The sequence below is a fragment of the Microtus pennsylvanicus genome, chromosome 17 (assembly GCF_037038515.1).
Source record: "Microtus pennsylvanicus isolate mMicPen1 chromosome 17, mMicPen1.hap1, whole genome shotgun sequence".
NCBI classification, from domain to species: Eukaryota; Metazoa; Chordata; class Mammalia; order Rodentia; family Cricetidae; genus Microtus; species Microtus pennsylvanicus.
In genome coordinates, this window is record NC_134595.1 from 15,868,439 (window position 1) to 15,987,412 (window position 118,974).

At 39.4% G+C, this 118,974-nt stretch overlaps 1 protein-coding gene across 5 annotated transcripts; it reads left to right on the forward strand.

The window, feature by feature from the left end:
- Positions 1–1,882: 1,882 nt before the first annotated feature.
- Ankrd12 (ankyrin repeat domain 12) lies at positions 1,883–111,362 on the forward strand. Of its 5 annotated transcripts, none has more exons than XM_075951129.1 (13): positions 1,883–2,019; positions 29,215–29,352; positions 31,994–32,141; positions 36,790–36,858; positions 41,377–41,523; positions 45,499–45,699; positions 49,934–50,076; positions 53,422–53,569; positions 88,082–92,736; positions 98,412–98,510; positions 102,552–102,695; positions 105,065–105,160; positions 106,879–111,362. In XM_075951129.1, the coding sequence occupies exons 2-13, from the start codon at positions 29,266–29,268 to the stop codon at positions 107,062–107,064; spliced, it is 6,123 nt and encodes a 2,040-aa protein (XP_075807244.1). In that variant the 5' UTR covers positions 1,883–2,019; positions 29,215–29,265; the 3' UTR covers positions 107,065–111,362. The 5 variants fall into 5 exon arrangements, with proteins under 5 accessions (XP_075807244.1, XP_075807247.1, XP_075807245.1 ...); XM_075951130.1 differs by having other exon boundaries at positions 2,009–2,141; XM_075951131.1 differs by lacking the exon at positions 1,883–2,019 and adding an exon at positions 2,421–2,523.
- Positions 111,363–118,974: the final 7,612 nt, after the last annotated feature.

Genomic DNA, 118,974 nt, shown 5'->3' on the forward strand with positions numbered 1-118,974 from the left:
AATTTCAAACATGTTTTTCTTTCCCATCTCTAGATGTGGCCAAGTTTTATGTTAACATTTTCTTTTTATAAGCCTTATCAGTATTTTCATTAAACATTTCAATATTTAAGCATACAGTCATTACCATATTTCTAACTTGTAAACCTCACTGTTAGTAATAGGGGTAAGAGGGTTTTCTCCAAAAGCATTTTATTTATGTTTGTGTTGAAACAGGTTCCCGTTCTGTAGCCCTGGTTGTATGTAGACCACTGCCTTCCAAGTTTAGGATTACAGTAAAAGCATTACTAGTAGGAAGAAAAGTTAAGCCAATTTGATGTTATCTTTGATTATAACTATTTATTTATTTGTTTATTTATTTATTTAGATACAGGCTCTCCCTCTGTAGACCTGGCTGGCCCCGTCCCCTGAGTGCTAGAACTAAAGGTGTGCACCTGCCACCACACCTGGCCTTTTATCTGTATTTTGTCGTTGTTGTTTTGAGGCGGGGTTTCACCGCCTTTTGCTATATTCTTAACAGAGAAAGCATACAATAATTAACTGATGGAGTTAGTGTGATGCATTTTAGAAATTGGTGAATATGAACATGTTTGTATGAATAAAATTCTTACATTCAATTCAAAAATGACGTAATAATACAGTATTTGGGAAAAGTCAGAAAGAAATAGCTTAATTATTTAATTAATGGAATAATCAGATCGCTTCAGGATTTATCAGTCAGTGGCCTTACAGGTGCCTCATTAGAGGCAATCAGGAGGCAGACGCAGGTTAGAGGTCAGCCTGGTCTGTGTAGCCAAGTTCACCCTAGAGTCTATTGACCTAAAAGCAACTTTTTGTTTCTTGTCATCCATATCCAAGTTAAATGTTACATTCCAATAGCAGCCAAGTGCTTTCCTACTTACTGTTGATACTGATTTTTATTATTTTTTTTAATATGTGAGAGTGACTCCTGCAGGCACTGGACGGTCTGGAAAGAAAATGTTACTTTTTTTTTGATGCAGGTTTATGATTCTGACAAGTCCCAAAGTCATGTCAGAATATCCAGCTTGTGACAGTCTTAAACTTCTCATTAAGGTACTAACGGATACTGAAGGAGGCCACAGTTAACGATGAGGGAGAGGATGGTTTCCTGTGGAGTTGTAATTTGGGTGGTTAAGGCACAACGGTTGCAGGCTAACCGCTATAGATAAAAGCCTTCAGAGGAAGTCTGAATACAAGCAGCTAGTGAGATGGTAAAATTTCCTCACACACCCCATGAGACACAGGGTCACACGTGGGCAAATTTATTGAAATTTCTGTCCAGAAAGGTCACAGGATCGATCGTGTGGCTAGGAGCGGACGTAAAGCCGCGTTCATTGCTACCAGTGATCATAACGGTGCTTTGGGGACTGGGTGCGACCGGCCGGGAAGCAGCTGTCTGCATGCACTGCGGCTCGGACGCCAACGCGGACCCGCCCCACACCGCCGAGATGCCCTCCCTCTGGCCCGACCACCGCTAGCAAACCCGTCCCGGTCTCCAGTCGATCTGCGGCCCCAACTCAAACCCAGCAAAACTAGGTGCGTTCCCTTCGCCGAGCGCCGGCACCGACGTCGCCTCGCACGCGGCTCCCACCGCTCCGCGGGCGCGGCTGGCCCGGGAGGCCCAGGACTTCCGGCCCCCTCCGCCCATCCGCCCGGTTCCGTTCCGCAAGAACGCAAGCCACCACCGCCGCCGTGCTCGCCGATCCTCCGGAGAGTCAGGAACGGGCGCGTCGGGGGCGGGGCACAGCGGTCACGCCGCCCGTCCCGTGCCTGCAGGAGTCACGTGCCCGCCGGGGTCACGTGCTCGCGCCGCAGCCAATCGCAGAGAACGCTGTCCAGGAGCAAGGAGGCTGTGGTGAGAGACCGACCAAGACCGGAGATGTTTTCAAGCCTGGCCCCGGCGGCATTAGGGGTTGTTGCAGCGGCGGAGACACCGGCAGCGGCGGCCACCCGGAGGCCCTCGATCAGGGGCTGAACCCTTCCGCGTCCGCCGAGCCTCGGGTCCGTGCGGGCCAGGGGGGCGTGGCGACCAGAGGGGAGGAAGGAGGGCGCGGTTTCGAGTCTGTCCCGGGCACCAGGGAGGAGACCCTCAGTTCTGTGCCCCGTCTCCTCCCCGGAGTCAGGTAGGGGGTTGCGCCTCCGCCAGCCGCACCCAGCCGCCACGCGCCGCCCGGCCCTGTCCGGCCCCAGCCCGCGGCGCGGCGCGGCCGTCCGGACCGTGACAGGCCGTTGGTGGCCGCCCCGCCCGGCATCCTGACGGGTCGAGGCGCAGGTGGGGCTGCGGCTGGGCGACGCTCGGGCGGCGGCTAGCGCGAGCGCCTTGGCCGCGGCTTACCGGAACATGGCGCGGCCGGGAGGGCGCCGCCAGCGCACCGGGACGGGCGGCATCGCGGGGGCGCGCCCTGCTGCCGCGCGCTCCCGGTGCCAGGCGCGCTGCGTGCGCGGATGTCGGTCGGAGACACGGTGCGGGCCGGGGCGTAGGAGGCGCGGTGGGTCCCGGGAGAGGTGCGTGAAAGCGAAAGAGCTGCGGCTGGTGTTGTCAGTTCTTTCTTAAATGCCTGTGCGACCTGCCCTTGCCGGCGCTGGGCGATCAGGTCTGAGTTTGTGCCAGTTCCGGTTGGGATGATGTTCGGCGACCCTTAGAGCACGTTGGAATCTTAGATCTGATTTTGAAGAGTTATATGGGGTGACGCATCCTTCAGGATCCAAAGCGTTGAATAAACGGTTGTCGAAAGAGGTCACCGAAACCCAGCTGACAGCTGTTTTAATAATCACAGTGAGAATCGTTGAGGATGGAGCTGGACAGAATTGCACTAGTTGAACACGTAGGGAACATTTGAAGCAGTGTGTTGTAGGTACTGTAATTTCCGCTGGACACCTTGTAGATCCAGCAATCGATGACGCTTTGGGATTATCACTAATTCTGTGGTTGAGGTGAACCCTGCATTCTCAGTCATGTGTTTCTTCTTGTTTTAAAATGGTCTGAGTCGATTATGAAGGAAGATGAACTCTTCATGTACTCATTAAAAACATATGCTTAAGTCGGCCGTTAAAAATCTTGGTTACTGATCTTTTTCAATTTCGTCAGTCTTTACACAAAGGCTTTCCTGGAGATTAACTCAGAACTGGCAATATGTGCTCTGTTGGTGTCCAGTTTAAACCACTGCGTTAGAATCGCCGACGTAAGGATGAAGATGTTCTGTTACCCTTTAAGAACATTTCAGTACAACATTTAATATTTTAATACATTTGTTTACGTGTGTAGGTATGGGTGCAGAGGTTACAGGACAACTTCCTAGAGTTGGTTCTCTTTTTCCACTGTGTGGGTCCTAGAGCTCCAATTCAGGCCCTTGTTTGGGTTTCAGGTAGCTTTTACACTCTGAGCTATCTTGACTCCCTACTGTGAATTTTTTGATAGGGCTTTCATTTGGGTTAAAAGCAAAAATATATAAAAATTCGAAAAGCTTCTCCCGGACTTGATAGAGTGAGAAAGGCTTGACACTTAAGAAACCTTTATGCTTGATAGAAGCACTCATCAAATTTCTGATGCTCAAGAGGGGCGGTGGTGGCGCAAGCCTTTAATCCCAGCACTGGGGAGGCAGAGGCACAAATCTCTGTGAATTCGAGGCCAGCCTGGTTTACAGAGCGAGTTCCAGGACATCCAGACCATTACACAGAGAAACCATGTCTCAAAAACAAACAAACAAGCAAACAAACAAAAAAACTCAACAACAAAAAAAATCTAAGGCTCTACATGACAGCTCAACTCAGGACAAACAGTTGTTCAACGAGGTGTTCTGTTTTGGAGAAAGGAAACCAGAGAGTTAAATGTATATTCATTTGTAGAAGATTTAAAGCTGGAGAAGTAGAAAGATGGATCAGCTGCTGCTGCCTTAAAGTCAATGTTTCTTTGAACTTTAAAATTGTTCCCTCCCAGCACTCGGGAGGCAGAGGCAGGCGGATCTCTGTGAGTTCGAGAGCAGCCTGGTCTACAAGAGCTAGTTCCAGGACAGGCTCCAAAACCACAGAGAAACCCTGTCTCGAAAAATCAAAAAAAAAAAAAATACTATGTAAAATTGTTCCTATGCAGCGTATTTTATTTTTGTTTAATCAAATAACAGAGGGTCTTCCTGGCGGGGGGAGTTGGAGGTCTTTCTCAATTTCTTACAGTTTCTGTATTTTAAAGTTGTTAACATAGTTTATGGACTAAGCAGAGTTGGAACAGTGGGAATCTCTGGGTATGCATCCTATGAAGTCTGTTTGAGGAGGAGTTAAGAGAACAATAGTGAAAGAGCCCAGTGGCTAAAAATGTACAAAACTTTTTTTTTGTTTTTGTTTTTCGAGACAGGGTTTCTCTGTAGCTTTGGTGCCTGTCCCGGAACTAGCTCTTGTAGACCAGGTTGGCCTCGAACTCCCAGAGATCGGCCTGCGTCTGCCTCCCGAGTGCTGGGATTAAAGGCGTGCGCCACCACTGCCCAGCCTTTTTTTTTTTTTTTTTGGAGTACAAAACATTTTGTAAAAAAAAAAAAAAGTATTGTTTTTTTTTTTTGTTTTGTTTTGTTTTTTTTTATTAAAAGACAGGAATTCTCTGTGTAGTTTTGGTTGTCCTGAAACTCACTCTGTAGAGCAGGCTGGCCTTGAATTTACAGAGATCAGCCTGCCTCTGCCTCCCAAATGCTGGGATTAAATCCTGCACTACCACTGCCTGGCTTTTGTATTGGTTTTTTATTTATTTATTTTTTAAATATTTATTTATTTATTTATTTATTTATTTATTTATTTATTTATTTATTTATTTATTATGTATGCAATAGTCTGCCTTCAGAACAGAAGAGGGCACCAGACCCCATTACAGATGGTTGTGAGCCACCATGTGGTTGCTGGGAATTGAACTCAGGACCTTTGGAAGAGCAGGCAATGCTCTTAACCTCTGGGCCATCTCCCAGCCCCTGTATTGGTTTTTTAATCCAGAAAAAATATACTTGCTGAACTTTATAGAGTACTGGGATTAAAGGCAGGATATAAAGGCATGTGCCACCACACTCTGCAGTTAATTTTTCTTAAAAAATTTTTTTGACACAGGGTCTCTCCCAGATTGGCTTTAAATTCAGAATGTCGTTGAAGGATCCTCTTGTGTACTATACCTTTTTTTTTTTTTTTTTTTTGGCAAGCTCTCAATTGAGTTACATCTCGGCTCCTGTTCCACCACCCCCTTTTAAAAATGTTTATTATTTTTTAAATATATTTTGTTTTTATTTTGTGTACATTCATGTTTTGCCTGTGTGTCAGTGTAAGGGCATCAGAAGCCCTGGAACTGGAGTTACAGATGGGTGTGAGCCTCATTGTGGGTGCTAGGAATTGAACCCAGGTCTCTAAAAGAGCAGTTAGTGCTCCTAACCACTGAACCATCTCTCCAGCTCCTTAAAGGTGTCGGTGTAGGCATGTACAGGAGTGCAAGGTGTCTTCAGAGGACAGAGGAATTGACCCTCTGGTACTGGGGTTACAGGTGGTTATGAGCCATCTGATGAGGGTGCTGGGACCCCTCATCAACGCAATACTCAACCCTTTTTAATGTTTTGTTTCCTGAGGGGGTCCTCTTAAATTGACTAGACATATTTTTCATCTTTCCTGTGTTAGCCTCCCAAGTACTTCAGATTATAGGTTTGTCCTACCAGTTCTAGTTTTCTTGAAGAATATTAATTTCAGTCTGAAAAGAGAATGGTTAATGAGATTAGTCATCTCTGTCATTGTAGGAAGTTTAACTCCTCCAGCATACAGATTTAAGAACTTTGGAGTTACACTTACAGTGGGTCGCTTCAGGATTGTCTTTCTGACGGGGAATTTATTGCTAACTTAACATGTATTTGTTATACCCATGCCATGTACAGGGCATATTTGAAGAATTAGTCTTAGGACTAGAAGTGAATTCACATTTTCTAGTCCATGTCCTTCATTTTTCAAATGAAAAAGTAAAAGCTTGGTAAGAAGGTACATGACTTAGAGTTGTCTATATAACCTTAGTGATTTGTCTAGAATTTTCTTGTTGTGAGATGCTAATATGTCCTTTATTTAGGAGTAGCTTTATGACGTAGAAGAAAAAAGACCGTGAACTATAACTGAGAAAGTATAGATTTAGGTTCTTTGTCACTTTTATTTTTTCTGACAAATCCTATAACATTCAGAACTTTGTATTCTTCACTTACCAAAAATAATTTCCTGGGGTTGTAGAGTGCCTGCTTGGAATGTGTGAGGCCCTGTTCAGTCAGCACCATCACTATCACTAATATTATTGTTATTATTATTATTATTCATAATTTCCACAGTTGTTGGGTAGAACAAACGAGAGCACACCAGGAATTACATTGTACACTGGGAACTTTTATACAGATGATGCTACTTTTACAGAAAATGTAGTTCTCAAGCGTAACAAGATGCTTCACTTTAGTTCCTAGACTTTTGCTTAGCCCCAGCTTTGTTATTTTCTGCACCTGCTATTTTGGGGATTATAATTCCTTGTAGATACATTTTTTCCCAATCCCTACTTAGTCCTAATCTTGGTAAAGAGGCTTATGAACACTAAACATTGCTTTATCCCTCCGATTTCTCTTGGAGAATATAAAGTACAGCGTTTGAAAACATTCTTGTTATACACTCATGCATGCATAATTTGTTTCCTTAGCAAGCAATGGCTTTTTAAAAGCAATAGTGAACGTATTGATGAGAATTTGTCTTTCTGGTTTCCAGATATGGCAGAGCCAGAAATAAATTTTCTTTATAAATTTGATTTTTAATAGCTCATATATATTCTGAAATATATAAAAAATGCTGTGGTGGCTCATGCCTGTAATCCCAGTGCTTAGGAGGCTGAGGTAAAAGACTCGCCCCAAATTCTAAGCCAACCTAGCCTCAACATGAGTTAAAGGTCAGCAGCCTAGGTTAGAGCGAGACCTTGCATAAATATATAGAATATGTCATAGCTTTGTCCTTCCTTCCTTCCTTCCTTCCTTCCTTCCTTCCTTCCTTCCTTCCTTCCTTCCTTCCTTAATTCCTTCCTTCCTTCCTTCCTTCCTTCCTTCCTTCCTTCCTTCCTTCCTTAATTCCTTCCTTCCTTCCTTCCTTCCTTCCTTCCTTCCTTCCTTCCTTCCTTCCTTCCTTCCTTTTTTTAAATCTTTTTTGAGACAGGGTAGTCTTATGTAGCCCTGGAAGACCTGGAAGTCTCTATGTAGACCAGGCTGTCCTTGAACTCACAGAGATCCATCTGCTTCTGCCTCTCTAGTGTTGTATTTAATTTTTATTTAAAGTGCACATTTTTTCTAGTGTTTTCGTTTGATATTGAAAATCAATAAATTGTTACAATGTTGCCTAGATTATCAGAGTATTTTTAACTTTGAACACACAAAATATTGATTATCAGCCATTCACACCTTTAATCCCAGCAGGGAGGCAGAGTCAGGGGGATCTCCATGAGTCAGAGGCCAGCCTGGTCTAGAGTGAGTTCCAGGATGACCACATTGTTTGAGTGCTTTGTGGGAGTCTTGTTCAAGGTTTAGTCAACATTTCATAAGCCTATAAAACAGTGTTCTAACATGGCAAATTAAGCTGATGCTGTGGATAGTTATGAGATATTAGGTGTTCACAAGCTAAGTAGTAACAGCTCTCTGTGTGTTAGCCATTTCTCTCTGGTCCCTCTTTAATGAAAAGTGATTAGCTGTTTCTAAAGAACTCTAAGGTAATATTTATTAAATCTCATAGTCCATGAAAAATGCGTGAAGAGCAGTTGTTCTTCCAACTGGGCAGCCAGAGAGGAAAATGAGAATAAGTATTTTATAAGAATACTGGAAAATAAGCCAGTAGGGTTTTTGCAAGATGCATGTGTGGGTTGTTCTCTATTTCTCCCACCTTCTTTCGTTGTTGAAGGTAATCTCATGGCCTCAGACTTGCTGGTCAAGCACTGTACTGTATCTCTGAGCTCCATATCCAGCCCAAGATAAGGAGCTTGTCACCAAGAACTTGAGTTGGTTCTTCAACCCCACGTGGCAGGAGGAGAGAGCTGGTTCTTGAAAGCTGTCCTCTGACTCCATGTGCATACTGTGGCACATGCCTGTCCCCAAAATAAATGTCGAAGAAGTGAGATGCACTAATCTCAGACCATAGTGACTAAAGGAGAAAAAGAGCATACTGAATGCATGTAGCTCTTTATAAACGTCTAGAGCCAGCGAAGGGATATTTGAGTTTGTCCAGTTAGAAAATAGTGTCCAAGAAGAGGTTTTCATATTTCTTACTAGCGAGGCCTTCCAGAAGTCTGCCAAATTAAAAATTTTAATTTTAGTCCCTAGAAAGTTTAATTGAAACATAGAACTTAAGTATACAAGGTAAATTATGAAGTAAATTATAGTGTAGAAGTTATATTTTTTAAATTCTTAGAATATAAAAGTTGTTTTATCTGCTGGAGAGGTTGCCCAGGGTTTAAGAGCACTTCCAGTTTTTCCAGAGGACCTGAGTTCAGTTTCCAACATCCACATCAAGTGAGTTACAACCATATGTAACTTCAGCTCCAGGGTAGCCAGCACCACACACATACAGACACGCGCGCGCGCACACACACACACACACACACACACACACACCTCTTAACAGTATTTTCCATAGCCAGACCCCCTAACAGTTGTCTGTTGTACTGAAGTTGGTTACAAATATGTAGTAGTTTGTCTTTTAGAATATCATTATGTATTTGAACTACAATTGGAATAATTACCACAAATACTAGCAGTAAATACTTTTAACTATTGAAATTTACAAGCGTATGTCATAGTTTTTCAGATTATTTTCCCTGCAGGGAATTTGCCCTCATTCTGCATCCAATTTTCATCGCATTATTTATTTATTTATTTATTTATGGTCTTTTGAGATAGGATCCTGCCATGTAGTCCAGGCTGACCTGGAACTCACTTTGTTGACGGATAACCCCTGAATTTGTGATCTGGATAACAGGATTGTACCACCAAAACCAGCTTCTACCTTCTAATGGAAAACAAAAACCATATGTGATTCTCTTTTCTGCCTAGAGTAGCTATATTGACTCAGGATAAAAGAAGGCCTTAAAAGTTACAGGGATTTGCTGTTAGCCTTGTTTACTAGTGAACTCCAGGCTAGCCTAGGCTACATAGTGAGACATAGTCTCCTTCCCCAAACAAACAAAAAAGTTACAGTGGTTTGAGTTTACAAAGTACATTTTACATCTGAGTTCTTTGATTTTCACAACTATTTGTGAGCCATAAAGATTTGTCAGCTAACTTCATGGATCATGGATGGAATCTAGGTTAAAATTGCTGGGAGTCAGCTTAAACTGCTTTGAAATTCACTTGTGAGTGAGAAATGTGAATAAACCTAAAAGAATAACAAAGAAAGACAAGTATTTTAAATAGCTGAGGTGATTGATCATCAGTAGGGATTATTTAATCTTCAGAAGTTATTCCCATCTTCCAGGACGTATAAAACACGTCACAGATGAAATAATATGCTATTTAACATGCAGTTGAATAGGACAAAAAATAGCTTTTTACTGAGTTTCTGTTTTTCTTCATTTTATGAAAGGTAAACAAGAGGTTTCTTGGTAGCATCTCGGCTTACTCATTCTGTCCTTTGTTGTGAAGAAGGAAACTCTGTGGTTCTTCATTCTCCTGGCGTCTGTGCTCTTGCTCTATAGATGGCTATTCAAAATAAATAATACTTGTATGGGGATTTACATAAACTCACATTTGTGTTAAAATTATATTATCACTTTTATTCTAATATTTAAAAAATACTTGTTTTTTTTTTTTTTTAATTTTCATGTGGTACCTGTGTGGTGGTCAGAGAACAGCGGATGGGACTCAGTTCCTGTAGATCCAGGCATGTAGCTCAGGTCCTCAGGCCTGACAGCAAGTGCCTTATCCAGTGGTCTACCCCACTGGCCCTTCACTGTACTTCTTCTTCTTCTTCTTCTTTTTTTTAATGTATACAATATTCTGTCTGCATGTATGTCTGCTTGCCAGAAGAGGGCACCAGACCCCATTACAGATGGTTGTGAGCTACCATGTGGTTGTCAGAAATCGAACTCAGAACCTTTGGAAGAGCAGGCAGTGCTCTTAACCTCTGAGCCATCTCTCCAGCCCCTTTCATTGTACTTCTTAAGGCTTTACTCTGTGTTGTTGTAGAATGTGTTTGTCTCTAGCTATATGAATTTAGATATTAGCTAATATATGGAAAATAGTATTTATATTTGTGAATTAACCCTTCATATCCTTTAGACATTTTTTTCTCTTTGTTCCTTATTCAGATTTTTAGTAGTTATAAGAATTAAGCAAATAATACTCTAACATGTATATTGCAGTTTTTATATTACTGAGTTAACTAGTGCTACTGTTAGATCAGAAAACTATGTACTAGGAAATATTTTAGTTGTTCTTTAACCCCTTCTTCTCCTGTCTTCTCCTGGTGAACATTATTAGATTTTCACAACTTTTATCTTAAAATTCTTTTCCTTTGGAATCATGGCTTTTACAGCCCTTTTAAAAGCCTCAGAAGAAACTTTGGATTGAATCATTCCACTTTTACTATCCCAGTTATGACTCTGGTAGTTGTTTGTGTTAGTTGCTGTATGACTTCATATAGAATGTTCTTACTGTGTAGCCCAGGCTGGCCTGAACTTGTGACAATATTCCTGTCCCTAAGACCTGGAATTAGCAGTGTGAGGCACTAGACTGAACTCCTACCTATGGCTTTTATATACTCATGTTGTCAGAAAGTAGAGTGGGGTGGGAGGGCGAAGGTGCGAGAATTATGTTTGGAATGTAAAATGAATAAGAAATTAAAATAAAATAGAATGGTTATTTTATATTTTTATATTATTATTATTACTATTATTAATGAAGATACGGTCTCATTGCATAGTAGCCCTAGTTGACCTGGAACTTGCTGTGTAGACCAGACTAGAACTCACAGAGATCTACCTGCCTTTGTTTTCTGAGTGCTGTGATTATGGGAATGCCCAGTCATGCCTAACTTATTTTTTTTATTTATTTGTTTATTTTTGTTTTTTTCAAGACAGGGTTTCTCTATGTAACAGTCCTGGCTGTCCTGGAACTCTTTTTGTAGACCAGGCTGTCTTGAATTCACTGAGATCTGCCTGTCTCTGCCTCCCAAATACTAGAATTAAAGGTGTGCACCACCACCGCCCTACCTTTATTTTTTTTAAATTATTTTATTTTATGTTTATTAGTGTTTTACCTGCTTGCATATCTATGTACCAAGTACCCACAGAGGTTAAAAGAGGGCATATGTGGCAGTCAGCAGGTTGTTAAGGGCAACAACTGATTGATTCAGCTATTTTTTCAGTTCATTCCATTCAAGGTAGCAAGTGAAGTCATGCTTGGCAAATAAACAGTATAAGCAGTTCTCTAAGTAAGTAAATCACTAAATAGATCAATAAACCAGCATCTAATAATGAGTATTTTTTTTTTTTACTTCATTCCCTCCTTCTACCTTCACAACTCCTCATGAATCTATCTTGAAGAAATGTGTTGGTACTCCTGACTTAGTATCTGTATCGTGCTCCATTGGCTCTCAGTTGTCTCTCTCCCCTTAATCCTCTCTAACAACTTTGGCATTTTCTTGTACCATTCCTGACTGATTGCATAAAAACAATATTTAAAGCCTTGCACATGCCCTCCCCCCCTTTTTGGTGGTAATCAAGTCTGATCAGTCCTCTGGTTTTGGAGGATTGTTGCTCTCTAGGTGATTCTGAAGAGTAACTGTTTTCCTGAACGACAGGTAAGTACTTTTGATCTGAGTAGAGAGAGAGCTTGTGTTGAACTTGTTGGTGGATGCTGTTGCAGTGGTATCTGTGGTCCTGGGCCCTATCAGAGTCGTTCCTAACAGGACTGATAAAAGAGTACAGGAGTTTTTGTATTTCTTGACTCTAAAGGATGTAAATGTTGTTGAACCTCACTTCCTGGGTGCACATCTATGTTGGGGCCCAAGAATACAAGTTTGCAGCTGTCTTCTGAGGCAGGTAAACTGTGCCCCATTAGCAGCTATTGCTCTTTTAACTAGTCTGGTACAGTCCTTTTAATTTATTTTTAAATGAGACAGGGTCTCTCTGTGTAGCTCTGATTGTCCTGGAACTCGCTCTGTAGACCAGGATAGCATTAAACTTAGAGATCTGCCTGCTTCTGCCGAGTGCCAGGATGAAAAGTATGTGCCACCATTTTACAGCTTTAATTTTTGTACATTGGTTTTTCCTGTGACCTGAACACTAGGTGGCCCAGTTAAGCACACTCCTTTTGTGTTGGTTATTCAGTCTGCTCCAGTATAAATAACCCGGCTTGCAGGTAAACACATCCTGCAATCCTGACCTGGGTTAAGAAGCTCGTGGCTGGCATTTATTAAAGCCAGCATTTTGAGACATGGCTTTCTCACATGAATAACTTCTCTATGGCCAGTCTCCATATTATTCCTTTTTTCCTTTAAGACCCATTACAACCTTAACCACTTTGTCCCTCTGTGGGAGCTTCCTTTCAGGTCCCTTTTGTGGCAGAGTCCACACAACCAGTATTTAAGACTACTAGGTTCCCCCATAATTTTTTTTGGGGGGGGGGAGATGTCCTCTAGCAACTCATCCAACACTGTCACTATCTGGGGCCATCCCCAAAGAGAATCATAATTTGTTTTCCAGTATAGGCAGTTCCCACACAGCAAGATGAACTTTGAGGGACATTCCATGGCTCTCCTGTTTCCAAGTATCCCCTGAAGGAGATAAGGATGAACCCCTCTGTGGGGCAGAGTTATATTGGTGGGTGTCCAGGAATTGAAGTTGCCCTGGAACAGATTGCTCTTCAGATGAATTTGTATGCAGGGGTACTAACTCGAGTGTACTTGGGAGGACACCAGGAGGTAGAGTAGGAGCTGAGCCATTGTTCCCATTCTGAGGTAACTTTTGAGATGGTCAGTGTAGAGGCTGGTTGAGTCTGGGACTCTCATCGTTGACTCCTGGCTTGGGTCCACAGCAGCATTGGTGTAGGTGCTATGTAGCCTACAACTGCTGGTGACACCTGCAACTTTAAGAACTGAGGGAGTGGTGAGGATTGGGCAATTTTTCATGCATATCAGCCAGATCTTTGAAGAGCTGCTAGAGGCAGGTGTGTCCATACTCTCAAAAGTCCCCTGAGTCCCTTGGAAGCAGTGGAGGTGGACAGCCAGACATGACCTTGAAAGAGGAATTACTGCATCCACCCTAAACACTATAAGTGGCAGAATTTCTGGCCAAGGGAGCCTGTGTCTTGGCAGTGCTTGGCCACTGCTATTTTAAAGGTTCGATTCATTCTCACAACTCGGCCTGATGATTGGGGGCAGTCCCCTGAGTGCAGCGTTCACACTGATCTCCTGTGCAGGTAGGAAAAGCTTCCACCCACACTGCAAAGTACACACGTTAAACAGCAAATCTCAGTACCTTTGCTGGGTTGACTGTCAGGAAAGTCCACTTCTAGATGCTCTTTTCTGTCAGTGTGGGAACCTCGGGTCCCTCCCTGGATTGTTCCGAGTATGCTGTAGACATGCTTTGCTGGCTTGTTGGGTCAGTGTTGGTAGCCTCAGAACCACCAAATACCTTTGGAACAATTCTTACAGGGCAGTTTTTCTAGATGGGTTGCTTCCTGAGCTTGTTGAACTAGGCTGGGAGCTGTCATCTCTGGAATTAATTTTCTTATCTGAGGTAATTGGCCGGTCCTGATTTTTAGTAGCTCTTTGATCAGTTGTTCTTTTCCTTTCTTCCGGCTTCTGTGAATGAACTCTGTTAGCACCTGAGTGTAAACATACCTTTTAGGATGGGGGTAATGGAGGGGTCTGTGGGGTCACCTTCACAGAGGGCAGGCCCGTCTGCCAGTTGGTTTCTCCAACTCACTTGGCCTTGACTCTTATGTCAGTGTGATGGTGTGCCACTGTCACAGCCGTGGGCCCAGACAGCTTCTTGGAGCCGGAAGATATTTGTCTCTGTTTTTAATTTCTTTGCCCTCTGTGGTAAGTAGTCCCCTTCTTGATGTCTTGCTGCTTTGAGTCTCTTGATGTGAGGAGCTGTTCCCCCTGTTGTTGGCTTCAGCTTCCATCAGTGAAAGGTTCCATGTCTGAATTGGAAAGTGTCTTGTCCTTTAAGTCTAGCAGTGAGGAGAAAAATCACTTAAAAATTTTCTGCAGTCATGGAGGGGCTTTTCCTCCTAACAGAGCTAACATCTTTTTGGATGAGGGGAGGGCCTGGGAAATCCCTTAGTGCTAGGGCAGATACCATTGGACAGATGAGATCAGGTGGTCTTGAGCTTTTGGCACTATGTGGTGGTGCTGGCAGTTGGAGCCAGTAGGGAGGCAGCATCATGGGTTTCCTTCTGGGGAAGATAATGGGGGTGTTTTCTTGGTATTTTCAGACTTAACAGTCTTTATGGAACTGTGTAAGTTTCATATCAGGATTGTGCAGACCCTGTGACCAGAAAAGTTCCCTAACCAGGAGTTGGGGGATTTTGTATGTACCTAACCCAGTGGAGTGGAGAGGACCAACTTCTCATTCAAGCAGGTACTTGCCTAGCTGGCAACCTCACAGGGACTTAAGACATCTAACCTTAGGGCCACATGTCATGCTTAGTTACCTCCTATTACAGGGATCAAGTGCCCATTCAGGTGAAAAGACTTCAGAGGAACCACAGGTTGGATCCTATCAGATCCCATAGGTCTGGGGCCATGGGACCATTGCAGGCATTCGCACATTCATTTTAAATTCCTAGTCTATTTCTGTAGAGACCAGTACCAATGCGTTAGTATCTCTTTGAGGTTCTTCCTTGGAGACCTGTGCCACGTCAGTATCCCATCCAGGCCATGGATGCAATCTCCTGTGGGGTGATTTAAGCCTACCGGTATGGTTCTTTCTTTCCAGCAGTCTTTACCTGGTATGGACATCAGCCTAGTCCAGCTGATGGTAGACTAGGAGGCCCAAATCCCTGGGCCTCCTGGTCCCTTGGCACTGAGTGCACAAACTTCCAAGTTCCAGAGACCTTCGATGGACTGAGACCAGAAAGTGGTAGTCTTTCTCAAACAACTAGGATAATGGTGAGGACATCTCACTTGGGTCTCCAGAAATGTTTTGGGATTTTTCTAGAATAAGCACTCCAACACCACTGAGAGGGGAGAGAGGTGTCATTGTGGTCTGAGACCTTTCAAGAACCTTTCATTGGTTTTGGAGTATATATAGACAGAAGTTTCTGTCCTACCCGATCCTGCAGCCACTCAGTTCCAAAGAAACACACAGAGGCTTACATTAATTATAAGCAATTTTGCCTATTAGCTCAGGCTTATTATCAACTAGCTCTTACAACTTAAATTAACCCATAATTCTTGTCTGTGTTTAGCTAGTAGCTTGGTGCCTTTTCTCTGCAGCGTTGTTACTTTGCTTCCTCTGCTTCTGACTGGTGACTGACTGACTGCCTTTCCTTTCCCCATGATTCTCTTAATCTGGTTGCCCCACCTATACTTCCTGCCTGGCTACTGGCCAGTCAGTATTTTATTAAACTAATACGAGTGACAAATCTTTAAGGTAATACTAAGCATTATCCCACAGCAGGAGTGCTTAGTCCAGAAAGATATCTGCACTACCACTGTACCCATCACCACACAGCAGCTACTTTACCTACTGAGCCATCTCCCCAGCCCCAACTTTTTAGGCTGCTGAAAGCTTTGTTTCCTTGGGAAGGTAACTTACAGAATGGGGGGATATAACATTCCTATACATATGTTTCATGTAATTTGCTTGTACTTACCCCCTTTGTTCTCCCTTTCTTCTACCCTAAATGTTCCACTTCTTCTTTCATGCCTATCATATTTTAAAATATAGATTCCACATATGAAAGAAAGCATGCAGGATTTGCCTCTGAGTCTGGGTTATTTTCCTTAACATGATGATATCCAGTTCCGTTTATTTACCTGTGACTGACATAATTTCAGTCTTTAATGACTGAATAAGATTATTACATATAGTTATATAATCAATAAAACAATTATATTTGCTATGTTTTCTTCATCAGTTGATTCCATAATATGACTTGTGAATGGAGGTATCTCCATTGTATGCTGGTCTAGATTAATTCAGATTTATACCTACTAGTCGTGGTAGGTCGTTTTATAGCCCCAGCTGGCCTGGAGTTCACTATGTACAACAGACTAGCATTGAATTGGGAATGATTTTTTTTTTCTACCCCTGTCTTCTGAAGGTTGGGATTACAGGTGTTACCTGTATACCTGTGGTAGCTCTAGGTTGTATTTTTTTTTTTTTGGTGTTTTTTCGAGACAGGGTTTCTCTGTAGCTCCCAGAGATCCGCCTGCCTCTGCCTCCCGAGTGCTGGGATTAAAGGCGTGTGCCACCACCGCCCGGCGCTAAGTTGTATTTTTAACTGGCCCTAAGGATGACCTTAAATGTCTGATCCTCCTATATCTACCTGCTACATACTGGGATTATAGGCATGTGCTGCTTTGCTCGGTTCCTTTAGTTCTGGGTTCTGGACACCAGACTTCATAAATATTAGGCCAGAACTCTACCAGCTTTGCTGTAGTCTCCAATCTTTCTTTTAGATCTTTTGGTACTGATTTCCATAGTATCTGTGCTTACATTTCTACCAATAATACATAAAGATTCCTCTCTACTTTTTCTAAAAAGACCTTATACTGCAGTCTGTTTGATTTATATGCCTTCTCCCATTATCTGTCATTTTTGAAGTATAATTGTTATCAAAGCTAAAGAATACACTTGTTTTTTATGATTTTATTTGTTGTTATTATGTGTGTGCCCGATGTATGTGTGTTTGTATGTCTGCATGTATGTAGATATACATGCCACAGTATAATATCTAGGCCAGAAGACAGCTTTATTGAGTCAGTTCACTCCTTCTATCTTTACATAGGCTCTAGGGTTCTAACTTAAGTACCAGGTTTTTCAAGGCCAAGTCCTTTACCCACTGACCTATCTTGCTGGCACAAGATAGGTTTATTTTCAAAGAATTGAGTTAAAGTGGCGCTAGGTTTTATTTAGGAATAAACTGTGAGCAGTATTTAGAATGTCACAGGATTATTCATAAGTAGTATGGTATGTGAAAAGTATGGCCTGTAATAATATGCTTTGGTGGAGGATGGGAGACAGGGTAAATGAATAGGCCTGAAAAGACAGTTCAGTGGTTAGGAGGAGCACTTGCTCCTGCAGAGGACCTGGGTTCGGTTCCCAGCTCTCACATGACTGCTAACAACAATGTGTAACTCAAATCCTACAGGCTCTGATAACCTCTTCTGGTCTCTGCACAAGACTGCTGCACAGATATTCCTGCAGGCAAGACAGTCACACACCTAAAAATAAATACTCTTAGAGTTGGGCATGGTGTTGCATACCTTTTTGAAACATTCAGAAGGCCAAGGCTGGCCGATCCCTGTGAGTTCAAGTCTAGTCTGGTCTACATAGCAAGTTCTAGATCAGCCAAGTCTACACAGTAAGATCCTGCCCCAAATAAGTAAATAAATAAAATATGTTTTTTAAAACAATTGAAATCTCTTTAAGTAATTTAAATGATACACAAATAGCATAATGAATGAAAGGATTAATATTTTAAATTCAGTTAAAGCTGTATCTACACATCCTAGGTGTATTCTTACTGCCATTTCTGCGTGTATTTCCTCAACAGTTTGTTTTTTCTCCTAGCTCTCTGTGAGTCTCTTTTTTTTTTTAAAAAAAAAAAAGGTATATCCCAAGTGTGATTTCTGTAATGAAGCCCTGACCTTTTCCCTTTTGATTCTGTTGCACATTGTATGTAGCACGGAAGAGTATCTGCCTAGAAAATTGTTAAGATTGCAAACATGACTGAGAAGTTTATTTAAAAAAAAAACCTTTTTTCATTTATTTGTTTATTATGTCAGCCAGTTAGTTTCACTATGTATCCCTGCGTAGGTAGCCTGTACTTGGTATGTAGACAGACTGACTTTAAACTCAAGAGATCTACCTGCTTCTGTCTTCAGAGTGCTGGGATTTACTTTGAATTTTACTGGAAGTTTTACTTCTATTCTGCTTTGTTTGCAGAACAGATTTGATAAACTTAGGTTAAAAGTCTAACAAACAATCATTTTAAGCATGCTAGTCTGGTAGCATTATGTAGCAGGGGTCTGTGAGGCAGTAGAGAATTGCTAACACATTTGGATTTATTTTTTTTCTCTTTGTTACTCTGTGTTAGTGGTATTTTACCTTCAGGAGCTTACTAGTTTGTAAAAGGAGAGAGGGTGTTGTAAAGTTGTTTTTAGAATTTTCAGGGTTTCACCTGACCTTTTGGAGTCTCTAAGCTTTTCCCACTGTCAATGGAGGTTACTGTAGTTGATACTAGATACTTTGAGCATTGGTAATTTTTCTTTAGCTTCCATTGCCAAGAATGGAGGAGAAGGTACCATTTTCTCTTGAGCTGTTGCAGCTCTCTACTGGCTTGTGGAGGTTGCAAAGATTTTTAGAACTCTTTAGGGCAAAAGAAGCTCCATTCATTTTAGCAAGTCATGCCCACCCTCTTGATTACAAACTAGTATTTTTTTTCTTTTGAGACAGAGTTTCTCTGTGTAACACTGGCCATCCTTGAACTCATTTTGTAGACAAGGCTGGCCTAAAACTCTCAGAGATCCACCTGCCTCTGCCCAAATGCGGGGACTAAAAGTATCCGACTAAAAGTATCCACCACCACACCTGACCCCTGACATTTCTAGGAGATGCACTCTGGCAGCAAACTTCCTGTTCCTTTGGGTATTACAGTCTTTCCCTTTCTTCTACAGTGAGTGATCTCTTATCCTTAGGTGCAGGAATTGGGACTAGGCATCACATATATCTTGTTCTACATTTTGATTGATTGTGGTTTTCTATAGTGGTTTTAGCCTGTTTCAAACAGATGTTTCTTTGCTGAGAAAGAACTTCATTTGTGTATAGCTGAAAGGGTAAATATTTAGAATGTAGTTAACTGGTTAGATTAAGACTTATGACTTCAGTTGCTCTGGGTAGTTGGCTAAGGTTTTAAGTACTGGGCATGGCTTCCTTCTTGAGGAGACTTAAGTCCAATTAGAAAACTATTGGTTTCTGCCAAGGTATGCATGTCATCTTTGCACCTGTATAGTTACTACATCACGCTGGTACTGGTCTGTAGGCATCATTTTGGGGTAGGAATAGTAGTTTGCTCTCTCCTTTGACATAGCATCTTCTGGTGATGTAGGAGTGTCTTCTATCTATCTATTGATTTCATTGGTTAATCAATAAACTGCTTGGCCTGATAGGTCAGAACATAGGTGGGTGGAGTAGGCAGAACAGAATGCTGGGAGAAAGAAGCAGAGTCAGGCAGACGCCATGGAGCCAGCCGCCAGGTCAGACATGCTGAATCTTTCCCGGTAAGCCACCACCTCATAGTGCTACACAGATTATTAGAAATGGGTTAATCAGGATGTGAGAGTTAGCCAATAAGAGGCTAGAACTAACGGGACAGGCAGTGTTTAAATGAATACAGTGTTGTTATTTCGGGGCATAAGCTAGCCAGGCGGCTGGGAGCTGGGCGGCAGGAAGCTGCTCACCTCATCACTACAGAGTGGTGCCCAACATGATGGACTAAATCCACTTAAAAACCTGAGAGGACTTAAAAAGGAGAGAGAGAGAGAAAGAGAGAGAGTTTAACACAGCTTTTTGCTGTTTGTTGGCAGTGTGCCGCAGAGAAATTTCTCTGACTCAGCAGCCGTAGCAGGAAAAAAGCTGTGTTAAATTGGTTAATTCTAACTACCTGTCAACCACGCTCATCACTTGGCACCCAACTTGGGACTTTTAATCCCAGGGTCGTGGGTTCGAGCCCCACATTGGGCGCCAAGTATGGGCATGGTTGATCAGTAGTTAGAATTAACCAGACCAGCTCAAAAACAATGAATATAATTTAATAATTGGAAACGGAGAAACTCACACGACCGGGATTTAGCAAGCACCATGTGCAACCAAGAGAGGCAAAACAAGGGGAGGGCACCTGGATTCCCAGGTCCTTCTTCCCTGGCCCCAGGTGGCCACACCCTAGCCAAATGTGATTGGCTGTGCTTCCCCATTATTCTGGTACCATGAGAAGTAATCCTCAGGGACAAGGCTTTTAGATCAGATCCAGCTTAGGTCTTCTGTGTCCTGTGTCCAAAGTGTGTGATACGTTCAACAAAAGGAACTTCGCTCTGAAGAACAGTAGGAGTAGCCTATAATGTTTTTGGAATCCCTTATATAACCTTGACCAACAATTCAAAACTCATGCCTCCTGTTGGGGTTTTTACTATGGCTCTTGGGGCTGGGGGGGGGTGGCATTACCAGCCCAGATGGAAAATTTTCAGTTAAATGTGTGTATGTGTGTATACACACACACACACACACACACACACATAAATGTTTATCTTTAAAATATGCATATGTTTTTGTCAGTGTGGAGAAGTGCACATGAGCATAGATGCCCACAGAGTCCAGTGACAATGGATCCTGCTGGAGATGGAGGTTTTCATGGTTGTGAGTTGCTTGGCAATGGATACTCAGGTTCTCCGAAAGAGTGGTATTGCTCTTAACCATGGAGCCTTCTCTATGGCTTCTTGCTTACTTCTATTAGAATATAAGTACAGTGGATAAATGCTAATTGCTTCTTTAAATTTTTTTCAATTTTTAAAAATTTTATTGCTAGAACTAGAAGTTTAGCTGTCACTGTAGCCTACTTGTTTTTGTTTACTCCCTTGCACTCTGGTAGTTATACTTTTATCTTTCTGTTGGCTAGCCTATTGGTTGTTTCCTTTGCTGTACAGGTTTTTAATATTATGCAATCTCATTTATTAACTTTTATTTTTTTGAGATATTATTTTCAGAAAGATTTTGTATCTGCCATTATCTTCTTGGTCTTTTTGAGATAGAGTCTGACTCTTTAGCCTTGGCTGACCTGAATTTGCTATGTAGACCAGGATGGCCTTGGAGAGATCCCTGCCTATTTCTTCTTCCTAAGTGCTGCTAGGATTAAAGGTGTGCACCACCATGCCCAGCTTGTGCCTGTACTTGATGAATTTGCTCTGAAAGTTTGTTTCAAGTCTTACTTAATGGGTCTTCAGCCCATTTTGAACTGGTGTATGGTAGAATGACAGGTAGGAATCTGGTTTCATTTCTCTATATGTAGTTACGTCCATATTTCTGAGGACTGTTGTTACAGAGGTTGTTTGTTTTTTGTCTTTTCGACACCTTTGTTGAAATCAAGTGGCTGTAGCTGCTTGGGTTGTTGGTTTGTTTGCCTTCTGTTCTATATCTATCCTATCTTGATAAGTATAAAGTCTTGGACTTAATTTACTGTCTGTCATAACTTGCTTTCTGCATCTGGTAAACAAGGAAAACTATAACTATCTAGTCTACAATTCCCTTGGCTATCCAAGAAGGAAATACTATTAACTGAGTAAGCAGGGAGTGAAAGCAAGCGACTTCCAAAAAAAAAAAAAAGTGAATAACGACAGAAACAGTTGGCTACCCGGACAGTCAGATACTCCAAAGTTCCTCTACAATTTTGGAGTATACATCTTCGGCCTATAGGCCTAGCATATCCGATAAGCTTTCCTGTAAAGCAGGATAGTCTGAAGGTCTGTCCCTCCCTGTCTTGACAATGTTTGGCAGTCACTTTCTTTTGTGTACTGCTTGTCCAATTAGGATGGCATACTGTCAGCAGGCCCAAACCTTCCTGTAACTCCAGCTTCAGGACACCTCTGGCCTCAACAAGCACTTGAGTGAGATACACACATAGTACATATAGTGATCGATGCCCCATATCATGTGGATCTTCTGACATGAGACAGAAGTTTTGCATTTCACTTTAAGAAGCATGCTTGGGTTTAGAGGAGAGCCACACCCCAGCTCCAAAACCAGCTTTAATCTTTAATTGGACTGTGACTACAAAAAGACAATTTGCATTATGTGTCTGTAGAGAACAACATAAACAAACATTTGGAAAGATTATGAAATTTTACCCTATTGGAAATGTGATATACCAATAGGCCAATTTTCTTCTTTTCCTGAGACATTTTTTTCTGGATTATTTGTCCCTCTTTTTCAGATGTCTTATTTGTCCACTAGTCTTCAGATTCCTTAGCTGGATGCTGTTATTCTCCCGAAAACCCAGAAACAAAACACTTTCCCAACCCTAATTTTGGGGAGATTCTCTTTTGGCAAGTTATTATCTGATCAAATGAAAAGCATTTGTTACTTTTAAAGGTTAGTTCATATTAAAAGGTCATGATGTTTGATGAATTATCATCTCTTCTAATTAAGAGGTGTCTCTTGTTCAAATTGAATCTTTGTCAGTTTGGGTGGTATCCATAGCTTTTCTTCACCTGTGGAAACGAAAGCAAAACTCCTTCCCCAATGTTAACACATGTCCTGGTTTTCATTCTGAGGTCAGGACATCTTTCAAGTATATCAACTGGTTTAACTCTGTAGTTTTTTCTACTATCTACCCAGTGTCTCTTCGCAGCTGCTGTTCCTTTCTCACTAGCATTTAGAAAATTCAAAGTTCATAAAGCATTATGTAGTCTATTTCTGGGAGTATTTGTCATCCCTTTCTGTTTACTTAATATATCCTTTAGAGTTTGATTTGATCTCTCTATAACTGCCAGGCATGTAGGATTGTGTGGCATACCTGTACTGTAATATGCTTTATATTATAATAGACAAAAAACTGTTTCATTTTCTTAGAGACATGTGCCAAAGCATTGATGCCTACTTATAATAAGTCTCAGCCTACTAAAAGATATAAATGGAAGATTCTCCCACAGGAAATGTTAAATAGCCCCACTATGTGCCAGTATTTTCTAAGTCAGCCATTAGAAATAATACATAAGCAATTTCCTGAATCTATAGTTTACCATTACACGGACGACATTTTGCTATCTGATTCAAATGTAGATACTTTAGAAAGAATATTGAAGAAGTAAAGAAACTTTTGTCTTGTTGGAAATTACAAATTCCTCCTGAAAAAAAAATTCAAAAAGGAAATTCTGTTAATTATTTAGGCTGTCAAATAGCTTTACAAAAAAGTAACCTCAAAAGGTGCAAATTAGGAGAGATGAATTGCAGACTTCCAAAGATTGCTAGGAGACATTTCCCAGCTGTAGCCCATTACTGGAATAAAACCTGATGAATTGATTCATAAAAAAAAAAAAACCTTAGATGCTGACAAGGACTTAAATAATCCCAGGGAATTATCATCTGAACCTGAGAGAGAATTGACTTTGATTGAAGATCACATTTCCAAGAGGGTAAAATTTCATAATCTCCCCATATGTTTGTTTATGTTGTTCTCTGTGTAGCCCTGGTTGTCCTGTAACTCTCTATGTAGACCAGAGTGGCCTCGAACTCACAGAGATCCACCTGCCTCTGCCTTCCAAGTACTGGGATTAAAGGTGTGTGCCACCATGTCCAGCTCCAGCATGCTTTATTAATGTAGGTCCGTACAGATAAAAACTTTCCTCTTAGGATTACTTTTTTTTGTATCTCATCATTTTTGATATGTTTTGTTTTTATTTACATTCAGTTTTAGAAATTTAAAAAATTCTTTTTGATTATTTTCAGTCACCCATTCATCATTTAATATTATTCAGTCTCCATGTGTTTGTATATGTTCTATTGTCTATCTTGCTATTAGGACAGTTTTATTTTGTTGTGACCAGATGTAATAAACAGAATTATTTCACTTTTCTTATATTTCTTAAGACATTCTTGGTGTTCTAATATGTGATCTTTATTTAGAGAAAGTTTTGAGGGCTGTAAAGAGGAATATGTATTATGCAGTGTTTGGATGAATTAATTTAATGACTCATGGTGGAGGTCAGAAGACGTGACTTGTGGCAATCACTTACTTCCTAACTCCAAACTCAGGTTATCAGGCCAAGGGTGAAATATTCTGTTCATGTCTGTTAAATCCATTTGGTTTACGATGTAATTTTATCCAATTGTTTCTTTTGTTCATTTTTTGCTGGGATGATCTGTTAATTGTTTCAAGTCATGCATTGAAGTCAGCTATTGTAACTGTGCTGGGTTAGTTTGACCTTAGTATTTGCTTTATGAATTGAGTACACTTGTGTTTGATGCTTAGATTTGTAATGTTCGTGTCAGTGCAGAAAACACATGTCTCACCTAAAGAGAATAAGAGATAGTATTTTATTTAATTATTTTATTATTGTTGTTATTTTATTACTTAAATACCAATCCAAATTTCCCACTCCCCTCCCACTCTCTCCACAGACCCTCCCACCCACCCCCCAATCTTTTTTTTTTTTTTTTTGGTTTTTCAAGACAGGGTTTCTCTGTGGCTTTGGAGCCTGTCCTGGAACTAGCTCTGTAGACCAGGCTGGTCTCGAACTCACAGAAATCTGCCTGCCTCTGCCTCCCGAGTACTGGGATTAAAGGCATGCGCCACCATCGCCCGGCTTACCCCCCAATCTTAAGAGAGGGCCATGTACCCCGCCCTGTGGAAAGTCCAAGGCCCTCCCTACTCCAGCTGTACCACTCTTGGGAATATACCCAAGAGATGCCCAATCATACTACAAAAGCATTTGTTCACCTATGTTCACAGCAGCATTATTTGTAATAGCCACGACCTGGAAACAACGTAGATGCCTCTCAACTGAAGAATGGATAAGAAAGTGTGGCACATCTACACATTAGAGTACTACTCAGCAGTAAAAAAAAAAAAATGGTATCTTGAATTTTGCATGCAAATGGTTGGAATTAGAAAACACTATCCTGAGTGAGGTAACCAGATCCAAAAATATGAATATGGTATGTACTCACTCATAAGTGGATACTAGGCATAAACAAAGGACATCGAGCCTATAGTTCATGATCCTAGAGAAACTAAGTAATAAGGTGAACCCAAATAAAAACATATATAGACCCTCCTGGAAATTGGAAACAGACAAAAATTTGGGAGCATGGGGACAGAGGGTAGAAGGAAGGGGAAAAGGGGGGCGTTGAGAACTTGAGGGAATGGGATAGTCAAAATGGAGAAAGGACAGATACAGGAGCAAGGAAAGAGATATCTTGATTGAAGGAGCCATTAGGGAGGTAGCAAGAAACCTGGCTCTAGAATAATGCCCAAGAACCCACAGGGATGACCTCAGCTAAGACGCTAAGCAATAGAGGAGAAAGTGTCTGAACTGGCCTTACCCTGTAGTCAGACTGATAATTATTTTAAATATCACCATAGAACCTTTGTCTAACAACAGATGGGAATAGAGGCAGTGATACACATCAGAACTCTGGAGTGAGCTCCTAAGATCCAGTTGAAGAGTGGAAGGAATGAGAGTATGAGCAAGGAATGAATCCAAGACCATGAGGGGTTCATCCACTGAGACAGTTTGCTTGAGCTCACCAACTCCAACTGGACTGGGAGTCAACTCTGAAGGGGGTTGACAGTTGGGGCAGACTGAGGGGCCACTGATAGTGACACTGGAATTTGTCTCTACAGCATGTACTGGCTTCTTGGGATCCTATTCTCTTCGGATGCAAGCCTTGCTCAAGAGAGTTTTATTCTGGAACCATTTTGACTGACCATGATCCAGAAATACAGATTTAGGTTACCCCAAATTCCATGTTCCAACATGGAAGCAGTTTCATGAAGTTTTATAGGCTAAATAAAGTCATAAATCCAGGCAAGTTGAAAATACATTTATAAGTATGTCAAAGAGATGGTTACTGCAGGGTGGAGGAAGCTTTTCTATAAGCCTTATGTGTTATATGATGACATAAGATCTTAGCTTTTGGGTTTGTCGAAGGTGCGGTCTGTCAAGTTCATAAATTTCGAAAGGTTTTTATTGTCACATAACAGGATGCTAGTTCTGACAGAGAGATGGGTAAGGAATGGCTGGTCAGGGGGTCAAAGCTAGCCCAAAGTAAGATTACCAGCCTGTGAGCCTATAACATTGCTACCTCTCCTCTGTTTTATCAGTCAGTCTGGCTTTGCAGACACAGTTGCTTTCCAGGAGTGTTCGTTCACATCCTTGATGGATTGCTCCATTAATAGAATAAAGTGATCTTCTTTATCATTGTTATTAGCTCTGGGTTGAAGCCTCTATTTTGTCAAACGTTAGAATAGTAGCACATGTCATTGCTCCATTACTTGGAATACCTTTCACTTAGACTCCTTTTCTACTGAGTCATGTTTCTTAGAAGAAACAAATTAGAAAGATTGTCCTTTAAGCCTTTCTGCTCTACTGCTTGTTGAGTGGAGCATTAAGATAATGAGCTACCCATCAGGTCTTTCCTGCCCCGGAACTTGAGGCAAAATCAACCCTTCTCCTCTTTGGAAAACAACTAAGAAATGAACCTTTTGTATTTTGTGTAAATATTGCCAAGTTTGGATTAGGACTTTCATTTATTGATTGTTACATTTTTAAAATTTAAAAATCTTTATTTATTGTGTGTATGTATATGGGTGTGTGCATGCCACACAGTTCACATGTGGAGGTCTGAGAATAATTTCTGGGACTTGGTTCTCTCAACCTGTGGGTTGTTAGGTTCAGTGACAAGCACCTTCTCTTGCAGGCTTAACCATTATTGCATTTCTTCGTGTTTCTTTTCTTGCCTTTTTTGGGTTATTTGTATACTTTGAACTACTCACTTATATTTTAGACTGCTTTTTATATCTTTTTGTATAGTTTGGTGACTACTCTAATGATTATGATTTACATTAAATCTGTAACTATTTTAAATGTTAAATCTTTTTTAAATGTATCACGATTTTCATTATGTCTTTCTAAGTTTTCTAAGTAAAGGTCTTCTAAGATATAAAATAATGTGTAAACTTTCTGACACACATTCCATCTAGTATAAGATTTTTTGCCCTGAAATCGTTTTTCAAAAAATACTTGTAGCTCTGTGGTGGTGGCACCCACCTTTAATCCCAGCACTTGGTTGGCAGAAGCAGGCAGATCTCTGTGAGTTTAAGGCCAGCCTGGTCTATAGAGGGAGATTTCCAGGACAGCCAGGACTAAACAGGGAAGCACTGTCTTGAAAAACAAAAGCAAAAATAACAGCAACAAAGCCTCATGACACTCTTTTAGGTCATTAATAACTTACCTTGATTCATCCACAAAGGAGATAATGTTTTGTCCTCATAGTCTCACTAGGTTGATGTTTGTTATTAAGCAGCTTAGTTCTGATTTGAATTGAATTTTTATATTTTTCTGTGACTTGTGATTCTAGCTCCCTAAGCATTACTCATGGCCAGCACTGAGCAAAGTATTTAGTTTTAAAATGCTTCTGTTTATATGTTAATACTCTGAGCAGTTGAATGCACCAAGACTCGCTCAACTCTTTATGTGTAATGCTGAAACACCCATGGAAAGTTTATTTCCTCTGTAAAAGGAAAGATTTGAAATCTGATGATTTTTGTAGGTGACTTTTTTGTTGTTGTTTTGGTTTGATGTGGTTGAGTTGACTGTGACTACATCTTACATCCCCAACCAGTTGTTATTGACATTTTAAAAAATCGTCTCTGTGTGTGTGTGTGTGTGTGTGTGTGTGCGCGCGCGGATACATGCGTACATACCACAGTATGCGTGTAGAGGCCAGAGGGCAGTTTATGGAAGTAGCTCTATCTATGAGTTCCAGGCTTTGAGTTCAGGTTATCAGGCTTTAATAATTGCCAAGCCATCTAACCAGTCCAATTGACAGTGTTTCTTTTCTCTTTTCTTTTTCTTTTTTTTTTTGTTTTTTGAAACAGGATTTCTTTGTGTTACAGTCCTGACTGTCCTTTGTCACTTTGTAGACCCAGCTGGTCTCCAACTCACTGAGATCTTCCTGTCTCTGCCTCCCAAGTACTGGGATTAAAGGCATGTGCCACCACCACCCAGCAGTATTTTTTGTTTAAATACTCTATTTTAATTATCTAGTTTTTAATTATTTAATTTCTGTTTTTATAGTTTTTATGATGGTTACTCTAGTGATTGTGATTTACATTGGGCCAGGAACTAACTATATTTTAATTAGGTTCTATGCACATCCATTTTACTATGGTTTTTGTTAGTTCAGTTCATTTAAGTTATTTTTTTTTACCCTTTCCTCCTTCTCAAAACCAAATGAAGTTTCAAACACCAACAGGACAATTTGGAGTGTATAGCCAACTCTACTAATACTACCAAAGTGTCTGAAGTTTAGTAGTTCACATAGGCACCAAAATGGCAGGTCACTTAAAACATGTGATACTTACTGCATGAAGGAGTTGAAAGTAAGCTTGTCAGTCATTGTATTTCTCAATGCCCTTCTTGACCAGGAACCTTAATCTAGTCTACTACTATGCAGTAAAGTTTTCCCATGAGAATATAAATGTATACCTATACTGTAGAATATAATAGCTACTGTAGTTTTTGTGTACTTTTTATTCATTTAAATAGCTACATGTGGCTCTTAGATCGTCAGAGAACAAAAACAGGTTTAGATTCTTTAGTTTTCTCTTTTATATGTGAAACTTTCTTAGAATTTTTGCTGCGTCTTTCAACTCCCAAGTTTGTCATAAGTGTAAGCTTCTGAGAGGGTCCTCGCTGGTCACAGCAGGAGAGAGAAGGTTGGAAGAAAATGGTGTATAAAATGACTGTTGGAGCCCAGCACAAGCCAATGAGCAAATAGCTTGCTAAAGTTACAAGGCAGCTGAGTGTTCAGTGAAGGGAAGAAACTACTCCACAGATTTTATGCAGGTAGAGTTTAATGTAGGAAGTTAGGTATACATGACTGATGACACCTACCATGGTTTGCTTGAGTCTGAAGAGAAGCCTGTTTGAAGCTCCCGCATCCACATCATGTTGGAATGAGAAACTTTTGCCACTGCTTTCTACTGCTGCTGCTGAAGGTGGTAGTTCAGAGATGGTGCAATTTAGGTCATTCTCCTTCCTGACTTTGGCAAGCCAGAGACTTAAACAAGGGAACTTTATTAAAAACACAAATTGATAAATGAAAATGTAGGATATCTTTTTTTTTGAAAAAATATAGAAACTGAGAAAACTAAATTGTATTAACTGTGACACAAACATTGAGTATATTGTATTGTATTCATATAAAAATAATGCTTGTATATTTGTTCTTTGCAGATCCAGGATGAGAAGACTGATAGAAGAAGCAGCTAGCTGAACAGCTATAAAATGCCCAAATCTGGGTTCACAAAACCAGTTCAGAGTGAAAATTCTGACAGTGACAGCAATATGGTAGAGAGACCATATGGAAGAAAGGTACCAGGCAGCTAGACTTTCTTTATTTACTCTTTGAAACCTGGATAAAAGATTCCCAACGTAGTGTTTCTAGTAATCACTCAGAAAAATGTAACATGGATATTAAATGTGTGGGTATATGCACATGTGAATGCAGGTACCCTTGGAGCCAAGGAGTGGCAGTCCAGTCTCCTGGAGCTGAAGGTACCAGCAGTTATGAGCCAACCAGTGTGGGCGCTAGGAACCAAACCCAGGTCCTCACCAAGAGCGGTGCCTGCCCTTAGCCACTAGACCATCTCTCCAGCCCTAGAATTTCTCTAAAAAGGAACTCTCTTTGCACTGTCCGGGTTAATCATGTTTTGCTAAAACATGATTTTTTAAAAAAAGATTTAAATTTTTTATTTATGTAAATGTATGCCACATGTGTCTGCGTGTCTTGGAGGCCAGAAAAGGGTGCCAGGTAGCCTGGAGTTGGAAGTACAGGCAATTACAAGTGGTCACATGTCAGTTTTAGTAATTAAACTTGAGTCTTCTGGAAGTGCAGTAGTACATGCTTGTTAACTGCTGAGCTGTTATTCCAGCCCCAGAATGCTATTTTCTAATGACATTGAATTTGATTTGACAATTTTAAGATTTTTATATTTCCTCAATCTGTAATTTTCTGTCTTGGACTTTTTTAAATATTAGATTTCTTTATTTTAGACCTGGGTTGGATAGATTGTAATTTTATTTTTATGTTTACTGTATTGTTTGTATAGAACAGGCAATACCTGTTCCTTGAATTATCTTGTTAAAGTTCTCGTAAAATCATCTGTTGCCGTTTCTATTTGTTATCACAGCATATAGGTGTGGAGGTCAGAGGACAATGTGTGGAATCAGTTCTCTTCTTCTACCATGAGTGTGCTAAGGGTCACACTCAGGTCACCAGCCTCAGTCCTAAGCTCATTTACTGCTGAAAAGTCTTGTCAGCCCCTATACACCTTTGTAAACAAATCTTTGACAGGATGTTTTGTTTTGTTTTTCAAGACAGGATTTCTCTGTGTATCTCTGGTTGTCTTGAAACTTGCTTTGTTACCAGGCTGGCCTTGAATTCATAGAGATCCTCCTGTTTTTGCCCCTCGAGTGCTAGGATTAAAGATGTGTGCCACAACACACCTCTGTGGTCAAGATATATTCAGATTTTCTTTTCTTTTCATTATCGTTTTTTTGTTACTTTTTTTTTTCTCGAAACAGAGTCTGTATGTTGAAACACGCATGTAGACCAAACTGGCCTGGAACTCAGAAATCCACCTGCCAAGTACTAGGATTAAAGGCATATGCCACTGTGTATGCTCAGTTTCATTACTCCATTTTAGTGATGCATATTTTCTAGGAAAATTATAATATACATATACATCTATATAGGCTTTAAGGTTTTTATTGATGTAAATTAGAAATAATTGTCTTTTTAATTTTATTATTCTCTTGACTAACATTTAAGCTCAGTTCCAGTGATTATCATTTTCTCGTCTCTCTTTCTGGCTTTTCTCCTCTCCCCTCTCCTCTCTTTACTTCCCCTCCCCTTCTCTCTCCTCCCCGCCTTCTTCTCCTTCCCTTCCTTTCTCTTCTTTATATGTAATACATTTAGATTATATTTAGGTATTTGATTTTGTTATATTCAAGCTATCTTAGTGTTATTTAAATTTTCTGTTGTTATGAAATAACCTTGGGAAAATGTTAAAATTAAGCCAGGTTGGTGATTCACACCTATAATCTTGGTTTTGGGGAAGCTGCAGTAGGAGGGTTACTGTGAGTTTGAGTCCAGCCTGGGCTACCTAGTGAGATCTTGTCTCAAAAAAGTAAAGGGTTGAGGGATGTCTTAGTTAGAATTACTGTTGATATCATGAAACATGATCAAAATAAACGTGGGAAGAAAAGGGTCATAATTCACTCACAGTTTTATAACAGTTTGTTATCAAAAACCCTGGGGGCAGGAACTCACACAGGGCAGGAAGCTGGAGGCAAGAGCTGATGTAAAGGCCATGGAGAAGTGCTGCTTACTGACTTGCTCATCATGGTTTGTTGAGCCTGCTTCCTTATAGAAGCCCAGGGATTTCACCACCCTCAATGGGCTGGACCCTTCCCCATCAATCACTAATTAAGAAAATGCCCTACAGCTGGATCTTATGGAGACATTTTCTCAATTGAGGTTCCCTCCTTTTAGGTAATTGTAGCTTTTGTTAAGTTGACATAAAACTAACCAGCACAAAGGAGATTTAATTGTTGAAGCTCTGTTTTAAGTCATTGATAACATTATATTTTTATATTTTAAAAATTCCTTTACAGAGTATTTGAGAAAATGTATAGTTGGTGTGTGTATATGCATGTGTGAGCGTACACACACACACACACACACATACACACGCACACACGCGCGCGCATGCGTGCATCGCCATATGCAGTGCCCATGTAGGTCAGAAGAGGACATTGGATACCAGGAAATGGAGATACAGAGATGTGAGCTGCCATGTGGAGCTGGGAACTGAACCCAGGTGCTCTGCAAGAACAACAAGTGCTCTTGATTTCTGTGCCATCAGTCCAGCCCAAATAATGAAGAGAATTTAATTTAAAATTTCGTATTGTTTAGCTAATATTGATATAATTTTATCTTTTTTTACACTAGAGTAAAGACAAGATTGCGTCTTACAGCAAAACGTCAAAAATTGACCGAAGTGATTTGGGCAAGGAAATGAAAGAGAAATCATCTATGAAGCGTAAACTGCCTTTTGCCATTAGCCCATCAAGAAATGAAGAGCGAGATTCCGACACAGGTAGAATAATTTATTTTCTGATAAACTCACCACATTCTTAACTATGGTTTCTTTTTACTTTTCTGTGCACCACTCCTCTTGACATTTCGGCTCATAAAGACTGAGTATTTCAGACTGCTCATGGGGGCAGAGGTATTTCTGTTTATCATCCAAACTATGGTTTCTAGTAGATTTAAAAAAACAATGTCTATATTCCTTACTCTGAATATTTATAATAAATCTCTTAGCATGTTCAGAACTTAGTTTTAGGGGTTCATTTCACTAATGAAAATTGTTCAGTAAGATAAACATTATTAATATTTTGTATATATGAGAAAAAGATGTTGCATTTTTTATTGCCTTTTGGACACAGCAAAAAAGTTTAGGCATTTTTGATTTACAAAAAAAGGAGAAATACGTAGTACCTCCCAAATGAGGCTAACTGCTTAATTCATAGTTATTTTATTTCTCAAAACTCCAACATGTCAGGGGTCACCAGATGTACATAAGGGTGCTAGCTACCAAGCCTGTTACCTAGATTCAATCCCTGGGACCTGCATGGTGGAAGGAGAGAACTGACTCTCCAGATACATGTGCCATGGAGTGCATGGTGGATGTCTTAGTTGGCGTTCTGTTGCTGTGAAGAGACACCATGACCACAGCAACTTTTATAAAAGAAAACATTTAATTGGAGCTTGCTTAGTTTTAGAGGTTTAGTCCAAGCATGGAAGCACACAGGCAGCCATGGTGCTGGAAAAGTAGCTAAGAGTTCTGCAGCTGGGTCCTCAGGCAGCAGGAAGAGAGAGACTCTGGGCTTATAATGGACGTTTTATAGCCTCAAAGCCCACCCCCAGTAACACACTTCCTTTAACAAGGCACACCTCCTAATCCTTTCAAGTAGTGCCACTCCCCTGTGACCAAGTGCTCAAATCTATGAGCCTGTGTAGCCATTTTCATTCAGACTACTACAGGGGTCATGGGCACTCGTGCATGCATGCAGATGTTTGTGATTGTGTGTGCGTGTGTGTGTGTGTGCGTGTGTGTGTGTACATGTGTAGAAGTGCTTGTGGAGGCCAGATGTCATTGTTAAGTGTCTTCTTCAGTTGTTTTTTTTTTTAAGCTTGAGGGCAATTTTACTAATGTTTAAAGAATGTCTCCTCCAGCTGGCCACTCCAGCAGGACAGGCAAGCTGTGATCTCAGCAGACGGTGGGAGGAGGAAATTTTGGTATTTGATCAGTGTTATTACCTGACAAGATAATTTGGCTTCTGTGTAAATTCTGTTTTTCATTTTCATAAGTACAATTTTTCTTCCACATTACCAACTTCAGAGAATTATGACCTTGAAAAGTGATGTAGTGTGATTCACTTTGTGACATACTAATTAAATGTGACAGAATGAATCAGTGGTATGTAAGGATTTATTTGTGTGGGTTTTTGTCTGTATGTATCTCTGTACCACATGTGTTTGATACCTATTGAAGAGTGCATCAGATAGAGCAGAACCGAAGACAGTTGTGAGCCACCCTGTAAGTGATGACAAATGAAACTAATTCTTGGTCAGGCGGTGGTGGCACACATCTTTAATCCCAGCACTGGGGAGGCAGAGGCAGATGGATCTCTGAGAGTTCTAGGCCAACCTGGTCTACAAAGGTAGCCCCAGGATAGCCAGAGCTACACAGAGAAACCCTACCACAAAAAACCAAAAGGGGGAAGAAAAAAGAAAGAAAACAAGTCCTCTGGGAGAACAGCTAGTGCTCTTAACTGCTGAACCCTCTCTTCATCCTAGGTAAGGGATTTTGTGATTTAATGCAATGAGAACACTAGACATAGTCGAGAGTTGATTCAACTTAGCAATGTAAGATGAAACTAGATTCCTCTTAGTCTTTCTTTTCTACCCCCTTTAGCTCTTTTTCCTTAAACATTTTCCCCTTAGAGTTAGTTGCATGCTCAACTTCTTGTCAAAAGGGAGCACTAGAGTGTATTTCTTCCCATGAGACTTGGTCCTTTATTAATGAAATGACCTCCTTAGAAACTGCAACTTCTAGTCAGGCATGATGGTACCTGCCTTTAATATCACAGCACCTGGAAAGCATAGATGAGCAGATCTCTGTGTGTTTCAGGCCAGCCTGGGATACATAGAGGACTCTGTCTCAAAAAACCAAGAAACTTTAAATCTGCTGCTATTGATTAGTGTCCTGAACTTGCATGAGAATACTGAAAGCCAAAACCTGATGGTGTTTGTCACTTTGATCATGATTTGGGTATTCCTAATATGAAAGGGAACACAAATATAGGGCAGATGACTCTTATAATGTTTTCACTGTTTATAAAGTGTAATAAACTGATGAAATTTTGTACCTTTAATAATTACTAAAAATTGTTTATGTATTTTGAAATAGGGTCTTATTATATATTCCTGGCCAGCCTGGAACTCACAGAGATCCACTTTGCCTCTTCTTCCTGGTTGAGATTAATGGCATAAGCCACTATGCCTGGCATTATTAAAAGTTTCTAATAAATCTAATAAGTATCCACTACCAATTCTACAATTATACTAGCTTTTTTTTAAGTCTCATGCCATCCAAGGGAAAGTCATAACACCGTATGTCGAAGTACTAGACAGCTGTCTTTGATGCCCTGTATGAGGCTCTTTCTTGACTGCTAAACTAAAAACCTACAGTTGTTTGATGAGGAGTAGTGTCATCAAGACTGTCTTTGTAGACTGCAGTTTTTTTTAATATCCTGAATCACTCCTTTATTAAAAGGGGGCCTTCCGATTCTTCATGTTTCTCCAAGATAATCATACCTATCCAAAAAGCCTCCAGCAGCTTACAGATGTCCCAAACTCAAATAGCATTTGAAAGGACGTGGTTTTACTTATGATAGTCCTAATATTCTATAGAGATGAACTAGTAGTGCTTATCATTTCAGTTTGCATAAGTATCTAGAAATATCATACATATATATATATATACATATATATATATATATATTCTCCTCTTGGTAAACATCAGTTGTTTGGCACTATTGTGTTTTCTCTTGGCATTTAAGGCAGTGTGATTCAAGAAAATTCAAAGAGGCACAGTCTGGTCCCAAAGTCTATGATCCCAAAGTTGTAGACTATGTTAAATTTTGTGAATGAAGCCTTCTCTGTCAGCCAGCCATAGAAATTCACCTTTCCTGAGGTTGTGGATGTTACTAAAGGGCTTACCTTAAAGTGACTCAAGCAATGTGGAGAGAATAACATGTTTTACAAGATGTGTGTGTGTGTGTGTATGTGTGTTAGTGTCTCTCTCTGTGTGTGTATGTGACATGAAAGCAGGAGAACTATTTTGGGAGAAGAAAGGGGAACAAAAAGGGTAAGGGGAGAGAGATGAGGCATCACAATTTCCTTTATCTACGGAATATAGATTTAAATACAGACATGTTTCTATGACATAGAAATAGTAGAGGGAAGAACATGGGGTCATGGCGAACAAATAAAGGGAGGGCCAGTGGAATATTATGGGAGTGTGAACATTAGCAAAACATAAATTACTTGGGAGGGAGTGGCAGAGGCAGATGAATCTGAGTTAAGAGGCCAGCCTGGTCTATATAGTGAGTCCCAGACCATCCAAGGCTATGTGGTGAGACCTTGTCTCAAAAATCATTAAATACGTCAGTGAAGCCAAGTAGTCTATGGAAGTCATTTAAAACCTGGCTTATTTTTATGTGAAATGTTGGATTTTTTAAATGTAATTCTTACGTAGTTTGTGTAATACATGTTCATTGAAAGTCTTGTCTTTGAATCAGCTTATCAAGTTGCTTTACATTTGATTAAAGGTTATTTTATTAATGATCCCCTTTTCTTGAACAAGCCTTCTAATTACTAAACAGAAAAGTTTAAAGTTCTCATATATTGTAGTCTGTGATTGTTTTCTAATTTGTTTTTCCCCAACATTTGATTAGTCATACTTAAGTTGTTAATTCTGTGTGTAACAGTTATTCTGGAAAGGTACATATGTGTCAATAAACCGAGGCTGTGACTATAAGAATAGTAAGTTGTGAGTTAAATGTCTTACTATTTAAAAGTATAAGCAGCTCTGTTTGTATCATCAGAGTTCTCGATAGCTGTCTTAAATTGGTAGAAGTCCATATTCTAAGCCTAGATGATAGTTTTGGGTGATCTCTGTCTTCATTAGTAAATGCGGCAGTAATTCCTATGACTGGAAATGAGTACAATCTGTGAACAGTCTGTGGTCTAGGATGATACTGAGATCCTAGATGTTCTTTTGACTTGGGAGTAATTTTGGCCGTCATAGAAAATAAGTTTGATTCATCTTACTCAAAGACAAATTCTAAACAGAATTTGGTGATAAGAACATTGTCTCTCATATTGACAGAGTTAAAAAAATAGCATCAAAAGAGCTATACTTAAACAACATCACAGTGTTATTGGTTTACATTTCTGAACTTTAAGGTACTCTGATTAGAAAACTGAAATGTTACATGTTGGATAAACCTGTATTTTAAATGTCATTTGTTGTTCCTAAATACTATTTTTGAGGTAAAGCCAGTGATACATCATTGCCTAATTAACTGATGGTCTTTTAAAAATATTGTTATATTGAATTCTGCATTTCCCTTGGTATGCTTTTTTCTTTTCTCCTGTCTCTTTTCATTCTGTAGATTCAGACCCAGGACATACAAGTGAAAATTGGGGGGAGAGACTTATATCTTCTTACAGGACATACTCAGGTAATTAGATTATCAGGTGTTCCTGTTTAGCCAGTGGATTTTGTCATGTTTATTTGAGTAGTGTACTATAAGTAACTTGTTTTCAAAACAGTTTATAGATATCTTTGCTAAATTAAATGAATTTATATGAATCCACCAAAAATTTTCAGCTTTAGAGTCTTTCCTAAGAGAGGACGCCGAGGCTCCTGGTCTGCCTTGTTGTAAATCCTTCCCAAGTGTACTCGTGTGATAAACGGCATTAGCGTCCTTGTTTAGTCAGGTGATTTCTTCTTTTAAAATAGATATTTAAAAAATAGTATTCACTGAATTCTGTAGTGTTTATTGATTTTTGCTTTACATGCAGAATTTAACCATAAGTGTATTAAAATATGGGGTCACCTAGACAAATGCCCCCCTCATTAACTGTGTTAGAACTTCTCTAGTTAGTTACAGCTTCAGTTGTTTGGGATTCATAATTACTCTAAATAAAAAATATAGGAGAGAAACTCCTTCATTCTAAAATAAAGAATAAAACTAATTGTTTTTGAAAGAAGGCCTCATTGTGTAGCTCTGGCTAGCCTAGAACTCTTTGTAGATCAGGCTGGCCTCAAACTCACAGAGATCTGCCTGGTTCTGCCTCCTGAGTGCTGGGATTATAAACATGCTCCATCATGGCAAGCAAGACTAGTTATTTTGACTGATCTTTTCTTTCTTCTTAAAATTAGACTGACATTCATCTTTGAACTTACCAAAATTAAAATCTTGAATAGCCCTTGGGAATTTCTTTCTAATTTTTAGCATATGACACTTAGCTATAGAAATTGAACACAAACCTACAGTTTCTATATGTATTTTGTTTATCTTACAAATTTGGGGAACTCTCTAGAGGTGGGGAAGAACTAATTTCATCCTTAAAGTTACCCGAAATCATTGAGGTGATAAGTTCCTTGTGGCTGTGTTTGCTGTGGCATCAGTGTGCCTTTCTAAAGCTGAGCACCAAGGCTGACCCAGGCCTGATGAAGTAGACCGTGGTCTGCCTGCCACTGCTGACGAAGGCACCGTCACCTGCTCATAGCGTTTTTAGTACCTGGGCTTAATGGCAGTGCCCCTCTCCCCCAGGATGCAATATTCACACTACAAATGTGATGAGTAAGTTATTCTCTCCTGCCCCCATTGTCTTACTTGGAAACTACTTCACTGGGAAATACTTTATTCCTTAATTTTTGAGACACTAATAGGTTTATGAGCCAAGTTTTCCAAGAAAAAGTTTGTCCCTTCTCTGCGGTAACTTTACACTTAATTGAAAAGTGACAGTGTTGAGTGTTGTGTTTATTCTGACCGGAAAAGGAAAAAGCACTGATCTTCTAGAATGTGAGAGAGGCATCTCTGTTCCTGAAGCTCTGAATGCTAAGAAAGGACAGAAAGATTGATTTGATGGAAAGAGCATTTTAGTTTTTATTTTGATTAGTATTAGGTAAATTTCTTATAGAGTTTTCCTTAAAAGTCTTGAAATAGAATTTCAGTTCTGTGGCAGACAGCGCTAAATGATGGTATTTGGTTGTACCTGTGTTTAAAGTTTTGACTCATTAGAACAAATGAGTATATGTTTTAGTTACTGAGAAATGGAGCACTTGACTGGAGATACAACTCTGTGGTTGAACTCTTACAGAGTACGTGTGAATTTCTTAGATTTGGTCTCCAGCTATCCCACCTTCAAAAACAAACAAGAAACCATGAGAACTGTCTAGCTCCTTTTCAGAGAAACAGTTGCCATCACTGTCTACTTAATGCCCAGTCAGACGATGCATTCGGAGTGTAGATCCCACGTAGTCCTGTGATGATTTCTAATTTTACAAACTGTGTGGATATGTGGCTGCAAACTTGAGACCCAAGCACTCAGTAGATAGAAGTCAAAAAGTTTGCAAGTTGGAGAGTGCTAGATTGTACAGTGAATTCTGTGTTATTTTGGGATATATAGTTTGGTCCTGTCTCCAAAACAACAACCACCAAAACCACACAAAAAATTAAAAATAATAAATTTGAAATATAAACTTTAAAATATAGTAGTCTGATATTTAACAATTTAAAAATTTAATGTAATTGTCTCAAATTTAGCTATACCAGCCACAGTTCAGTTCACTTTCTTTTCCTAGTTTATGTAAAATATAAATTTTTTGAAAATGATTATGGTAACTCAAAGAAAAAAACTAGTTTGTTTATATTGAATGCAAGTGTAAAATTTTTGTTTAAATATTTGGAATACATCCAATTTGTCTTTTTCCGAAGTACTTACATATTTGATCATTTGATAGTATAATCAAGTATATACACTTTAGAGTGTCATCCTTTTTGTGTGTGTAGTGGGGGAAGAGGCAAAGTCTTACCATGTAACTTTAGCTGATTTAGAACTATGAAGATCTGGCTGGCCTTTAACTCAGAAATCTACCTGTCACTGCCTTCCCAGTGCTGGGATTAAAAGCATGCACCACCATATTCAGCATGGAGTGTCTATATATTTTTTAATTAAATTTAATTAAAATGCACAGTTTTGCAAGTAATAAGCAATGCATCTAGGTGTGGTAATCCACACCTATAATCCCAGCACTCCAGAGGCAAGGGCGGGCAGCTAGTCTGTCACAGGTTTAAGGTCAGCCTAAGCTACAAAGCAGAAACCTGTCTCAGAAACCACAAGAGGAAAGTACTGGTAGGGTTCTACTCTTGTTGCCAGGTTGTATTTCTTTTCTTAGAAGCATTTTTCAACATTCTCTTAAATTTTTGTATATTAGATTAAATTAAATATTTTGATTCTAGGAGAGAAATACATTCACTGTATTTAAATATTGTTATCAGATGAAAAGCCATTCAGAACAACAGTAGTTGTTCCTCCCTAAACATTAGAAAACAAAGATCTACAGAGAATCATTAAGACAAAGTGTCTGTATTTCAGGGGAGAAAAGTGTTTTCTCCAAAGACATCTTTAAGGCTTTATAATAACTTTAGTGATAGGTTAAATACTGTGCTAGATTGGATTTTTGTGAAATCAGTTCATTACTGATGATAGTATAAGAATGATGAAAATGAAAGATAGACATATTAATGAGGTTGTTTTTGTTTGTTTTTAGTAAGTCTTGAAACATTTGGTTTGTTTGGAAAAAATAAGCCATTCAACATCTGGACATAGTACCAGTTCACAGAATGATTTGAATCATTTGTGAGCAACAAAGTTTAAAATATTAAGACCTCATTTTTCTAGATCATTACAATACCAGTTTTTTCTAATTAACTGGAGATGGTACACTGAACCAATCGTTAACTTCTTGTGTCTATAGATAATATTAGATTTTAATTGATTTTTTTGAAACTTAACAAGATTTACTATTATTTAATTTCTGCTAATTTCAAATTTTATTAATTATTTTTGTAGCTTCTTTTTTCAAGTACCTCTAAACCTGAAATTTAAATTCCAGAAATAGGTAATAATTAGACCTTTGATTCACTTTTTCCTGGTATCTGAATTAATTCAGGTGAATTCCTAAAAGAAAAAAGACATCTGTATCTCGTACCTGTACCATCCAGTGCAGCCTGAGCTCATTCCACGTAACTGGGAGTACTTTGTGTTCCTGGAAGGATTTCTGAACAAGTTAAAACGGACTTCTGTGGTAGATTGGATCTCTTTGAGAAGGACTTTGGAAATTTCTGGCTCTTTGCAGGATATGTTTTAACTCCTAACAACACAGAATCTTTAGTTGTTCATATTTAACTCTGATTGCTATCATTCCATGTTCAGCTTTCCAGTCACTGCAGGGAAATGATTTGGTGGCTTTTCTTCAGTAATTGTTCTTTTTGTTGAGACTTGTCTTAAATGCTTAGCCTCTTGCAAGATTGTACAAGTAATTGGTAGAATTAGGACGATAATTGTAAGGCTCATTGGTATTTAGGCTTAGCAATAATGCTAGATACTGTGTGAAAGAGAATTTTACACTTGGCTTTTTGTCCACAGATTCAACTGATTACAGATAAAAATACTGAGGAAAAAACTATAGAATTTTTTCTTGTCATCATTCCCTAAACAATGCAGAATAACAATTATTTCATAGCCTTAATATAACATTTTATGTTATAAGTAATTTAGACATAATTCAAAGTGTATGAGAGGAGTCACATGGGTTATATACAAATCCTGAATTTTATCTTAGAGAGTTGAGCAATTGCAGGTTTTATTACCCATAGTACTAGAAACAGTCCTTAGAGATAGCAAGAAACAACTCTACTAAGGACTATTTGAATTGTTGAAGATTTTACACTTTAATAGAACAAACAGTCAAAATTAAAATGTTCCTAGTAGTAAATTTTTAACAGAATCAAGAATGTATTTTTCTAGAACTTTCAGGAAAATATTGCTTATATAAGTCTAGCAGTTTTGTCTGGCTACCTCTAGTATACACACATTGTCCATATGCACACATAGCATTTACCAAAGAAGTTGCCTTGAATATTTATATTTGTTTTCAATTCTTACATATTTATTAATCGTTACAGAGAAAGAAGGTCCAGAAAAGAAGAAAACAAAAAAAGAAGCTGGAAGTAAGAAATCCACCCCAGTGAGCATTCTTTTTGGTTACCCACTCTCGGAACGAAAGCAGATGGCACTTCTAATGCAGATGACAGCAAGGGACAATAGTCCAGGTGATTGACATTTACAGTAATTGAGTTAATGTGTCTTAGTTGACCTAGAGTCTGGGTAACTTTCTTTAACAATTCTTTTCTACTAATTTGAGTTCTTATCTTTTATTAAATTTAATCAGCACTATTCATAATATCAGTTTTTAATTTTCTTGTTGTTTGTATGACATTTCATTATTGTATCCTTCAGTGGGATTACAAGGTCTGTAAGAGCAGGAATTCTTTATACTTACTGGGCATGAATTAAATAGTTACTAAATAAAACAAGGGATTTGAAATTGAATAATCAGCTTGAAAAATTTGCAAGTGGGATTCTATTTTATTTTTTGAATAGGGCTTATTTTAAAATTTAAGGATTTTTTAGAAAATTATTTATTTTTAAAAAAGAGAAATTTTATGTGCATTGGTGTTTTGCCTGCATGTATGTCTCTGTGAAGATGTCTCATTGGAGTTACAGACAGTTGTGAGCTACCATGTGGGTTTTGGGACTTGAACCCGGGTCTTCTGGAAGAGAAGCCATTACTCTTAACCTCTGAGCCCAGAAAATTATTTATTTTTTTATGAGTCTGTGCATGCCTTTGTATGTGTATGTGACTGACCATTTGTGTGCACCACATGCATACAGCAGCCAGTGGGGATTAGAAAAGGGTGGGGATACACACCTTTTATCCCAGCATCAGGAGGCAGAGGCCAGCTTGGTCTTGGTCTACAGAATGAGTTCTGGGACAGCCAGGGAAATCCTGTCTTGAAAAACCAAAAAAAAAAAAAAAAAAAAAAAAGCAGGTGTCAGATCCTCTGGAACCTGAGTTACAGACTGTTGGGAGCAGCAAGTGTGTGCTGGGATCTGAACCCAGGTCCTGTGCAGGAGCACCCGGTGCTCGTAGCCACTGAGCTATCTCTCCAGCACTAGTTTATAAAAGATAAAATTTGCTGTTTTGATTACTCCCATTGTTTCTTTGTTTTTTTTTTTTAAAAAAAACCTTTATCTCTCCCATTTGAGGCTATGTGTTCTCTAATATAGGTATTTGAACATTTATTTACCTATTATGTGTATATATGGTCAGAGGACAGCTTGTGGGAATTGATTTTCTCCTGACATGTAGAAGCTAGGGATTGAACTCAGATTGCTAGACTTGGTAGCAAGCACTTTTATTCTCTGAGACAACTCATTGTCCCAGCATTCATTATTTCTATCCTAACTTGGTAAAGATTGGACAAACGAAAGATGTGCTAAAACATTTTTATAGCTCTCTGAAAAGGAAAGTTTTTCTCATCCTTGATGCTTATCCCCACCCACTATAGCTAGCTTTTCACTCTTGGGGAGTCTCATTCCTATACTCAGGGATTTTTCTGGGCATAAAAACACGCAGATCAGTTTTGTCTTGTCTTGGCTGTGTATGCCAAGTGAGTTGGTCAACTGCCAAGTCACATCTTCAGCCTTTCAGTTTGAAATAGGTCTCACTAAGTTGTCCTTGCTGACTGACCTTGAACTTCATAGCCAAGCCAGACCTTTGGTAATTTTCCTGCCTCAGCAATCTGCTGAGTGTCTGTAATTACAGGTCTATACCGCTAGACCAAGTCAGAGATGTATCTTTTGTTGTTGCTGCTCGTGTGGGTGTTTGCTTTTTTTTAAATATAAATATGATTATACTACATTAATCTACAACTGGTTCTTTTCATTTAAGGATAGTTGCTAGTCAACTTTATTATAATGTGTAAAACTAGAGTGGAAAGCTTTTGAAGTTACAAGTTGTTAGCTATCATCAACATGTGCTTAGAGTTTTGGGTTGACAGCTTTACCCATTGATAGATCCTTTAGTTTATAAGAAAGTCAACAAGCCATTTTCTTAAATAATTTAACTGTCATGATTATAAAATTTATTCAGCACATTTTTTTTTAGTTCCAGTGTGTAGCAGGATGTCTTGTAAGTAGTTTGATGCTGAATAAAGTAGAGTTCTTACTCTTGAGGAGTCTATGTTTTAGAAATAGCCAAATGGAAACATTGTTGGTAAGACACTGTACTTAAAATTCCCAAAGCAAACCTTTGATTTTCTGTTTCAGAAAGGATGCTGATGCTATAGAGCTCTAGCTGTGTTTTCTTGCAAGATAGTGAAAAATTACATTTCATAGATTTTTTTTTCCCTTCTTAGAGCAGGTGTTTAAGTACTTGTATGTTTTCAAAAGTAATTGCTTAAGAACCCATTTTTTTTTCACCCAGTGGTTATAAAATTGGTAGGGTGAGGGTAGAGGGCTTTGGCTTTTGATGTACAGGCTAAATCAAGAATAAAAAGATGTGAATTGGCCTGGAAAGATGGCCTAGTGGTTGAGAGCACTTGGCTCACAACCACTTGTAACTCCAGCTCCAGGGCCTGATGCTTCTGGAATCCAAGGGTACTTGGAATCATGCACAAGCCTCCCCTTCACCACAGTTTAAAATAATAAAAGTGTTAAAAAAAAAGATGTGAATCATAGCATAGCATAATTTTGACACATTTTTTCTAACTGCTTTTGTTTCCTACAGAGCTTTGACTTATTTCTCATAGTTAATAATCTGTGAATTGAATAGTGCCTTATATCAGGAAAGAACGCTAGTGTTTTTAGTCAGGGCTGTGAATGCCAGCCTCCAGCGTATTTTCATCTTGATTTTAATATTCTACAGCATGCCCAGAAAAAAAATCATTGTATTCCATCAAATTATTCATTAAGGAAACGTACATGTATTTGATATTCCATTATCATTTTAGACCTTATTTTATGAATTGGAAGAAAGGAAAAGCATTTCTCACATTGGCTTGTTACCATCATATTTGACTTGTTTTTTTCTTTTTCTTTTCTTTACTTTTGTTTTTTAACAAGGGTGTAGCCCTGGCAGTCCCAGAACTTGCTCTGTAGCCTAGGCTGGCTTCTCCTGCCTCTGCCTCCCAAGTACTGTGATTAAAGGCCCCACTGCCTGGCAATTTTTAGATTATTAGGTTAAGACAGTATTCCCTGTGTTCTAAGAAATAGTTATATTATTATTAAGGACTTTGCAAGAATGCAAAAATCACTTAGAACTGCTTTTCCCTTTGTATCTTCCTGTTTTGAGATTGTACTTTAATTACAACATTTCTCCCTTCCCTTTCCTCCCTCCAGACCCTCCTATATACCCTACCTGCTGTTCTTCAAAGTCATGGGCTCTTTCTTCAGCAGTTAATGCATAGCATATGAATATATGTTTTTATATATACATATGTATGTATGTATGTACTCCAAAATATACCCATCTAGTCTATATAATGTTACCTGTATATGTTTTCATGGCTAACTCTTTTTCACTGAATAACCGATTTATGTGCCTGGGGAAGGCCATCTCTTCTGCTTCCAGCTTTACCCAGTCACCTCTAGTTCTTTGTATAGGGTTGAGACCTTGTGTGCTGATCTCCTTCCAGTTGGGAATGTTGGTTGGTATTCTCGTTTAGCACACAGATGGGTATAGTTTCCCATGTCAGGAAACACGGTCTCACAGACTTTCAGAATCATTCTGCCCCCACACTTCTTGGGCCTTAGGTATGGGTGTATTTTGTAGATATATCCATTGGGACTGGGCTCCCCAACTCAGCTTTGATAGATCATGGTTTCTTTTAGTCTTCTCCAAAGAAAAAATTTCCTTGATAAAAGTTAGAAACTATACTTATCTGTAAGCATAAGACAAATGTATATAGATTGTTATCAGGAGTTATGCTGGTTTACTAAATTAGTGGTTATAGATTCTTCTCCAGTAACCATGGTTTCACTAGTACTAATTAGTTAGCTAGGTTTCCAGGACCAGGTGTGGCTTCCTTCTTGTTATATGGATCTTTAAGTCCAATTAGATAGCAGTTGGTTACCTCCAAGGTATGTATTCCACTGCTGCACCCAGAGAGTTACTGTGCCATGTTGGTGGTTAATGTGGTTCACAGGTGATTGGGAACTTTTGTGAATTGTCTTCTTTATTACAGATTCCACACCAAGTCATCCATCACAAGCAACACCAGCCCAGAAGAAGACGCCAAGTTCTTCATCTCGACAAAAAGATAAAATTAATAAAAGAAATGAGCGTGGTGAAACGCCTTTACACATGGCTGCTATTCGAGGAGATGTGAAACAAGTCAAAGAATTAATAAGTTTAGGGGCAAATGTGAATGTGAAAGATTTTGCAGGTGAGACCTTAGTAATTCTGATACCCAGGAACTAAAATTGAAACATCCTGGCTATAATTTTAAAAGTGTATTTTATTCAAAGCTGAAGTATATATAAAACTTTGATCTTTATTACATTTCCTGTCAACAATTACTCAGATTTTTATGTATACAAATTACTGCTGTGTAATTATATAGATTAGTTTCTATTTTAGGTAATTTGAGCATATAATATTTTAATATGGTTAATTCACATAATTGTTTCAAGAATGCTTACTAACTTGAACATGAGGATCATAAGAAAGTGGTAATTATCTTTTCTTTTTTAAAAAATATACTTAATATCAATGATGAATTTGGGAAAGTGGGCCACGTGCCACAGCACGCACGTGTAGTCAGTTTCCTCTGCTTTCCAGCCTTGCTCAGTCTTCTCGCCAGCCTTGGTTGGTTTTAATTATGCAGGTCGCATAACTCTTATTACTCTTAAGAATGCAAGCAGTCAGGGCTGGAGAGATAGCTCAGTGGTTAAAATCACTGACTTCTCTTCCAGAAGACCAAAGGTCAAGTCCCAGTACCCACATAGCATCTCACAACTGTCTGTAATTCCAGTTCCAGGGGACCGACCATACACCCAGGATAAAACACCAGTGCACATAAAGTAAAAATAAATAAATTTAAAAAAGAATGCAGGCAGTCAGAGCATGTAAAAATAATGAAACTTATAAATTGCACATATCTCACTTCTGTGCCTTTGGCTACAGTCAGATGTAACTTCACATATTATTCTCTTTTTGCCTTCCCCTACACTTTTCTCTTCCACAAAATTATTAGCTACTTGGAAAAATATCCTTTCAGTTTATTTTTATGATCACACATAAATATTAACATTACACAATTATACATAGTCTTTAGAAAGCATGAAATAATTCTGTGTCTATAATTCTGCAATTTACCTATAATGTTTGGCTTGTGTGTGTCTGTTTCATTTTTAATAGCTTCAGATTTTTTTTTAGTGTGCCCTTCTTTGTTTCTTTGTTTGTTTTGCTTTGTTTGAGACAGGGTTTTTCTATGTAGCCATGGCTGTTCTTGAGTATGCTGTGTAGACTAGGAGGCCTCAGTCTCACAGATGTGCATGTGCCTCTGCCTTCTGAATTAAAGATACGTGCCACCATGCCTGGCTTTTCTTAAGCAGTACTGTAGTGAACACTCTTAGAAATGTATTTGGGGGCTGGAGAGATGGCTCAGAGGTTAAGAGCACTGGCTGCTCTTCCAGAGGTCCTGAGTTCAATTCCCAGCAACCACATGGTGGCTCACAACCATCTGTACTGAGATCTGGCGCCCTCCTTTGGCGTGCGGGCGTACATCGAGGCAGAATGTTGTATACATAATAAATAAAATCTTAAAAAAAAAGAAATGTATTTGTACATAGTCATGAAGTATTTTAGTAGAATTGAAATTACTTATATTAAAGGAGATGCATATTATATATTATTTTAAATAATGGCAGCTTATCTATCAAAAATTATGTATCCATCAGTTTATATCTTCAAGTGTTTATGAAAGCCAAGCAAAATGTCATACAGCTGTAAATTTCAGCAATTAAGGATGCCAAGGAAGGAAGATTGCAAATGTGAGGCTAGTCTTGGCTGCATAGAGATTTTAAAGTCAGACCCGCTCTCAACAACAGAAAAGTACATGAAGTAGCCCTTTCTTCACATCTTCATTAGAAATGGGTATTATCACACGTATAATTCCAGCACTTTGGAGGTGGAGGTAGAAGAACTTCTGAAGAAGAGGAGATAGGGAGGGAGGGAGGGAGGGAGGGAGGGAGGGAGGGAGGGAGGGAGGGAGGGAGGGAGGGAGAAGTACAGAGAAGAGGGAAAGGAGAAAAGGAGGGAATGGCACACTGGTCCATTCCAGGGGAATGATACTTTTTATTATCTACCCATATCATACTTTACTATTCATCTAAAATTTCACATTTACAAATTTATTTTAAAACAATCTGAGACATGCATAAAAATCAAGTAAGGGATAATGTTGAAGCATTCTTTTTTCTAAATTAAAAACTAGCAGTCAGCCACTTCCCCAGGATGGGAACTTGTAAAAATAAATAAGTTTATCCAGTCAGTTGAGTACTGTGTCCTGCCCAGGTATATAGTTTGTACCTGTAGCTCCAGTGCTCAGGAGGACCCTGAGATGATTGAAGCCTTCCTGGGCTGCTGAGGGAGATGAAATCTGGAAAGAATCAAAGCAACAGTATGTTCTAGAAAAACGTAGCAATAAAAGGAAACACCACAAAGCCAGGTAGTAGTAGTGTACACCTTTAATCCCATCACCCAGGAGACAGAGGCAAGTAGATCTCTGTGAGTTTGAGGCTAGCTGGTCAACAGAGTAAGTTCCAGGACAGCCAGAAGAGAAAACCTGTCTTGAACCCCCCCCCCAAAAAAAAAAGACCAATAAAAAAAAAACCACCACCAACAAAAAAACTACCACTTGAGAGAAAGGATTAAATGTCTATTGCAAGCTTTCTTGTCAGACTGTCTTTGGACCACTAGCCTGCAAATAATGACGCAAGCACTTACTATTAACAATGAAAGCTTGGCCTTAGCTTATGCTTTTCTCTAACTAACTCTTATAACTTAATTAACCCCCCTTTTTTTGTAAATCTATGTTCTGCCATGTGGCTTAGTTACCTCTTCTTAGTACGGCATATCCAACTCATTCTGAGTCTGCTGATATAATCCAACCTAGATTCCTCCTTCTGGTTTCTCTCTCTCTTCCTGGAAGTCCTGCCTGTTCTCTCCTGCCTAGCTGTGGTCATTTAGTTAGCTCTTTATTAAACCAGTCAGCAGGTGCCTGAGGCAGAGACACATCTTTACAGTGTAAAGAAATATTCCTCACTCTATGAATCTGCCATATAGATTTTTTTAAGGCTCACATATATTTATATAATTAAATATTAGAATTATTTTGAATGTATAATTTTTAATTCTACTTTATGCTGACATCATATTGTTAATTTGATTGGTAAGACAGAATTAGCTACATTTATTTTTATTTTTTAGCCTATGTGTGTGGTCTACTTGTGTTCGTGTCTGTTGTATACAGATGTGTTGACTAGAGTTGACTTCAGATGTCTTGAATTGCTCTTAACACTATTTATTTATTTATTTATTTATTTATTTAAGACAGTCTGTTACAGAACCTGGAGCTTATTTCTGATTTTTTTTGTTTTTTTTTGGTTTTTTCGAGACAGGGTTTCTCTGTGGTTTTGGAGCCTGTCCTGGAACTAGCTCTTGTAGACCAGGCTGGTCTCGAGCTCACAGAGATCCGCCTGCCTCTGCCTCCCGAGTGCTGGGATTAAAGGCGTGCGCCACCACCGCCCAGCTAGAACCTGGAGCTTATTGATTTTTCTAGCTGTCTGGCCAATGAGATTCAGAGATTCATTTGTTTCTATGCCCTTAGGTCCTAGGTGTTGGGGTGATTTTCATGCGGATGCTGGGGACCTGAACTGATGCTTACTTTCTAACTCTTAAAAAAATATTAGCTAGCTGGGCCCCAAAGCCACAGAGAAACCCTGTCTCGAAAAACCAAAAATAAATAAATAAATAAATATATATATATATATATATTAGCTAAGAGATGAATAAAATAAAAATGTTGAAAGTCACAAATAAAATATTCCTCAACAAATATCCATTCTTGTTTATGAATATGGGAAAGCTAGTAAGAATTACATGAGATTTTAAATATTTTTTACTTGAGTGATAGGATTATTATACAATTATAGTACTGTTTGTGTTTTTTAATGTTTTCTAGTATTTGATTAGTGAACATGTTTAATTATGAAAACAAAATGACAGATCTATTTTTCTTAAAAGCAGTATTAAGTCTAGAAAAGATATGAGCATAATAGAGCATAAAACACAAAGGTTTTTAGCTGATTCTTACCAAAGTTAACTCATTTTACCTCTTTTAAAAATATTTTTATAGTTTTGATGATTATGGATTAAACCAAATTAAAACTGAATAAAATTAGTATTTTATATAATAATTTAGTTGCATTGAAACAGATATTTCCTCAAATGAACCTTCTGCAAAATTGATGATGTTCTTGATTATTTTAAATAGTTTCTTCCTCTTTCCCTTTTCTTTCCATATCATGTTCAATTTAGAATTGATATGCAATATATAGATATGAATATAAAAAGCATATGTTTTGAACTCTTGTTAATTTATATTCTTACTTTAGGTTGGACACCTTTGCATGAAGCGTGCAATGTTGGATATTATGATGTCGCTAAAATACTTATAGCAGCGGGAGCAGATGTTAATACACAAGGCTTAGATGATGACACCCCCCTCCATGATTCTGCCAGCAGTGGGCATAGAGATGTGAGTATGGAGAAGAAGTCACCGGGGTGTGTTCTCACAGAACAAAGGCTACCAGGAGTAATTGAGTACACTTCTCAGTGTCTGATTGTGAATTTCATTCATTGTTTGATCACCTTATCCTTTTTTCTTTTCTTTTCTATTTTTTAACTTCTTATTTGTACTTAATTTGATTTAGTATTTTTTTTCATAAAATAAGCCATGTTCAGCCAGGCATAGTGGTGCACACCTTTAGTCCTAGCACTTGAGGTCATCCTGGCTTACATAGTGAGTAGACTAAAGAGGGTCACAGAGTGAAACTCAAAGAACTCCCCCAAATAAATAAAATGGGATTTAATTGATAATAAGTTAAACAATTTGGTAAACATTTTCTTCTGTCAGATAAATACTTTTTAATACTTTCTTTAAATACGTTTAATATTTTGGTCTGTCAGATAACTAGATGGAGTATGGTTGGGACACACACAGCAAAAGTAGTGCCGTGTTACTCGTCTTTTTAAAAGTGTTTACAACTGACAAAAGATGAGTTCACTTTTGCTCTTAATGAAATAAGTTAGCCTCTCTTGTGAGTGTCCATCTCCTCATAATACTTTTAAAAAGAGGTTTCTTCTTATTTTATTTTATTTAAAAGCTTTTTTAGTCAGGCAGTGGTGGCTCATGCCTTTAATCCCAGCATTCAGAAGGCAAAGGCAGATTTCTTTGAGTTCAAGACCAGCCAGGGCTACACACAGAGAAAAACCCTGTATGGGGGTAGAGGGAGCTTTTAAAAAATATGTCTGGGTATTTTTGGTATTTTGTCTGTGTCTGTATACTATGTGTGTGCAGTGCTTGTGAGGGCCAGAAGAGGGCATTGCAGCCCCTGGAACTGAATTGTCAGATGATTGTTGCCTTGTTGGTGTTGGAACCCAACCCAGATTGTCTGTGTGTCGAGGACTTTTAACTGCTGCATCGTCTCTCCAGCCCTTAAAATTATACCTTTTAAAAGGGAATATTAAGAAGGAATAGAAGACACTGTACATGCAAGCAAACCTTGAAATTGAAAATGTTAATGAAAACTTAAGGGAAGAAAACTCTAAAGTTCCTTTTATATTGCTGTACTTTATATATACAAAAATAATTTCTAGAAATGAAAAGTGCTGTTTTCTTCATTATTTTCTATAAGATATTTTCCCATTTTTCTCATTAAAGACATTGTAATGTTGGCTGGTGAGATGGCTCAGTGAGTACACACACTGCATGAGTAAAATTATACCTCATGACTAAGACATATTTCTGTGACCCTGAGTTTCTAAATATGCTCATAGCTGCACAGTATTTACAAAAGTTGACATTTGAGCTCCTATATTTTAAGTATTCAATAATGTTTGCAGCCCTTCTAGAAGGGCCCTGCTGTGCTCTGTTGAAGACTAAGAGTTTAAAAATATACATACATGTATATTTCATTTGCATGCATATGAACACCATGTGTGTACAGGAACCTGCAAAGACAGAACATGGTATACACATGTGGATAAGTTGTAAGCTACCGTTTTGGTACTGGGAGCTAAACCTAGGTCCTCTCCAAGAGCAATAAGAGTTCTTAACCATTTCTTTAACTTTCACAGTTTAAGAAGTTTTGAGTACTGTTTTCTCCTTGCTCTTCTATTTGTGCTTAAGAAGGAAGAAAAGAAAAGCTGCTAAACATTTGTAACATGGAGGTCCTGCTTGTTGGGGTTTCTGTCCCGCCCGGTACCCCACAACTATTTATCCCCAAAGAAAATCACACATAGGTCTCCATAAATTATAAGCTGATTGACCCATTAGCTCTAGCCTCTCAGTGGCTAACTCTCACATCTTGATTAACCCATTTTTCTGATCCATGTTAGCCATGTGGCTCAGTACCTTTTTCAGTGAGACATCCTGCTGCTTCTGTGGTCTGGGCAGGAGTGGGAGGAATCAACTTTCTCCTTCCCAGAATTCTCCTGTTCTCATTACATCATTTCTACTTCCTGTCTGGTTTTCCCGCCTATATTTCCTGCCTGGCCGATCAGCTTTTATTTATAACATGATTGACAGATTACAGACAATTCTCCCACACCAAACATTCTTATCCCTATGTATCTGTATCATGTCCTATGAACTAAAGCTAAGAAATAAGAAAGTATTTTTCCATTCAGTAAAAATCATATCTTCAAGGAGCATGTAAAACATTCTAAGGAGGGGGAAGTTGAAAAGAGCAGATCAATGAACAGGCCTAAGTGGTGAGGGTTGACGAATGTTGACATAGCTTACCAGTAATCTAATCAGTGCCCTGCCATTCACGAGTGCATTGTCCCTTATCTACACATCTTTATGCTGCTTTAGTCCCAGTTCTATTTTGGTAGCTATTACTATTTATTTAATTATTTATTTTTAAGACGGGCTTTCTTTATGTAGCCCTGACTGTCCTGGGCCTCACTCTGTAGACCAGGCTGGCCTTAAACTCACAGAGATCTGCCTGCCTGTCTCTGCCTCCCAACCAAGTACTGGAATGAAAGGTAGCTGCCACCACCACCACTCAACTTTATTTATTATTTTTTGGCTTATAATTTTTCTTTACCTTCTCATTTGTTGCCTGTTGTATTTTAAGCAATTTAAAGTTCATATAACTTACTATTAATTAGAGTGTTTGTGTATGAGGTATCTGTAAAATGTTGGTTGTTTATGTTGGAAATTTTGTGGCATGTTTTTCATGCCCTTTACTTACATTGATTGCTTCCTGATGATCATAGAAACCTTTCAACAGGATCAAGAGTCTTTTGTTTCCAGACTCTCTACATACCCCTGACTATCCTGGAACTCTCTGTGTGGGACCAGGCTGTGAAACCATCCTCCACCTCCCCTAACCCATCTCTTCAGTTCCACTCCTCCCATTTAAAATTTAAGGAGAACATTTCTTTATAGATGATGAGGTCATCAGGTGGAGTGAGCTTAATGAAAGTAGAATTAGTGAAGAAGGAGGAGGAGGAGGAGGATAATTTTTGAGTAGATACTAAAAGTCATGGATGTAGAATAGATGAAATAGCATTCAAATGAATATTGTGTTATCAAGAGAGTGGCCGGAGAGATGGCTCAGCAGCTAAGACCACATACAGCTCTTCTAGTTGCCTGATTCAGTTCCCAGCACCCATATGACAGCTCACGACCATGTGTCACTCCAGCCACTCCCAGGGAATTTGATGCCCTCTTCTGACCTCTTTGGGCACCAGGCAAGCAAGTGGTACACAGACGAATGTAAACAAAACCACTCATACACATAAAAGAAGAGGGAGAATAGAATGGTTTGAAATAAACGGCAGGACTAAATATTCCTACTGTTTAATGTTGCAGATAGTGAAACTGCTGCTTCGTCATGGTGGGAATCCATTTCAAGCTAATAAACATGGAGAGCGTCCAGTGGATGTAGCAGAGACAGAGGAGCTGGAGTTGCTGCTAAAAAGAGAGGTGCCTTTGTCTGGTGATGATGAAAGTTACACAGGTTTGTGTCTTTCTTGTTTTGACACAGTGTTTTGCTATTTAGCCCAGGCCAGCCTCAAACTTGAAATCTTCCTGCCTCAAACTTGAAATCTTCCTGCCTCACTCTACTGAGTGCTGGGATTACAGGTGTGTACCACCAAGCCCAGCTACAGTTTCAGCTCATGTGTATTCAGTCATGGTAATTTATAAAACATTCTGCACTGGTGTGTAGTACATAAAATGAGCACCTTAAAATAATGCTAGCTAGTTATTCAATGCTTATGTAATTGGCTGTGGTGATGTAGTTACTAACCTTTGTGTGCTGTATACAGCTTATGTGAATGTAGTCATAATACCATTCTTACCCTCTTTGTATTATTACTATGTAAGTTGCTGAACTAACCTTTTATTAATCTAGTCTTACTGCAGAACATCTTGCCATGCATACCTATCAACATTGCTGTTGTCATCCCCCCCCCCATTTGGTATTATGTTGCTATTAATATATTTTAGCTTTTCTCAAGATTCTTGAGATAAGTCATCTTCACAGTTTGTGCTTTTGTAAATTAGGTGATTGAGCCCTAATAAGAAATTTCTTTACAAATATAACTTTTATTTATTATTACTTGTTTTTTGTTTTGTTTGTCTGAGCAGGGTCTTACTTTGTGTTTCTGGCTGACCTTGACCTCAGCGTTCTGCCCACCTCTGTCTCTTGAGTGCTAGGATTAAAGGCATCCACCACCATACCTGACTGCAAACTTAATTTCTAAAAAGAGCAATCCAAAATAATTTTTGAGCTGGGGATGGGACCTACTGCCCTGTGCTTGTTAGGTAGCCCCTAGCCCCTCAGAGGAACATGTTACAAAATATTTGGCATATACTTAAGAGTTTAAAAAAATACAGTTTGTGGATTTTATGGAAAAAAAGTTTCCCATGTTGAAGGAAGTTTTCTGGGTTGAAATTGGATATTTCAGCCAAAACTCAATTAAAGAAAAAAGAAGTATGACAAATGACAATGCCTTGATAAATTCTCAATTCTTACAAGAAAACATGTGACTTTTACATTAAATTATATACAAGGGGTTAAATACCAAGGTGTAATTTTAGCCATTTACAGGAAGTAACAGTTTGAAAAGAGTTTTAAGAAGGAAGTTTTATCTCTTACGTAATAGTTATTGTTCATGTGGAAGACTGACTATAAGAACGCACCTTCTGAGTATGGAATTGGTTGTCTTGGACAGAGGTAGTTGTACATGTACTCCATTGGCCAAGAAGTGCTGCCAGATTGTGGATAAGGTAATAAATGAGCCAAGGAATAAAGACAGCAATGATCACTAACTACATAGCTATCTCAAAATGACTTGAAACTGTCATCAGTTGATTATAGAAGAGGTTATGATTACAATTTAAACATCAAACAAAAACTAAAACATTTGTGAAGAAGAGACGACAGCAGTAAGTGTAGTTAATTCAACAAGGAAGGGTACATTATGGGCTGGAGTGATGACTCATTGCATAAGAGCCACTGGCTGCTCTTACAGAACCTGGTTCTGTACCCAGCACCTCCCAACCAACTGTAATTCTAGTTCTAGGAGATCCGGCATCCTATTATGGCTTCTATTGGCAGCAGGTACACATGGTGTACTTAAGTACATTTAGGTAAACACTCATACATAAAAGTAAATGAATCTATTTTTTTAAAAGGAGGATAGATTTAGTTATAAAATACATTTAAAAAAATACACAATGTATTGTAAACATATTCACCTCAGTTCCTTAGGAATCTATCCCTCACTGTGTCACCACTCCTCCCAACTTCATAACCTTGCTTTATTTTTTAAAATGATTGACCGAGTCCAATTTGTGCTGCACAGGTATAGAGGCACATATACTAATGGACATGTACTGATGCACACAACCTGGAGCTTGGGTGACCATAGAGCCACATCCATAATGAAAACTAACTCTTTTATGGTCAGTTTTTTTCATTTCTCTTTAAGATTTATTTATTTCCTTTATGTATGAGTACTCTACCTTCATGTATACTTTTATGCCAGAAGAGGGCATTAGATCACATTATAGATGGTTGTAGCCACTATGTGGTTGCTGGGAATTGGACTCAGGACCTCTGGAATAGCAGCCAGTGCTCTTAATCACTGAGCCTTCTCTCTAGCCCCATGTTTAGTTTTTGTAATAATAGACAAACATCCTTCCATATATACTATGTAACAGAATAGAAGTGGGTTTGTATTTACTCTGTTAAGGATTTTAAAATAAGGGCTGGAGAGATGGCTCAGTGATTAAGAGCATTGGCTACACTTGTAAAGGACTCAGGTTCAATTCCCAGAAACCACATGGCAGCTCACAACTGTTTGTAATTCCAGTTCCAGGGGATCTGAAACCCATACACAGGCATATATGCAGGCAGAGCACCAATGTACATAAAAATAAATAAATCATTAAAAAATTTTAAAATAAGAAAAAATGTCTTCTGATCTGCTTGAATAAATAAACTATAAAGGATAATAGATTAAAAAATATACCTAAAGTATTTATTGATTTAAGTTATATATATATATATATATATTACCTGTATATACTCAATTACATATATACTACTGTAAAATAATGCTGTTTGAATAGAGGTTTTGGTAGATTGTGTCTCCGTGGGTTAAGTGCTTGTTACTTCTATAGACCTAAGTCTGGATCTCTATCTTCTACAGAAAATGCCAGGAAAGTGATATGGAGTGGGTGTAATCCTAGTGTGTGGGAGGAGTCAGAGAGGGAACTCTGAAGTAGACTGCCTCGCTAGAGTAGACAAATTGTCAAACCAGAATACAAGATGGGGAGTAATGAAGGAAGACATTCAACATTAACCCCTAGCACGAATATACATGCACAGCATCATACAGATACACCCCATACATGTGCATACTGTATGAAGACATACCGTGTGAAGACACGCACACACAAAAACAAATAAAAACACCAGCTGTTTGGATTTTTTATTGTTGTTCTCATATGAAACTGTTTTAAAAATGGCTCAGCACATGGGTAAAGGTGCCTGCTGCCAAGCCTGCAACCTGATTTTAATTCCTGGAACCCACATGGTGAAAGGAGAGAAGCAACCTCCAAAAGTTAGCCTCTCACCTCTGTACATGAACTGTGGCAGTCACATAACCACATCCCTACACATAAACGTTGATCTAATCAGAAGGGTTGAAGAGCTGACCTAGCCATTAAAGGCTCACAGTCAAAGCATCGGTCTTCACTGTGCTAGAAATCAAGCTTAGGCTCTAGTGCACACAAAGAGGTCTGGCTGAGCACACCTCCAGCCTGTACTCACATAGGTTTGACACTGATATTTATCACCACCACAGTCACCTGTTAGTATCTAAATGTTGTCTGGCTTTCATTGACAGTATTAAGTATATCACACTCAGAAACCTTTGTGGGGATCATTACCGCCCATTGCCGCTTGTCTTCTTTGTAAGCTAGCCTCTTATGGTATGTTTTTAAAATTCTCATTTTTTTTTTATTTAGGACAGAGTATTATGTAGCCTGACCAGACCTCAAACTCACTATATAGTCAGAATTTGTGATGTTGCACTCATGGTCCTCTTTCCTCCACTTTCCAAGTACTGTGACTGCAGGTATATGCCGCCATACCTGGTTGTATTGGAGAACAAGCCCCCAGGCCTGTGAGAGTAAGCAAGCACTCTGCTAATTGAGTATACATCCTTAGCCCCCAAATTCTCAACATTTCATTATGAAAAATACTCGTGTATTAATTTTCAAGGAATTGTACATAGTAAGTACATATTTATGTTTACAGCAAGTATTATACATAATAAATACCCTATACTCATCAACTATATGTTCCAATTGTTAACTTTTACTGTATTTCCTTTACATTGCCATATTATCATCCATTGCTTTATCTAGCCTGGGCTGACCTGGAACTCACTGTGTAGACCAAACTGATCTCAAACTCAGATATTCTCCTGCCTGTGCCTCCCACGTGCTAGGATTAAAGGTGTGCATTTCTATGTCCAGGGCACATCTTGTATTTTGACAGTTCATAATAAGATGCAGACAGCCCAGAATACTTGAGCATACATTTTGTTAACTGAAGTTTAACATTCGTTTATGATTTCTCTTGTTAATAATTGTGTTGGGAAATACATACATCTATCATTTTTTGAGTTTTGAGAAATGGCTAGACCTATATAATCATAAATAGAGGAGGAAGAACAACTCAGTAATATGCCAGAGAAATTGAGGGGTTTCTTGACTGGGTAACCCAAATGAACATCATCAAAGTAAGAAGAGATGCACAGCGTGAGCCTCCAGATGTGATTGCAGATGCACAGTGTGAGCCTCCAGATGTGAGTGCAGATGCACAGTGTGAGCCTCCAGATGTGAGTGCAGATGCACAGCGTGAGCCTCCAGATGTGAGTGCAGATGCACAGCGTGAGCCTCCAGATGTGATTGCAGATGCACAGTGTGAGCCTCCAGATGTGATTGCAGATGCACAGTGTGAGCCTCCAGATGTGAGTGCAGATGCACAGCGTGAGCCTCCAGATGTGAGTGCAGATGCACAGCGTGAGCCTCCAGATGTGAGTGCAGATGCACAGCGTGAGCCTCCAGATGTGAGTGCAGATGCACAGCGTGAGCCTCCAGCCGTGAGTGCAGATGCACAGCGTGAGCCTCCAGATAAGTGTAGATTATCACCATCTGCACTTGGTATCATGAAGAATGTTCAGTGTTTTTTAAAATAAAGCCAATTTAATGTCATAAAGACTAAGAATTGACAGTATATGGGGCTAAATAGATGGCTCAGTGGTTAAGAGCACTGGCTGCTCTTGTAGAGAACCCAGGTTCAATTTCCAGCACCCACATGGCTGCTCACAGAAGTCTGTAATTCCAGTTCCAAGGGAGCTGATACCCTCACCTAGTTTCTGAGAGCACTGTGCCCCCCCCCCAACTGCCCTCTCTCACAGACATACTTAAAAGTGCATAAAATCATTTTTAAAAAGGAATTGACAGTGTTAAAAGAGGCCAGCAAAAATAGCAGAACTATTTTAAAATTTGAAAGACATAATTAAAAAGTAGCACCTGTTCTAGGCTAGAACCTCTACTGAAGGAGAAAAGTGAATGTGGAGAGGATCACTAGATCATATAACAAGTAATCTATCTGTGTGATAGGGACGCGGCTGACGACAGTGAGGCATGTAAGGAGAATTTTTATTTTTCTCACACACACACACACACACACACACACGGTATGCATGGGAGTCAATGTCTACAGATGCCAGAAGGGGTTCTGATCCCTAGGAGCTGAAATTACAGACAGTTGTGAAGTGCCCAACATGGCTGCTGGGAAGCAACTTTAGTACTCTGCAAGAATAGTATGTGCATTTAATGGCTAAGCTGTTTTTCCAGCATGAGTTTTTAAATCTTGAGAGCTATTCTTTTTTGGTTTTTCAAGACAGGGTTTCTCTGTGTAGCCTCGAGTGTCCTGGAACTCGTACTGTAAACCAGGCTGGCCTCAAACTCAGAGTTTCTCCTGCCTCTGTCTCCCAAGTGCTGGAATTAAAGGTGTGCTCTACCACCGTCCGCTAAATAGGTTCTTTTTATTATTTTTAAAATTAGGTTTTCAAGACAGGGTTTCACTCTGTAACCTTGGCTGTCCTGGAACTCATTCTGTAGACCAGGCTGTAGAGAGTTTCACCTTCCTCTGCGTCTTTATTTTATTTTTTTAAACATCATTGTGTTTACAGTTGCACCTTTTTTATAAAAAAAACTTTATTTAACCTTATTTCATGTGCATTGGTATAACGATGACAGATTCTCTGAAACTGGAGTTACAGACAGCTGCGAGCTGCCATGTGGGTGCTGGGAATTGAACCTGGGTCCTCTGGAAGAATAGTCAGTGCTCTTAACCACTGAGCCATCTCGCCAGTCCCCTTCCTCTGCCTCTTAGTGCTACGATTAAAGGTATGCACCACCACAACCCAGCTGAGATCTATTCTTAAGAAATACTGAAGTATTTATGAATAAAGGATTCTAGTGTCTGAAATTACTCTAACCTATACTTCAAGTATAAAAGTAGATGGATAGATAACAAAAAATAGTGTGTGTGAAGCAGGGGTGTACAATATTAATCATAGGCAAATCTAGTTAAAAGATACATAGTATTTAGTAATTTCAATTTTTTAAACTTTTGGACTTGGTAATTATTTTCAAGTAAAATTTAAAATATTTACCAATACAGGGTGAAAGATGGCTCTGTGGCTAAGAGCACATACTATCCTTGCAGACGATCTGAGTTCAGTTCCCAGCACCCATGTCAGGTGGCTCAGAACGCCAGTAACTCCAGCTCCAGAGAGGATCCGATGCCTCTGGCCTCCGCAGGCACCTGCACTCTCATACACAGACATACACTATGAAAATGTCCTTGCTCTAGTAAAAGCAATGAGTAATATAGTTACAATAATTGCTGGCTCCCATGTGGTCTAAGAGAACGGTCACTCCTTGGCAGAGCATGCACATAAAATGAGTCTGGAACACTGTTTCTCTTCAGAGTTAGTTATTAAAGACTAGTGCAAGGTCTTGTTAAAAGATCTCAAGAGACTATTTGAAGTAGTTCCCACTGGCCAACAATAACATAATGTCTTGTTTAATAAGATTAATTGCAAAGTTTGAGAACTCATATTTAAATCCATGGGTTTATAAGGATAATTTTAAACATTAATGTGTATTAATCAGAGATTGCTAAAGAACCAGTTTATTTTTTTTAATTAACCAAGTAAACAGAAAAAAACCATTATCTTGCCTAATCTATAGGCATCCTAAAACTAGGAAACTTCTCTTCTTTGTATTAAGAAGTATCTTTAGTCTCTGGAGAGATGGCTCAGAGGCTAAGAGCATTGACTATTCTTCCAGAGGTCCTAAGTTCAATTCCCAGCAACCACATGGTGTCTCAAAACCATCTGTAATGAGATCTGGCGCCCTCTTCTGGCATGCAGGCATACATAATAATAAATCTTTACTACATAATAATAAATCTTTAAAAAAGAAAAGAAATATCTTTAGAAAATGAACCCAGGTTAAATACATGAGTTGTTAATATAGCTAACCATTGAACATCAGCAATTACTACCATTAAATAAAAAGCAAGAATAAAAATGCCTCATGTTTCTGATAAAAGAACTCTGTCTTTGGTGCTCAGGACCGAGCTGCACTCTAAGAGGTATGTGTTGAACTGCAGCAGGAGTGTACAGTCGGCAAGACCAAGGTTGTAGCGACCTAAGCAGCTTTTGTTCTACGCAGACTCACTTGTGTGGAAAAGAAAAGGGAGAACCTGTACCCACCCCTGAAATAGCTTGAAATGCACATTGAACTTCAGAGAAAATAAGCAACATTAAAAATTTACGCATGGCATACATGGGTGATTTGCTCTCCAGGAGAAGTTTACATAAAACTCAGTCAAATAGCACTTGTAAGATTCAGGATGCTGACAAACTAATTTTTTAGACATTTACTTATTCATTATATGTAGAGGGGGAACAGGGCATGTGTGCCATGCCATGAATGTGGAGGTCAGAAGACACTTTCAGAAGTAGGTTCTTTTCCACCATGTGGGTTCCAGGGATTACACTCCAGTTGTAACACTGGGTAGTAAGCCCTTCTTATGGATGAGGTGTGTGTGTGTGTGTATGTACGTGTATGCATGCATATGTGTATATCACATAATACTAATTCTTAAGATGAGGGGTGTTATATAGTTATATACCACATAATAGGTATTATATAATTTTTGCGAAAGGAATAATTAATTATAGGAGGAAAGTGGAGGTGAAAAAGAGGAAATATAACAGTAATAGTTACAATATTACTAATATTATTGCTATTATAATATTGTTATAAAAATAAAGAGGAAATATAACATTAGTAAAATGATGGTATCAATCAATATTTGAAAGAAGTAATATTAAAGGAGCTAAACTATAGGTAAAATTTATAAAAGTGGCAACTTTTATCTCTTTGCTGTGTAGTAGGAAATGTAAATTTAATATGTAAAGTACTTAGATACTGCTCAGTAAGCAGAGACCCTGGGAGAGTATATCAAGGTTCTCTCTCACATGAGTTCAAGGACTGTGTATGTAGGTGACTTAGTCCACTGTACTAGCTGGGACTGTGAAACCCGCTAGCAGACAGGCTTCTTTCCAGATCTTCAACTGCTTTTTAGGAAAAAGTTACTTTACCTTCTTCCTGCACCATGAGCTGCCACTTGGATTACTTTATGTCAGGGTGCCATGCACTGATAAAAAAAAAAAAAGTTAACAACCCTTCAGGGTTGCCTGGAGGTATAAGAGAGCAGTCAGCTTAACTGAACACAATTTAACCCCACTAAATAAAGGAACTAGAGGAAAATCTAAGTTCAGCATCAAAAATGGTCAGTTAGAAAAATTCTGATGCTCTACAGGTAGTCTTAGAAATGGCATGTGCTTCCAGCATGCAAGAGGACAGGAAACTTACTAGTTCCAGGTCCATCCTGGACCACAGGGCAAGACAGGTCTAGAAATCAAAGTTTGGGGTCAGGACTGTGGCTTAGTTGGTAAATTGTTACCTATTCCTAGCATGTATGAGGCTCTAAGTTCAGTCTCCAGGAAAATACAGACACCTCAACAAATGCAATATTTGTAGAAGAAGCTAACAAGACGTGGTAATTCAGTAAGTAAGTGAATTAAACCATTTAATTGTTATTTTAGAAAATAAAGTAAAGCAAATAAATAAAATGAATAAAAATAATTAAATGAATGAATGAATAAATAAAAGTAAAGTAATAGATCCAGTGAACCTAAAGAACTTGAAAACTAAATTTATATAAATTTAAAATACCTGGACAAGTATAATTTAACCTGTGAGACAAACAAAAACAGAGAACTGCAAGTGTTTTAAAAACCTAGCAGCTGAGCATGGTAGTGCATGCTTTTAATTCTAGCACTTGAGGCAGAGGCAGGAGGGCAGATCTCCATGATGAGTTCAAGGCCAGCCAGGGCTACATGGTGAGACCCTGACTCAAGAAAGGGGGAAGAAAGAAGACTCAAAAAGCATAGTGGTTCATACTTTCCTCACCTTGGAAGAATAAATCAAATAAAGTGGTTACCTAACAAAAGAATGGAATTTAAAAGGCAGGGAAGTAGCCAGGCAGTGGTGGCACATGCCTTGTATCCCAGCACTCAGGGAAGCAGAGGCAGGTGGATCTCTGTGAGTTCAAGGCCAGCTTGGCCTACGTAGTTCTAGAACAGTGAAACCCTGTCTCAACCCTTCCCCCCAAAAATGGCAGGGAAGTAAGTGAATTATTGCTTTGCTTCTGAATGTCTGTCAACAGTTTAACATAGTACAAGAGACCTTAATTTAGAAATGAATCCTAAAGTATTTGTGGATGAGGTGATGGGGCAAGGTATGTCTCAAGTGCTATAGATATATGGTGAATGCAGGTGTGAATATGTAGAAACTGATTGTTAGGAAGCAGAATAGCTCTAGGTTATACTTTTGTGTCATTTGAATTTTACCACACAAAGATATTTTAAATTTTATTCATTACTTATGAGAGAGAGCATGAATATGAAAATGTGTGTGTGTTCATGTCATATGGAGGTCATAGGACGACTTGCTAGAGTTCTCTCCTTCAGCCATGTGGGTCCAGGGATTTACTCAAGCCATCAGGTTTGGTGGCATGTGCCATTAGTGTTAGTAGCTGAGTCATCTTATTGGCCCAACTTCACAAAAATATTCTTAAAATATTTAAACCGCTTTTTTAGTTAGGCACACTCCTGGGAATACTAAAAGTGCTGATGCCAGGGTTTCTGTCCTGCCCAGTTCCTGCAATCGTTAAGTCCCAAAGAAATCACACAGAGGTCTACATTAATTATAAACTGATTGGCCCATTAGCTCAGGCTTCTTATTAACTCTTATATAGCCCATTATTCTTGTCTGTGTTAGCCATGTGGCTCAATACCTTATTCAGCAGGGCAGTCACATCTTGCTTCTTCTGTGATCGGGTCAGGACTACGGAGGAATGGGCTTCCTTCTTCCCAGAATTCTCCTGTTCTCATTGATCCACCTCTACTTCCTGTCTGGTTGTCCCGCCTATACTTCCTGCCTGGCTACTGACCAATCAGAATTTATTTAAAATATAATTGACAGAATACAGACCATTCTCCCATATCAGAGTGCCTATTACAATACTCTTTTTTTTTTTTTTTTGGTTTTTCGAGACAGGGTTTCTCTGTGGTTTTGGAGCCTGTCCTGGAACTAGCTCTTGTAGACCAGGCTGGTCTCGAACTCACAGAGATCCGCCTACCTCTGCCTCCCGAGTGCTGGGATTAAAGGCGTGCGCCACCACCGCCCGGCTTACAATACTCTTTTTAATGGCAAAAAAAATTATTAGATTTTTTTGGAAATAATACCAATCCAGATTCCCACTTCCTCTTCTCCCAGTCCCTCCACACACCCTTCTACCCCAACCCCTCAAATCCTAAGAGAGGGCAAGGCACCTTGCCCTGTGGAAAGTCCAAGCCCCTCCCCACTACATCTAGGCTGAGCAAGATATACATCCAAAGAGAATAGGATCCCAAAAAGCCCGTACATGCAGCAGAGACAAATCCCAGTGCCACTGGCAAAAAATTTTTAAAATATGCAAGCATCACTAGGAGATTGATTAAAAACTCAAATATGTTGATGGTGTGCTTTGAGTTGCAGCTGCTTGGAAAGATTTTCATGTGTATTGGGTTGGAAAAGTTAAGATGAATAATCATATCTTGTAGCTAATTTTTATAATGTGACCAACTAACATTATTTGGTGTTTTGTTTGGTTTGGTTTAGTTGGTTTGATTTTGCAGTGCTGGGTATCAAACCTAGACCTTCACACATGTTAGGGAAGTACTTCATTCCTGAACTACGTCCCTAGTCATGAGTATTGCTTTTAAACCTCTGTGTATGCTTATCTATGTACATAAAACATTTCTGTGTGAAATATTACAAGGAGTCAGAATCTGGAATGGTATTACACTAGAGTGCTCATGAAGCTATACTGAAGTATAGAGCTAGAAGCTGCAGAAGTAGCCCTGGATTATTTTTTTAAAAATTATATATATGGGTGTTTTGTCTGCATGCGTGTTTGTGTATTGCATGTATGAACACTACTTGTGCACTTGGTGCCCAAAGAAGCCAGAGGTAGCGTTGGATCCCCTTGGGCTGGAGTTCCAGACTGGAGCTACAGGTTGTGAGCCTCCGTTTGGGTGCTGGGAATTAAGCACAAGTCCTCTGGAAAAGTAGCCAGTGCTCTAACGAACGAGCCACCCCTCCAGACCCTTATTAATTTTTAGTAGTCTGTTGTTTTCACACCTGAACTTCAAGTATAATATAGACTAACTACTTTTCATGGAACCTGTTTTTAGTAAAATTACAAATGGATCTTCACTGCTAGATCCTTTAGAAGTAGTTTAGATATTTTCTGTTCAAACTGGAAGTTGAAAATGCTTGTTTACTTTTCTAATGTCTTGATGTCTGGGGCATAATTCCCTTTGACTTTCTACCACCATCTTAGACTGCTTTATTCCAAGTTTGTTTATAGACATTTATGTTCTTTTCCTTGATTCATGTATGGTCTTCTCAAATATTTCACTTATGGACCCTTTTCTCTTAACAGTCTACCAGATGAGTTCAGCACACGTCATCATTTTAAACTGCCATTTACATACTAAGAACCTCCAAACACATCTTTCAATCCCAGACTTTTCTCTAAAACTTCAAAAACTTAGTTTAGTTGCGGCTGGATATTGCCACTTCTATTCCCTCTGTGAAACCTCAGAAATCAACACACACAAATGAAACTTACTTGCCTCATTTGTACCACTATGGTTTTTCCTTTCTTAACGACGACATCACTCAGCTGTACTTGAAAGCCACCCTAACTACCGTTTCTTCCTTTTCCTTCCATTTAAGTTTATCTTACCACTATTTCTGAACACCTTCTATGTGTTAGGCGTTGTTTAAGCACTGTAAGTAGAGCTGGTTAAGAAAAGAGGTAATAATATAATAGTTCCAATATTTCCAGTCAGTTTTTACATTCAAACCATTTGCAAATCTCTACCTAAAAGCTGGAGGTCTTTTATACGTCCTTCCTGCTGTATGGAATCAGGATTTATCAGTTAAAATTTATTATTTTTCATGAAAAAGTAGAAAAAAATTTTTTAGGTAGAACGTTTTATATGCAATGTTTTAGTATTGCTATGAACTCTAATTTTGATTCTTCAAGAAGCTACAGCTTTATAAAGCAGCTTGTGTTAAAAAATCTTATGTAGAACAAAGTGCTGTGAAAAATTTTTCAGATAAAAGCATTTTGTTTGAACTTACATGTTTTAATTAGAGTAGGACAAATCTTCTAAAACCTTTTGTATTTTTCACTAGTACTATTTCCTGTGTTCATCAGCTATGTATTGATTTTTCAGAATATTTATTTTCCACATGGTGAATGTGCCTGAATTATTGCTTGATCAAAGTGCCTCAAGGAATGATGCAAAAATTGTCAGTAAGTATCGTAACAAAGATTTTGGAGTTGCTGAAGACTGATGAAAATAACCCAAATTTTATTCTTTAATTTACATGAGGTCCTTATTAAACTTAACATTATCAATCTTCAACCAATCAAAATCCAGAACGCATTATTTAATGAAGAATTAGTTTAACTGCCCATAGATGTTTGTGTGTGAAAGTCCCACATCATCGTTATCCCTCAGAGGTGCCGTCCATGTGACAGATACACTTGAGGGTTACAAAATTAGAAGATAACCGAGCCTGGCAATTTCACACCTTAAATAAACTTGGAGTAACAGTGTCATATATGTAGCATTTCAGATGCATTTTATTCCCCAAAATATTGTGTTTTGTATCAGTTCTGCTCAAAGTAGCTGTCCAATAAACACTGCTGTTGATACCAAGTCCACCAATCCCCAAGATAAGGGACCTGTGCCAGAATGTCTTTGAATGTACTGCTTTTTTTGTCACTAGGGAAAATGCTGTGAAGAAATGTCAGCTGATAAAAACAGTATCTACTTAGTGGTGTAATTGTGTAATTAATTTATTTCCATTTTTGGTGCAGTATCCTATTTTCTAATGAATAGTATCATCAGTAGACTGGCTCAGGGTATGAATTACTGCAGTTTGAGTAGCAGTTTTATAGCATGCCCAGATATGTATGATACTACTGCAGGAGTACATGTCCTGATTGTTTGGATACAGGGGTGTGATATAAATTTGCTTAATTTTTTAGTTGTTTGTCCCCTTATCCTGAATGTACCTTTTCTGTTTGTTTTGTTTTTTATAGATAGGGTCTCCTTGCTGGCTTTGAATTTGCAATGTAGACCAGGCTGGCCCTGAACTCATAGACATCTACCTGCCTCTGCCTCCCAATACTGGGATTAAAGGTGTGTGCCACCACTCCTGGCCTGTTTCCTAGTCTTACTCAATGTTAGCTTAAGTGCAAAAATCATTTCTCCCTGTTCAAAATCCTACCTAATAGTAGTACTTACTACATATAATTTTCTTGTTGTCATGCTAAGAATTCGGTCATACCCAGCCAGACCTTGCTCATGAATTATAATTTTAGTAATGGGGAAATGTGTCACATAGTGCCCGCCCCCCATTCTCTCCAAGACTCACTAGTTATCTAAGTAGAGATTTTGTTAAATGAGCCTTTTCATTTAAGGAGTTCCCAGTGAACACATTTTGAAATGCCTGTCATTGTTAAAAGACACTTTTCCATGTCTTCCTCTGCTGGTAATCTGGCCTTTTTACAGTAGCTATTGTAGAGATCTCTCATCTCTCTATTTCAGCTTACCCAGAGACATGCTCTGTCCTCGTGAATGCTTTTAGAGTCTTCTGCAAGATAATGAGCCCTTTGAACGGAGACCAATGCATTGTTTTCCCCAGTGTTTACTGGGTGCATTGGTGTCATGAACTACACAAAATGTCCTGTATTTTGAATCATTTCTCAGTATTAAAATAGTACATTTTAATATTCTGCCAAAAATATTGCCATAATTTATGAGACTATTTTCTTCAGTTTTTTCATTTTAGTGGCTATGAAAAATATTGGTGTATACCTGTGGGTTAATAGCAGTTAATCAAGAGTTCAAAATAAGCCAATATTTGTCAGAATTTACCAGAATTTTATATGAAATGGGCTATGTGACATTAACATCTTAACACAGTAGAAGCATGATCATAGGAAATCTCAAAGCAGAGTTAGAAATATAAGAGCCGTAGAAAGTTCTTGATGGGATTTTCAGAGTGTCCAGATATTAATTAGATCAACATATTTGATCATTAGCATTCAAACTTGATACACATCATATTTTTTAGAATAAAGGCATTTGGGATTTGGAGAATGACTCAGCAATTAAGAGTGCTGGCTGTCTTCCGGAGGACCTAAACTTGTTTCCTAGCACCCAAATGGAGGCTCAAAACCCTCTCTAGCTCCAATTCCAGGTTATCCAATGTCACTTTCTGGTCTCCTTGGGCACGCCCAGGTGCACACACGTGCTTCACAGATATATATATATGCAATGTCACAGCAGACACATAAAATAACATTTAAAAATTTAAAGAAAAGCATTTTCTTACTGCTATACTAGAGTAAAAGATTTTCTAACATGTGAAGTTTAAATGTAAATAGTATTTTTGTTCCTTTCCAAGTAGCATGTTGTAATAACTTCAGATATTGAAGACATAGAAAGAGTTAGACCTCTTGTAGAAGATGAAATCCGTGAGGCAGTGGTGGTGCACGCCTTTAATCTCAGAACTTGGGAGGCAGAGGCAGGTGGATCTCTGTGAGTTTGAGGCCAGCCTTTTTGGTTTTTCAAGACAGGATTTCTCTGTGTAGCCCTTGCTATCCTGGACCTTACTCTGTAGACCAGGCTGGTACCTCCTGAGTGCTGGAATTAAAGGAGTGCACCACCACTGCCCAGTGGTGAAATAATTGTTAATGGAAACTACGAAGTTTTTTTGTTTGGTTTTGGTTTTTCGAGACAGGGTTTCTCTGTAACTCTGGATCCTGTCCTTGAACTAGCTCTTGTAGACCAGCCTGGCCTTGAACTCACAGAGATTTGCCTGCCTCTGTCTCCCAAATGCTGAGATTAAAGACATTTGCACCACCACTGCCCAGCAGTGGAATAATTATAATGGAAATATATACAAAGTTTTAAGACAACAAAGAGGGGTGAATGCCTAAATTACCTAATGTTCCAAAAATTTCATTCTTTAGTACTAGATGAATAACATGTTAGTAGTTACCAATTACATAATGAAACCCCATTTCAAAAAAAGAAAAAACGGCATGTTTTCGGGCTTGTGAAACGGTTCAGCAGTAAAGACTGTGACAGCCTGAGTTCAGTCTCTAAAGCCCACAAGGTTTCGGAAGGAGCGAGCTAATTCTCTCAAGTTGTCCTCAGACCTCCAGAAGCATGCTACAGCGTGTTCATGTGTGCCCCTCCAGAAGCATGCTACAGCGTGTTCATCTGTGCCCCTCCAGAAGCATGCTACAGCGTGTTCATGTGTGCCCCTCCAGAAGCATGCTACAGCGTGTTTACGTGTGCCCCTCCAGAAGCATGCTACAGCGTGTTTACGTGTGCCCCTCCAGAAGCATGCTGCAGCGTGTTCATCTGTGCCCCTCCAGAAGCATGCTACAGCGTGTTCATCTGTGCCCCTCCAGAAGCATGCTACAGCGTGTTCATCTGTGCCCCTCCAGAAGCATGCTGCAGCGTGTTCATCTGTGCCCCTCCAGAAGCATGCTGCAGCGTGTTCATCTGTGCCCCTCCAGAAGCATGCTGCAGCGTGTTCATCTGTGCCCCTCCAGAAGCATGCTGCAGCGTGTTCATGTGTGCCCCTCCAGAAGCATGCTGCAGCGTGTTCATCTGTGCCCCTCCAGAAGCATGCTACAGCGTGTTCATCTGCCCCTCCAGAAGCATGCTGCAGCGTGTTCATGTGTGCCCCTCCAGAAGCATGCTGCAGCGTGTTCATCTGTGCCCCTCCAGAAGCATGCTACAGCGTGTTCATGTGTGCCCCTCCAGAAGCATGCTGCAGCGTGTTTACGTGTGCCCCTCCAGAAGCATGCTGCAGCGTGTTTACGTGTGCCCCTCCAGAAGCATGCTACAGCGTGTTCATCTGTGCCCCTCCAGAAGCATGCTGCAGCGTATTCATGTGTGCCCCTCCAGAAGCATGCTGCAGCGTGTTCATCTGTGCCCCTCCAGAAGCATGCTGCAGCGCTTTCATGTGTGCCCCTCCAAAAACGTGTTGCAACGTGTTTATGTGTGCCCTTCCGGTAATTTAATTGCTTATTCCAAAAGAGAAACTTAAAAAACATGTTTTATATCTTTAATTTGCTTATCATACATAAATGAGAAATTCCAGGCATAGCTTCACTGTGCTCTGGATAGCTACAAATTAGTACAGTGTAAGTCCTTAAAGTGAGTCTGTCACATAATTGTAGTGGTGAACTATTACTGAATATTTAAAATTAAAACTCTAAATAAGCACACCTTTGAGCAGAACCCTTAAAAAGGCCATTAACTTAAAAATATTGATTATATCTACATGCATTTAAATAAGCTCAGGTTAATCAATTTCATCTCATACAAAGAAAATGGCTTTCTAGTCATGGTAAAAGGACCTCCATGTAATGTAATGTATGTATTCATAATGGAATATCTGACCCTGGGTGATTTTTGTCAGTTTCCTTTAGTGACATCAAAATTTTTGTAATGATACTTGTTTTACTTTCAGTTAAAAAAACCCACCATTTTTACAGAATCAGTTTCTATGTTACATTTTTGACAGAAAGGAGTTGGGTGATGACTAATTCAGAAATATGCAGAGTGCTACAGTCCTTGGTTGTATTTACGATAGGAACAGATGCTGTACTTGATCTTCACCATAAACCCAGGAAGCAGTTTATTCCTAATGTAGATTTTGCTTTTAAGCATAGTTTTCTCAGCTGTTGATCATGTCTTTTTCCTTCTGTTTCATCCTGAAACACACAATGGTAATTTCCTTAGCAGAACCTGTTATTGCAGGAAGAAAGCAAGTTACATCTGATAAGCATATTTCCAAATACACATGACTTATTTTCTCATAATAGTAATCAAACACTTAATATTCATTTTGGAGAATTGAAGTTTAGAAATTTAAAATTTAAAAGCAACTACATGAAGCGATGTTGTTGGGTTTCTGGGGTGCTTGTGTAGAATACACGAAGCTTGAGTTGAATTCTTAGCACTGTATAAAGCAGGTGTGGTGTATACCTGCAATCCCAGCATTCAAGAGGAGGATACAGGAGGAAAAATAGGAGGCTAGCCTGGAATACACAGCATTATTAGGGAGAGAGAGAAAGAGAAACGGAAAGACCTACTTTCTGTTTCTAAGCTATAGTTCTCAGGGGATGTGAAAGATACCAAGATTTGTTTTCTAAAATGTAGCTTATGTTTTTCTATTGCTTGATTCCTTGTCAAGGTAGCATAAACAAACATAAACATATATGACTCTTCATATATGATTTTAGTTAATGCAGAACAAAGGAACCACTTAAAATAGACATAGAACAGGTCTGCTTCTGTTGTGAGACACTGTTTCCTAGGAGGTGCCAGAGAGTCTCAAACTCAGCCAGATTGCAGGGAGTAGTCTCAGCTAGAAGACACAAATTAGAGATATTCCCAGGTTCTGCTATCAGCTCTCTCTCTTAGGGGAAAATGTTTATTCAGCAAATGGTTTTTTCCTTTATCAATATGAAAAGAAATCCAGAGATTTGAGGAAAATCATCTGGGTATATAGCATGATTAATAAAAACCCAGAGACAGATATTGGTGTTCAACCTGAAGACCAAAAAAGCAAAGGAGCCAGCTACTGGCCGGACTGAGATAGAGGTCAGGGCCAGTGCTAGGATTATAGATGTGCTTATAACTCATTTATTCATTCATTCATTCATTCATTCATTCATTCATTCTCTCATCCCTATCCTTCCCTCCCTCTTTTCCCGTCTTTATTTTCTTCCTGATTTTTTTTTAGAGAAATCTTGCCTTGTAGCCCAGGCTAACCTTTAACTTGTCAAGAATCAACAACAATAATAATCATTATTATTATATTTAATTATGTAATTAGTTATGTATTGTTATAATTAATTATGTAATAATTAACAATTATTATTAATAATAAGCAATAATCCTCTGCCTTAATTCCCTGAGTGCTAAAATTGAATGTGTAGACAACCACAACTTGTTTGGGATTATTTATGGGAAAAAAGATAGTTAAAACACACAGAACTAGTCAAGCATGTTATAATCTTAAGTATAGAACAAGAAAACATAAAGATTAAGATTAAAATTTTCATGAAAATTTCTAGAATGATAGCAATGATTTGGCATGTATCAGAGCAAAATATTGGAGTTTTTGTGAAAAATGTTATCAAGAACTTGTATTTTAGAGCTAGAGAGATGGCTCAGTGGTTAAGACTGTGCACTGTTCTTCCAAAGGACCAAAGTTCAGTTTCTAGCATCCACAACAGGCAGCTCTCAACTGCCTGTCGGATCCAATACCTCTGGCACCTGGAGGCACCCGCACATACCCACATGCAGACACACATATACATGTAATTTAAAGTAAATATTAATAAAGATGTGGTATGTCAGTTGTGATGATTGGCAGTCCTAGCTCTTGGGAGGCTGAGCAGCAGAGGGTCAGACAGTTTAAGGCCAATCTGGGTTTCATAGTGAGACTGTCTCAACAAAACAAGGCGTCCTCACTAATGGACTTAAACTGAACTGTTTACTTCATCATACTGTCAGTGATGAGAAGACATCTTCTACTGATGAACAAGGGATAAAGACAAAACCGCAGGAATGTCTCAGGCTAGATGTGCAGAAAATTGTAAGTTTATCGGCTTTCTGGAATGACAGAATAAGTCAGTAATTTAGAAGGACAGACCTGAAGTTTAGAAATTTACTCTAGTTTTTCTGATTTCACTAAATGGAAATAAAATCAAATGTAATGCTTTAAAATAAGTTATGAAAATTATTCAAGTTATAAATGTTCTCTTAGAGCCAGGCAGTGGTGGCGCAGGCCTTTAATCCCAGCACTCAGGAGGCAGAGACAGGCAGATCTTTTGTGAGTTTGAGGCCAGACTGGTGTATAAGAGCTAGTTCCAGGACAGGCTCCAGAGCTACAGAGAAACCCTGTCTCTGGGGAAAAAAAAGTTCTCTTAGACACTAACATTAGTTTGGAATTTTGTTCTCTTAATTTACCCATCTCTGTGTTCTTCATCATAAACTATTTTGCTTTTATTAAAAGGACAACAAGTATTTTAAAGTGAATGAAACACCTCAATTACTGAAGTATAGCTTAGGACATTTAAAAAGAAGATTTATTTATTTTATTTTATGTCTGTGTGCCCGAGTGCGTGTATGTGCACCATGTAACACGGTGGCCAGTAAGGGTCATCTGATACACTGGAACTAGAGTTTTAAGCATTTGTAAACCACCCAATGTTGGGGTTGGGAACCTAAGTCAGGTCCTCTGCAAGGATCAGTAAGTGTTGTTACTGTAAGCTGTCTTCTGCAGCCCCAAGCTTAGGACTTTTTTAATATATGAGGTCATTTCCAGAAGGCTTACAAACACCATACCAAATGTAAAGATTTTTTTCTTGGAAGTATACCTAATGTCAATAAAATCCTAATAGATAAATATTTATGATGAGAAGACTATGAAAGGCAGCATTGGGAGGCATAGGACGAGTTGGGGTGAGATGGGAGAAAGAAGCAGATTCACAGACTTGGTGATGGAGGGTTTGACATTGGGAATAACTCAAACTTGTCTCTTCCCTGCCCCTTTTGAGAGCAGCTATATTAACCACACAGCTCTCTCAGACTATCTAGATATAAACTCTGCTTCCTTATTACCTATGCTCAGATTCCACATCTCTCAAGGAGGTGCTGGGGAAGGTGAGTTAGTCAGTACAGGAATACGCGTTCAGAAAACTAACTCACAGAATGTCACAGCCATACTTTATGTGATATGGTAGCATTACAATATTTTAATTATAATTACTATTACAAGGTCAAAATTATAATTCACCTACCCAATCACTAGTCAAGGTCTGACTTTCTTACATAGTCATGATGAGTTATTCATCAATTTTATGTGATATTTAGGTATTTATACCCACATTCCTTGCTTTTTAGATGTATTATAGCTGTATCAGTTTTGGAAAATTCATAGTTAAATGATACGGATGTCAGCATGTAACTAAGTACTAATTTAGTAATGTCTACTTGATATAATCACATATATTACAAAATGAGCAGTGACTGAACTCTGATCATGTTCAAATCTGACACATTCTATTCTCGACTCTTGGTTGTACGGCTGCTGAGCCTACTTTAAGTAACTTAAAATCTATAATGAAGGACTGGGCTAACAGGCTAGTGCGTAAGTACTTCCTTTGCAGTTATGAGAACATGAGTTTGATTTCCAGCACTCACTTAAAAAAAAACCTCCAGCCTGTACAGGTAGGTACATGTATGTGTGCAATCTTTAATCTCAGTGTTGGAGAAACAGAGGATCCTGGGGAGGGGGCTGTTGGCTGACCAGTCCAGTCGAGTCAGCTCCAGGTTCAATAAGAGACCTTATCTCAAGAAATAAGGTGGACGGGCTGGAAAGAAGGCCTAGCTGTTAAGAACACTGGCTCTTTTTCCAGAGGACTCAGTTTGATTGCCAGCACCCATAGGGCTGCTTACAGCCATCTATGATGCCAGTTCCAGGGTATCTGATGCCCTCTCTGTCTTCTGTAGCACTACATGCACACCATACACAAACATTCTTGCAGGCAAAACACCCATCATTTAAAATAAACAAATACACATTTTAAAATATATGAGTATTTTGTCTGCATGTATGTCTTTGTGCCACCTGCATGCCTTGGAGGCTAGGTGAAGGCATCAGTCCACTGGAATTGGAGTTACAGAAAATTACAAACCACCATGTGGGTGCTGGAAATCAAACCTGGTTACTCTGGAAGAGCAAGCTAGTGTTCTTAACCATTGAGCCATCTCTTCAGATACCCCTTCCCCCACCAATTTTTTAATTAAAAAAATAGGTGTTGAGCATTATAGACACTTTGATGTTGATCACTGACATATAGACCTACAGACGAAACAGTCCTTATTGGAAGACTACACATTTTTAAGGTGTATTCTCATGGATACCATAGCTTACAATATAGATTTGCATGTTACCTGGGTCTTTGAATTTTCTCAGAATCTGTTTTACTGCATCTTCATGATTGCAGTTAAACAAGTATTTTATCTCAAATTCGAAATTGCTCTGCTTCCCTACAGACAGTGATTTAAGTGTTGAAGAAAATTTGTTGAAAGAGATTTTACAAGAGGGTTTTAGTTGGAATTGAGCAGGAAATAACGTTAACATTAATGTGGGTTTTTTTTCCCCAATTGAAAACAACTTTCTCATGCGTGAGGTGAATGTTGAACTTTGAGAATAAATTACTAGCATTTATTTTGTTCCTTAATTCTCTGTGTGTAGTATTAAAATAATTTACATGCTTATTTTTGCCCGAAATTTCCTTTTTAAAATTACTTTGAGCCAGGTAGTGGTGGTGCATACCTTTAATCCCTGCACTCGGAAGGCAGAGGCAGGCACACGGATCTCTGTGAGTTCGAGGCAAGCCTGGTCTACAAGAGCTAGTTCTAGGACAGGCTCCAAAGCTACAGAAAAAGCCCCGTCTTGAAAAACAAAACATGCATGGTGATAGATATGGGTCTATTTTCATTCTTCTACATGTTGATATCCAGTTATGCCAGCACCATTTGTGAAATATGCTTTCTTTTTCCATTTGATATTTTTTGCTTCTTTGTCAAAAATCAGTTGATCGAAGATGTGTGGATTGATATCCGGGTCTTCTATTCGGTCCCATTGGTCCTCCTGCCTGTTCTTATGCCAATACCAGGCTGTTTTCAATACTGTAACTCTGTAGTAGAGTTTGAAGTCAGGGATTGTGATGCCTCCAGAAGTTCCTTTATTGTACAGGATTGTTTTGGCTTTCCTAGGTTTTTTGCTTTTCCATATGAAGTTGAGTACCATTTTTTCAAGGTCTGTGAAAAATTTTGCTGGGATTTAGATGGGCATTGCATTGAATTTGTAGATTGCTTTTGGTAAGATTGTCATTTTTCCTTTGTTAATTCTGCCTACTTAAGAGCTTGGGAAATCTTTCCACTTTCTGGTGTCTTCTTCAATTTCTTTCTTCAAAGATTTAACATTCTTGTCATACAAGTCTTCCACTTGTTCGGTTAGAGTTACTCTGAGATATTTTATGCTATTTGTGGCTATTGTGAAGGGTGTTGATTCTCTGATTTCTTCCCCAGTCTTTTTATCATCTGTGTACAGAAGGGCTACTGATTTCTTTTTTTACTTAATCTTGTATCCTGCTACATTACTGAAAGTGTTTATGAGTTATAGAAGTTCCTTGGTAGAAGTTTTGGAATCACTTATGTAAACTATCATATCATCAGCAAACAGTGAAAGTTTGACTTCTCCTTTTCTGACTTGTATCCCCTTGATCTTCTCCTGGTCTGTCTGTATGTATGTATGTATGTATTTATTTATTTATTTTGGGTTTTTTTTTTTGAGACAGGGTTTCTCTGTGGTTTTGGAGCCTGTCCTGGAACTAGCTCTTGTAGACCAGACTGGTCTCGAACTCACAGAGACCTGCCTGCCTCTGCCTCCCAAGTGCTGGGATTAAAGGCGTGCGCCACCACTGCCCGGCTCCCCTTGATCTTCTTTTGGTGTCTTATTGCTCTGGGACCTCAAGAACTATATTGAATAGATATGGAGAGAATGGGCAACCTTGTCTTGTTCCTGATTTCAGTGGGATCCCTGGGAGTTTTTCTCCATTTAATTTAATGTTTGTTGTTGGCTTGCTGTATATTGCCTTAATTATATTTAGGTATATTCCTTGTATCCCTGCTGTCTCCAAGATCTTTATCATGAAGGGATGTTGTATTTTGTCAAAAGCTTTTTCAGCATCTAACGAGATGATCATATTGTTTTTATTTTTCAGTTTGTTTATATGGTGGATTACGTTGACAGATTTTCATATGTTGAACCATCCCTGCGTCTCTGTTATGAAGCCGACTTGATCATGGTGGATGATGGTTCTGATATGTTCTTGGATTCAATTTGTCAGTATTTTATTTAGTATTTTTGCATCAATGTTCATGAGTGAGATTGGTCTGTAATTCTCTTTCTTAGTAATGTCTTTCTGTGGTTTAGGTATCAGGGTAATTTTGGCCTCATAAAAAGAGTTTGGCAGTGTTCCTTCTGTTTCTATTTTGTGGAATAATTTGAGGAGTATTGGTATTAGTTCTTCTTTGAAAGTCTTGTAGAATTCTGAGCTGAAACAATGGCCAAGATCAAAAACACTGATGACAACTTATACTGGAGAGGTTGTGGGGAAAAGGGAACACTCCTGCATTGCTGGTGGGAATGCAAGTTGGTACAACACCTTTGGATGTCAGTGTGGTGATTTCTCAGAAAATTAGGAAACAACCTTCCTCAAGACCCAGTAATGCCGGGCTGTGGTGGCGCTCAGGAGGCAGAGGCAGGGGGATCTCTGTAAGTTCAAGGCCAGCCTGGTCTAAAAGAGCTAGTTCCAGGACAGGAACCAAAAAAGCTACGGAGAAACCCTGTCTCGAACCCCCCCCCCCAAAAAGACCCAGTAATACCACTTTTGGGTATATATCAAAAAGATGTTCAATCGTGCCACAAAGACATGTGCTCAACTATGTTCATAGCAGCGTTGTTTGTCATAGCCAGAACCTGGAAACAACCTAAATGGCCCTCGACCGAAGAATGGATAAGGAAAATGTGGTACTTTTACATAATGGAGTACTACACAGCAGAAAAAAATGACATCTTGAATTTTGCAGGAAAATGGATGGAGCTAGAAAACATTATTTTGAGTGAGGTAACCCAGACACAGAAAGAATTATCACATGTACTCACTCATAAGTGGTTTTTAAGCATAAAGCAAAGAAAAGCAGCCTACAAACCACAACCCCAGAGAACTTAGACAACAATGAGGACACTAAGAGAGTCTTACATAGATCTAATCTACATGGGAAGTAGAAAGTAGAAAAAGACAAGATCTCCTGAGTAAATTGGGAGCATTGAGACCTTGGGAAAGGGTTGAAAGGGGGAGGGGAAAGGCAGGGAGATGAGCAGGGAAAAATATAGAGCCCAATAAAAATTTTGAAAAAAAAGAAAGGAAAATAACAACGACAAAAGTTATTATTTTGTATGTGTATGAGTGTTTTGCCTGCATACATGCCTATGCCCCATATGCATGTTTGGTACCACTGGAGGCCTGAAGAGGACACCATATCATCTGGAACTGGAATGACAGATGGTTATAAGACACATGTGGGTGCTGGGAGTTGAACCTGGGTTTTCTGGAAGACTGGTCACTGCATTTAACCACTGAGTCATCTCTCCAACCCTGTGCCCATAATTTTTAAATACGCACTGCCACAATTTATTTTAATATTTATTTATTATGAAAGAGGTATACATATATCATGGCATATCTGTAGAGATCAGAGAACAACTTACACTAATTGATTTTTCCCTTTTTATCATGGCACAAACTTATGTCAGCCTTCTTGGTGGCAGCGATTTTACCCTGAGCCAACTCTCCAATTCCTGCCATTTTAAATTTTTATGTCTTGGTGCAGTTTTTAAATTTATAATTTGTAAATTTATTCAGTATTAATCATCTACTACATGCTAAATACAGAATTTTATTATGAAGTTATAGACTATTATAAATGTCTTATAAACATACAAAATGTTCTTAAACATTTTACTTATTTTTAGCTTTTAAACTTTTATTTTGTGTATGTGTGCATGTTTGATTATTTGTATGTGCACCAAAGTTCATGCACATGCTCATGGGGGCCAGAAGAGTGTGATGCATCCCCTGGAGCTTGAGTTAGAGAGCTGTGAGCTGCCATGTTGGTGCCCAGAAATTAACCCAGGTTCTATAGAAGAGCATCTATAGATGCTCTCCAGCCCTGTTATATGCTTTTATATGTATATAGGAGGTTATTTACTGTGTGAGCTTGCACATGTGCTTAAGGATTCATTAGAATATACAGAGCACATCAGAGATACTGTGGAACAGATACCACTCCATCTACCCATTGCCTCTTCTTGAAAACGAACAGTTCCCATTCTAGATAATTGGTATTAACATGTACACCTTTAAGAATGGTGCCAACCATATGTTAGGAGATGAATGGGAGTTAATATCACTCCTAAACCACTCAGTAAACTTAGAAAGTAAGTACTAATGCAAAGATTTTGTGAGGACAAATTACCTTTTCTTCCTCTGAGCAGATAGCTCTAATATATATTTATCTATGTATATTCGTACATGTGTGTACTGCTTCCTGTATATGAATCTTGATTCTGCATTTAATCATGAATCTAAAATATTTCTTAGTAACAAGTTTATGGAAAATAATGAATAAGTAATTAAAATCTACAGAAGTATGCCTGGACATTGTAGGGAAAGGAAATAGCTATTGTGGCTAATAGACATAGCAAGAAGGAATGAAAGGTGCGAGTTTATAGAATACACTGAAGTCAGAAAAGGCATGCTTGTTTCTTAGTGTGTAGTTGTGAGCAGATTTTCAATGGCTCTGCTTGCTTCTCCTTTCATTGGTATAGTAAGAGTTGTTGTTCCAAAGGTCAGAAGTTTGCTTAACAAAGAAGAACGGCATCTGCACGGTGGTGGCATTAAAGAATCCCAACACTTGGGAGACAGAGGCAGAGGCAGGTAGATCTTCTTGAGTTAAAGGCCAGCCTGGTCTACAGAGTGAGTTCCAGGACAGCCAGGACTGTTACACAGAGAAAACCTATCTCAAAAAAAAAAGGGGGGGTAGTAGTAAATTGTGAACATAATGGTTCAGACTTTGAAAAAAAATTCTTTCCATCCTTGAGGTTATTTTACCCTAAAATGGGAAACTCTAAGATGAGAAGACATGCATTATGGTCTATAATTCTGACCATAATGTAGCTTCATCTAGGCAAGACTTTGGGCTGAGTAAGATAGGAAATAGAGAAAGAATGGCTTTAAGCATAGCCTGCTGACCAAAACTTCAATATTGAAATTGAAACTTGAAGATTTGAGGGTTGCAAATGAATCATAGGGTTTTTTATAACAACTAATATTGTGTGTATGAATGTGGACACATGTGCCACAGCACGTCTGTAGAGGTCACAGGACATTCTGGGAACTGGTCCTCTCCCTCTACATCCAGAGATTAAGGGCCCCTTGTCAGGCTTTGTCTGCAGCCACCTTTACACAGAGCATCTCCCTGGTCTAATGTAAGGAGGTTTACATTGAGTAACAGGATTCATTGTTGCACCAGAAATAGACAGTGGTGGCTTCAAGCCAATAGTTGTGGAAGCAAAAATAGTGAATTAACTCTTTTTAGTCCTGATTTTTAAGGCAGCAGAAAAGAACGCAGGAAGTTGATCCATTTAAATTTCCGAGGAAAGATGAGAGAGTGACTGCGGATTCTATTAAGTACATCATTACTCTTACATGATATTGACAGAATAATTGTTTCTAGTGTGTAATACACAAGGTAGTCTGCTCAAAAGTCCAATATTTGTTGACTTTCTTACTAGACACTTAAAGTGTAATCATTTTGTTCAATACAAATCCAAAAGTATATCAAAACCTTTTAGCTTGTTTTATATTTTTATATTATATTTTATATTGTTATTTTTATATTAGATTTTTGAGGAAAGAATTTAATATATACCTTTATCTCTCAATTTGTCACATCTGTTCTGGTTGCTTGACCAGAAACATGAAAACAAGAAAACATGCAGTTGGGTGTGGTGGAACATGCCTTTAATTCTAGGATGCAGAGGCAGGCTGGTCTCTTGAGTTGAAGGCCAGCCTGGTCTATAGAGTGAGTTCCAGGACAACCAAGGCTACATAAATACTGTCTTGAAAAACCAAAGAAAAAGAAAAGGTGCAATTTATGGAGAGCTCAGTAGACAGGCCCAAAGCTTATGAGAGAACGTAGACACACTTAACCATTCTTTAAATGTCTCTAGTCTTGTTTTCAGTTTTCACTCAGACTACCTCGAACTATGCAAGAACAACTCTGAAATATATTTAAGAGTATTAGCTAAAAATAAAATGCAGATTTTTTTCATAGTCAGGAAAGATATAATAACATTTTAAATATTTGACAGTTGCATGGTTCTTGTTTTTCTATTATTAGAAATAAAATGTTGAAGACAAGTTGAGTTAAAAACTTTACAAGAGCCGGGCGGTGGTGGCGCACGCCTTTAATCCCAGCACTCGGGAGGCAGAGGCAGGCGGATCTCTGGGAGTTCGAGGCCAGCCTGGTCTACAAGAGCTAGTTCCAGGACAGGAACCAAAAGCTACAGAGAAACCCTGTCTCGAAAAATCAAAAAAAAAAAAAAAAACTTTACAAGAATTTTTTTGTCAGAAACAATTTCTTAAAATCTATTTTAATTTTTTGCCCGGCAATCTTGTCTACTTCCCATAGCCAGGAGGATAACTATATGTTTTGCTTTGGGTTCACCTTCTTATTTAGCTTCTTTAGGATATCAAATTATAGACTCACTGACCTTTATTTATGGCTAAAACCCAATTATGAGTGAGTACATCCCATGTTCATCTTTTTGGGTCTGGGTTACCTCACTCAGGATAGTGTTTTCTTTTTCCATCCATTTGCATGCAAAATTCGAGAAGTCATTGTTTTTTACCACTGAGTAGTACTCTAATGTGTAGATATTCCACACTTTCTTCATCCATTCTTCCATTAAAGGACATCTAGGTTGTTATTTTTAAGCCTCAGGTTTTTAAGTGGATTTAGTCCATCACGTCTGGGTGCCATTTGTTGAAATAAGGGTGGCAGGGCTGCGTCCCCGGCACCCGGCCGCCCCCACGGCTAGCTTTACCCAAAATAATTACACGGAAACTGTATTCTTTTAAACACCACTTGGCCCATTTCTGTCTAGCCTCTTCTAGGCTAGCTCTCGCACCTGGACTAGCCCATTTCTAATAATCTGCTGTAGTCCACGAGCTGGCTTACCAGGAATGATCTTAACCTGCTTCCGTCTGGAGTGGGAGAACCATGGCGACTCCCTGACTCAGCTTCTTTCTCCCAGCCTTCTGTTCTGTTTACTCCTCCCACCTATGTTTTAACCTATGAAGCCAAAGCAGTTTCTTGATTGCTTAACCAATGAAATCAACAGATTGATATATGACATTCCCACATCAGGGGAGGGAGAGAAGAGTGGGAGGAGGGGGAGGGAAATGGGAGGCAGGGAGGAGGCGGAAATTTTTTTTCAATTAAAAAAAAATAAAAAATTAAAAAAAAGAGAAAAAAATCTATTTTAAATACAGATTCAAATTTGATGATTATGGAGACTCTAAATACTAAAAAAGTTTGAAACAAAATGACAAAATAACTTAGTATAATGATAACCAATGGCATTTAAACAGTTTTTATTTAAAATTTTTTCATATACAAAAACACCAGATGGTGGTAGCACACGCCTCTAATCCCAACACTTTGGGAGGGAGAGGCAGGCAGATCTCTTTGAGTTTGAGGCCAGCCTGATCTGCAGAGCTAGTTCCAGGACAGCCAGGGCTACACCAAGAAACCCTGTCTCAAAAAACAACCAAATTTTTTTCACAGAATATATTTTGTGTGTTTTTTCCTTCTGGAACTTTACCCGGGTCTTCCTCACTTCCCTATCAACTCAGCTTCGTGTTCTCTCCCCTTCAAAACAAAGAAAGGTCCAATAAGATAAGATTTCCAGAACAAAACAAAAAGGGCACAACAACAACTGTTGAGTCCATTTTGTATTGGCCAGCTATCCTTGGGCATGTTACCCTGGAATGTGGTTGATATACCCTTTGGTGCTGTGTTGAAGAACCCTTGTTTTTCTTTTGCCAGAGGACATGAGTTACAAATAGATTCTTGGTTTAGGGGTGGTACTTTGTCTGGCTTGAACCTGTGCAGACCCTATGCATGCTGCCACAGCCCCTATGAGTTCATGTGTGCCCCAGTCCTGTTGTCTCTGGAAGATGGTTTTCATTTCCTCTGATCTTAAAGTCTTTCTGCTTCTTGAGCATAGATCCTTGAGACTTAAGGGAATGGGTTTAATGAAGATGTCCCATTTAGCAGTAAGTGCTCCAGAGTTGCTAACTCTGCACAATGTTCAGTTGTTGGTCTCTGATTCCCATCTACTGGGAGAAGCTTCTCTGAGGAAGGTTAAGTTAGGCACTGATCTATGGGTATTGGCAGAATTGTAGTAGTAGGTTTTCCCCTAGGCCCATGACCCATCTAGTCTCAGGTTCTTAGCTTCTTTCGCAATGGCCGATATAAGTTCTTTCTCATGGTGTGGACCTTAAATCCAATTAAAAAGGAGTCGGTTACCCTTATATTTGTGCCATTATTGCACCAGTATATCTTGCAGGCTGGTGGTTATTGTAGGTCTCGTGATTTGTAGCTAGGTGACACTGACGACTGCCTTCCACCTCTGGTGGTGTACAGACTACCTTCTAGCACCATGAATGCTAGCTAACTAGTCAGTAGGAACTGAGCTTCTAATTGAGCACCAGCTCAACTTCTTCATGTTTGATGACTTAGGTAAGTGTTGTCTACCTCAGTAGAGCCTTTCCATCTGGTTATGTGTGGAGAGCAACTAATAACCTTGACAACAACCTGTGATGTTGGGGGGGGGTTCATCATAGGACCCTAACTATGGCCATTTTGACAATAGGAATTTGAGGATTTGGAGATTTTAGATGGTTTACTTAAAATAGCGAATATATGCCTAAAACAACAAAAACACAAAAATGGAAGATCCTTTTAGTGATTCTTTCACTGGTATCCAGGACCAGGTAATCTTGTCTTCAGTATAGTGAATTCAAAATTAAGTCTGCTTAAGGAAGGGAAGATTTTGTCACCTTGGTCTACACACATTCTACTCACACAGTAACACCATAAGGGAAGCGGTCTTGGCTCAGGACCCCAGATAAGGCCAAGAAATATGAGTGGAATATTCCTGATAAGTGAGTGACTCAGAGTCCAGAACCAGATGGATTCATGGAAATATTTCATTATCATATGGATATTAGTTAATATCAGGCTAAATTCTTTACATTGGAATTTATAGGGTTTTTCAGAATAATATGCATATTAAAGATGTGAGGAAACAAAGACCTGTTTGCATTGGAAGACATTGGTTTAGTATGTGACTCAGGCTCGTAAATGACAATTCTTACAGCTCTTAAGTACTGCATGTATATATGGTAACTCCACCAGTGCATATATTCCAAGCTACTCATAAACATACGATGTCAGTACATGAATAAGATCATATAAAAATAATTAATAATATATTACTATGGTAGGCATAGGACCAGAAGAAATTATGTCATATCTGACATTAAAAAGAAGTAACATACATAAAAAATAAGCTCATGAGTCCTCATAAAAACCCGCATTACCATTTCGTGTCTGTTGATGAACTGAGCACAGCCTTCTGGTGACAGCAGTAATGACATCTGCTGTGCTAGAGACCTGAAAGTAAGAAGAGCTTTTAGAAAATCATGTTCATCCAACCACAGTTTCTTTTTTAAAATAATTTATTTAATTTTATGTGCATTCGTGTGAGGGTGTCAGATCCCCAGGAACTTGAGTTACAAGACAGTCGTGTGTTGCCATATGGATGTTGGGAATTGAACTTGGGTACTCTAGAAGAACAACCAGTGTTCTTAACCACTGAGCCATCTCTCCAGCTCCCCAACCTCAGTTTCTTACAGATACCATTTTGGTATGTTCCCCTGTCTTCTTCTATACTCACATATTTACACATTTTTATTGCAAAGAATAATGTATGCCACTTTTTCTCTACATTATTAAATTTGTCTGTACTATCAGATAGTTGAAAATACCTGAATGTTCCTTCAGTAAAGTAATCATATGAAATATTTGTATATTAAGTGTAATAAGTTTATTACAGTGATAATAATGAAGGACTGGAAAAATGGCTCAGTGGGTAAAATGCTTGCTGCACTCAGGGCCCCTGTAAAAGCTGTGCATGGCAGTTTACAGCTGTAACTGAGTTCTGAGTTGAGGGGTGAGAAAGGAGGGGCTGGGAGCTTGCAAGGCAGCCTGAAGGGTGAGCCCCAGAGTTAGTGTGACACTGCCTCCAAAAAAGGGGGGTGGGGAGTAGAGAAAAGATTGAGAAAGACATCCTAGTGTCTGTGTCTGGCCTCTGTACACACCCACTCAGGCAGCGACAGTCCACATATGTGAACACATATATGACACAAACACAAACAAGGATGTGCTGAGCAATGTGTAGCTCAGCGGTAGAATGTTTGATAAATTACATTACAATCCAATTTCAAAAGAGAGTGTCTACTATCTTTAAATGAAAAAAATGACATACTCTAGGTTCTGTGATTTCGCTGCTTATTTTATGTAATATTGCTAATCCCTACTTGAAATTCTTACTCTCTGTGACTTCATTTCTTCTCCGAGAAAGCCAGCATCGTGAGTGTTACTGTGGAAGTGGTGTTCCCTCAACAGCTACCATGCAGTATGATGTGTGGAGCTCAGGCAGTCTTTGCTGCTGGAGGCAGGAGCTGTGTTCTTTTCAGCATGCTTCCCCAACACTCCATGCCTGTGTATAGAACATTTTCCTGGGGATTTAAGGGACAAAAGTTATTTCCAGTGAAACTAATAGTACAGTGAGAAACTAAGTAGAAGTCATAAAGAAATGAAGTTTTTGAAAACTGCAAGGGGAGGGAAATCCTTGGGTTGAAAATATAAACAAGGGGGATGGAGAGATGACTGGACAGTTAAGAACACTGACTGTACATCTAGAGAACCCAGGTTCAATTCCCAGTACCCACATGGCAGCCCACTGACTGTCTTTGACTTCTAGTTCCAGAAGATCTGACACCCTCATATCAGACATATGCGAAGGCAAAACACAAATGTATATAAAAAAATAAAATTAAAAAAAGCTTTTTAAAAAAGAAGAAAATATAAACAGTTACACTGGAGGTGGAGTTAGAAGAAATCATGAGTTCCAGTCCATCATGGGCTACAATGAAACCCTCTCTTAAATGTTAAAAATAGGAACTGGAGAGATGTGGTTAAGAGCACTGGTTAATCCCAGTATTTGGGAGGCAGAGACAGGCAGATCTCTGCATTTGAGGCCAGCCTGGTCTACAGAGTGAGTTCTATGACAGCCAGGGCTACACAGAAAAACCCTGCCCCCCCAAAAAAATATGAAAGCCAAGCAAGGCACTGTGCTTATTACTCTAAAAAGAAAAATACAGTGAAATAGATTCTACCAAGGCTGTCATTGTATTTCTACAACAGGTTGGCTAATTTTGTTTTGTTTTTGAGACAAGGTCTCACTGTGTAACCTTGGCTGGTATAGCAGGCTGGCAAGGAACTGACAAAGTGGAGATCCACTTGTCTTTGCCTTTACTAAAGGAGGCAAATGGGTCATGTCAAGTCTAGCAAACGTGACACTCCTTTCACTCAGGGAGAGATGCTGCTGCAAACACTGTGAAGAATGGTAGAGAGAAGCACCTGACACCTCCCTGGCCCTGCATGCTTGTGGGTGGGCGCCTGTGCTCACAGTGTCGACCTGGGGGACTTGGGTTTGGTTTTATTGGGTAGGGGGTTGCTTTGTTTTTAGATGGGTCTTCCTCGGTAGCAAGACTGATTTTTCTCCATTTCCAAAGTATGGGATTACAGGCGTGAGCTAAAAACTACTGACTAAAAACTTCATTTTGATTTAAAAAGCATTGTTGAAGTTCATTCTGCCAAGGCTTTGTTTGTATTTATACAACAGCGTGGCTGTAATTTGGTTTGGTTTTTGAGACAGGGTCTCAGTATGGCCTTGGCTGACCAAAAACTCACTGTAGTAGACCAGGCTGGCCTGGAACTCACAGAGATTCGCCTACTTCTGCCTTTCAAGTGTTGGGATTAAAGACGTGAACCACCATGCCTGGTACTTAGCTATACTTTAATAAAATATTTGTATATTGAATAATACATAGAAAATGAGACTATTTCTCTCAGTGTTCTAGGTCTAAACTATAGAGTAAAAAATACTTAAGGAACAGAGTAGTGCTTTTTGTGAATTACATATCTATTACAATCTTGATTATGTAGTTGGAGTCTTAATTTTTTTTCTTATTTTCTCTACTAAATAGCCATGTTTCTAGTATAGTTAAAGGTTGACAGAAGTTTCTGTCCTGCCTGGCCTACAGCCGTTCAGTCCCAAAGAAACACACAGAGGTCTATATTAATTATAAACTGGTTGGCCTATTAGCTCAGGCTTTCTTTTTCTTTTTTTTTTAAAAAGATTTATTTATTTATTACGTATACAGTATTCTGAGTACTCTGCCTGCATGTATGCCTGCAGGCCAGAAGAGGGCACCAGATCTCATTACAGATGGTTGTGAGCCACCATGTGGTTGCTGGAAATTGAACTCAGGACCTTTGAAAGAGCAGGCAGTGCTCTTAACCTCTGAGCCATCTCTCCAGCACCTAGCTCAAGCTTTCTTATTAACTAACTCTTACATCGTACATTAATCCATTATTCTTATTCTTGTCTATGTTAGCCACGTGGCTTGGTACCTTTTATCAGCAAGGCATTTTCATCTGGCTTCCTCTGTGTCTGAGTCACAACTGCGAGACTGAGCCTTTTCCCAGAATTCTCCTGTTCTGGTCATACCACCTATACTTCCTGCCTGGCTACTGGGCAATCAGCATTTTATTCAACCAGTACAACTGACAAATCTTTAAGGGTATAAGACTATTGTCCGACAGCTGTTAAAGCCTTCCCATCATTTAAATTATTGGTCTTTATGGCAAGCATAAAGTTCTGCTAATATATATTTTGAAAAATAAAACAAAATCTTTTTAATTTAGTGGTTCTTAATCTTTTTTAGGGGGAAGAATCAAAGAGTTTTACATAAGCCATTCTCTTACCAGCACAAAAATGTACATATAAATATAATTTGGAATATTTTTTTACAGTAGATGTTTCCCCTCAATCCAGGTGCCTCTGCTATATGTTCTCCCTCTGTATGTGTGTATATGTTCATGTCATACATTTTAGTAGACATACTGTGTTTAATATGTGCTTTTAAAGAAAGTCAAGAATCTCATCATAGAGGGGCATTCTGTAAAATTGTTCTACAAAACTAGTAGAACTTTTACAAGTTTGTCTTGTTTACATGCTTAAGGTAATTTTATCGGAATTGTCTGATGTATTTATAAGCTATATTTTTCTTTTCTTATTCTAGATTCAGAAGAGGCCCATTCTGTAAATCCTTCTAGTGTTGATGAAAATATCGACTCAGAAACAGAGAAAGACTCTTTCATCTGTGAAAGTAAAGTTCTCCCAAGTAAAGCCCCACTCCCCTCTGCTCTTGATGAGTATGAGTTCAAAGACGATGATGAAGAAGAGATAAGTAAAATGATCGATGACAGGCATATTCTTAGGAAAGAACAACGAAAAGACAATGAGTCTGAAGCCGAAAAGAGTGGTTTGTTTGCAAAACAGGAAAAAACCTTTTATTCTAAATCATTTAAAACTAAAAAGCAGAAGCCATCTAGAGTTCTGTATTCTAGTACTGAAAGTTCTGATGAAGACGTTCTTCAGAACAAAAAGATTTCTACTTCATGTTCTGTCCCTGAAACATCAAATTCTGATATGCAAGCCAAGAAAGAATATGAATATAAACAGAAAGGCAAAGTTAAAAGAAAATTGAAAAATCAGAATAAAAACAAAGAGAACCAAGAGCTTAAACAAGAAAAAGAGGGGAAAGAAAACACCAGAATAACAAACTTAACTGTTAATACTGCACTGGATTGTTCAGAGAAAACCAGAGAGGAAGGCAATTTTAGGAAATCTTTTAGTCCAAAAGATGAAACTTCATTACACTTATTCCATATTTCCACTGGTAAATCCCCCAAACATTCTTGTGGCTTAAGTGAAAAGCAGTCAACACCACTAAAGCAAGAACATACGAAAGCATGCATATCTCCAGGGAGCTCTGAACTGTCCTTACAGCCTGATCTTGCTCGGTATGATAGTACAGAAACTGAGTTCTTGCCAGAAAGTTCAAATGTAAAATCTTACAAGCATAAGGAAAAAAACAAACATCAGAAAGATTTCCACCTAGAATTTGGTGAAAAGTCAAATGCCAAATTAAAAGATGAGGATCATAATCCAGCATTTGAAAACTCAGAGTGCACGCTGAAAAAGATGGATAAGGAAGGCAAAACACTAAAAAAACACAAACTGAAACATAAGGAGAGGGAGAAAGAAAAGCACAAAAAAGAAGTTGAAGGTGAAAAGGAAAAATACAAAAATAAAGATAATGCTAAAGAGCTGCAGAGGAGCATTGAATTTGACAGAGAATTTTGGAAAGAGAATTTTTTTAAAAGCGATGAAACTGAGGATCTCTTTTTAAATATGGAACATGAGTCCTTAACAGAAAAAAAATCAAAACTGGAAAAAAACATGAAAGATGACAAATTAACTAAGGAAAAGCATGTCTCAAAAGAGAGGAACTTTAAAGAAGAACGGGAAAAGACTAAAAAGGAAAATGAAAAATTCCTTAGGGAAGAAAAGCTAAAGGAAGAAAGAGAGAGCATATCTACAGAGAAAGAAGCGGAGTGTAGTTCTGTGGGTGCCAGTATAAACCAGGAATCTGTAGGACCACATTCAGTGGAAAAGGAAATGGAGATTGAAAAACAAGAAAAGCATACAAAAGAAAGGGAAAAATCTGACAGACGATTTCAAACTAGGGAAAAAGAAGGCGACAGGACTGAAAGAAAATTTTCTGAAAAAGAAAAGAAGATGAAACATGAACATAAGTCAGATAAAGAAAAAGTGGATTTTAGTGAATGTGCTGACAGAATAAAAGAAAAAGACAAGCTGTGTCCACATCAGACAGAAAGGTGTCAGAAAGAAGGGGAGAAGATGAAAAACATGATTAAAAAAACTGATGACAGAGAGAGGAACAGAGAAAAAACAGACAGAAAGCATGACAAAGAAAAACCTGAAAAAGACAGGTGTTTAGCAGAAAGCAAAGAAAAGCACTTGGAGAAAAAAAAGTCTGATAATAGTGAATATAATAAGTCAGAAAAGGTCAGAAGTAAAGACAGGGAAGGAGAGAAGAAGGAAAAATTTAGAGATAAAGAAAGTATGAATATATCTAACTCCAGACATTTACAAGAAGAGAAAAGGTCAAGTATAGGAGACAGTAGTAGTAAAATCCAGCATGAGAAAACTATGTCCCTTAAAGAAAAGGCAAGGGATGAACCTTTGAAAACTCCAGATGGAAAAGAGAAAGATAAAAAAGATATAGACAGATACAAAGAACGAGACAAACGTAAAGACAAAATCCAACTGAATCCTTTACTCAAACTAAAGTCTGAAACAGATAAGCCTAAACCTAAATCATTACCAGTCTCAAAAGACGGCCGACCTAAAGAGAAGAGGTTAGTGAATGATGATCTCATGCAGACGAGTTTTGAACGAATGCTCAGCCTTAAAGACCTAGAAATAGAACAGTGGCACAAAAAACATAAGGAAAAAATTAAGCAAAAAGAAAAAGAACGATTAAGAAATCGTACTTGTTTAGAACTTAAAGTAAAAGATAAAGAAAAAACAAAGCATATACCCACTGAATCAAAAAATAAAGAATTTACCAGGTCAAGAAGTTCAGAATTGACTGATGTTTATAATAAGGAGAAACATTCTAAAGATGTTGGAAGTAATAGATCACAGTCTGTTGACACCAAAAATGTACTGAGTTTAGGTAAGTCAGCCTTTATTTCAGAGAACAGCTCAAACCGCTCTCCTAGGTCAGAAAGCGAGAGACTGGGTCTTAGCTCCAGGTCTGTTTCCATGATTTCTGTTGCTAGTTCAGAAGATTCTTGCCACACAGTGACAACCCCACGGCCTCTTGTTGAATATGACTCTGACTTTATGTTAGAGGGCTCAGAATCTCAGTTGTCTTTTTCCCAGTCACCTTTTTTGCCAAATGCCAAATCTCCAGCCCTTTATGAAAGGGATCTGGAGAGCCTTACTGACCTGCCGGAACGACTTAAGCCACCATGTACAAATAGACTTCCAGTGTGCCATCTCAGGTCATCTTCTGTGGAAGATGTTAAACTAATAACTAATGAAGTAAGGGCTGCTGTAGAAATCAGAAGATGTAGCATGCCCTCAGTCATCTGTGAACCCACAAAACATTTCCAGATAGCAGAAGAAAGCAACCAAGGCAGCTTAGCTGTGCCAAGAGAGACTTGTCCTTCTCCCAAACCTGAAGTATCTCCAATGCCAGAAAGAGGCCTTTCGCATTTGTCTGACTTAAACGCCAACTTTACAGGCTCTCCAACTAGGACTATAAGCAGCAGGTATATTTCAACTGATACAAATGTAATCAAGAGCGCTGGTGTTGTGGGTACTTTAATGGACAGTCCAATGCACTTGGAACCATCTAATCAGGTTGGAGTAATCCAAAATAAATCATGGGAGATGCCTGTTGATAAGCTGGAGTCTTTAAGCACCAATGAATTTATATGCCCAGATTCTGGTACAGCTGATCAAGATTCCTCTGCTCAGAGTTTCTGTAATTCAGAAAACAAAATGTTAAGAGAACAAAGTACTGACTGTTTATCCCTGCACCAGACTGAACTACCAGGAAACTCGTGTGCTCAGGATCCAGCATCTTTTCTGTCTTCACCGCAACCATGCTCTTTTTCCAACCAGTCACAGTCAGATGCTGAGTGTGCTTCTAAACCTGTGTCTTTGTCGTATGCTGCCAATCAAGAACCAGGTATTTTACAACAGAAAAATGCAGCTCATATGATTAGCTCTGTAATAGATAACGATAGTAACTTTACAAAGGATGTGGAAAATACGTTTGTCCTAGCAGACATTCAGAAGACGAATTCTTTTGTACCAGTTTACTCTGAAAGCACTATTCAAGAAACACTCCCAGCCTTTGAGAAGGCAAATACTTTGCTTGTATTGCCATCAGAAAAGGACTTCAGTGGAAGTGATGCTGCTTCTCAGATCAGTACACATTATGCATTTAGCAAACTTACTTACAAGTCTTCCAGTAGCCATGATGTTGAGAAGAGCACAGATGATGCTCACGTTGTCTCACATGAAAAAGAACGCAAACTGCAAAGTTTAGTCTTAACTCAGTTGAGTAAATGTGATTCTGATTTGTATGAAATGAATGCAGGGATGCCGAAAGGAAACCTAAATGAACAGGATAATCCAAAGCATGGTCCTGATAGTGAAAAGTATTTGCTTTCCATTGAAGATGAAGAATCTCAGCAGAGCACTTTATCAGGTGTGGAAAGCCATTCACAGCAGTCAGCCCAACCAGAGATGCACAAATATGACCAACTCATTAAAGGAGAATTAGAAGAAAGTGCAGAAGACGATAAAACTGAACACCAAATCCCCCAAAGAATGACTAGAAACAAATCGAGCACAATGGTAAATCAAAGCAAGCAGATTCTTGCTGGCTGTACACTTTTGCCAGAAAAAGACAGTGACTCCTCGCCCAGGGCAAGAATAAGGCTCACTGAAGATGATGATCCTCAAATTCACCATCCACGGAAAAGGAAAGTGTCACGGGTCCCTCAGCCTGTGCAAGTGAGTCCCTCTTTACTACAAGCAAAGGAGAAAACGCAGCAGTCTCTAGCTGCCATCGTAGATTCTCTGAAACTAGATGAGATTCAACCATACAGTTCTGAGAGAGCAAATCCATATTTTGAATATTTGCACATAAGGAAAAAAATCGAAGAAAAACGGAAGCTATTATGTAGCGTTATTCCTCAAGCTCCTCAGTATTATGATGAATATGTAACATTTAATGGATCATATCTCCTGGATGGAAACCCCTTAAGCAAGATTTGTATTCCTACAGTAAGTAAATTGTCACTTGATACATATCTGCAATACTCCCTGGGGTATAGCTCAGTGGTAGTATACTTGTCTCACGTACATAAGACCTTGGCTCAGTCTTCAGTACCGGAGAGGAAATTGTACATAGGCAAACTGCATACATAATTTGAAGTTTTCTAGTAGTTGATATTTTGAAAGTAAAAAGACCTGATAGATTAATTTTATAAGTGTTAAGTTAGTATATCCAATGTGTTACTTCAATATATAATCAAAATACAGTTATTTGAGGTATTTTACTTCTCTTTTCCACCGAGTCTTTGAAGTTTGGTGTATCCACATGTATTATCATATATGTCCACCCTTACTGACAATACATCACAAAGTAGCTTTCTTATCCGGTTTCACATTTTAACTTTTCCTCACCTGCCCATCCTTTGTTTTAAAGGAGACATGTTTTGATTTCTTTGATGATGAATGCCCCTGCACGGACTTGATCCCATTATTTTGTCTTCTCTAGAACCTTCCTCTATTAAATACTCCTCACTAGTATTTTTTTTTTGTCTCCTTTCTTGATGGCCTATGTTTGTCCATTCAGAATAAATATGGGATTAGAGACAGGAAAAGAATCTCCCTTGACTTTCCCAGCTCGTCAACCGTATACTGTCTGTCACCTTCACTGCCGTGCTTGTGCACACGGATCTGTGTGTGACAGCTTTCCAACCTAATCTATTTATTCTTGAGCCGTTACGGCATAGCGGGGATCACCACTGAGCTTTCTGTAAGGTTCACTGGATTATATTTGTTTTATTTGGTATGATTTGACGCCATAACCACCTTGCTTTTATTAAGTTCTTCTGTCATGAACTTAAGTACTTGTTTATTCTTCTGGTTTCTCTGCCTTATTGTCTGATTGTTGGGGGAGTCATTTCCCAGCCACCCAGACTCCTGAAATAATCACACAGAAATCTGTATGAATTGCAGTACTGTTTGGCCAATAGCTTAAGTGTATTTCTGGCTAACTCTTGTATCTTAAATTAACCCATTTCTATTCATTTGTGTATTGCCATGTGACTGTGGCTTACTGGCAAGGTTCCAGCGGAAACGTCTGTCTCCTGCAGGCGGCTACATGGCTTCTCTTTTCTTTGCCTTCTTTCTTCCAACATTCAGTTTAGTTTTCCCGCCTAGCTCTATTCTGCTAAACCATTGGCTGAAAGCAGCGTCTTTATTCATTAACCAATAAAAAGCAACACATATACAGAAGGACTTCCCACACCAGCTGATTTTTCTGTCCTGTCAACTAAAATAAGCACTAATTGTGTTGATTGCCCCCTCTGTCTTCCCATTTTCTGTATTGCCACTATGATGTGATGACCTCATTACCACCTGAGATAATCATATACATAAATATTGCATATTTTCATTTATTATGAAATATTAATTCAAATATTCAAATTTTTAAAATATTAATTATGTTACATGTACAAACAGCAAGTATATGCTAAGCATTGTGCTAGGAACTAGATATTGGAAATGAACAAGATAGACTTCCTAAATTGCTGTCATAGTTCCCATGTTTTCTCAGTCCAGCTTTATGGTGGTCTGGGTTTCATTATAAAACATATCTGTCTTTGGGGTATGGTGGTGCACACTACAAATCCCAAAATGGGGGAGGCAAAGGAGGCAGATCTCCCTGAGTTCAAGGCCAGTCTGGTCTGCTTGGAGAGTACAGCCAGCCAGACTAGATAGAGGAACCCTGTCTTTAAAAGAAAAAAATCTGTTGTTGTGGCTATGAGGCTAAACATTTTGAGTGATTCTCAATTTTCTGTAGGGTAAATCTCAATTTCTTATTGCTGCATACAAAGTCCTTTCTTCCAATACTTTACTAGGCTTGGTCTTAGTGACTGCCCCTAGTGTACAAGAGGGTACACTGGAACCCCCTAACATAGGGACTCTTTGGCTGCGTGCCTTTACATGTTCTATCTTTTAATCTGGTGTCTTTGAAATGGATGAGGACAGATACTAAACATTAGCTGAGAAGTGATGCTGGTGCATTTAACATCTTTACAGATCAATAGATAAGTAACAAACGGTAAATTTGTTATTGATACAGTCTTTCAGTAAAATCCATTATTAATAATTAAAAAATTCAGCTAATAATTTTTGTTTGTTGCCCAATTTTTATTTCCTCTTAAAAAGTAAAACATTTTAACTGAAATTATGTAAGCTTGGACTATAACATAAAGAACACATTCTGGGGGGCTGGAGAGATGGCTCAGCAGTTAAGAACATTGCCTGCTCTTCCAAAGGTCCTGAGTTCAATTCCCAGCAACCACATGGTAATGAGGTCTGGTGCCCTCTTCTGGCCTGCAGGCATGCACACAGACAGAATATTTTTTTTTTTTTAATTTATTTATTTATTAAAGATTTCTGTCTCTTCCCCGCCACCGCCTCCCATTTCCCTCCCCCTCCCCCAATTAAGTCTCCCCCCCCAGCCCGAAAAGCAATCAGGGTTCCCTGACCTGTGGGAAGTCCAAGGAACCCCCACCTCCATCCAGGTCTAGGTAAGCCAGACCCAAAAAGAGGAACATGGGATGTACTCACTCATATTTGGTTTCTAGCCATAAACCAAGGACATTGAGCTTATAATTAGTGATCCTAGAGAAGCTAAATAAGGAGAACCCAAAGAAAAACATATAGGCATCCTCCTGAATATTAACCTTCAGCAAGCGATGAAAGGAGACAGAGACAGAGACCTAAATTGGAGCACAGGACTGAAATCTCAAGGTCCAAATCAGGAGCAGAAAGAGAGAGAGCACGAGCATGGAACTCAGGACCGCGAGGGGTGCACCCACACATTGAGACAATGGGGATGTTCTATTGGGAACTCACCAAGGCCAGCTGGCCTGGGTCTGGAAAAGCCTGGGATAAAACCGGACTCTCTGAACATAGCGGACAATGAGGACTACTGAGAACTCAAGAACAATGGCAATGGGTTTCTGATCCTACTGCACGCACTGGCTTTGTGGGAGCCTAGGCAGTTTGGATGCTCAACTTACACAGACAGAATATTATATACATAATAAATAAATAAATAAATAAATAAATAAATAAATAAATATTTTTTTAAAAAAAGAACATGTTCTGTTAGAATTTGTAAGTTAGTTAGTTCTTAAACTCTTTGACACCTCACTCCTGAGAAATGGTATAGTACAAGTCTGATTCCCGTGATGGAATGCAGAGAGACTTCATTAAATTAGAATTGTTTCAAATACTTCTTTAAGAGAGACAGATGATAGAAATTGGATGGTAGATAGAAATTGGTTATAGTATGGATTTTTGCCTTTAATGAGAATTATTAAAGCAATGGAGTACAAAGCTGTGTAGTGAAACGAGTGCCCACTTAGCAGTCACAAAGTAGATACCTAAATTTGACTTCACACTAGTAGTTTTGTGTAGTTTTAAGTGGTTAACTCCACTTCTATTCTGATTATCTTTCTCCCTCCACTCTTTCTCCACCATTCATCTGTGTACGTAGCTCTTCCTTCAGAATGCTCACATACCGTCCTCTCAAAGAACCGGCAGCCCCGGTTTTAACTGAGTGGTCTTTCTCCGTGTTCTTTGAGACAACTGCATACCTACAAGAGATGGTAGTATTAAAACAATAGCACAAACCTCATTTCTTTAAACTTAAAACAACTCACAGACACAAAAAATTAATGTGTTTTTAAAATTAGAGGCCTGAACAGTTATCCCAAATAAGCTGTTGCCTTATAGATGTCCACACTGTTCTGTTGAGACCTTGTGATGATGTCTTATACGTGTTTGGCTCCTCAGAATTCCTGCGTGCTAGTTAGAAATACAAAGTCTTTACAAATCTAGCTTTGATTTTTTTTTTTTTGGAAAGAACTTTTCTCAATGTTCTCTTGTGATCATTGTAGCACCACCATAGGAATTTGATGTCCTGTCTTCTAATGGAGTCAACAGACTATAACATGTTAGGAGATAACTAACTTACCTTTCCCTAGTAGGCCAGTAGTAGTCATAACAAGGATATGAAAAGGAAAACACAGATACCTTAAGTAGAGAGAATATTCAGGGTCAAAGATTGTTGCCAGACTGGCCTATCTACATTAATAGTAAATTGCCAACTTCCTCTGGAATTAATCAGAAAGAATAATCCATTGTAATTCCAAGTTAGAAATGAACTGATAACTTTTGAATTACACACAAAGTTATGTGGGATGTTGTATACAATTAAGAAAGTTCGGGCCGCAGAGATGGCTCAGTGGTTAAGAGCACTGACTGCTCTTCCAGAGGTCCTGAGTTCAATTCCCAGCAACCATGTGGTGGCTCACAACCACCTATAATGAGATCTGATGCCCTTGACTGGCCTACAGGCAGGATACTGTATGTATGTATGTATGCATGCATGCATGCATGTATAAGTAAATAAATAAATAAATAAATAAATAGAAAGTTTATTACATAGTTTTGTCTACTTTTTCATGAGAGAGTTCATTAACACCGAGGTTTTTTTCTGTTTTGTTCTTATCAAGTCTACAAAGAGGCTTTGCCTATTAAACTGAAGCACTGCTGTTGTCTCAAAGTTTTTGTACCAGCTTTTTTGTTTCTGTGACCCTCATCTCTTCCTGTCTGGGAGCACTAACTGATGCTCTAAAATAGCTCGGCAGTAATTAACTTTTTAGTCCTAATGATTTGCTCTTTGAAATTTTGCAGTGGCCTAAATATCAAAAAATCTAAACATAATGGAATGTCCTGCTAGGTTTTAGACAATTGGAACTGACTGAAAAGTCTTACTCAGTTGTATAATGGCTTTTCATCAGAAGGACTCGCTGTGCCAAATAAGCTGACAGTATTTAGTTTGCCTCAAAGATTCTGCGTTTCAGTTCAGCATTTTCTGAATCCATTGCTTTAGGCAGAGATCATGTTAGTGGGTGCATGTGGCAGAGACTCATCACTTCATGGCATCCAGGAAAGGGAACTGGAGGATACTCCACCTCCACTCCCAGATCTCTTTTTATAGTCCTGCCACCTTTCAGTAGTTTATTCAGATTTTGTTTCAAACAGACTGGAGTTTGGTTGAAGTGTTGATTAGGGCAGAGCCCTCATAACCTAATTGTCTTAGAAAGCTTCTGTTGTCAAGTTGATCAACCTGGGAAGAAGGAACCCCAAATGAAGAGTCTCCTCCCTCAGATTGGCTTGTGGGCATATTGGACATTTCTTGATTGGTAATTGATGGAGGAGGGTTCAGCCCACTCAGTGGTACCCTCCTTAGTCATGTGGACCTTGCCTGTATAAGAAAAATAGCTAAGCAAGCCAGTAAGCAGCATGCATCCATTGGTTTCTGCTTCTAGCTCCTGTCTTGAGTTCTTGCCTTGGCTTCCCTCAGGGAACTGTAACCCATACGCCAAATAAACCCTTCCCTCCCTAGGTTGCTTTTGGTCAGTGTTTTGTCACAGCAAAAGAGAAGAAAACAGTTGCTTATCTATGCATATCTGATTGACACTTACAAGTATTCCTTACTAATCCTCTAGGATTCTCAGTCTAATCAAATTGACAAGATTATCCATCACAGACTGTGTTGTTTAATTCATGAAATGTCAGGTTTTAAGTTACACACTGAAAGTTTAATTGTAGATAAAAAACTTAATAGTTTCTATGTGCTTTCTAATTAGATTACACCACCACCTTCGCTGTCAGATCCACTTAAAGAGCTCTTTCGGCAACAGGAAGTAGTAAGAATGAAACTGCGTTTGCAACATAGTATCGAACGGGTAAGGCGCCCTCATATATAAATGTATGTAAAAGTGACCTATAAGTTTTCATTGGTGGATATCACCCATTTACTACCCTTTGGGGAAATGCTGTGATTTTCTTCTCGTATGCTCATCTAATTGAAGGGAGAGTTTTACACCTGTCTTAGGATAGTTGCTTCCTTATTACAACTCATGCTGAAGTATGTTTTTATATCTAAAATCTCTGTGATACATCATTTGTTAAATTTGTAGTATTCAAATAGTCAGTTTCTAGTAGAACATTTAGAATTCTAAGTTTTTGAGTGCTTTTGGCCATTCCAGTCATTTCAAGGCTAATGGGAGAGGCTATATCTACTCATCTTTTTGGTATGCCTTAGTATCTAATTTTCAGTAGTTTGTTTGGTTTGGTTTTTTGAGATAGGGTTGCTCTGTGTTTCCCTGGTTTTCCTGGAACTCACTGTGTATACCAGGCTGATCTAGAACTCATAGAGATCCGCCTGCCTCTGCCTCCTGAATGCTGGGATTAAAAGTGTGCACTGCCACTGCCTGGCTGGTAGTTAGTCTTGACATGAAAGAATTTTTTTAAAAAAAAATGGCAAACTGGTGCTGGAGGGATGGTCCAGTAGTTAAGAAAATTATTGCTATTCTTTTAGATCACAAGGGTTCAAATCAAAATATCCATATATTGGCTCACAACCATCTAACTCTTGTTCCGGAGGATCCAAAGCCACCTTCTAGTTTTCCACAGGCACCAGGCACACATGTGGTACACATACATAATATGCAGGCAAAACATTTACATAAAATTAACCCTATTGCTAGAAATCATGGAAGTCATTTTACATGAATTTACAAAGTATATCCCCTCAAGCCAGATGTGGTGGCACATGCCTTTAATTCCAGCACTCCAGAGGGAAACAGGCAGGTGGATCTTTGTGAGTTCGAAGCCAGCCTGGTCTACATAGGAAGATCCAAAACAGCCAGATCTACAGAGGGACCATATATATCCATATCCCCTTAAGCTTATGGTAAAGTTATATGGCCTCTAAAAGATGTAAGCTATATTTCACAGAAATATGCAAATGCTTGTGTTTGATTTATATGCAGTGGGTTCCCCATGGCAGAGGCTCTTAACCTTTTTTGTACTTTGAGCCAATTAGGGAACTTGTAACGAGTTCTTAGACTATGTTTTTAAGTGAGTAAAGTTCATGTGATTGCAAAGAGAAGCAAGAAGGGAGAGCAAAGCACTGGCACGGGCTGAACCCGGTGACAGTGTCTTGTACATCCTTCTCCCTGCACAGAGGAAGCCGAGTGTCCCTGCTCCCGGCCTGTCCTCACAAGGCACTGTTTGCTGGTCATTCTTGCTAGCACAGGTCTCAGAGCTGTTCTTGTTGACACTGAAGGTAATAGTTTATGGTGACCAAGTAATAGAAGCCTGTAGCAGACTCAGCATGGGTTGCAATCTACAAATGGACATCTGTGGTTCCATCTGCTAAATACAAAGATTAATAAGACTCAGGCCATCCATAACTGGAAGTTTGGGACACTTAACTCATTAAAGAGGAGTGTGTTTGTTTCTGTAAATAATACCATTGTAAAAATTAAGCTTCAGCTGGAGAGGTGGCTCAGCAGTTAAGAGCACTCCCTGCTCTTCCAGAGGACCTGGGTTTGATTTTCAACACACATATTGAAGCTCACAGTCACCTGTAACTGCAATTTCAAGAGACCCAGTGCCTCTTCTGGCTTCTGTAAGCACAGGCACGCGGGTGTAGTACACAAACACACTGTGTATGAGGGCAGATACTCACACAGAGAAAAATAAAATTCTGAAAGAGAAAGAGAGAGCAGACATCACAAGGAAATGCAAACATCTGTTAGGATGACTATAATAAATAGCATAATAGAATACACCAAGAAATGCATAAGGAAATTGGAATCACACATTATTGGTCAGGTTGTAAAAATGATATCAGCCGCTACTGCAACAGTCTGGCTGTTCCTTGACAGTTAAAAGACTTATGACCCAGCAGTTTCACTCCTACTTATTACCTCATAAAAAAATAAAAACACATGTCCAGGACAGACAGAAACTTAAGTATAAATACTCAGAACAGATTTTCATAGTAACCCCAAAGAAAGCAAAGCATTATCTCAGACCTGTTATAGCACTCTGTCTGGACCTGAGAGTTAGAAAGTCATAAGGCAGACCAACAAAATGCTTATACGTTATGATTGTAAGTTTTACTTGACAGGAAGTCCTTATGAAGAAATGAAGATCTAAAGAAGTGGTAAAATCCTGATGCTTTTATGTTAGGTTAAACAGAAAAACCTAAGAAAGCAAAGGGAAGATAAAGGTTATTTCAGAAGGGTTCTCTTGACTTTACCTCCCTGCTTCTGGTGGTAAGAATGTTCCTTTGTGCTGGGTGGTGGTGGTGCACACCCTTAATCCCAGCACTCAGGGGGCAGAGGCAGATGGAACTCTGAGTTCAGGGCCAGACTGGTCTACAGAAAAAGTTCCAGGGCAGCCAGGGCTCCACAGACCTTCTCTCAACCCTCCCCTCCGCCTGTTCCTTTCCTCCTGGTGTGTAGAGGACATCCTGTACTTGGGAGCTTCATTTCCTCAGAGTGCCCTTGTCCTAGTTGTTTTTAAATGACTTCAGCTCAAGATAATCATTATGCCAAATTAGCATAGTCTGTCACCCTTCAAATCCAAGTGATCAATTAATGAATGGCATACATCAAATATATGTCTCCAGTAGAATATGATTTGTCAATAGCAAAGAGATAGATATCTATACTACAGTGTAGTGAGCCTTGAAAATATAAGACACTAAGGAAAGTCGGTCACAAAAGACCACATAGTGTATGATTTTATTTACAAATAAGTGAATTTGCAAAACAAGTAAACTCCTAGGGACAAAAGGTGGATTACTAATAGCCAGAAGATATAAAAGAAGAAGAATACTGCTAATAATACGAGATTTCTTTCTGGTTTGATGAAAATGTTCTGGAGTAAAATGTGGATTTATTTATTATTTTTATTGTATGTATGAGGGCTTTGCTGGCATATATGTCTGTGCATCACGTGCATGCCTGATGTCTGGAGATTAGAAGAGTGTGTTCAGTCCCCTGAAACTGGACAGTTGTGAGCCTACATGTGGTTGCTGAGAACTAAACCCAAGTCCTCTACAAGATCAGCCAGAGCTCTTAACCACTGAGCAATCTCTCCAGCCTCATCCATACACTTTAAAAAAGTATTTTAAGAAAGAAATTGCCAATTTTGGAGAGGGAAGATTTTTTTCTAGAACCCCTAGGAATTTTTTTTTAATTTTTTTTATTTATAAAAGGAGGATAAAGAAAAGAAAAAAAAACAAATTTCCATCTCCTCCCACCAGCCTCCCATTTCCCTCCCCCTCCTCCCACTCTTCTCCCCCTCCACCCACTCTTCTCCCCCTCCTCCCACCCCTCTCCCCTTCCCCCCACTCCTCTCCCCCTCCCTTTCCAGTCCAAAGAGCTGTCAGGGTTCCCTGCCCTGTGGTAAGTCCTAGGTCCTCCCCCCTCCATCCATATCTAGGAAGGTGAACATCCAGACTGGGTAGGCTCCCACCAAGCCAGCACATTGCATAGGATCAAAACCGCGTGCCAATGTCCTTGGCGTCTCATCAGCCCTCATTGTTCGCCATGTTCCGAGAGTCCAGTTTTATCCCATGCTTTTTCTGGTAACAGTCCAGCTGGCCTTGGTGAGCTCCCAGTAGATCATCTCCACTGTCTCAGTGGGTGGGTGCACTCCTCGTGGTCCCGACATCTTTGCTCATGTTCTCACTCTTTCTGCTCCTCATTGGGACCTTGGGAGCTCAGACCAGTGCTCCAGTGTGGGTCTCTGTCTCTATCTCCATCCATCGCCAGATGCGAGTAGAACCCCTAGGAATTTTTAAATTTCTCAAGCCTCCTGCTTGAGAAATGGTACTCCGATTAAGATTGTTTAGTGTAGCTGAAGTGACTTTATCTAATTTCACAAATAACTTTATAAATATTTTTAATTACTCTGTGTTCAATTAGGAAAAACTTATTGTATCCAATGAACAAGAAGTTCTGCGAGTTCATTACAGAGCTGCGAGAACACTGGCAAATCAAACGCTGCCGTTTAGTGCTTGCACGGTCTTATTGGACGCGGAAGTGTACAATGTGCCCTTGGACTCACAGGTAAAGCGCTAGCTGATACATAGTGCTTTCAAGAACTATAACATGCCTGTTTTTAGATCTGCCTTTGTAGAAGAAACTTGGATTAAAGTCAAAGAAGAAATGCAATTCTCAAAAGTATTCCTGGAGCAGCCGGTCCTCTATATTGTGGGTTGTTATAAAACCAGGCATCCATCAGGGCATGGGTGCACAGGCCTCATCCCAGAACTTAAGAGGCTGCAAACTCTATTTGCTTAACCAAAATGAAGGGTTAAAAAGATGACTCAATAGGTAAAGTGCTTACCTTGCAAGTATGAGGCTCTGAGTTTGAATCCCTGGAACCCATATAAAACCAGACACGGTAGCACATGTCTAGGCTCCTGGTGCTTCAGCAAGATGACCACACGCACATCAGCTCACAGAGACTTTGTCTCAACTGAGTCTGATCAGCAGGACCCACGTGAAGGCAGAGACCCAATTCCTACAAGTTGTCTGCTGACCTTCACACACACCCTGAGGCATGCTGAGGAGTGCCTAGCCTCTGATGGGTTAAAAAAAAAAAGTTTCAGCCTGTTATGGTATATTCTTGGGCAAGAGGGTCACATTTGAGGCTAAGCTAGACTACATAACACTAGCTAGTCTTAAAAACACAAGTGAAAAGATTGTATATTTTTATTAGTACTTTTTATTTATCGTGCATGTGCACGCCTGCATGCCACAGTATGTGTGTGAAGATCAGAGTCAACTTGTAGGAGTTGTCTTTTCCTACATGGGTCCTGTGGCCTTAACTGGGGTTCAGTCACTTGACTTAGTTTACCCAAGAATTTAAAAAATAAGTGAATTCATCAGGAAGCTCAAAATGATCTCAGAATCAGAGGTGAGACAAAACTGAGCCAGTGTCTCTAATAATTACAGGACTAAAAGTCTCGGACATCTTCTGGAAGGTGGATGCTTTCAGATTAAGATGAAAAAATTACTGCTTTTGATGCTGTTCACTTTTCTTAGATAGCCACTCAACTTTCTCTAATCTCTCCTAAAAATAAATAATATAAGTGATTAATGGAAAGGGGATTTTGGTAATAATTCTGTTATACCTTGCCCTGATCTTCCTAATGAACCAGAACACCAGATTTTAAGTTAAAATGTTAAGCTTGATGAAATACCAGGATTCGAGGCTTATTCTCTTGACAAGGATGCTCATCCGTAACAGTTTTTAGTTGTGAGAGCTGAGTCCAGAAAGCCTGTTTACTGATGGCTTTCGGTAGGTTGTCGTAGCAGACTGATTTACTGTCAGATGGCCTCTGAAGAACCTCTGCTTTGGTAGGGTTAGTTCATCTTTTAGCTTACCCTTTTCACAAGAAACTTGTAATATTAAGCAATAAGATTTAAAGTGGCCAAACTGTCCTTGAGACCACGGAGGAAATGCAGTTGATGAGAATATGAGTTGGTGAATATGAGGCTAACATTAACGTTAACAGATGTTAATCTTGACCACGTTTGTAGAACGCCAGTCATATGAGTACTTTGTGTGTGCACAAACATTGGGCCACTTTTTATCCTTTTTTTCTGTTGTTTTGGTTTTTGTTATTTGTTTTCTTTTTTGGGTTTTTGAGACAGGGTTTCTCTGTAGCTTTGGAACCTTTCTTTTCACTAGCTCTTGTAGACCAGGCTAGTATTTCACTCACAGAGATTCGCCTGCCTCTGCCTTGTGAGTGCTGGAATTAAAGGCATGCGCCACCACCTCCCAGCCACTTTTACTTCTTAAAATATACTTGAGAGGTGCTTTTCAATATATGCCATAGGAAACTGAAAGTGTAAAATTAGTTCAAAGTCACACAAAAGGGTACAGAGCTGAAATTTAAATATATCTTCATTTCAAAACTGATACTGAGAAATTTTTTACTTTAATTTTCTGTGTACATGATGCATATTTGGGCACTCAGCATGTGTGTATGGAGGTCAAAGGACAAAGGTGAAGTTGGTTCTCATTGTCTCTTTTGTGTGAATCAGGAAGGCTTGTATGGCAAGTGCCTTTACCCTTGAGCCATCTCACAGGCCTGATTTTAAGAACCCTTAAAAAGATCCATCCTGGAAGAAATACTACTGCTGATTGCAGGTATCTCCCACATGATCACTTCTTCCTCTGTATGATAAACTTTAACAAAGATATAGCAGGCACAGCACTCCCTATACCATGCCTTTACTTCATAACAACCATTGCATCTTCAGGATTCTGTGAGTGCCCTTTCTATTTGGTATGGAAAGAACAGCTTTATTATGTTTTCCCTTTAGAAATACATTCCTGTCAGTAAAATTGAAGCATTCATAATAAATGGGAAATTGTAAGTTTTTTTTAAAGAAAGCATTGTACTACATGTAACATTCTTTTTTAGTCTGATGACAGTAAAACTTCTGTGAGAGATCGATTTAATGCCAGACAGTTCATGTCCTGGTTACAAGATGTGGATGACAAGTTTGACAAACTAAAGGTAGGTGTGTTTACATGGCAGTTGTCTTTGTTCTCGTGTGTCCCGGACTGGCTTTGACTTGAGTGGGAGTTCAGCTCAGAGTCCGGGATTATAGGCGTGCAGCACCATACCAGTTGTTTGTCTGTGGAGGTCGCCCTCAAGTGTTTGCCCTGCCAGTGCTCTACCAGCTGAGCTGCTCCCTTTAAACAGATGAAATGGGCACTTACCTTGGGGCTGCAGCAGCGCTAGGCAGTTCAGAGCACTCACTGCTCTTACAGGGACCAGGGACCGACACCCTCTAGTAGCTCACATGATCTGAAGCTCCAGGGGTCCAGTGCCCTCTTTTACCTTCTTGCCTCTCCAGGCACTAGGCACACATACATATATGTGGTACACATACATATGTGCAGACAAAACACCCATACACAGTAAATTAATGTTTCCCTGTCCTTAGAAGTCACCACTAGTGAGAAATAATTAGAAAAGAAACATTGCTTAATTATGAATATTCACTGTGAACCACAGCTGGAAAATAGGAAATAAAATCTACAAGCCCATTTTAAGAACTAATGTAATAGAGCTGGAGAGATGGCTCAGTGGCAGAGTGCATACTGTTTTTGGAGAGGACTTAAATTCAATTCCCACTTCCTGTACAGTTGACTCACAACCACCTGAAGTCCAGTTTCAGGGGGATCTGATGCCTCTAGGCACCTTTACTCACCTGCACATACCCATCCAGAGACACCTATCCATAATTAAAAATAAATCTTTTAGAAAAAGACTACTAGGCTGGTGAGCTGTCTCAGCGATAAAGAGCACTGGCCGCTCTTCGAGAAGACCCAGGTTCAATTTCCAGTACCCACATGGCAGCTCACACCTGTCTATGACTCAAGTTCCAGTGGATCTGATTCCCTCACACAGATATACATACAGGCCAGTTGCCAACACACATAAAAATTAAATGAATAGATAAATAAAGATTACTTAAAAAAAAAAACTGAACTGCTTGATATAAAGAATCAAAGCAGCACAGAAACAGTATTTTGTGTTTCTTTGTGCTCGTCATCCAATACACCTGTCTGGTTTGTAGCCCTCACGTAAGAACAAAATGGTAAACAAGTGTGCATAGTGGTGCACATTTGTAACCCTAGCTGTGTGGAATACTGAGGCAGGAAGGTGTCTACAAGTTTGAAGCCAGCCTGGACTACATACAAGATTCTGTTCCACTCCTCTCCACCCCTTGCCAAATTGACTTGAAAATTTACAGCATTTCTGTATAATTTTACAATTCTTTCAGTAATTCAGAATCTTATAATTTTAAAAAATATTAGCAATCCCAAATTAAAAAGATAATAATGAAGCAAGAGACCAAGAAGTGGGGCACGCTGGTGTGACAGGACAGAGGAGGCTCATGGTGTGAACTGTTTCTCACCTGTTATGTATCTGTCTTGCTCCTCACAAAACTGGATGAGATTCTTGCAGGAGAACCGGGGGCTTTTGTGAGGGACACACTGGTCAGGATCAGTCATCAAGAAGCGCTGGTTCTTCATTCACTGCAGAAGCCTGTTTCCCCCAGAACAACAACCAGTGCCTCTGAATAGGAGTTCTGAGGTTGTAAATGTCTGTTTTAATACTCAACTGTGAAATACCTGTGAATGTTTGTAAATATGTTTAATATTCAAATATATTTGAAACAGCAAATGTAACAGATAAATCAATTCCTCTCTTCTTTTAAATAGACCTGTCTTTTAATGAGGCAACAACACGAAGCTGCAGCTTTAAATGCCGTCCAGAGACTAGAATGGCAGCTCAAACTTCAGGAACTCGATCCCGCCACCTATAAGTCGATCAGTATTTATGAGATCCAGGAATTTTATGTTCCCCTTGTTGATGTTAATGATGATTTTGAATTGACTCCTATATAGCATTTGGTACTTGTGTTGGTATCGCTTTAAACTAATGATACAAGTGTTATACTGTGGAATACTGCCTTTTAAGAAAAACCTGAAAATACGCCTTCACACTTGTTAGTGACATTAACTAAAGTTGGTTATGTAGTGAGCACTGTCATTTTATAAAAATAAAGAAAAATATTTTGGATCTTAGGTCCAAATACAGTTTCTAATAGAAAACTATTATTTATATTGATCAAAGGTAACTATTGCATTAGAACATGTTGGCAAACTGAGTAGATCTTTAAAAGGTTGAGAAAATCTGTTAACAGCGCTGGAAGTTGTTAGCACTCCAAGTAACAAGATAGCCAACCACAAGTACTCAGATCTCTTGCTGGCGTCATTAAAAGTATGTGAGTAAACGCAAAGATCCAGTTCCTACCAAACAGTTTCTAATGTGGAAGAAAATCTCGGCACAAAATTCTTCAGTTTATTTTATCTGTAAATTAATTGTACAGTTTTCTTTTTTGAAAGTTTTAATATTGTCTTCCTTTTTAATAACTTATTTTATACATATTGTACATCTTGTAATTAATGGTCAGGGTATACAAGGGACTGGCCCTCAAAGCGTGTACAAAGAGCTGACTGTAAAACTGTTTGTTCTGTTGGACCAAAGCTGTAGCTTTTAGAGTGTAGTAGGAGTGTGCTCAGATAGCGAACCTTTAAATAGGGCATGCATGTGTTGAGTTAGCTTGCGTCCATCCCATACTCTCAAGATGGTGGCTTAGTTGTGTCGCATGCTTTCTGTAATTTAACTTTCTGTAACTGACGCCTGAGACAGTGTGAGACTTCTCATCCCAGTTTCCTGCAAGAGAACCGGGGACTTTCTGTGTGGGACACACTGGTCAGAATTAGTCATCAAAGAAGCGCTGGTTCTTCAACTCACTGGAGAAGCCTGTTTCCCCCAGAACAACAACCAATGCCTTGGAATGGAAGTTCTGAAATTGTAAATGTCTATTTTAATACACAACTATGAAAGAACCTGTGAATATATGTAAATATGTTTAATAAATTTTATTGGTCATGTTAAATCATTGTAACCTTTCTTATATTGCTTAAATTTAATCTTTTAAGCTTAATAGCCTTTGCACTTTTAAAATAAAAGTTGAATGCTCAAATCAAACTAAGATACTTAGTAGTCAAAATAAGTAAAAGACTTAGGAATATTCCAGTCCCTGAAATGTTCATAAAGATTTTATTACTATGTTGTATTTTTCCTTGTATCAAGATGCAAAATGTGTAATTTGCAAATTTTCATAATTGAAATATGATTTGGTATGCTTTTATAGTAAAATAATGAGCAATATCCATAGAAAAATGTATCCTATGACATGATGTAGACTAGCTATTCAGGTAACTTCAGATAAACCTGCTGCTTAACTTGTGAAGCATTTGGAAAGGAAATTAGATTCATCTAAAATCATAAGTAAATAGGATAAACATTTATGAACCCTGCTACAATACTGTCTTGAATTATAACGTAATACTGGATATTTCCTATTTTGATAAGGAAAGGTTAAAAAAATATGAATTAAATGGCTTAAATTCAGCTCACAAGTTGGAAATCCCAGCTAGAAAAAGAAATTATTTGGTTTTTCTGTGCAAAGGTTCATATTAAGCTTAGGGATTCTTGAATTTTTACATCATTTTATATTTTCACTCTTACTGTACTGGCATGCGCAATAAAGCAGCACATGTGAAAAATACACAGTGCGAGGATTTGATGAGGTTGGGTGTCATTTTCCTTAGAAATTTAGATGAATGACTTTGGCCTTTTCATTCAGTCAGTGGGGCCAGAAAGGCAGGGTAGACTTTGAAGCACTGTTTTTTTGCTGAAGTTATGCTTCTTAAGGCTGGGAACATTGGAAGATAATTTATAAAAGCAATACTTTTTAATACAAAAACAACTTAATGCAAACTTTGTTTATTCTTTATCCTAGGAAGGAAATTTGATGAGCTCGTGTGGCAAATTAAAAAAGGAAATAGGATTATTAAACGTTCAAGAGAGAGCAAGAGAAGAGTAGATGTGTAGAGCGTTTTTTCTGGTGGTTCATCTTGGGGGGAAGGTACCAGAAGTGATACTGACCAAACAGAACAAGCTGTTGGGGGAGGAGGGGAGAGCTTCACTTAAGCAGGGTCCGGTAGGTGCAGTCCTCAGTCAGCCCAGCTTTCCAGTCCCCCCGCCACACACACAGTGCTCACTCTTTCATGGTAGCTCAAACAGCTGGAGCCTCTGCTATGATTCCGCTACTACTCACTTCCTCTGTAGGCCGTCAGGATAGCTAAGTTACTGCACTTCGTAGTATATGTGTGAGTTAGTACATAGTTAGGACTTGATGTTAGAGACTTTCTGAAGGTCTAAAATACTAGAGGAAAAAAAAATCTCAGAATGGAGTATATGCCTAAGAATATTTGGGTTCTCAAAGAAAAATAAGGATGCTGAATTTAATCAGTGATTCTTTTTAAACTATTCAAACATCATGAACAAGATATTCGATTGTACCTAAGGATTTGTATTTAAGTCTTGTTCTAAATCATATCTGTTTAATAAATGACTAGTTAATATTTGTGCATGTTATTTAATAAAGAGTTATATTTTTATAGAAAAATAAGAGTGAAGTGTGTGCTAAGTGTTTTTTACTTATGTTCTACTCCTGTATAATTAAGTGGAACACCAGTGTTTACTTGGGCCTCCAGCAAGATTGCAGAAACGCTCATCTTGTGAAAACAATCCCATTCAAGTCAACTGAGTAAGGAGAGGTCTCCCAAATGAACTGCGCAGTTCCCAAAGCCCCGTGCACCTCATCTGAGTGGCACTTGGCTTTCTAGAGGTCCAGAATGCAGCGCAGGGTGAAACAGTTTCCTTTCTTTTTCAGAAGGTCAGCAATGTCTGCAACTCTACCTCTATCTACCGCTCTCGCATGTAAACTCCCACAATTTTGCACCAAGGCTGTTGACTAGTTAAGGGAAACATTTCACCATTCAAAAAAATAAAACTCTTTTTCACCAGGCAGATGGTTCATACCTGTAATTCCAGCATTTAGGAGACTGAGAGTTCAGTGCCAGAATGGACCATCACGAGACCCTGTCTCAAAACAAAATAAAATAAGTAAATGCTTCAAACAAGGGAAGAAGTCAGAAATAATAATCTTTGGGGATGTGTGTGAAGTTTAATGGTTAAAATTTCATTGTTTTGTTTTGCTTTTGAGACAGGGTCTCAGTACCCTTGGCTGGCCTGGTACTTGTTATGTAGACCATGCTAACCTCAAACTCAGAAATCTGTCTCCCAACTGTGAGGATTAAATGTGTGTGCCACCGTGCCAGCTTAAAGTTTCTTTTAATTCATTATCTTGGTGGCTTCTTGGTAGTCTTGTTTGTATTTAAGAGGAAGTTTAAAGTCACCAGAATCTGTTCAGTCATGAAAACTAGCGTTCATAAAGTCAGCCATACAAAGTAAACAGTTCCATTAACTCAAGCTGCTCTAACTGTAGAAGTTTAAGTATTAGCACAAAAGTAGCAGGTACAGCTGGAAGATTGGCCAGGTTTCTCTTGCAAGTAAACAGATACAGTATGGGCAGTAACGCAATTTTTGATCATGAGACATACTTTTGTCAGGAAAAAGTGACATTTTTTCCCCTAAAGACAGGCAGTCTTTGCTCACATTGGGAATCAGTGTTATTACATGCAAACCTAAGAAAGCACATTTGTCTCATTTATTTAAATACATTTCTTAAAAGCGGTTGCTCTATCCAGATCTTCAACTAGTACCAGAGAAAGCCTCTATGTAGCCAATTCCTCACTTTTTAGAATGATGTTCCATACCTAGGATAGGTTCACAGGTTAATAGTCACCACACATCCATCTTTACGTTCGTCAAAAAATGCTTACGATTTAGATCGAACTTTTTAAACAATCCAGACCTAAGTAAGCAGCCTGATAGCTCCTTGTCACAAGTACCCAAACCAACACAAAAGGTCATCGCCCCAGAAAGTCCTCAGTCCATGCTGTCTCCCCAACCCATGGGCTGCCTGCCTTCACTCCGTGTTGGTCCTACCTAGTCTCAAACTTCGTGGAAGTGAACTCATGTACCATATACCTTGTGTCTGCCTTCCTTCATAAGCAGATTTTGGAATTCATATGTGTTTCGTATATCAGTAGTAGTAATTTTTAACGAGTAGTGTAATTGTACAAATGTGTTCTCTTGTACTTAGTGTTTGGATTGTTTACAGTTGGGGTATTGTGAATAAAACCTATGGACATGGAAACCTTAACTGTGAATCTGCTTTTTTTTTTTTATTTCTCTCGGGTGTTTACAGTCACAGCTTAGGTTCGTATTTGTCGGTATTAGAAAATGACAGTTCTCCAAAATGAACGCACTATTTATACCTCTACAGTCCTGTATGAAAGATGAGTTGCTCTGAAGCCTCTCTGATTCAGTGGGTCTAGCATCCATGATGCCCTGGGTTTACCGGACGGGTAGGGAATGGGACTAGTGACACTGTTTTAGCCAATTCAGTGAAAGACTGGAGCCTTGTGTAGTATTACCTTGTGCTTTCGATGTGTATTCCTCCAGCAGCGGCTAATGAGATTGAGCTTGTTGAAGCTATTTGTGCATACCATTTTGGCTTGGGGGGAGGGGTTGTGGTTTGGTTTGGTTTTGAGACAAGGTCTCATGTAGCCCTGCCTGTCCTGTAGGCCAGGTTGATGTCGAACTCATAGAGATCCGCCTGCCTCTGTTTCCTAAGTGCTGGGATTAAAGGTGTACTCCACCACACCTGATCTCATTTCGTTTTTAAATCTTGAAGCATTTTTCTCTTTTCTTTCTGAGCTGTCTTTTGATTTACTGGTGGCCTTTTCTGTGTTAGACATAATATTCCTTTGTCAGATATGGACTTGACTCTGTGGGTGTTTTTATCCAGTATATAGTTTGCCATCCCTATTTTTATAGTGACTAGTTCCCTTATTCCTCCTCCACATTGACGTTCTTTCTGTGGCCTCATCAGCACTGCAGGCTGAGCTTTGGTCGGCCTTCTGTGACATCCGTATCACCTGCCACCACACATGCACTTGTGCTGATTTTCTGGAGAGGTGTGGGCATCAGTGAAAACAGCTGGAAGCCGTGCTGTGACCCAAAGCTGATGATCATGTCTGCGTTCCAGGCCTGGAGGACGGGCTTCCTAGGGCTTTTTCGGGGGTGGGGGTTGTTCCTTTAACATGTGATTTTCTCACAGTCACTTCCTGATCACTCAAAGGATACCAGTTCAGGGATGTAGATTGACACGTTTCGCTATGTAACATCAAAAGTTCACATTTGAGGCCGGTGACATGGCCCTGCAGGTAAGGTGCCTGCCATCCTACCTGGCCACCTGAGTTCAATTCCTGGACCGCACGTGGTGGAAAGAGAGACTAGGCTCCCACTGGTTGTTGTCTGGCTTCCACGGGTGTGCCGTGGCACTCTCAAGCCTACACATAAATCCACACGTGGCACAGCTTTTCCCCCCGAAGGGGAGAAGTCTCCAGGCATGACTGACTCTGGCCTGTGAGTGTGGACTTAGGTGCCCAAATGGCTTGTTTTGCTGAAGAAGTGGTTTACGTGGACTCCTTACAGTCACAGAACATAAGGTCATAAGTCAGTACATTCACCCAACACACCCAACATGTTACAATTCACCCAACATGTTACAATTCATCCAACATGTTACATGCCATCTACAAAGATCTCACTTGAGAACTGTACAGTTGAGGTTATTGAGTTTTGTTCTGTTTACTCACAAAAAGATACTTGAAAATTTTAAAGTAATTTTACAATTCTTGTGTTGAGTCCAACCCGTACGCATACTGTCCTAGAGTGTGTATCATCTGTCTGCCAAAGAACCAAATGTAACTGCAGTTAGCTTGAAATTCATCCAAGGATCCAGAGGATCATTTTATTCAGTGTACAGCCAAAGTGTCTAATGTTTTCCTCTATTTTGACAAGTAAAACATTAAAGAAGTGGAGATTTGAGGGTTGGGATGTGGAAATAATATTGTCTACATGGATGTGTATGTCAGAAGAGGGCACCAGGTCTCCTGGAAGTGAAGTGACAGATGACACAAACTGCCGTGTGCGCTGGAAATTGAGCCAGAGTCCTCTGGAAAAGCAGTTCTTAGCCCCTGACGCTGGCTTTTTCTTTTAAACTGAGAGCTTGCATAGCGGACAATGAGGAAGAATGGGAACTCAAGAACAATCGCAGTGGGTTTTTGATCCTACTGCACGTACTGGCTTTGGGGGAGCCTAGGCAGTTTGGATGCTCACCTTACGAGACCTGGATAGAGGTGGGCGGTCCTTGGGCTTCCCACAGGTCAGGGAACCCTGATTGCTCTTCGAGCAGGTGAGGTAGGGTGACTTGATCGGGAGAGGGGGAGGGAAATGGGAGGCGGTGGCGGGGAGGAGGCAGAAATCCTTAATAAATAAATTAATTAAAAATAAAATAAAAAAAACTGAGAGCTTGGCAGCGGAAACTTGAAGAAGACAGTTGGGCTTGGCTGCCTTTGTGTGAGACTGGGGGTGGGGCAGTTTAAACCCCACTTTCCCTGGCGACCACCTCAAGGCCCCAGCTGGAGACTATCAGGGTCCACATCTTGAGACCTGCTGGCCTAGATTGGCGCTTCTGCAAAATACTAGCTCAGAATGGTTTCAAGCCTACAAAGAGCTGCTGTGGGGATATGTGACGAGAGAAGGGGAGAAAGAAGCTGCTTTTGTGGTGCGGGTATTGGTTTGGGCAAGATGAAAATTAACCATCTACATAATCAACAGCAAACCTCCCCCCGCCCCCCGCATGCTCGCCCACACATAGCACATGGCTTCAAGAGGCTGGAAGTTTACATTGTTAATACTGTAAACAGTGCACATGCTTTCGTAAAGCCCTTTCCAGACAGTTGTGACTGTTTGAAAACTTCTACAGAAAGCTTAAGCCCCATCCCAGGGATACTATCACCTCTCTAGTAACCATTAGAGATCCACAGTGATTCTATTAACTACGCTGTGATGGTCACCTAGCCTGCCCTGCACAAACTACGTAGCACAGTGAGAACCTTAGGGCCCCTTTCCTATACCTTGTGCTTCTGAGGTCTCGGCAAGTGAGCCCTCATGTGTCCCCTCACATCCTTGAACAAGTCCCCAGCCACCCACCCTCTCACATTCAAGCCGTTACAGAGCCCATACAGCTCCCGTCCTAGGTTTCTGAGCTTGTGAGCACCAGAGAGTGGCCAGCAGGCTGCTTTTTTGAAGGGTGTGGACATACTCTGGATGTCTGTCTAAGGGAAACTGCCCTAGAGAGAGGCTGAGTTCGTGAGGGTGTCTTGCACGGAGTTGGCAGCCAGATCACTTTTAACACCAGACTTCTCAAGAACACTAGTGTTAGCCCAGCTTCACAACTAAAAAGTGGCGGAGGCAGCCTGGCTGGAAAGCGTATGACAAGAGCCGTAACTGACCCCGTCCCCAGTGCAGTCATCGGAGTTCCAGTTCTGAGAGAAAGGCTTTTCGAGTGATGTTTCCGATGCTACTGTGGCATCAAATTACCACATCTCAAGTTAGCGCTAACAAGCGACTGCAATCTAGCAACTTAAAAGAACACCCGGTTTGGCACAGTTTGGCACCTGCGCCTCAGAGATCATGAGTCTCAAACAAAGGCATGAGCTTCAGCTTGCAGACCCTGTGGAGACTCCATTCCTAAGGTCATTGTTGTGTAAGAACTCAGTTCCTTGTGTTACAGGGCTGAGGCCACCTTACCTGACTGGCTGTCAGCCAGTAGCTACTCTAACCTCTGAAGGTCACCCTCACCGATGCTGTGAGGTGCCTTCCACCTACAGGCCACGAGTGATCTCCAGATCTTTCTCACACATTGAATTTGGTTCCTGCCATTGATAACATTGATAAATTCTGGATTCAGATTTGAGAGACTTTTATGGTTAAGTCAGGCACCTCCAAGCCTCCAGTAATCTCACCATAACCTAATGGTAGCTGAAGACAATAGAAGGGGTGGGAACAAAGGGATAAGAAGAGAGAGGGACAGGGATGGAGAGGATGAGGGAGAACGGATAAAAGTTCTTGCAACAAGAAAAAAAAAAGTAGATTGTGTCTACAAAGGGAGACCCTGTCTCCAAACAAACAATTAGTCATACCACACTGACGTAGAATAAGGTAGAAAAGACCAATTACTAGATTTACTCAAAGCACTGCTTATCCCACTCCTCGCCAAGCATGACGTCATTCGCTACCTGGAACAGAATGACCTAGAAAAACAGCTGAAACGATCGGTTGTTTCCTCTAACAACCTGACTACAAAAGCTTACACCTGTTAACTCTAACTTGTACCTTAAGACCAAAAGCCAGTTGCTGCACGCGCTTCTCTACACTTTCACTTGCCTGACCGCTCTACCGAGTGCTCTTAGCATCTAAAATGAGAGCGCAGACTGGACTAGCCTCAGTTTACCAGGGACAGCTCCTCCCTTCCACTCCTGCGGTCAGCGTGCTTATCCTAGAGAGAGCTGCAGCATCATAGAGTGAACAGCAACAACATGTCTGAATTTCAACAGCTTAAGACCTTTCAGGCTATAATCTGTACATAGTGAAATTAAATTTAAAAAACAAGTAAAAAAAATTACTAGAGGACCGGTGACTGAGTCAATAAATTATATTTTAAAATAGTGTGTGGTTAAGGAAAATTAGCAAAACCCAAACGAGTCTTTGAAAAAAACTAATTCAGTTTATAAAACCCCACTAAGAAAAATTATGGGCAAGATTACAGATTTTAAGATTAAAATTGGAAAATCTCTACAGATTTTTGGTTGTTTGGTTGGTTGGTTAGTTGGTTGGTTTTGAAGCAGGGTCTCTATGTAACCCTGACTGTCCTGGAACTTGGAGCGCCAACTCTAATTGATTTTAATAATAAAATGCTGGAGTCAGATATTAGGGGGCAAAATCTGAAATATCAGGGAAGTAAACCAGCCAGCTACTGAAGTTCTCACCTCTACTGAATCCTCAGTCCTCTCTCTGCCCAGCCATATAGCTTCCTGTCTCCACCTCCCTAGTGTTGGGATTAAAGGTGTGTGCCACCATTGCTTGACCTCTACGGTTAACTAGTGGCTAGCTCCACCCTCTGATCTTTAGGCAAGCTTTATTTGTTAGAGCACAAACTAAATATCACTGCAGGAACTCATAGAGATCCTCCTGCCTCTATGCTGGGATCAAGGCAGGCACCGCCATGCCTAGCAAATATTTTATGTAGTATAGATATTTTGTCTGCATGAACATCTGTGCACCCACCCATGGGCCTGGTGGCCACAGAAGCCAGAAGAGAGCTCAGGGTCTCCTGGGACTGGAGCTGCAGATGGTTGAGACTGTCATGTGAGTGCTGGGAACTGAACCAAGCCCTCTGGGAGAGCAGTTAGATCTGGAAACTGCTGAGCCATTTCTCCAGATTTTTTAATGTACATTTTTTAAAAAGCATTTCCTAAGTGAGTGCTGTATTTGCATTATTTCCACCCTCCCTACAATTCCTTTCTTCACATACACTTCTAAATTACTAAATTATTTCAATAGCATACATTAATTAGATGTAATATATTTTACTATGACATTTTCATACATGAATATAATATGGTTCCGTCATACACGCACACACTTGTTACCCTCTCTTGTCCCCATTCCACCACTGCGTATTCCTTTCCTTTTCCCAACTAGCTTCTCTACTTTCATGGCTGTGACCTTTCTGACTGTGTGTGTCCCTGTGAGCTTCATTAGGATTATTTATGGGAGTATGGGACTCTTAATCAGTGGCTACACAATTAATTGAAGATGGTTCTCCCTCTCCCCATCACTTGTTAACTGGGTAACAAGGGAGGAGTGAGGTAGCAGACTTTTTCTTTTGGGTTACCGACCTGTTCCCAAATCATGACACTGAGATGTTGGTGAACTTTTCATTCCCATCCACCAGTTCCCAAATAATCAATGTAGAGACTCAATATTAATTATAAATGCTTGGCCAATAGCTCAGGCTTGTTACTAGCTAGCTTATTTGAATTAACCCATATTTCTTATCTGGGTTTTGCCCTGTGGCTTGGTACCTTTTCTCCGTACAGCATGTTACTTCTCCCTGCATCTGCTCGAGACTTCCACATCTGCCAATGACTCTGCCCTTCTTCCTCCCAGTAACCTCTGTTTGGCTCTCCTGCCTAACCTTATCCTGTTCGGTTATTGGCCAGTCAGCTTCTTTATTAAACTAATCACAGCCACATGTATTCCACACCAATTAATATTTCACACCAGACTTATTTTTAGTTATGAATGCTTGGCCTAGTTTTGGCTCATTTCTGGCTAGCTCTTTTAACTTAAATTAACCTGTTTCTCTTTATCTACCTTTTGCTTCAAGACGTTTTACCTTTCTTTCCTTCTCTATATCTTATTTTCACTGCTTCTCATGTCTGGCTGATGGCTGCCTGGCTTCTTACCCCAGGTGTCCCTCTGTATCTCCCTCGTTCTCTCCTCCTCCTCCTTCTCATTCCTTTTCTGACCCTAGATTTCTCCTTTTATTTATTCTGTCTGCCGGCTCCACCTATCCTTTTGCATGCCTAGTTATTGCCGTTCAGCTCTTTATTAGACCAATCAGGTGCCTTAGACAGGCAAGGTGAAACAGATGCAACACATATTTACATAATTAAGCATACATATCCTTACATCGTTAAATTAATACATCATAAGCAAAGGCAACACACCTTTACACAGTTGAAGTAATATTCTGCAATATAAACAAATGTAACATATCTTTACATGGATATTCCACAAGAACTAATAGCCAAAAAATGTATAGGATTTATGACTAATGAAATTGTCTGGGGTGGGTTTTTTTAATTGATTTTTATTGAGCTCTACATTTTTCTCTGCTCCCCTCCCTGACTTTTCCCTCCCCTTCAACCCTCCCCAAAGGTTCCCATGCTTCCAATTTACTCAGGAGATCTTGTCTTTTTCTACTTCCCACATAGATTAGATCTATGTAAGTCTCTCTTAGTGTCTGCATTGTTGTCTATGTTCTCTGGGATTGTGATTTGTAGGCTGGCTTTCTTTGCTTTATGATTTGAAAGGTAAGCTGGGTATTACTTGACCAGAGACTCAGGAATACTTAACTTATTTAAATTCTGTACTTTTCTTTGGCATCGGCCCTATAACCAGGTTGTTGTTTTCCTGTTCCTGCTTCATTTTTAATTAGCTTACGTTGTTTTCCAAATTTGGGCAAGATCCATACATCTCTTTGTGGAGATACTAGTTTAATTAAACACTTGAACACCCATCTTGCACCAGGCATGGGGCTATGGAGACCATGAACGGTCAGGTTCCCAGCATAGGATGCACACCCGTGCTCTAACTCCACTCTCTGTTGTGACTTAGGATTTTAGATACAGATAAAGACAGAGACCACTCACTGTAGACTTGAGGACAGAGCCTTACTCGGGTTCAGTCCAGAGAACTGACGGTAATGCCAGACCCCAGTTCGTAGTGGAAAAGGCTGAGAGACAGTATGGTGAATGCTTAAGAATCAAGTTAGAGCCAGCCGGCCTCTTGTTTTACCACAGAGTGTTGATGTTATTGTTGGAGGCCTGACCACATCCTCCTTCTTCTGGTTTCTCCATGGCTATTTGCTTGTAGCTGCCTCCTTGATGTCCTTGTCTCTGTACCATTAGGTCCAGCCTCCTCCACACCGAGCCCTCAGTAAGCGAGTGCTCGGTGAACATATCCACACTGGGACCTGACTACCACTGCTGTCTTGGCCACAAGCTCTCGGACATTCCTCACTCCCCTTTCTCAGCCACCCTTTGCAGGAGTTGGGCTGCATGGCCTCTGGATGC

Bases quoted from the DNA above. Each gene is read 5' to 3' on its own strand.
- Ankrd12 (XM_075951129.1), top strand. From the start codon at position 29,266: ATGCCCAAATCTGGGTTCACAAAACCAGTTCAGAGTGAAAATTCTGAC. The intron at 41,524-45,498 runs GTGATTGACATT...TCTTTATTACAG, and splicing joins AGCAAGGGACAATAGTCCAG to ATTCCACACCAAGTCATCCA. The intron at 98,511-102,551 runs GTAAGGCGCCCT...GTGTTCAATTAG, and splicing joins TGCAACATAGTATCGAACGG to GAAAAACTTATTGTATCCAA.